This window comes from Sphaeramia orbicularis, chromosome 11 (genome assembly GCF_902148855.1).
Source record: "Sphaeramia orbicularis chromosome 11, fSphaOr1.1, whole genome shotgun sequence".
NCBI lineage: Eukaryota > Metazoa > Chordata > Actinopteri > Kurtiformes > Apogonidae > Sphaeramia > Sphaeramia orbicularis.
The window spans coordinates 45,819,485-45,941,380 of NC_043967.1; the positions used below are offsets into that span (position 1 = coordinate 45,819,485).

The window sequence follows — 121,896 nt, forward strand, 5'->3', positions numbered from 1 at the left end:
GCAGCAATTGCACTCAAATAAGATGCTCATGACAGACCTGTTCCTCTATCAAAAGTTCATCTCCTTTACTCAGTAAATAATACACCAGTAGATAATGACAAAGTGCTCTTAAATTCTTTGCCACTTACACTAAAGGCCAGTTTGGTCTAAAGCAGCTTCACACATAATGTCTAGTTTGCATTTAAGAAGTGGGATGCACACCTGAGAGCGGCTGCAACTCCCAAAGCTGGTTTCCAGTTTCCTCTGTTAGACAAAAATCCTTCTGTGTGTTCACCCAAATCCCATAATACAGTCTAGAACAAAAACCAGCACTCATTAACATATTTTGACACAATCCACAGAGAGCTCATTCTTTTTGTTTGTTTGTGTTGGAAGGTAGGACTTTAAAGGGTTCAAAACACTGAACATGATGTCAAACACGGACAGAGAATTAGAGGTATTCAGTCTCTTTACTTAAGTAAAAGACTGTAAATATGATCAGCAAGATGTCCTTAAAGAATGGAAAGTTAATATCATGATCCCTGGATAGTCTTTTACACCTATATATGATGTCATGAATTAAAATTACGACTGCATTAATGTGTAAGTTATATTTTGTCACTTTTTGTTTATACTTTCATTCATTTTATGTTCAAACTGTTCTAAATTGCACCTTTTTGGATGTAGACTTTATCATTTTGCTGTCCAGGCAACTGCACAATGACATTAAAGACTATCTATCTATCTGCTTAATGTTGAGCTCATCTGAACCACTTTGTGCACTGCTGGTAATTTAATCTATAGCAATGCATCACATTATATAAGATCATGATATGTTTGCAGTGATGCCATCCTGTGAGAACAATGTATATACAAAAAGTCAATATTTCATGAGCTCAGAAAGTGTACTGTTTCCAGCTTGATGACCATGCATTTTAGTACAAGTAGAGGATTTTTTTTCCCCTTATGATATGATTCACTTTGTCATAAACATTCAAATCGACACCTGACAGAAGTATAAAAAGTAGTGCTGTAAAACTATTAAAAATTTTAATCAGATTAATCACAGGGTTGCTGTGGATTAATTTCGATTAAATATCATTCATTTTTAATCTATATTAATCACGTTTCATTTTGCATGAGCAAAACAGACTCAAGAAAGAAGGGAATATATACGCACTTAACGTGTTTGTCGCAACTCAGGTGACACGTTAGTTGAAGTGCTAGCAGAATCCCTCACTAACGTATGCTTCGCCTTAATGTGGTATTTTAAGATGGAAGTGCTTCAGCGGAAAGAAAACTCCTTCCAGTAGAGTGTGTATAATAATTCATGTCGAACGACTGTTCCGTCTCAGTTTTTTTTGCACTCATATTTCCATCCAGAGGGCCAACGGACTGTTCAGCATCTTTCATCTGTATCAACTGGTTCTGATGCCTGTCACTACTGGATCAACTGCCCATTTCCGCTTGTGCAACGCTAACTCTACTTGGACAAACTGCCTGAAATGCCTTGTCAGAGATGTTCAGAGTCATTCTGCACTACGCATGGGTTAATTGCGTTAAAATTTCTACTCAGATTAATCATGATGATGGATTAATCCGCGTTAATTGTGACAGCCCTAATTAAAAGTAAAGCTGTTAGATGGATATAATGAAGCAAAAGGTAAAGTACTTGCCTCTGAGGTGTAGTGGAATACAAGGAAATGGTCAAATACCACTGCCTCATATAGTAAAAGTCTAGTCCACTGAACTTCTATAGTACAGGTGTCAAACGTGGCCCGGGGGCCAAATCCAGCCTGCCAAACGGTCCAGTAGACCTTGGGATGAATTTGTGAAAAGCAAAAATTTCACTAAGATATTAACAATCCTTTTAGTTCAGGTTCCACATTCAGACCAATTCAATCTCAAGTGGGCAGGACCAGTAAAATACTATCATAATAACATATAAATAATGACAACTCCAAATTTTTCTCTTTGTAAATGTAAATATTTTCATGTATTTACTGTAATTTTAACAATATTCCACCTGATATTAAATGTTTTGTGTATTTGTAGGCCCGCTGTGATCTGTAAGTTATAATGAACATGTGTAAATGATAAACTGAGGCAGAATATTATTAAAATTACACTTATTTTTTTTTAGTAGTAGTAGTAGTAGTAGTAGTAGTTTATTCAGTCATGACAACACCAAATATTGTACACAGTATTGACATTTCACGCAAAAGACAGAAAAGAATCACAGAATCACAAAATCAAGAATCATGTGTTGAATAATGTGTTGAATAATGACTGAAAAGGTATAGGCAGAAGCCTATACCAGTTTGTTAGTTATTCACATCTTTTCAAAGGATAATTTGTAGATGTAAACCTTTTCAAAATGTAAATGTACGTTTTTCGCTCTAAAACAGAGAAAAGTTTAGAGTTGACATTATTTATATATGTTATTATGTTATTATTTTACTGGTTCGGCCCACTGCAGATCAAATTTAGCTTAATCTAACTCCTGAACTAAAATAAGTTTGACACCCCTGTTCTATAGACTTAGATCCAGGAGTCTCCTCTGCTCATTCCAATGCAAGAGTCTTTTTAAAAGATGCCTTATATATCCACAAAAGAGCGGTTAATCCTTCAGGTTATCACAAACAGCTAAATCAACACATTTGGTGAGGCTGACAAACTAATCTAAAAAGTAAACAGTAACTAAAGCTGCAAGACAAACATCAAAACCCTCCTAGATGTATTGGAGTACAAGTGGGATAAAATGGACACAGTTGAGTAAAAGACACCTCCTATGTGTTCTGCGTTTGAGTAAAAGTGCTTATTCTCCCTGCAGCACTGTGTAAACAGTTGTAACTGAAGTCACCGCTGGAAGTTTTTGATCTCTACGCTGTTTACGTAAACTAGTGCAAGGAGTGGCTGAGTAATACGCACACATGGCGCAAGCGGGGAGTCTCCCGGACATAGCGGAACAGACGGTCTGACTCAGAGAGATGGAGCTCAAACAAGTCTGTCAAACACTAAAAGTAAAAATGTAGATACAGATTTGAGTAATAAGCACCACTTACGTTTTTAACCCCTGTGTCTTAAAGGGAAAAAAAGCGTAAACTAGCTTCTGATCTTAACGTTCGCATCCAGTGAAAACTTTCTCGCGCATTCATAACTAGACGATTAACGGCAGAAATGGCCGTTTTTTTTTTCTCCTGGAAACTACTTCTGCATTTCCTCTCAGGCGGCTTTTAATGCTTTGTTGATTATGTGACCTTCTCTTATCGCGGTGTACCTGAACAAACATCCCCGACATCACGACTAAAGCGGAGGCCTGTTAGCTAGCTAAACTTTTAACGGCTACACTTGGAGGTGTCACCGGAGTTAGGTGCTTCCCCCCCTCCCCGGGTAAAACTTCACTTAAATGCCCCGTGGGAGGATGGGTCTCCCGTTTCTGGATAAAAATAGCCGCCTAAGGTGTGTGCCCGAAGCGGGGTCTATGATTAGAGGCTTTAAGGGGAGCTCAAACCACAACTGCTGCCGTTTGTAATCTTTTAGCTAACTTGTATTAGCTCGCCGCCCGCCGCTGTATATAAATCAATTAACGGTGCCGTCCGTCCGTCCACTTACCTCCGGTTGGCTTCACCGTACGCGGGCAGGTAACCTCCAAAAATGTGCGGCGGCTGCTCTTCCTCTGTTCCTGTCGTAGCTGAGACACTTTCATGTAGATCTCACCATCAAACACACTCCTCTTCAAACTTCTTCAACGTTTAATGAGCAGCAAATCCGCCTTTTTTTTTTTCTTTCTTCTTTCTTTTCCACAGGTTCACCGCATTCTCAGAGGAAAAAGTGTGTCGCACTTTCTGCTCAAAAACTCCCCCCTGTTGTCGTGATTTCAAGCGGCTTCAAAGAGGAAAAACACTTTTGCACTTTTCTGACGTATCACAGTCGTGTTTGTTCGCCTCGGCTTGTCACCGTTTTAGCCGGGTTATTCAATTGGTTTGATATAGTGGATATTATGGTAGTACGTTAAAACAAGACCGGGGGGCGGGGAGCAGCAGGCTATTTAAAGTGACGTGCGCCTCCGGTCAGTACGAGGAGTGGAAAGTGCCGGTGAGAAATTAAAAAAAATATACCTAATGTCAAAAGAGGATCCTGATAAGTCATGAGTGGGACAAACTGTATATAGGGTTATAATCTATGCAGAAATAAGTATATTCAAATATAAGGAGCAATAGATGAGATAAAGTGGATATAAAAAAAATAAAATTAAAAAAACAACTAAATAAGAAAGAACATAGAGTTTGCATGTTCCCCCTGTCTGCATGGGTTATGTTTGTTCTCTAGATCACAGGTGTCAAACATGCAGCCCAGGGGCCAATTCCGGCCCACCAAAAGGTCTAGTCTGGCCCTTGGGATGAATTTGTGAAATGCAAAAATTACACTAAAATATAAACAATCCTTTTAGTTCAGGTTCCACATTCAGACCAATTTAATCTCAAGTGGGCAGGACCAGTAAAATACTATCATAATAACATATAAAAAATGACAACTCCAAATTTTCCTCTTTGTAAATGTAAATATTTTTATGTATTTACTGTAATTTTAACAATATTCTGAATGATATTAAATGTTTTGTGTATTTGTAGGCCCGCTGTGATCTGTAAGTGATAATGAATATGTGTAAATGATAAACTGAGCCGGAATATTGTTAAAATTACACTTTTTTTTTTTTTTTCAGTTTGTTCATGTTATTCACATCTTTTGAAAGGATAATTTGTAGATGTAAACTTTTTCAAATTGTAAATGTACATTTTTCGCTCTAAAACAGAGAAAAGTTTAGAGTTGACATTATTTATATATGTTATTATGTTATTATTTTAAGATATTAACAATCCTTTTAGTTTAGGTTCCACATTCAGACCAATTCAATCTCAAGTGGGTCATAATAACCTATAAATACTCCATTTTTTTCTCTATGTAAATGTAAATGTTTTTACATAATTACACTAGAACAAGATATAGGGCGACACGGTGGTGCAGTGGTTAGCACTCATGCCTCACAGCAAGAAGGTCCTGGGTTCGATTCCAACACCAGTCGACGGGGGGTGGGACCTTTCTGTGTGGAGTTTGCATGTTCTCCCCGTGTCTGCGTGGGTTCTCTCCGGGTACTCCGGCTTCCTCCCACCATCCAAAGACATGCACTAATAGGTTAATTGGTTAATCTAAATTGCCCATAGGTGTGAATGTGAGAGTGATTGTTTGTCTCTATATGTTCAGCCCTGCGATGAACTGGCGACTTGTCCAGGGTGTACCCCGCCTTCGCCCCTATGTAGCTGGGATAGGCTCCAAGCGACCCCCGTGACCCTAGTGAGGATAAAGCGGGTTCAGAAAATGAATGAAGATATAATATTGCAAAAATGTCTGAATAACCTAAACAAATATGAACAACCTGAAATGTCTTAAGAGAAGTAAGTGCAATTTGAATAATATTCCACCTGTTACTAAGTGTTTTGTGTGTTTGTAGATCCACTGTGATCTGTAAGTTATAATGTACATGTGTAAATGATAAACTGAAGCATAATCTTGTTAAAATTACACATTTTTTCCCCCAGTTTGTTCATGTTATTCACATTGTTTGAAAAGATAGTTTGTAGATGCAAGGATTTTCATAATGTAATTTTACTTTTTTCACCCTAAAACATAGAGAAAAGTTTGGAATTGACATTATTTATATATTATTATATTATAATTTTACTGGTTTGGCCTGCTTCAGATCATATTTAGCTGAATGTGGCCCCTGAACTAAAAGGAGTTTGACACCCCTGCTCTAGATATATGTCTGCATAGGTCTGTATGTGTCACCTCTGTGATGAACTGGCAGCATGTCCAGGGTGTACCCTATCTTTGCCCACTGGTAGTTGGGATGGGCTCCAGCGTGCCCGTGACCCTCCAGAGGGAGGGAGGGATGTTTGAATGGATGGAATGGCTTTTTGTATCTTCTCCAGTTTTCCCAGACATATCATTAGTGCAACCAAGGCCCTGTCCATACGAAGACGGTTTTAGTAGAAGTAGTAGTAGTAGTTTTATTTCAAGCACATAGAATCATCAGACAACAAAAAAACATACAACATGATCAAACAAAATTTTTCTGTGCTCGAAAAGGAGTGGGAAGAAGTATAATTTATTGACTCCCACCCCCTTTTTACAAACTAATAAACTAGATCTGCTTCCTTTGCTTTGCTAACACACATTTTCCCCTTTATATTTTTACAATAACACAAAACATCCATACAAACCAATTCAATTCAATTTTGGTCATATCTGCAAAAGTTTTGTATCAGATAGGCCTTTCGTCCACACGAAACCGCCGTTTTCAGTCACTGAAACCGCAACTTTTTGAAACCGGGTCCCAGGGTAGATAAACTTGAAAACGCGGGTTTCAGGTCTCCATCTGTATGACCAAAATGCAACTTTTCTAAAATGATGATATCACAGCCCCACCTCTCTAACCTTTCATCCCGGAGGCAAGATGCCACTTCACATGATAGCAACAACAATGGTGGACTACAGAGTTGTGTTCGTGCTACAACAGCTATTGAGTTTATTGGAAATATTGAATCAAAATCTTTGGCTACTCTTTTATTACAAGGAGCAACAAACCCCCATAGCTAACAATATTAACTTGAGGCTCTTGGATCTACTGTAGAGAGGAGCAACCAAGAGGAAATACTGGATCAGACCTGGTAGAATCAACCAAGCTTTATGTGCATGTTCCACAGCTTCTCCATTTTTGTGAGAGCATTACAACGTCACATACAGGCTTGGCATTTGTACTACATCGTTTTCAGTCGTTTTCAGTAGTTTTGTGTGGATGCAGATATTTCCTGAAACGACTCCATGTTTACGGAGCACATTTTTGAAAACGACAAAGAAAAAGATCGGATAGGAAAAGATGCGGCTTCGTGTGGACATGGCCCAAGCCTACTGTCAGCCCACCCCTTGAGAGTCTGCCCCATGATTTAATTTCAGCAAATTGTCACATAGCAATGAATAGTGAAAAAGAAGTATTTTTTTAAACATCTGCTTGGAATTATGACATTATTTACATATATGACAAGCCACGAGTGGGAGAAGCTGTCTTTTTAGGATTAGAATATCTGCAGAGAGTAGATAAGTGTGTTCAAGTATCAGGAGCAATTGGATGAAATTAAATAAAAAACAAAACAGGAGTTTGTCTGCGTGGGGTCTCTCCAGCTTCCTCCCACTATTCATTGACATGCTCCTTATTAAGTAAACTGATGAGTCTAAATTGGCCCTGTGTGTGAATGTGAGAGTGAATGTTTGTCCATCTGTAAACATCAGCTCTGTGATGTACTGGAAACACATCCAGGGTGTACCCCACCTTCATCCACTGGTATTAGCTGGGATGGGCTCCAGCAGCACCCCAGTGACCCTCCAGGGGATTAAGCTGTTATGAAAATGGATGGATAGAGGAAAGTGATTTTTTTTTGTTATTCTTCTCTTTTCCAAAATTTAGGGTCACAAGCATCAACATAATTAGTGGATCCAATTTGAGAGCTGAAGTCCTGCCCCTTCCTGTTGTGTTCCATGGGGCTTTTATTTTGGGAAAAAAAAAAAAAAAGTATTGCAGTCGACAGTGAAAGACATGTAAGTTTTTGATCACCTTTGAATTATGCCATTATTTACACATATGATGTTTGTCAGTTTAAAAGTTTATTTTACAAGCCAAGAAAGTTGCAGTTTGTGGTAAAACTTTTGAACTATCAGACTGTAAAAATATGTAGATACTGCATAAAGACTACACATCTGAAAGTTGTGGAGGTGATGTCATTGTAACTCCATGATTTGTTTAGAGTCTCTGAAGGTGTCTCTGCAGATTCAACATGACCAGACTGTAGTGATTTTCATCTCTTTTAATATTTTTTCATCTTACCCTTGAAGACTGATCTAAAATATGCAAAGACAGCAGCTGTTTTGATGTTTGTGATGACACAGGATGTAGTTTAACACAAAACTGGATGTATTTTTATTATCATTTCAACCAACTGAGTTTCTTGGCTTGCAAAATTACATATGTAAATACAGGACTTCAGCTCTATTTTGGTTTCTGAAGTGTATTGAAGTCAGTACTTTGTGATTTTTCGTCACCATGTTGGCTTTTTGGAGCCAGAATTGACCATATTTGGACAAATGAGATAGAAAAGATGAGCTGAAAAGTGCCACCTTACTGACTCCGAAACAATCATCTTCATCAAACTTCAGAACACCGTCATTTTAAGTTGAGTTAGTGGAACATAGTAACTACATCTAAAGTGAAACTGTCTGGAAAATATATGTTTTTTGACTAAAAACTCCTTAAGTCAGATTCTGAAGGTGAGTGTAATGTAGTGTAATATATTGGAAGTAAATCCAAGTAAAACACAGATATGGCTTACCCTGTGCAAATGCATAGCATAAAAAACAGACATGTTGGCTTAATTTCTAAATCTCTGGAGGTCCTTGGTTTAAACTACACCCATGTGAACTGGGATACAGTCATGACATGCAGACATGCTGTTTCTAGTAGTATTTTTTCCCACCGTTTAGCTCATACACCACTGCCGACACTAACCACACCTCATACATGCAGGCATGCCAAAGAAGGTCAAGGCGTGTTTGGACTCATCAGACCAAGCCCTAAATGCTCCACACTCCAGCTGTGGTTACACACACCTCAACGTTTCACATCCTTATCATATCTAAACCGTACATTTAAACATACATTTTCAGTAAATGATAGAGGGACTTTGGTCAAGTGGGGATTCTTAATAAATTTGCATTATGGTATATATTATATAATGTCCAATATGGTTTTTATACTAAACTTGTCAGCTGTAGTTACTCTGATAGCTCCAGTACAAATGCACAGAAGTATTTGTATGATCTATTTAAGTGTAACATAAGTTATGGACTGATCCTCTGACTAACGTTTTACTTCAGTACCTCTTCAGGCCTACAGAGAGCAGCAAACTCCCCTGGATTTAACACCCAGACCCTGAAACAAACTGTCATTTGTGCTTTCAGTTTCAACAGCTAAAACAAAGAAATACAACTTTCATTTAAACATATGATGCTTTAAACAAAGAGCAAATAACATGACATTAAAGACACGTCACACATTCATATTTTTTTCTAAATTGTACTTTATTTTCTTTTAAAGACATATGTTTTAAAACAGCGATTGTAGAGAATAAATAAAGAAACATTAGTTGTTGTTGTTTTTTTTTTTTTTTAACTTCCATAGGTACATTTATGCAATTAAAAACTCTATAATAAGTGTGTTCATTGTCTTGAAGACCACAGGAATGCTCCTTTTTTTCCTTTTCTTAAATTAAAAAAGAAATTGTCACATCTTCCCCCTCATCAAATCGAATAACAAATAAATTAAACGTAAAAAATCAAGATAGAAAAATTCCCAGCCCTTCCTTCCGTTTGTTAATTTGAAAAGTAGTGGCAGCAGAGAATCTTTACCGGTGAAGTTTTTAAGTTCTTCATCTCCATTTTTAACCAAGGTATATACAGTGAGAGGGAATCCATTTCTCCATTACTTTAATTACCCAATGTTTTTAATTTACGTATAAATAATAAAACTAACTCTACATAACAATATTACCAATGGTAATCATACAGAATAGTATTTTCTTTTCCCTTCAACTGTGTAGACTGGCCTTCTTTTAACGCCATAGACCACAAATCACACTATACAGTAGAACCCTGTTCAGTAGAATAACATCAGTGATATGCTTTTTCTTAACATGTAGATCTCGTTGCTGACAATAGAGTATGTACATAATATAAATGAATCCAGCTGTGGAATGATACGAACTCTGGAGCACTCGACACCTCCGATATTGCGGACGCTGACTCAGTTGATGTATGTATTGTCGATATTACTGTTGGCTGTTTTATAAGCGCATACATGTGAGATACTGCTTTTTGTGAAGTGTTGCTCCTGTGCTATACGGTTGGTCAAACAACCAAAAAAGGCTGGGACATCCCAAGTGGTTTTCTTGATTGAACTCTTAGGTTTTTTTTTTTCCTGGAGGTAAAGAAAAGGAGAGAGAAAAAGAGAACAGAGCCATTTAAAAAACAGATTACAGGAATAAAACATCCACAAAGAAACTTCAGTGTTTTGGAAGTGGAGTGGTGTCTGCAATACACACTGCTTGCACTGATGCCTCAGGGGAGTCTCAGTAATCAACTAGTGTCCATGCAACTCAGACAGTGACAGTCATACTGCTGCAAGTGTATGCACGTTCTTAGAAAATAGTCTGTCATCTCTGTTGGCAGGCAAATTAATTCAGAACATGCACAGTAGGAATTCTGGTGGGAATCAACTCTCCAAATTTTGGGCAAAAAACTCAGACATTATATTACATTTATTCTAATAATATTCCAAAAAAAAAAAAAAAAAAAGCCAAACTGTGTTATCTGACATTTTGAGTTTCTAGGTGAATTCATCATCTACCAAAAGATTATTTTTGATGCAGTTTGCTGCACACAAGCCATCTGCAGTTACCAGGTAAATCTATTCAAGGCTTTTTGCATCACTTAGTTAAAACTGTGACTAAATTTCAGATTTGTAAAAGGAAATCTTCATGCCCTCTGCCCGTGAGTATTTTAAAACCCTAAAAGACTGCTGGAAGAAAGCTCTGAGATTAAAAACTACCCAAAACTTGAATATTATGTTATTTTTTCTGAATCTGAAATTTTCTCTTTAGGGCAAACGCTAAATTCTGGTTATTTTTTGATGGATTTCTTATTTTTCAAGGTTGTGACTGAACTGCAGATGCTCTGTGCAAAAGACACGCTAAACTTTTTGGTGAGAATCTTATAATTAAAATGAGTTTTGCTCAGAGTCACTTGTGTTTTTCGGTGTCCCAGAATTCCTACAGAGGAATTCAGTTCCTCAGCCAGCAGCACGTGTCACAGGAACGAAACTGCTTTTTACCCGAAAACCTTCTAAAGTTACATTAGTGTCTCATTTGGTACAACACACACATTTTTTTTTTCCACAACTATTCAATACAAAACACTCACACAAATATGAAAACACTCCACCTCTCTTCTTCTTCTCCTTACACCCAGATGGACACTCGCTCTCACAGTCGTTCATACACATGTACTATCTTTTCAACCATTTACAGGGACACGTTCAGAAACATTTTCAGTCTCACAAAAACCAAACAAAGTTCAGGCACAAAGTCACTTGGAATTGAATTACAACCAAACGAAAACCCCGCACTCACCGAAACTACCACACCAACCAACTAAACAGAGGGAATGTGTAAGAACGATAATCATGACAGACAACAAAAAGCAAACTAATCAAAACCAAAAAGGAGAAAATTCTAGTAGTTCCATATTTAATGTGGTAAGTGGTTACCAACAGGTTAATTCAGCTTTTAGTGTTAAAGCTTTTAGAGAGTTAAAAAAAAAAAAGCAGCATGTCATGATAATCAGTTACTTACAGATGCTGAGGTAACGTGACAGTTATTGATCAGTGTTTGCAAGGATTAAAACCAGGACAAAATAATAAGAGGAAACTCACAACGCACCAAACACAGTTCATGGTCGCCACAGTAACCCGCCATGCAGTTGAGCATGGTGAATCAAGGCAACGGCCCAAAATAAAAATTGCTAATGGCAACCATCACAGGCAATATCGCCACAGCAACCAACACAGGCCAATTAACTTACAACGCAGTGAGAAGGAAGGGGGAGGTTTTAGTGGTTGCTAGGCAACCGTAGCCATAGCGACGCAGTCTCCACGATAGATATGTATGGACGGGACAGTCTTGAGAGTGGTGTGATGTTTTTTTCAGGAAAAATGGCATATGGCACAGCACAAAAACAATAAATGAAAAAGTAAAACAAAAATTAATGACGAACAGTAGTTGCATTCAACCCTGTGACAGAACACTGGTTAGACAGAACATTTGAAGCGAGTAAAAAAACTACTTCTGAGTAAGACTGCCCCTACTTACTGAGGAAAAAAAAAAATAAAAGGAACAACATGTGTATCTTCTGATCCTTGTAATACATTTCACACTGATGGTAGTTTTAGACTGTTGCCACCTCATTAAAGTTAATCTACTGTAGGGTTATTGACTTCTTCAGTTCCACATGAATGACAGCCATTTACATCCTGAGTCCCCAATTACATCCACTCTGTCTCTTTAACTTCCAGACACATTTCCAGCTGTCTATCAATCCCTCAACATCCATTAACCACATCTTCAAATACATCAATACAACTCACCTCCTTCAGTAAGGCCTGTTGGCGTCCTTGGGCCTCTTCAGCTGCACCTTCAGTCTCTTCATGCCGATCTGGAAGCCGTTCATGGCTTGAATGGCAGTTTGAGCACTGGACGGGTTGTCAAAACTCACAAAACCTATAGAACATACGACGTTATCGAGTCAAATAAAACATTCAGGGCATCGAATAAGAAAAGCTGTTAAAAAGCACACATTTTTTCTCACATTAAAAGATAATTAAAATAAACACAGGATGATGAAAATGAGCTTAACAACCATCACTGAAATGTCTGTCACAATTACCATGAGTGTGACTCACCGAAGCATTTGCTCTGGTTGGTGGCTCGGTCAACAAAGACCTTGGCAGAGATGACGTTTCCGAAGGGCAGAAACATCTGCAGGATCTCAGAGTCTGTGAACTCCTGCGGCAGGTGGTAGATGAAAATGTTACAGCCCTCCGGTCCTGAACACAAAGACAAGATACGACATGACAAAACAGGTTAGACCATCGACTTGGTGTTAAATGGCCAAATTTCAAAGCTGGATGAGCAACATAATATGCAACAATATTTAAACCTAGATTTTCTTGTGTGAAAAAACATTGTGTATCTTTGGAAATAATTATCGAACCAGTGAGACGTGGTGTTGAAATACATTTTCTGCCTCTTCTTTAGTGGAGTCAGACTGCATTTTCTTCTGGAGGCTGTAATGAGTCTGTTACCAGTGACTGTATCTCTATCATTGTTCTCCTCTTCATGAAGCAACAAAATGGCTCCTATCAGTTTTTACACAAAACTTATTGAATACATTTTTATTTTATTGTTACAGTTTATCACGCTTATTACAAGTTGCTGATTTATTTAACAACTTTGATTAATTTCACACAAAAATATATGTATTTAAGGGCTGTTGTATAGAATTTCAACTTAAAAACCAGATGGTAGAATAATTATTTCCATTATTATAGCAATAAAAGAGAGTGGAGATCTGTGTTTGTCCTCACAGACTATACAAAGCTTGAGATTTTGCATTTTTGGATGCATACCTGACAGCACATACACAGTATATTAACAAACAGTGCACAAAACAATGCATTGTCTGTGCCAATTCACAGCAGTATTGACATAACAATAATGACAAAGATTACTGCAGCCCTTCTGTTTAGTGCCATGCATTACATAATTCAATCAGGCTTCAAGATTCTGCAGCTACATTTTCACAAAGGAATGAATAGACACTAATAAATAACAGCCTTGAATGATAGAGAATGCATTAATCATTTGACAGAATAGTTTACAGAGCGGTTAACGGTGATTTAAAGTGTGTGTATTTTGTGGGAAATGGGTTAAATCATGCAAAGCCACTGGCATGTACCTGTAGATAAGGCGCAGATAATCCCACATTGCTACACAGCTCTTTGAACTCACCTTCTCGTTGTTGCAGCTGCTGTGGCTGTTGCGGCTGCTGAGCCACCAGAGTGGGCTGATGGGGGAACGGCTGTCCCACCAGGCCGTAGGCAGCAGGGTAGGTGGCTGACGGAGAAGAGGCGCAGGTGAGCAAAGAGCAGCCGTGAGGAAATCCAGACAGAGCACTGCAATCTGATCACTTTTTTCTACAAACATCTGACAGAGCTGCCTTCCCTCCTACAGATTCGCTCTAACTACAGAATGTTTTGCATATAGTTTGTGATGCGTGACTCATTCCAAAGAGCTGCATACTAGTTACATTTTGTAATATGTGCGTGTTTTGACTTCAGATGTCAATTTATGCTTTACACATGCGGTGCTGTGAAGACAAGGAGTGCAAAGGTAATGTCGCTGTATTTCATTAAGTTACATAAAATGCTTTTACACAAACTTGTTAAATCAGGAAGGTGAGATGTTTTTATTGAATGTATCATGTGGCATAAATGCATATTTTCCTGAGGATTAAAAAGAAAATGTAATCCTTTGTATTAGAGCTGAAACTAGGGCTGCACGATATTGGAAAAAACTGGCACTGCGATTTTGTGATATTTATTGTGATATGAAAAAATACTCTAAAGCAGGGGTGTCAAACTCATTTCAGTTCAGGGGCCACATTCAGTTAACTTTGATCTGAACTGGGCCAAGCCAGTAAAATAATAACATAGAAATATATAAATAATGTCAACTCTAAACTTTTCTTTTTCCTATGTCTTAGAGTAAAAAAAGTAAAATTACATTATGAAAATGTTTATATTTGCAAACTATTCTTTCAAACATTGTGAACAACATGAACAAACTGAAAAAAATAAGTGTAATTTTAACAATATTTTGCTTCAGTTTATCATTTACACATGTACATTATATGTAACACACAGATCAAAGTAGGTCTACAAATACACAAAACATTTATTAACAGGTGGAATATTGTTAAAATTGCACTTACTTCTCTTAAAACATTTCAGGTTGTTCACATTTTTTTGTGAAATTATATTTTGTTTTACTGTAAATACATGAAAATATTTACATTTACAAAGAGAAAAATTTGGAGTTATGAGTATTTATAGGTTATTGGGTAGTATTTTACTGATCTGACCCATTTGAGATTGAATTGGTTTGAATGTGGAACTTGAACTAAAATGATTGTTAATATTTTAGTGGAATTTTAGCATTTCACAAATTCATCCCAAGGGCCGGAATGGACCCTTTGGCGGGCCGGATTTGGACCCTGGGCCACATGTTTGACACCTGTGCTCTAAGTATATAATAGCTGTAGATACCAAACTGGAAGAAAAACTCCAAGGCACTCTCTTCAAACATTAAAATGCCTGGTTAAAGAGAGTGCCTTGGACTTTTTCCTCCAATTTGGTATCTACCAGCATTCCTTTCACATGAATTTAATAATAGCTGTGTGGTGCTGATGAAAATTCTCAAACTAAGTAGTTGAGGTACCGCTTGTTGTGGCAACAGGTGCAAGGCACTATTGGCACAGAAAACGTGTTTCAGTACCATCCGTCTTGTAGCTGAAATAATTCCAGACTAGAAGCACTCGGAGAGCACAGACCTCCACCAAGGCTGATCAGTGGGCCCCCCCGTGGACCACCCCACCCCCGATCACCCCCAAAAGTTAATAATTTCTTCCTTATCCCATATCCAACAAACCCTGAAAATTTCATCAAAATCTGTCCATAACTTTTTGAGTTATGTTGCACACTAACGGACAGACAAACAAACAGACAGACAAACAAACCCTGGCAAAAACATAACCTCCTTGGCGGAGGTAATAACTAACATTGCTTTTCATTTACAGTGATTTTCTCTTGTGCGTTGCTCATTTTTCAATATTGTTACCAGCGACTCACTCCAAACTGATTAAGAACGATCGTGATTGGTGGACCGCTGCGTGCAGTGTGTGTCAGGTACCCTTGAAATTAGATGAGAACACATTGAGTTCATTTGCCTCCTACTTTGCAGGACCTGCGATGTGACTATTGCACACATCGCAATGCCGATGCTCAAACGATATATTGTGCAGCTCTAGCTGAAACTAACAGTTATTTACATTGTTGATGAAACTAATGATTATTCTCTCAGTTAATCAATTAAAACGTCAAAAAAAAAGCTTAAAAAAGTCAATCAGTGTTTTTCAAAATATAAGATAACATCCTCAAAAGTATTGTTTGGTACAAAACCCGTGGATTATTCAGTTTTACTGCCACAGAGAAGTAAAGAAACAAGGACGCACTTTTAAGAAACTGGAATCAACAGCTCAAAGCTATTAATAAATTTTCTTGCCAGTCGGTCATTTCACAGATTAATCATTGTAGCTCTAATCTGAAGTTTAGGTCTTCAAACGTTTTACATAAATTCTGACAGGTCTTAAAAATTGCTAAAACCTGTTTGTTTGTTTTTTGTTTGTTTGTTTTCCATTCTTTGTTTATTCAGAGAAGCAGATCATACAAAACTTCTCTTTCGGGTACAATTCAATGTCCACACCTCAAATGTGATTGAAGAGTGAGTTGCTAATCCAAGTTTTTTAGTAGAATATAAAACAAATACAACAAGTCAACAGGAGGAGAGGGCTTGCTCGGCTTCTTCTTGATTGGCTGTTTTTGCTTGGTTGTAATTGATTAATGTGATGATCATTGCAGCTCTACTTTGTATTAGTGATACCAGCAGCAGCGGCAGTGAGATGTGTACATGGAAGCACAGTTGCACAAATAAATGTTAATTACTGTCAGAAGGATTACAGAGCTTCATATGGGTGACTCTGTGGCTGTGATTCTTACCTGTGTAATGCTGCATGCCGGTATAAGCCTGCTGCAGCGGATCCAGGACAGGACTCTGAGCTGTGAAGCAGAAAAACAATGTCACAATATGGCCCATTAAAGAAGAAATTACCTCTGAATGTAATGGTCACTATCATCAAACAAAAGCAAACTTGTATTTTTGTACCAATAGTGACATAGAACACCCAAAAGTAATGGAATGGTTAAAACATTAGTATTGTCTTGTTTAATAATTAATATGGACTTGTTTTTTGCACCACGTGTGGTCTGAAATTACTGCTGTTTTTCTTTTAAAAAGTCCAGGAAATTGCAATATTTTATTTGGGCTTTGGAATTGGATTGTAGAACAAAATAAATCTGTTGATTTTACTCAAACACATCCCTATAAATAATAAAACCAGCGGCCTCTTAATTAATTCCAGAGCTGTGTATGTTAGAAGACAATCCTAAATGCTATTTGGGGCACAACAGTACGCTCCAAATAACATTTACTGCCTTCATTTAGCTTTATTTCATTTCCTCCCAATTTAGAGCCTTGTTGACGCACACACAGCAGCAGTGAGTACATTTGTGGATTTTATGACAAACAGAGCACAGCTGATCTTACTGTCTGATGCAGCAGCTGTGCAGGAGGCTGTGGCTGTACCTTGATATGCATGAACCCCGTTAGTGTACAGGGCTTCAGTTGCTGATTGGCCGTTGGGCGGAGCTGGCACAGATGGATAACTGTTCACTGCGATTGGCGGAGGCAGAGCAGGAACAGGTGTGGCTGCGATGGAGGGCGGAGTGCTGGTACCTGCAGACACAGACAAAGTAATGAACCTGTTAAACCAGGGCTGTCAAACTCATTTCAGTTCAGGAGCCACATACAGACTAATATATTACAAAGTGGGCCAGACCTGTAAAATAATATAAATAATAGGATAAGAACTGATAAATAATTTCAACACCAAAGTTTTCTCTATGTTTTTGAGTGAAAAAAGTCAAATTCCATAATGAAAATGTTTACATTTACGAACTCTACTTGAACATAACATGAACAAATATGAGTAACCTGAAAATTCTTAAGAAAAATAACTGCAATTTTAGCAATATTAGACTTTAGTTTATCATTTACACATGTGCATCATAACTTACAGATCACAGTGGATCTACAAATACACAAAACATGTAGTAACAGGCAGAATATTGATATAACTCCACATACTTCTCTTAAGACATTTCAGGTTATTGAAATTTTTTGTAAAAGGCTAGTCTGTAAATGTAAACATTTTTGTGTAATTTTACCTTTTTTAACACTAAAACAGAAAGAGAAGTTTTTGGTTTTCTTTATTTATAGGTTATTACGATAGTATTTTACTGGTCTGACCCATTTTAGATTGAACTGACCCAAAATGATTTTAACATCCTTTATTGTTAATATCTTCAGTATACTTTTTGCATTTCATAAATTCATCCCACAGGCCAAATTGGACCCTTTGGCAGGCCGGATTTGGCCTCCAGGCCGCATGTTTGACACTTGTGTGTTAAACCCTGGGTCATTTGTTTCTAGTGGGAATCATTTCAACGTAACACAAAACAATGACTTAGTACACAGCATAAGTCTCATTCATATAAAACCAAGTTATGATCAGAAAACAGCAAAAGTAAGACTAAATTCATAATTATTGCTTCATAATGTGATCTTTATTTTACTCTTCTTTGTCTCGTTCAGTGAGTTTTAGCAGTAGAGAAATAATATTTGTACTGGATCTACTTAGTGTTAGCATAGAGCTGCAAAGTTTGTGTCATTGGTCTGTTGTTTTAGGAGATTACGAGATTATTCATGACTGTTAGCTTGGTTTAAATATTTGTCCATTTAAGTGCTTGTTGTTTGAGTTGTGTTGTTTTCCGACAATTGGTTTTGTTGAGCTTTTAGCTGATGTTCTTCAGGTGAAGTGGTACAGTATAGCATATGTAAATTGCAAGTAGTATTGTGTTGCATTACCATGGCAACACAGATGGAACTGTGGCTAGCGGTGGCAACTGGGCTTCAAAGGCTACGTTCAGATATCATGAGAACTACAGTCACTGGCCACTTTATTAGGAACACCTGTTCAGTCGGCCAAACACAGGCAACATTTAGGTCAAGATGATCTGCTGAAGCTCAGATCAAGCATCACAGTGGAGAAGAATGTAATTTAAGTGACTGAACGTGGAATGGTTGTTGGTCTGCAGCTCTAGACATAATCATCTCTAAGGCTTGCAGAGAATGGTCAGAAAAAAAGAAAATATCCAGTGAGCCACAGTTCTGTAGCAGAAGAAGCCTTACTGATCCCAGAGGTCAGAGGAGGAACACCCTGTTCATCATAGATGTGCAGCCAACAAATCAGCTGCAACTGCATGATGTTATCATGTCAATGTGGGCCAGAACCTCTGTGGAACATTTCCAGCTCCTTGTTCAGTCTATCCCACAAAGAATTAAAGCAGTTATGAAACAAAAACTTGGTTCAACCCAGAACTAGCACAGTGAAGCTTATAAAGTACATTGTGAGTGGCACTTATTAAAAAGAGCTGGAAAAATGGTCCATTTAAATCAGACATAAACCAACAGAAGTCAATACAGGATAAATTAATAATTATAATATATTTGTAGGCATGCCAGACAAATAATAGTTGTTATTTTTCACATTTTATATTTGTTTTTATATTTGTCTGCATGTCACTCCAGATGCAGATATTTTAGGAAACACAGTATTTTTCATTTCACTTTTTACAGCTGTTGCTGTTTAGATTCTCTCTTTTGGCTTCAAGGTTCAGCGAATTCCAGTAGCAAATCATCAGTGTTCCTGTTACTCTATACTCTCCATGAACAGATTTACTCATGAGTATACTTTCAAAGTGTATAACATGGCCTCCACTAGTACTTGCAGGTTGCAGTGGCCGTTGCTCTCGTTTTTCTACCATAAACATAAAAGCCCACATAGCTAATATTATAACAGACTGAACACAAAACAAAACAAATGTTTGTTGTTTTGTCCTCTTTGGTCCACCTCTCCTTGTGTATCTGTCCTCATATTTCAAGCAGAAATCTAATCAAGGCTGGCCGGACCAGACATCTCTGCCTCTCATTACCTGAGGAGGGGGTGATGGATGCGATCGGCGTGGCAATGATGCTGCTGGGGTTGAGGGCGGCGAGTTGCTGCATCTGAACAGCTGCCACTGTGGCGACAGGAGAGAGGTAGGCCGACTGCGCCACCAGGGCCTGCTGCTGCATCAGCTGGAGGGAGGAGAGGATGAGATGGAGGGGAAACCAGAGAGACGAGGAGGAGGGAGAAGAAACAGGGATATGGAAGAAGAATGGGAATTATTAGAGCGTGAAGTATGTTTAGAGGGATCCATCAGTGTGTATAGAGTGGGGAATATAAGTGTGTGTTTCTCATATTTAATCCCAGACTTATACAAAGGAGAAATAACAGTCAACTGTAAAAAAGAGTATTCAACAAGTGTGTTTGTCGCTTACAGCTGCAGATGGATTTTGCCTCATTTTCATAGTTTTTATTAAAAAACTGGATCCAGTCAATAAACTGAAAGATAAATATAACTGCAATAGATTCAGACCAAGCCTTGATCAGGAATCAATATAAAGGCTCCAGACCAGGTTTTCTGGGTGACCTGCTTTGATTTTTTCTTAATGAGCTCATTACGCTTTAAATCATGGATCGTGTTCTTATTCTGAGCTGTAAGAATGAAAGTAATGCAAAATGTTTAATCTTGCTTTGGTGTTTGGGTCGTTTTCAGTCGTGTTGATGATTCCGTTTTCAGTCAGTTCTACTTAACTTACTTAATGTTTAGTTTTTGCGTTTCCTCCTCAAGCATCACAAATTAAACATCTGTAAATGAGCCACATCTGAAACCATTTACACTGAGCGGTCAATTAGCAAACACACACGCAGTAATGTGGCTTTACTTTACATAACAATTAGTGATTTTTCCAGTTAAAAGAGTCTCATTTAGTATTAAACCTCCTTCATCAGAATCAAATGGAACATATCACAGCAAGCAAGGCTTTTCTTGTGATATTAATTTTTACTTCAGTGCTTTCACTTTTACCAAAGTTTGTTAGGCGTCAGCTAACAAACACTATTGAGGAGTGTTGTGTAGGACATGGTTGTTGATTTTTCTGTGTGTGTTCCTCACAGCCTGTGTGTAGGCGTTGTAAGCCCCGAGGTGAAGGGTCATGGGGCTGATGACTCCCAGCTGAGAGGCCACCTGCTGCATCCGCCGGAGCCCTCGCTCCTTCTCTGAATCGGCAAACTTCACCACCAGGCTGGACGAGGCGCCCTGCAGAGGAAAAAGAGGGAAATTATAGCTCCATCTGTCTGACACTTTTCAGGTCACTGCAAGTCTTGACATTTACAAAAATAGCATTACTTAGTCTTGGCAATGTCGCAAAAATGTGTAGACAATTTACAATTTCAGCTTTAATTGCACTAATTTTTGCTGCTCGGAATCTCTCAACAAAAACAATAACATAGGCTACATGAGCTGTGATCCGAGGGATGATGGGAGTTGTTTTTAGAATTATTGGTGACGAAAAGTTTCACTTGCATAATGTTTAATGACATATTAAACATTATGTAAGCATTTAACTAAACTAATAGGTAAGAGCTTTCTACTGGATAATTACTGCAGTGATTCATGTGTTTAAGCTGCAACAACTTCTTTAACTCTGATGCAGCGAGGAGGTTCTAATTTCTAAAAACAACCATCAGTTTGTCGAGAGCATAAAGACTGGACTGTGTTTTAATGGAAAAAGGCCATGTGGTCTGATGAGTCCAGACTGACCCTGTTCCAGAGAGATGGGAGAAGAGAGGCGGATGAAGTGATTACCCATCATACCTAGTGTCTACAGCACAAGCCTGTGGGGCAATGTTATATCTGAGGTCGCTAATCAAACTAACTGTAAAAAAAATATAGGCGACGGTGATTTTCTGATCTTTTGAGCTTTTATTCGTAGTTTCTAGTTGAAAAGAATGATATTAGAAAATTATTGTCAGCACCCTCCCATCCCTAGAAGACCCCTACAGTTTCTGCTACCTCAAAACAAACAAACAAAAAAACACCTGTTATACCCTAAAGGACTTGTCCTATTCTGGACATAGTCCGCATGAGCTGCTGCCTTTGAATAGTGTAAAAACATGAAAAAAAAACAGACTTAAAAGCAGCTTTTATCCAAAAGCAGTAACAGCCCTGTATGCTGCTGAAATCTGACTTTACAAATGTAGCAATACTTCAAACTGCTATATTAGAAATTATGCAATCATGAATTTTTTATGGGTTTTTTTCTGACAGAATGACGTTTGTTTTGTGTGTGATTTGTTATGTTTTTCTTTTGCTTTCTAGTTTTTAAATCTAACTTTTAATACATACACATACTATTCCATTCTGTGATGTGCTGTTCTATTCTATTCTATTCTATTCTATTCTATTCTATTCTATTCTATGCTGTACTGATACACTATCAGCTCCAGCTTCTGGCGATACTGATTGTAAAACATATCGTTGCTGATTAATCAGACATATTGATTATTCTATCCATACATATTATTCCTTTAAAATGATCCCAAATGCTGAGTTAAATCATCTGTTTTTTCAAGTACAGTCACCTTTTCTTTTAATTCACTCGACTACACCACAGTACAATGACCTACAGGGAAAACCAGAGATGAGTACATTTGACCAAAAACACTCCCTTTGTAAAAATGTGTGTGTCGGCGTGGAGGAGGGGGGCAGAAATGAGAAGTGGTGACTATTAGCTGAGTCACCTCGATGAGTGTCTGAATTTGGAGCATACGGAGTGAGTGTGCGTTCTCGCATAAATGCGACCATGTGTTGCTTTTTTTTTTTGCAAATATGTGTGTGTGTGTGTGTGTGTGTTGACACTCACAGGTAAAGTACGACTCCCATGCAGGGCGTTGATGGCGGCCTGGGCCTCTGCGTTGCTCTGGAACTTTACAAATGCACACCCTACGTGAAATGACACATCATTACATGAGGCCTCACAGAAACACACAGTCGCACTCGCACACACTGTACAGAAACTACTTCGCTTTAAAAACACATTAGGAGCCGTCTTACATCTATTGCTTCATCAGTTACAGTGGTGTCATTAAACATGGTCCACAAAACATTCATTGCTTCATCAATCACAGCCCATAAACCTTCCAACGCATCATTAGCCATGACCCATAAAGCCTATTGCGCCATTAGTCATGCCTGGTGCAACAAACGCAGAAAAATCTAGCGTCTGTGTTTGAACTGTCACCGGACTTTGATTTACATGGCAAATATCATTAACATTGTTGTTACTGACAACAGCGATTTACATGTGTTTGGTGGTAAAGCGCTGGAGGCTTAACTCTAAAGATTGCAAACAGTAAAATGAAGACGCTGCTAGTTGTACAGTCTATATTATGTGTCAATACATACATCATACATCAAGAAGCCAAATAATCTTAAATGTAGACATATTGGCTTGTATTAAACATCTGTCATTTCTGCATGAATGCATTTCTTTGAAGTACAATGAAGGTCTAGCCACTGAAAGAGGAAATAGGGGGAAAAAAATGAGCAAATTCTGTTTATTACAAGCATTAAAAGCATAATTATGTAAGACAGTTTTACCTTGATTACATTGAGATGCTATGAAAGAAGGAAGCAATTGTTCCTTTGCTAGGATTCAGCTTGGTAAATCTCTTATTATATCATCTGAAATATAATTTATATACAATATATGGACAACAATATTGGGACACATCCCACCTACATATTGTCAGACTTTCCATTCTCATTTACTTGAAACATGATCATGATAAAAATGTTCATGTCATTTGTTGTCAGTAGTTATTACAATAAATGTCAAATCAATGTTTCTTTTAAGTCTAAAGGTTGATTTTTCTTCCAGGCAGTTACTTATAATTTAATACAATTATTTATGATCAGAATGTGACAAATATTCCAGAAACATTTACGAGAATGTTTAATATGACAGTGAACAAAATGAACTCTAACAAAGAAATAAAAACCTTTACAGTAATTATATTTATTCCAATATAAAAGTATGAAATTGGTCATTATTGTTTTGTAGCCCAGCAATGAAACACTTGAATACAATGTGTCCCAGTACTTTTGTCTATATGGTTTATATCAAAGAAAAAAACATTAGTAATGAGTGTTATATTTGGTTAATAACAACAATGTAGATGTGTATAAAGGAATCAGGTGCTCATCATGGACAGATTAGAACATAAAATGGGAAAATAATGAGTAAAAAATATCCCACAGAGTATATAAAACACAGAAAACACCAATAAGAAAAATTACATTAGATATTTAAAACCCTTTATAGACACACAGGGAGAATGCATTGGAAAAAGTTAGATATATTTTCTTAAAATGAGAAGGAAAAGGTTTTTTTCTTCCTATAAAATGGAAATAAGGCTTTTTTATTTACCTTCTTGAAATTCTGAAAAACCTAAAAGATGCTGATAATCATCACTCTATTCACATGAATGAGTCTGAATTTACAGCGTAGGATTCTGGGTAGTCTCATCACCCTGAGTAATTTTCACTCTTTGAAGTGCATGTGTGATTTTTTTTTTTTTTTTTTTGCAGACATAATTTACCTTTGCTGGTACCATCAGGTCCGCGGAGCACCGTGCACTCCTCTATGCTGCCAAATGGCTCGAACATCTTTCTCACGTCGGCATCTGTCTGCTGTTTTCCCAGCATGCCCACAAACAGCTTCCTGTCTTCTAAGGGGAAGGAGATTGCCAAGGTGGGAGGGAGAAAATAGGATATTGTGTTGATAATGTGAGTGGGAGTGAAAAGGGAAAAGAGCAGGAGTAGGTGTTTTATAAGGCAGGTGTTTGGGAAAAAAAAAAAAAAAAAGAGGAAAAATTTCCACGTCAACGCCTCTCTGGACATGCATAAATAATCCAAAAACAGCCCTAGGAAAAGGAATAATCTCCAAACCAGACTGGACGTCAGCCTGCTATACTTCATACCACCACCAGAGTGCAGTAACAGGAACATGACAACAAATAAACAGCATCTGGCAGTGACTCAAATGTTTGTCACCCTCTGTGTTGTCTCCGTCTGTCCCCGTCTGTGAAGGATCAGACCAGTGTTTCTGCATGTTTAAGCCCATTCACTACAAATTGCTTACACTTGACATTACAGCTGATCATTCCCTAAAGCGTAGCACGGCTTTTTAGACTCTAACCTTTATTTTACACACCGTTTGAGCAGATATCCTTTCTTCATTCACTCGAGGCCTGGCTGGAAGGACGCTTGACACTGATTGCCTTACATTGTTTTGTTAAATTCATGCAATTATTACATAATGCTGCAGATGAAAATGTGGGTCTGGCAGAAAAGACTGTCTGTATACGTTACTATAATGGATTGGAGAGCCTCTGCCAAAAAGCCTCAAGCTTAAAAACTTTGTTGTCAGAAAAATCAATACCAAATAACAAACAATTAGAAACCCTACGCTATGTATAAAGGAGAATGTTATTAGTTCTTTCAGGTGCACTTTGAAAGAGATAAAAACCTGAATGTGTGAATGATCTGTGATGATGATGATGATGATGATGATGATGGTGTGCAGTCTGTATCTCAGGTGAATTTCACTTTACTTACACCAACAGTTGTACTCTTAGTGGTTGAAAAAGTGTTATACATGTGCAAAAAATGTGATGATGTAGCTGTATGCCCACTAATGCTGGGAACGAACTCAGTGTGATAGTAAAAAAAAAAAAAAAAAAAAAAAAAAAACACCAAAAAACATTAGACTACATAAATTAGCACAATGGTACTTTAAAAACACAGTGGAAAATGTGGGTCCATTAGATAACCCAGTCTGTATGTGTTAATATAATGGATTTAAGAGCAGCTGCATAAGACTTTACGATGCATTGCAGAAAAATAAACAACTACAAATCTGTATAAAAGTGTCATTATGTCTTTTAGATGCATTTAAGCCCAACATATATAAAACCCAGTGATAAAGCCTGGTCAACATATTGAATTAATTTGATTAATGGAGCTTTTTCTTTGAGAATTGTTATAAAAATGTCGTGTTATTCCTCTGGAGATAATTCTTGTTCAACATGAAACCTATTTGTTGTAATATCTTCACTATAAATGTGTTTCTCCAGCTGTATATGGCATAACGGTTTAGCAAAGAAAATCATTTTAGACGTATGTTTTGTTTTAAGCTCATACAGACAGAAAAAAATCAATTAAAATTGCAAATAGTCCAAGATGGCCTATTTATTCTGATGTAGAACTGCATTTTAGACATATTCCTAGTGTCTGAAAGTAAATTCTTGTAACACCTGCTTGAAACGTTTAGTTTCAAAGTCCTATTTATGTTCATCTCAAACTGACTGTGCAGATTATTTATTCTTGTCTCATTAACTGCCTTGGTTCTCTCTGTTTATTGGTTTTGTTGGTTTTTCTCCTACCTCTTCTTGTCTCTCTGGAAGTGTTTTCTAGTACTTGCCAAGCTGACATTGTAAGTACGAAACTGTTCTTTATGTGTTGCCTGTTAAAATAACTGTGAAACTAAACCTCCCCAAAAAACACTGCAGTAATGGGTGATTTTAGAAAATGTACAAAACCATGAAAAATGTGATGATCCTAAATGAGCCTAAATTCAGCGTCTGGCCCAAAAACGGTGGGATTCGAGAAAGAAATGTCAAAAAAGGGATTAAAAATCTAACGTTATATGAAACATATGGAAGCAGTGTGAACTACAGAAGAGCCAGAGGAAGCCTGGCTCCTCTTAATAAGACATGAGCTCCCCACAAAACAAGATTTGACAAATTTCAGGGGAGTCTCTAAAATATTGATGGTTTTTTTTTTGTTTTTTTGCATCCTTCTTACCATGGATCATGTGTAAAATTAGTCTATTATTCATGTATGACTCATCCATGATGGTGATTCATCCCTAATTCACTTTAATGAAGATACGTACATGCATACAAACAAAAAGGCTTTTTTTCCTAGTGAAAAACGGTAGATCTTTTCCCTCTCGCCTTTTTGAAACAAAAAATATTTTTTATTTAACAGATTTAAGAGCAGTAAAGTGCACCACTATTGTTTTGGCTCTCCACATCTCTGAAAGGTACACAACAGACAGTAATAGACACTTTTCATCTGTTTTCTCAGTCTTACCATTCATATTGGTACTAATACGAACGATGACAAATAATGGCTAAATGAATAATTTTAAAATGTGGAATGTGTCATTTCTAAAGACAGATAAGCTTCCTGAAAGCCACAGTATAGAATTCAAACTGACAACAGCAGTCCAGGCAGGTGTAGTTAAACTGCGACAAATAATCCATTTTCATATGTCGTTAAATCACTGAGTCTTGAAATTGTAGTTTTCCTAAGTCAAACAGCCAAAGGGACGATAAAATCCTGCACGTTTGACATATGAATCTGCTTCAGTCTCTTGAGATATTGTCCCAATTGTAGAGCCGGTGTCCATTTTAAGAAGCAGACGTCTTAAAGGTTGGACTGAATAAGCTGCAGTGTCAGTGATGTGCAAAGTGAAGGTGTTTATTTGAGCCGCTGTTGTGTTTTCAGGTGAGGACAGGCGTCTCTTACCCCCTCTGCTCTCGCTGTCTGCTGGCTTCACTTGGATTGGACGGTTCATCTGGGAGGACAGGACAAAGCAGGGGTAAGTTTCCACAAAGCAGAAGACCGAGTCAAAACAGGTTGGCTTTTTGTCGACTTTTAAGATAAGATAATCCTGTATTAGCCCCATAATGGGGAAATGAGCAGTGTTAAAATAAGCTTTTTAAGTTTTTTTTTAAATTGACTTATAAGATAAGGTAAGATAAGATAAGATAAGATAAGATAAGATAAGATAAGATAAGATAAGATAAGATAAGATAAGATAAGATAAGATAAGATAATCCTATATTAGTCCCATGATGGGGAAATTTGCAGTGTTCCAGTATTAGTCAAAATATGCTTTTTAAGGTTTTTTTATTGACTTTGAAGATAAGGTAAGATAAGATAAGATAAGATAAGATAATCCTACATTAGTCCCACAATGGGGAAATTTACAGTGTTACAGTAATAGTAAAAAATATGCTTTTAAAGTTTTTTATTGCCTTTGAAGATAAGATAAGATAAGATAATCCTGTATTAGTCTGACAGCGTTGCAACAGGATAAGGTATAAAGTAAAAGATATAAAAACTACAAAAAAATCGAAAGTATTTACAAAAAAAACAAAAAAAAAAAAGCAGCTCTCGTTAAAAAAAACAAACAGTACTAATAAATAAATAACTGTATTTACAATAAGTCTTACAGTTTGCCGAGGGTTATTTCGTCTATACTAATAAACAAACATGTAATGATATAATAAATAAGGGATTTTTATATTTCCGTCCTTGTGTTAGACATTTTGTCCTCAGTACCTGGATGCCTCCCGTATATTTTTTCTAAACAATATATCCCCGAAAATGTAGAAACTTACCACAAAGAACTCTGATTAAAATCAGTGAAAAGAAACAGCACCTCAGCTGTCTCACTCACTTTAAAACTACAAAAGATATCATGACTTTTACTGACTGATGCATTCATCTGAAAAGACCGGGTCTCGATCCACAGGTGGGCCACAGGAGAATTTTTTTGAGACCTCAAATAAATTTGCATTTCAAGCATTTAAGAAAACTGTCAACATGAATAGTGTTTTTGAAAGTGCTGGATATTGTTCTGATACTTGCACATGAAAGACACACTCTGTTTTCCTGATAAAACATTAAAAACCAGATCCTGTTGATTTATTTAGTCTCAGTGTTTAGATGGTTTTACTGATGATAGGAGATAAAAAACAGTCTGTTAGCTCAGACTAAATGCATTTATTTGGTGTCATTTATAAGGTATTTAATGTTTATATGTATTCTGTAAGACAAGGTAGTGATTTATCGAACATTAAACATATAGAATGAGGACAAAAGTATTGGGACGCATTTAATTCAGATGTTTCACTGCTAACAAAACAATACTGAAAAATATCATAGTATAATTTTATATCATCACCAATCTTATTTCAATTAACATTTTTACTCCATCTTTAGTGTTAATTTTATTTACACTGTCGCCAAAATCCTGCAGAAATAATTTTAGAGATAATTAAATATTCTACCTTTAGATTTCTGCGATATTTGTCACGCTCTGACCATAGATTTAAAAAAACTCAACTTGTTTCTTCAACTCTTGTGAAGAAAACTCAACCTTTATTCCTACAACAAATACTTTTTTGACATTTATTGTAATAATCCCTAACAACAATTGACATTACCATTTTTTTTTTTTTTTTACCATAATAATCCTTTAAATCCACTGGAATAGGAAGTCTGACAAGCTGTAGATGCTATATGTCCCAATATTTTTATCCATACACTATATCTAGCTTTGCCTTAATGACATATTCCTGATAATATTATAAGAGATTTAACTGTTAACAATTTAAATCCCAGAAAAGAGTCAATTGTTACCTTACTTTAAGAGTGAAAACTAATCCCTAAAAACAATTGACGTTACCATTTTTTTTTTTTTTACCATAATAATCCTTTAAATCCACTGGAATAGGAAGTCTGACAAGCTGTAGATGCTATATGTCCCAATATTTTTGTCCATACACTGTATCTAGCTTTGCCTTAATGACATATTCCTGATAATATTATAAGAAATTTAACTGTTAAGGATCTAAATTCCAGAAAAGGGACAATTGTTACCTCGCTTTAAGAGTGAAAACACTTGCAAAACATCTCATTAAGTACGTAAAATCTGTCTTGCGTGATAATGTTTTGCTGCTTGTAATAAGCATAATTTGCTTTAAAAGGGGCTTCTTCAAGATAACGTTATGACTTTTAAATGCAGTCATTCACTCTTGTTATGATTTATAGATAAGGCCTGTTGTGAATTAGGTTGTAATCGTTTATCATTTGTAAAAAGTGGGTCCCCAGATTAAAAAAAAAAAAAAAAACAGAAAAGAAAAGAAAAGAAAAAAAAAAGTCAGGGAAACACTGACACTGATATAAGCCATTAGAAATACTGTTAATACTGTAACGTGATACAATAGTGACATATGCAAACTTGGTCCGTATACTCCTATATTCAATCTCCAATTTCTCTACTTTCTTTTTTCGTGACCAACAAACCACAGCTGACACTGATACGCCAGATATTACATTCACAGCGTCGTACCGCCTCCCTCCCCACCTCCTCTGGCCTCCTCTCTCTCAGAATCTGCTCTAATCCTGCCGTCTATCGTTTCTTCTCCCCCTATCACACAAAACCAGGAAAGGCACACACCCACGCCGGATTGGGGGAAGTGATAAGATTAAGAACGCTCGCCGGCTAATCTGGATTACAGGAGCACGCGGCATCAGAATAGTGAGAGATTCTGAGCTTGACAGAGAGAGAGAGAGAGAGAGAGAGAGCGAGAGAGAGAAACAGAGTCTAGGGCATCAGGGGTTAGAGAAGAGGAATAATATCTGGAGAAACAACAAGGGACAGAAGTATAACAAAGAAAAAAATAAGAGAGCACACCCAACGGAGGGAAGGATTATGCGACCTTTTCATAATTCATCAAAAGACAGGCTGCTGAAATGTTATTTTTTTCCTCACTTCTCAACAATTGTCCGTCCTTTTATTTAACAAAATCCCTATATGTGTCAAGAGAGGGGCACCTTGTCTTTCAAATGTATAGAAAATGGAGAAAAGAGGTGCTCACTGAAATGAAAGAGAGGGTAAGAGGGGAGAAGGGTGGGATTGAGAGGGATTGTGGGAAGGGAAGGAGCATATGGAGGAAGGGATGGAGGTGGGGGGAAGTGTGTGTGAAGAGGAAGAAGAGGAGGAGGAGGTGGGGGGGGGGTGATGTCGGTGTGGAGTTGGGATGATGAGAGCAACACAGTGACACTCTGTTAACTGTGGCTTAATGAAGGTCTTAATTATGGAGCTGGTGACATTTCAGCCAGTCCCTGATCCCGTGTCACTGATTGATCCGCTGTGATCGGTCACAGGGAGACACTATCGATCGGAGCCACGGTCGCGCCCCACCGCCAGGACCTGCATGCACAAACACCGCCCCACCGGAGCTTGTACCGTGGGCTGAAATACCACCGACACCTGCTGCAAAGGACCCCCGTGTCTCCTCATTGAGAGTGTCCAATTGATTGCACCAATTAATGGGATGATAGAAAAGATGGAGGGGCCAAGTGTCAAAACCATCTTCCAATCAGTCAAGCAAATGTAGGCGTCTGCTCGTGCAGTCACCGCATAGTAATTTAGGCTTTCTCACAAGTTTAAAAATATTTGATGTAAAAATGGTCCGCTGCTTTCACAATCACATCCTCCCCACTGGGTCGACAATAAAATGCACACTTATTGTGTTACATGGAGCTGTGGATAAAAGCACTCAACAAAAATCACGCTATTGCTATTGTTAAAGGACACATTCATTATCTCTTGTCGACTGTTTACCACTATTCAGTTCTATTCTATTCTCTCTATTTACACTTGTACATCTACCCAGCACAATGACTGCTGTTTGTGCTCTAGGATGAGCTACAGCGCTGTTTTATGAACAGTATTTATCGATTTTCTGTTTACATGATACATGTAAATTTCTGTACATATTCCTATCTGCCCATCTTGGAAAATAGATCTCTGTTCTTAGGTTTTTTATTCCCTCTCCTTACGCAAATGTATAATATTGACCTATATAAATAAAACTGCCTTGAGTACAAACACTGGAGTGAGTATGTTGTTGGATTTTAGTTGCTTTTATGTTACTTTAAATACACAGTGCAGGGCTTTTTGCAAGGTCTCTGAGGTTTTCCCTCTTTTTTCCAGAGGATTTAGGTACTATCTGGGTTTTTTGTTTTTTTCTCTAAGATTGTTGAAGACTTACATGCATAAATGGGACGGCAAAATGTGGCAGCTTTGAAAAAAAATTGGAAAAGCAAAAGTACATAAAATAATACAAAGTAAAATGTTTGATAAGTTTGGAGTAAAGACTTTTGGTTGATTTTACATGGATTACACAGATTGTGGTTGTAATTCTAGTCATTGGGTATGATGGTATTTGACTAAAAAGTGCATCCACATAATATTTAAGTCTTTGTGATATGTATAAAAATAATCAGGTAGCAGATTTTCAGATCATCCTCAGAGAATAGAAAGAAAATAAGTTTAACGAGTATCCTCACTGATGACACGAGCTGATTGTAAAAAAATAAAAAATAATAATAAAAAAAAACAACACTGTGGCTAAGTGTTATAATGGTAGCAAAACCCTGTAGTGTCATTTCTGTTGCTAATGGTCTCCCAATAAAAGCCATAAAAAGTTGTTGTTTGATGAGGTTGTTAAGTAGCATGGCATTGTGGGAGTTATTTTCACAACCATTGTCAATGATAATTTATTGCCTGCTGCTCAGACAGAAAGCACACTTACAGATGAGTTGATGTATTCATGTTTTATTCCCATATGTTTAGCCATGTATATTCCTGCATTATGTCCTTTTATTCCACAGAGTTGGAAAGAGTGTTGAATAATATTAGAGAAGTTAGGGCTGTGCAATGTGATTAAAAAGTCATACTGGATTTATTGAGCACAATATTGCAATTTGCAGGTGTGATCTGAGTCTGTACTTGATCATTTTGGAAAATACACAGATTATATAGTATAGCATAGCATAGTATAGCATAGCATAGTATAGCATAGCATAACATAGCATAGCATAGTATAGTATAGCATAGCAAAGTATAGTATAGTATAGCATAGTACAGCATAGTATAGTATAGCATAACATAGCGTAGCATAGTATAGTATAGTATAGCATAGTATAGTATAGTATACCATTGCATAGTATAGTATAGTATAGTATAGCATAGTATAGTATAGCATATCATTGTATAGTATAGTGAAGTATAGTATAGCATGGCATAGTATAGTATAGCATAGCATAGTATAGTATATCATAGTATAGTATAGTATAGTATAGTATAGTGAAGTATATTATAGCATATCATAGCACAGTATAACTGTATAGTATAGTTTAGTATAGTATAGTATAGTATTGCATACCATAGTATAGGATAATAAAGTATAGCATAACATAGCATAGCATAGCATAGCATAGTATAGTTTAGCATAATATAGTATAGCATAACATAGCATACCATAACATAGCATTGCATACCATACTTTAGTATTGTATGCTATGATATAGTATGGTGTCTTATTTTTCGTCTTCTTTTAAGTATGTTCCCTCTAGTGTCAGTGCGTCCATATACACTGGACCTTTAAATGGCCAACTATTGCATTTAAGTCTTTTTTTTAGACATCTGACTCTGGATACTTCACATATTATACATTTAACTTTGTTTATTTGGAGAATTATTGGCTTGGTTACAATGGCCATGTTTCTATCCAATGTTCAGAGAATGCGAAACAAACTTTTGAAAAGTCACAAAGATGAAAATGCGAATTATGTGTGTTTCCATAAGTTTGTTTGGTACCAAATTACAGAGTAATTTGGTCTTCACTTCATGCCATGTATTTTTACACTTTATCAGAATTAGATTAGATTAGACTTTATTGATCCCACAATGAGGAAATTCAACTGGCAAGGCAACAACAGAATAAAGAGCAAGAAAAAAGTGTACATGCATAAAGATAGTGCCAAAAAAAAATAGTACAAAAAAAAACAACAATATAAAATGAAAGTTAATAATAGTAGTAAAAAAACTGGGAATAAAAAGTAAACAACTGATCAGCCAGTTGATCAGTCGTGTGAGTTAACTGTTCACTACGTCAGAAATCATTTAGAAAAGCCGTTTCTGTGTCCTCTATCCACGTTTACTTTTTGATGGAAAACAGCAGAAACTACCTTAAGCAAGTGAAAATATATTTTTTGGGTGAACTTTGCTATTTCCATTAATATTTGTGCATTACATGGATAGAATCACACCTTTTTTTCTCTTTATATATGAAATACTTTTGTCTGAATAATATTGCTCATGTTTTTTTCAGTTAATTTTAAAGTGTGGTATATGTATTATGTAAATGTATGTAAAATACCTATATGTCCAGTTTTACATGTTCAATAAAAACTCTATATATGGAGGTAATGATGTAGGTTTGAATATAGAAGGTCACATTTACATTATCAGTACATATCAGCTATTAATTACGATATGCAAAGCTAATACAGGGGGAGTGACAAATTAAAGGAAAAACTCTGACACAAGAATGAGTCCAAAGTCAGCAGATCTCAACTGAACTCCTCTGGTCGACTTTGGACTGTCATGTCAAACAGACACTCTCCACCACCAACACATCAAATGAGGGAATATCTTTTTGAAGAATGGTGTTCATCCGTCCAGTAGAGTTCACAGACTTGAGGAATCAAAGCCGAGGACGAGTGAAGCTGTTCTGGAGCCATACGGTGGACCAACATCTCACTAAGACGCTTCATGATGTTTTTTTCCTTTGATTTGTCACACGATTGTGTACAGCTTTGGAATACACTGTTGAACTGAGTCACCAATGATTTACTGTGTTTCACTTTGTTTGTTCAACACCAGAATGACAACTGTTGGGAGTTTGGACAACTAAGTGGCACTGACTTGTAGCCAATGCTTTTTACAGTTTTATAAAATACAATCACAAAAGAGCATCAACATTTTGAATATGACGTGAATGCTAAATTTTCAGTCATTTTTTTCTTATGTTTTCAGACATAATCTTCAAAACTGATTGACTTCAACTCCCTTGAATCATACAAGACACTTCATTTATGTTCTTGATGCAGGACCTGAGGCCTGTTGGGAACGTGACGCAACACCTTACTACAACACTTTAGGCAGTTTTTCTCTTTAATTTTTCACTCATCTGTGATAAACGAGCTTGCGCATAATCAATGTGACATACAGCAAAAGCTTAAATGTCAAAATGATTATGCATTCTGGCACGTTGAAGTATTTTCACACACAATCTCACCTTATATTTGATGTGGTATACTGTACATCACAGGTGTCAAACATGCGGTCCGGGGGCCAAATCTGGCCCGCCAAAGGGTCCAGTCCGGCCCTTAGGATGAATTTGTGAAATGCAAATATTACACTAAGTTATTAACAATCCTTGTAGTTCAGGTTCCACATTCAGACCAATTTAATCTCCAGTGGGCAGGACCAGTAAAATACTATCATAATAACATATAAATAATAGCAATTCCAAATTTTTCTCTTTGTAAATATAAATATTTTCATGTATTTACACTAAAACAAAGTATAATTTTGCAAAAAAAGTGAATCACCTGAACAAATATGAACAACGTGAAATGTCTTAAGAGAAATAACCACAATTTTAACAATACTCTGTCTGTTATTAAATGTTTTGTGTGTTTGTAGTTCTACTGTGATATGTACGTTATAATGTACATGTGTAAATGATAAACTGAGACATACTATTGTTAAAATTACACTTATTTTTTCAGTTTGTTCATGTTATTCACATCTTTTGAAAGGATAGTTTGTAGATGTAAACCTTTTCAGAATGTAAATTTACTTTTTTCGCTTTAAAACATAAAGAAAAGTATGGAGTTGACATTATTTATATATTATTATGTTATTATTTCACTGGTTCGGCCCACTGCAGATCAAATTTAGCTGAATGTGGCCCCTGAACTAAATTGAGTTTGACACCCCTGCTGTACATTAAGTAAAATTACAAACTGATGAAACAACATTGATGAAAACATTCTTTTATGCAGATTCAATATGTCAGATTGTTCAGATGTTATTTATCCGCAAAGAGCTGAACAGATCTAAGCTAATGATAACACGTGTAAATGAGGACTGTAAAAATCCCGTGGCCCATATTTCACTGCAGGAAGACAAACAGTAAAGGCCGCAGTGGCAGTGATAAGGAGAAGCGCAGCAGATGGCTCAGGAGATTGGAATTAGAATATACAAGAGGCAAAACAGTGAGAAGTGGAGGCCATCAAGGCTGTGCCACTTCAAATCGGCACGGCAACTGGCCCCGCACGCATGGCCATCGTCATGACAACCCCTATGACGAGAACCCCACATCAGGTAAACAAGGTTGCCGTGAACAACCTGCAAGAAGAGCCGGGTGAAATACAAATGAGGAGCACAAAGGGTGCTTCTAGGACGGCAGATAGAGGGATTAGATGTACACGTGTGAGGGTGAGGAGCGGGGAAAATGAAAGAAGACGTACAAAAAAAAAAAAAAAAAAGATGATGATAGGAGGTTTGTGCCTGTTGAATGTTGGTGCTGCCTCGAGAGCAGATGCAGAAGCAGGGAGAAAAATATCTCCCTCTAAGCCTAAACCACTAACACACACTTTACAGTAATTTGCTCTCTCCCTCTCCCTCCTCCTCCTGTTGCTCCCCTCCCCTCCCCTTTTCTCTCTTAGGCTTGTTTACAAAAACAGTCCCATACTGTGCACAGACAACACACGGGTAAAACCTGCCCGATCAACAGCCCATTTTACCAGTGTGTTTTTGCTGTTTGATCATTTTCCCCTTGCTCTCCCGTCTCCAAACACGCCGATGTAATATGCAATCCTCCTCCGACTGAATACACATACATTGTTCCCTGTGTCTGCTCCTGACAGCCGCTCATGTGTGCACACACTGTCGGTCACAGCAACATGAACACACTACACATACTTAATCTTTTCACTCTCTGATGCCACAGGGGATTTCAGTGGGATTATGAGATATTAAATCCATAGATTATCCAATCAAATCACAGTTCGACCCCTTCGCCATAATGCATGACCCTCGTGAAATCAACTTCCATAAGCGTCGAGGAGCGGCAAAACGCTCCGATATAAATGCATTTTCATCTACTACAGCAGTCTAAATCTGTTTCAGATAGAGGATCATTTACAGTCAGAGTGAGTAAAGCATATTGATGATGATATTTTTTTCTCCTTTCTCTTATGGCGCCCAGAGCTGATGATAATCTCAATGCCCTCAGCTCAACCCCGTCACTGTTGAGACTATATAGCAGTGGGGCCAGGGTGACACATTTCTGTTTTCACTCCAATTTATGTCCATTTTGCTTGTCTGCTTTGAATGGTAAATATATCAGCGCAGACCATCTCCCCTGCTCTTTCAAGAACATTTACAGCAGGGGAGGCAGCAGGCAGAGTTGGATGGTGTGTGGGGTGGGGGGGTGGTGGGGTGGAGGGGTGGGGGGTGGGGAGGCAGTGGCAGTGTAGCTGGGTGGGGCGGGGGGCACAAAGACAATTTTCCATCTTCGCCTCCGCTCCATCACACAGCGCTGGTCATTGCATCGTGCCGGTCGCCTAGCAACCTAGCATCCCTCGTCCCCGCCGTCTCCAGGCAACGAGACCTGCGACCGTAATCAACCTGCCACCTCCCGCCTCCCCTCCCCTCCCCTCTCCTCCCCTCCCCTCTCTGCTCTGTTCCTCTACTGCTTCTGCTTTTGCTCCCTCGCGCTTCCATCCTCTTCCTCCTCCTCCTCCTCCTCCACCTCCTCCTCACAAATGCACTTACGCTGGGACGCACTTGTGAATTCACTGGAGGGGGGGGTACAGGGATGGGGGGGGGGGCACAGGTGGAAATTGGTATATTCACAGGAAAAAAAAAATAGGAAAAGGAGATTAATAGACACACACGACTGTGAGCTTGCACAAAGAGTTGGAACAAAGCAACAGAACCAGGCACCCAAAAAAAAAAAAAAAAAAAAAGCGGAGATGCACAAGTACGGTTGGATAATGTGTCTACACGTGGATGCACACACAGATGCACACACACATGGGCGAGTGAGCACACAAAGCGAGCCACAGAGAGAAACTCAACCTTCTCGTGAATTCAGCCAGTCACTAAATCAATCAAACACAAAGAGACTGACAGCACAACGCTTGTACAGTTCGATAATATTTAATCAATGATCCGCTCTCCAGTGTCTAAGCTGCTTCCCATCGTTGTGTTTCAGCCCTGTAAGGTTCACTAGTCTGTCCAGTTTCAGGATGAAGCTGACAGTTCCTGAAGCTTTTTGTTATTTTTTTTTTTTCATTTTGGTCAGACAGCCAACAAAAAAATCCTTCAAAGTGGAGAAACTGAATATCAAAGAGTAAATTTATAACAACACTGGAGTTGACTCTCAATTGTTTTGTCTCTTCTGACTGTTAAATATTCATGTCAAGTGTTGTTTGACTCGACTCAGTGGAGCAGAGGGGGGAAAAGAATTGAATCAGAGGCAGATTTTTTTGTGTATGTGTGTATGTGAGTACAGATAGGGTCCATGTCCTACTTTTCTCCTTTTAATTCGGGCACGATTTACACACTTTAACTTCGCCGTAGTGCGGCGTATATGTCGAAAGACTCGCATCCGTGCTCATTAGATTACCAGCCCTGGTTCAAAGAGCCTAATGAGTTTGTGACCACAGCCCCTCTCCACTTGTTTTTTTTTTTTTTTTGTGTGTGTGTGTGTGTGTATTCCTGTATCACACGCACACTCCCCAACCCCCAAAAACACTATTTCTCAGTAACAGATGTCTGTATTTAAGCTGATAAACACACTGCCTCAATGCACCTCCAAACCCCTCTCTCCCCCCCATGCCCTTACTGCCACCCACTGTTCATTATGTAAAACTTTCATTCATTTCCTCCACCCTTCCCCCCCACCCCCACTTCATTTATCCAATTTCTCTCTAATTCACACCCATTTGCCACCTCTATAAATCCAATCTGTATTCATCATTACATTCGCCCCAGAGTGACGTACAGAGGACGGGCCCTTTTTTGTTGTCAGCGTCGCCTGTCCTGCATCGTCCCTGGCACGCATTGATATGCATGCATATGTAAATGAATCCATGCATGAATGAACACTTAACTCCAGATAGATTCATCAAGTGAACACATTCGCTCTGAGCCGCACTAATTGCTATCATCATCGTCCCTGCAAGTCACTGACATGAAGATATAGGCTGCATATGGGGGCTTTATCTGCTTATTGTCAACACATGAAATGACATTCACACATTTACAGGATCAGGCTGTTGTTTTTAAGGCCTCAGTCAACCAAATTTACTCATCTAGTTTGTGTTTCTGTCATAGTTTTCGTGTTGGTGTCAATTAAATGTCAGTCTATATCTGTGTTAAAGTCCTTGGTCATCAGCTGCGTGTTTCTGTCACATTTCCTGTGTTCATGTACATACAGTGTGAATTTACATCCATATTTAGGACGTGAGTCAATCAAATCTGTTGATTTACTTGTGTTTCTGTGATATTTTTTGCATTCTTGTCTAATGAATTGCTTTATATATGTGTATTAAAGTCTTTAGTTTGAACAAATCTGTTCATCTAATTTGTGTTCTGTCATAATTTGTGTTTCCCTGTATAATAAATGATTTTTATTCTAATATTTTGGCCTCACTCAACCAAAATCTGTTCATTTAGTTTGTGTTTCTGTCATATTTTCCGTGTTTGTGTCAATTAAATGTCAGTCTATATCTGTGTTAAAATCCTTGGTCGACCAAATCTGTTCATCTGCTTTGTGTTTCTCTCATAATTTCTGTCTTCTTCTCCATTATATCCAGTTTATTCCTATATTTCAGCCTCAGTCAACCAGATCTGTTCATCAGCTCTTTGTTTCTGTCATATTTTCTGTATTAGTTTACATAAAGTGCAACTTTACATCCATATTTATGGGGTGAGTCAACCAAATCTGTTCATATACTTATGTTTCTGTCATATTTTTTGTGTTCTTGTTCATTAAATGTCAGTCTATATCCGTGTTAAAGACCTTATTCAACTAAGTCTGTTCGTCTATTGTGTGTTCTTCTGTATTAAATGTCAGGTTATATCTCTATATAGGGCTACAGTTAACTAGATTTATTCATCAGCTGTGTGTTTCTGTCACATTTCCTGTGTTCATGTACATACAGTGTGAATTTACATCCATATTTAGGAGGTGAGTCAGTCAAATCTGTTGATTTACTTGTGTTTCTGTGCTATTTTTTGTATTATTGTCTAATGAATTGCTTTATATATGTGTATTAAAGTCTTAGTTTGACCAAATCTGTTCATCTAATTTGTGTTCTGTCATAATTTGTGTTTCCCCATATAATAAATTATTTTTATTCTTATATTTTGGCCTCAGTCAACCAAATCTGTTCATCTACTTTGTGTTTCTCTCATAATTTCTGTCTTCTCGTCCATTAAATCCAGTTTATTCTTATATTTCAGCCTCAGTCAACCAGATCTGTTCATCAGCTCTGTGTTTCTGTCATATTTTCTGTATTAGTTTACATAAAGTGCAACTTTACATCCATATTTATGGGGTGAGTCAACCAAATCTGTTCATGTACTTATGTTTCTGTCATATTTTTTGCATTCTTGTCTATTGAATTGCATTATGCATGTGTATTAAAGTCCTTAGTTTGACCAAATCTGTTCATCTAATTTGTGTTCTGTCATAATTTGTGTTTCCCTGTATAATAAATTATTTTTATTCTTATATTTTGGCCTCAGTCATCCAAAATCTGTTCATCTAGTTTGTGTTTCTGTCATATTTTCCGTGTTCACGTCAATTAAATGTCAGTCTATATCCGTGTTTAAGGCCTTATTCAACTAAGTCTGTTCGTCTATTGTGTGTTCTTCTGTATTAAATGTCAGGTTATATCTCTGTATAGGGCTACAGTTAACTAGATTTATTCATCAGCTGTGTGTTTCTGTCACATTTCCTGTGTTCATGTACATACAGTGTGAATTTACATCCATATTTAGGAGGTGAGTCAGTCAAATCTGTTGATTTACTTGTGTTTCTGTGCTATTTTTTGCATTCTTGTCTAATGAATTGCTTTATATATGTGTATTAAAGTCTTAGTTTGACCAAATCTGTTCATCTAATTTGTGTTCTGTCATAATTTGTGTTTCCCCATATAATAAATTATTTTTATTCTTATATTTTGGCCTCAGTCAACCAAATCTGTTCATCTACTTTGTGTTTCTCTCATAATTTCTGTCTTCTCGTCCATTAAATCCAGTTTATTCTTATATTTCAGCCTCAGTCAACCAGATCTGTTCATCAGCTCTGTGTTTCTGTCATATTTTCTGTATTAGTTTACATAAAGTGCAACTTTACATCCATATTTATGGGGTGAGTCAACCAAATCTGTTCATGTACTTATGTTTCTGTCATATTTTTTGTGTTCTTGTTCATTAAATGTCAGTCTATATCCGTGTTAAAGACCTTATTCAACTAAGTCTGTTCGTCTATTGTGTGTTCTTCTGTATTAAATGTCAGGTTATGTCTCTATATAGGGCTACAGTTAACTAGATTTATTCATCAGCTGCGTGTTTCTGTCACATTTCCTGTGTTCATGTACATACAGTGTGAATTTACATCCATATTTAAGAGGTGAGTCAATCAAATGTGTTGATTTACTTGTGTTTCTGTGCTATTTTTTGCATTCTTGTCTAATGAATTGCTTTATATATGTGTATTAAAGTCCTTAGTTTAAACAAATCTGTTCATCTAATTTGTGTTCTGTCATAGTTTGTGTGTCCCTGTATAATAAATGATTTTTATTCTTATATTTTGGCCTCAGTCAACCAAAATCTGTTCATCAGCTTTGTGTTCCTGTCATATTTTCTGTGTTCATGTACAATAATTGTGAGTTTTCATCCATATTTAGAGAGTGAGTCAACCAAATCTGCAGATTGCTTGTGTTTCTGTTATATTTTTTGTGCCCTTTATTGAATGTCAGTCTACATTTATGTTAAAGACCTTGGTCAACCGAATATTATGCATGTTTTTGTACATAAAATGTTAGTGTATATCTATAAATAAGGTCTCAATTAACCAGATTTGTTCATCATTTTGTGTTTCTGTCATATTTTCTATAGTCATGTACATGCAGTATGAGTTATTATCCATATTTAGGGCATGAGTCAACCAAATCTGTTGATTTACTTGAGTTTCTATCTGTATTTTTTGTGTTGTTTTTCATTAAATGTCAGTCTACATCTATGTTCAAGATCTTGGTCAACCAAATATGCTCAGATACTCTGTGTTTTTTTCACATTTTTTTGGTTTTGTACAGTTTATTCTTACATTTTGGTCTTGGTTAATCAAATCCGCTCATCGGCACTGTCATATTTACTATGTGTAGAAAAATTGTGATTTTATACTGATATTTATGGAGCTGATTGTTGAAACAACGATATCTGTTGATTTATATGACGTTCTGTCATATTTCCTGTGTTCTTGCTCATTAAATTCTATATTTATGTTTAAAATCTTGGTTAACCAATATCATTATCTAATTTGTGTTTGTCATATTTCATGTTTGTATGTGAAAGGTCAATTTATATCTATGTATAGGGTCTCAATCACCCACGTTTGTTCATCAGCCATGTGTTTCAGACTTATTTTCTGTGTTCTTGTACATAAAGTGCTCAGTTTATACCTACATTTAAGGCTTCAGTCAGTCAAATCTGTTCATGTTCATGATGTTCCTATGATGTTCCTTGTCATATTTTCTGTGTGCTTGTTCTTTAAATGTCAGTTTATTTCTAAATACAGGGCCTCAATCAACCCGCTTTCTTTCCACCAGTATTCAAGGTGAATCAATCAAATCAGTTGATTTACTTGGATTTTGTGTGTTCTTGTCCAATAAATGGACATTAAATCTATATTAAAGACCTTGGTTTAATCAAATCTGTTCATCTATTTTATGTTCCTGTCATATTTTCTGTGTTCCTGTCTATTAGATGTCAGTTTATACCTATATTTTGGGAATGACTCAATCAAATTTGTCCATCTACTTTGTATCCCTGTCATGTTTTCTGTATTCTTCTCCATCATGTCAGTTTATGCCTATATATATATATGGCCTCGCTCAACAAAATCTGTTCATCTCCTTTGCATTCCTGTCGAAATGTATATTTTTTGTGCATGAAATGTCAGTTTATATCTGTATATAGAGTGTCAATCAACCAAATCTGTTCATCTTCTCTTAGTTTCTGTCATTTTTCTGTGTTTTTGTACATTAAATGTCATTTTAAGCCTATATTTAGAGAATGAGTCAACCAAATGTGTTCATCTACTTTGTGTTCCTGTCAAATTTTCTGTGTTCTTGTGTTAAAATCAGCTTATTTTTATATCTCTGCCTCAGCTGATCAGATCTGTTCATAAACTTTGTGTTTGTATCATATTTTCTGTGTCCTTATACATTTCTTTGTGTTTATTCCTATATTTTGGCCTCAGTAAACCAATTCTGTTAATCTTATTTCATTTTCTTTCATATTTTTTAAGTTCTTATATATTTACTTTGAGTTTATATCTACATTTAAGACCTCAGTCAAACAAATCTGTTCATCACACTTTGTCTTGCTGTCATTTTTTCTTTGTTCTTGTACAAATGTCACTTTATTCCTAGATTTCAGCCTCAATCGATCATATCTGTTCAGCTACTTTGTCTTTAGTCACTTTTTCTACGTTCTTGTACTTTAAAGAACAGCTTATTCTTATATTTCAGCCTCAGCCGACCGTATCTATCCATCTTCTTTGTCTTTCAGTCATTTTTTCACATTTCTTGCACATTAAATGTCAGTTCATACTTATATTTAAGGCTTCAGTCAACCATATCTGTCCATCTAGTTTTGTATTTCAGATATATTTTCTGGTCTTGTACATTACATGTGAGTTCAAACCTATTTAGCTGGCTTTAATATAAGGAAGAGACAGCAACGCCATATGTCCAGAATGCTGTTAACATCATCCTGCAATGGTTCATGGCCCAAGTGTAACTACAGCAGAGCATTTGAAAAGACATTAAGAACACAAATTGCAGCATTCTGGCACTACAACTTCCTATCTCATATCCTGAGTAAAAAGCCTGGGCTATATTTAGCATATGCATTTATTTCAGACTATTGATAAAACCCCTCTGTCTGCTCTGTCTGAGTCCTTATGGCTGAGTAAATGTCAGGCTTAGTCAGACGTTCCACTCTTTCCTCTTGTACGAGCAGCTTAAAACGCAGAAGGCCCCACAGTACAGATTTTACTCTAACAGCTCCTGAATGAAGAAACCTGAGAAGATCCAATAATAAACCCCAACAACTTCCATCTCGCAGTATTGTCGGATGTGTTCTCTCCGCGGACACACAATGCAAACAGACATTTACCCACAGCCGTGCGCACAAAAGCACACACCCTTCATTAAACCGTGTTAGTTGGAACACCTGCCCTCCCTTCCCCCGCTGCACATGCAAATACACACAGCTACTTTCTCACATGGGCACAGATGCACTATTAAAGTGTATTTAAAATGAACAGAGAGCCATTGTTACAGATATTAATTCAGGTAAGTGAGTGTTGTTGAGGGGCGATACTGTGTGTGTGTCTGCAGAGGAAGGTATGGGCTTTAATGGCAAATAGAAACACAGATCAATCACATAACAGATAGATCAGGAGTCGTCGACATAAAATGTTGTCTTTACGTGTTGAATGTTTAACCGATAAATCAATTAGTTGGTGATGATTACATTAATCACTAACTATTTTGGTAATCAAAGCAGTGTAAAAATTTAGAGATGCACTGACGCGAAACTGATGTTTTTATCATCTTTGTTTTTATTATTTATTCCCATTTTGTGCCAAGAGCCAAGAAATTCTGCTTTGTTTCCAAGTCTTTGAGGCCTTCATCACATCTTAGAATGAGCATAAATTCAATCACACAAACATACGGAATATAACACAACAGATAAACATCAGCCAATGGTGAAATGACAATCACTGATGTCTGTCAAAATGGCTGATACTGGCCAAATACATCTGCATCCAGCTTTGTGAATTTCAATATTTTATGGTTTTATTTGCTCCTTTATGTGAGTAAACTGAATATCTTTGGCTTGTGGACAAAACAAGATATTTGAGAATGTCATCCTTGGCTTTGGGAAACACCATTTTACAGATCAGCAATCTCGACAATCTAGAGCCATTTTTGACAAGGCAGAAAATAAATCTGTCTGGAGCCACAAAAACATAAAAAACTTCCTACATTTTACTACATGGTCACTTATTTATGATTATTTGTTTTTTTTACCTTTAACCCTGTAACGCCAAATGTATCATATTTGATACATGAGTTTTGAAGCCCTCTATACGATCAGTGTGATGCATGTTTTTTTCTTGAAAAACCTGATGTATACAATTAGATACATGCAATACACAGATAATCCACCAGGGGGGAGGAATTCGTTCACCAGAGGCCTTTCCAGTGGCACTACAAGATTGTCATTAACAAGGAAGGAGGCAGAACTTTGCCAATTTTGAAAAGGAATTACCAATTTGTTAGACATGTTTGTGTTATGTTTTTGTTTGTTCAAAAATAATATTTGAGCATTGAGACCTGATGATAGGATACAAAATTGAGACTCATACGCAGAAATGGATATTTGAAAAAAACATTTTTGGGGGGTTGTTCAGAGGGACCAATAAAAGCTCCAATTTCAAAGAACTGGAATTTCTTGTCAGTAATTTAATAGTTCAGGCTTTACAGGGTTAAATTGTCATTGTAATAATGCAATGTTTGGTGCACTTATTAAATGATACAACTACAATTAGGAAAACCCTTCAGATTAATTTTATTATTATTGGCAGGCGCACTGATTGTAATGTGTAGTGGAGAAACAAATCCACTGGCATGTGTAGGTTTAACAGAACAACTATTAACAAATGCAAATTGAGATTGGCAAAAAAGATGGGAGGCCCTAATGTAGTGTGATGAAATGTTAAAAGTGTTTTTATTCTGTGCATAGGCTGCACATTTTTACAGATGGATAACGTAGGAATGGCTTTCTACTAGCAACGTGTTCAAAATAATTGACGAGTCATTGTCTTTTTTTCTATGTGTTCCTTATGTTTTTTGGACAAAGTCATTAGAAAGAAGCCAAAGAGTCACATCTGACTCCAGATCCATGGGTTGCAGACCTTGTTATGGAGTAAACAGATAATCAATTAACTGAAAATAATCAAGAGTTTAATCAACAGTGAAAACAATTGTTAATAGCAGCCTTATTTGTGCCTATCTGTGTGAGAGTCATGACAGCTGTTGTTGCAACCAGACAAACTGGTCTGGGAGCGTAAAGATAGAGAGATAAGAGCAGTGGAAACAGGAGTACAAGCAGGACAGAAAGAGAACAGCTTAACAGTGAATTTCTGTCTTTTCTTCTCTGCTTTTCTCTCCACAACCTCCATTTCCACACTTCCCTTTCGGAGCTATTTTGCCCCCCCCCCCCCCCCTTCTCCTTTCCTCAACTCGCTTTCTCTATTCTCTCGGACTGAGTTCGCTTCTGACACTCTTCCACCCCCTCTCACTTTCTGCAGAGATGGACTCTCTCACCTGAAATTAAACACAAGACCAGGTGTCACTCTGGTACAACCATCTGTTCGACCCTGCCTGGCTCCTTTCTGGTTCTTTCTTTCTTCTTTTTCATTGTTAGCAAAAGGGGGGAGAAAATCATTGAAATACCAAAGAGAGATTAAAAAAAAAAAAAGGCGGTGAGATCGACTCTTACTTTCTAAAAAGGACAAATGTTTAAAAAAAGGGGGAAAAAAACAGCAGTGCTAAGTGTTAATGACATCCTTCAGCTTTCTCTACATTCAGGTGTGCTTTCATTTAAGCTCTTCTCTCAGTCCTATAATTGCTTTCATGTTATTTCCTTTGTATTGCCCCGGCCATGAGATGCCAAAGTTAATTATTCTTTGGCAGTGCAGGTGCAATTAGATGACAATTACACCACAGCTGGTAGCAGGGGTGGGAAGCAGTTCTTGTCCATGTGGGCGTGTATGGAGCTAATAAGATGGTTTTTGTCTCTTTTTTTTTTCTCTTTTGGCAGAGGAGGAGGAGGAGGAGGAAGAGGGGGGCAGGGATGAATTGCAAGAACACAGGAGGGTTTAGCTTGTTCCACGCGACTTAGAGGTAAGAGGTTGCGAAGAGGAGAGCCGCTGGAGTAGAAACACAGAGGGGGAGAGGATTTTAACCATTGGGCTCGCTGATCCCCTATGAGAGGTCACGAAGGTCACGCTACTGTCACGCTAACAATGAGATTTCTTTTGTTGCCACCCTAATACCAGTCGCTTCCACGTCCCCCAGTAACCCCCTGCCTGCTGATACAAAGCTGGCTCAGCCCAGAAATGAACCGTCAACGCAGGAAACACTTCACTTCTACTATTTTTTCTAACTTCCATTGGATTACAGTGATCTGCTCTTTATGGAGGCGCCGCTGTGGCTGCGGAAAATCACGTACTGCTCCGTTCTCTAAATGGCCATCTCTGCAAACTTTGTCATTGTTTAGCCTTTATACATAAATCTCTCCTCAGGCTGGTTCCCTTTTTTTTTATCTGTGTTCAAACATGTGTAAAAAACCAAAATCAATATGGCCTTGGCTCTCACAGTCACCTAAAATACCGTTCCCTGGAGACGGATGTGAATTAGGCAAAAAAAGCTTTTAGATGAGTGGAATGTGGAATAATTTAGATTGAGAAAATGGTCGTCTTGGTCATACTGTGTGTAAATAAGAAGTCGACTGGTAGTGGATCTTTATAGGCCGTAGGAATATTGGTCGATATCAGCCCATGATAACAAAATTAACACCCTGAGAAGTTAGCAATCTATTAGTTTATCATAAATTAGATGATTGGAATGAACATATCTGCCAAATACTTATGTAAATATATCTAAATAAATGAACTTCTAGGTAATTTGTCTGTATATTTGAAGTAAATGTTACATTAAAAGTAGCTATACAGGCCAATTTTGGTTCAATTTTTTATTTTCTGAGCTATTATTTTCCCTCAAAGTCAGTCATTTCAATCAAGAAGCCTAATCGTAGCTACCAACCACAATGGAAGACCTTTTTTTTGGAGATTTTAAGAGTTTTAACAGAAATCAGTCTATCCTCTACATCTCTATATGAACAGTGTTGGGTGTGTTAGGCTACTTTTGCTTTTCATTACTTGTTTTCCTGCTACAAATACAATAAGTTTAAAGTAACTCATTTGATTTAACCTCGGAAATGAAGCTGAAAAGTCTTAAAAGCATAAATTTAACACATTTAGGGCAGGGATTGCAAACATACGGCCAAAGGGTCTGATTCGGCCCGTGAGATGAATTTTGAAGTGCAAAAATGACTCTGAAGATATTAAACGTCCGAATAATAACCCACAATTAATGACAACTCCAAATTTTCTTCTTGGTTTAATATTAAAAAGGTTTTTTTTAATGAAAATGTTTATATTTACAAACTATCCTTTCAAAATAAAATGTGAATAATCTGCACAAATATAAACAACCTGAAATGTCTTATGAAAAATAAGTACAATTTTAACAATATTATACTTGTTACTAAAAATTTTGTGAAGTAGTAGATCCACTTTAAGTTGTGTTAAAAAAAAACAGAGACATAATATTGTTGAAACTGCACTTATTTTCAGGTTGTACATGGTTTTTCAGGTTATTCACATTTTCAATATGTAACTGTACTTTTTTCACACTAAAACAGAGAAAACAATTGGCTTATTTATATGTTGTTATTATATTATTTTACTGGTCCGGCCCTCTTGAGATCACATTGGGTTGTATTTGGTCCCTGAACTAAAATGAGTTTGACACCCCCGCTGTAGAGTAATATCAAGAGACGTTTTCTTACTGAAGAAGCATCATTATTGTTGAATTTCCAGTACTAAGTGGTGTTGCTGTCGTCATGATGGCTCTGTGGTCCGCTGTTATATTCTACTTATTCAACTGTACAGGAGTCAGCTGCATGACTTGTAACAAGGACAAAGAAATACAACACGCTACACATGTTTAAGCTTCTTTACACCGGCTCCCTGTTTGTTTTAGGATTGATTTTAATGATTACTTTTAAAGCTCTCCATGGTCGGACCTCAGATTATATTTTAGACCTTTTAATTCTCCAGATCAACCGGTGCTTTGTCTGCGACCCTCGGACAGTGCTGTTTTATTTGTACCAATGTCCAGGATAAAAACTAAAATGGGAACTGAGCCTTCACAGTTTTGGTCATAAACCTCTGGAATGACCTGAGGAAATCAGGTTAGAATCGGTGTCTACTTTTAAAACATGCTTTTACTGGAGGGCACATCCAGGTTTTATCTGCTTGTTTACCTTTTTTATTTATTTGAGTCTTATTACCATTTATTTACATCCATTGTAAATAAAATGCTTTATCATTTCATATTTTATCAGTTTCTTTATAAAGCTCTGTACTTGTTTTGCAAAGTGATCTATAAACAATGATGATTATAATTATTATTGTTGTTGTTATTATTATAACCAGGGCTTGATTACATACATGAAATTACAATACAATTACATAAACCTTTACATGTAAGTAGTTGCTCCCATACATCACATATTAACAGAATAGTGTGTTTATTTTGTTGTATGTGAAGATTGTATGTGTTTGCATTTATTGGTTTAACAGTGTTTTTTTTTCCTCCTGATCAAATCAGTCTTAAACATATAGATTTTAATCTCATATTCTGTTAAATGTGCTTATTACTAACACACTACATGAATATTAAAGAAATATTTTTGATAAATAAATAATCATATAGCAGATTTGTCATGGAAAAACACTGCTCAGCTGCAGGCCTACACTGTACAACACCTTCTCTTCAAATCTATGGGCACGAGCTGCCATCCATTCAGGAAGGAAAAAAAGAAGTGAATGATAGATTTCAACAAAAATAACCCAAAGGAAACAAGGGTAAGGCCTTGTTAGTAAAAGAGGAAGCAGTAGCAAGTCTGGGAACACACTCTGTCTTAGTAATTCCTTGCCTTGTCGCCTTGTCTCTCATATAGTCGGTTATTATAGAGACGCGGCTGTCATGTCATATTTAGCTCTGGAAATGTCATTTGGCAGCACACCTGCTGCCTGGCTATGCTAATAAAGCCAGGTTTAACTTTGATTAGAATTCAGAGGGAGAGACGGCTAGAAACAGAGGAGGCGAGGAGGGAGAGAGAGACGGAGACACAGAAAGGGTGAGCGAATGGAAGAGAAACATCAGAGAGAATAAGACCTGGCAAAGTCAATCCAGCAGCGAGCCTCATAGCTGTCTCTTTCGACCCGTGACATGTAGCGAGATGACTCATGCCTTAACTGGATGAATATGTCTGGATGCATCACATATGAAACATAAGAGGGAGAGCAGCCTCTGACCTTTATTGGAGCATATCAGCTAAAGGGGAAGTGGGGCCCGCATGTCAAACTCAGTTAATTTTCCCTTGTCATTCTGTGTGTCTGTGCGTTGCGTTCAGTTTGCCAGTTATTCTGCTCCCTTTACATACATGCGAACTGTTGAGGACTCGAAAAGACAGCGACACACTCACCCCTGGTAGTGTCTTCTGCTCGTGCAGTGCATTCTGGGCTTTGAGGGCCGACTCGCGAGCACAGTATGTCAGGAAGGCACATCCTGGCGGTACAAAGAAGACCAGAAATATAAGCGTATGTTTCTTTAACGCCATGTTGTTGTACCTAAATCCTCTACAAATTCCATTTGCCCTGAAGGCCTGTGGGAAACAGAAACATGCTGCTGGGGTTTTAAACGTGCTAAGAATACCTGATTAGTCACAACTGTTTTTGTGACTAAAATAGTTTTAGTTGTTTTTTGAGCAAAAATGGCAGAATTTTCTGCCACTAGCATCTCAAATGTAGAGATTTAGTCATTTTCATTTAACCCCTGAAGACATGGAACTATTTTTGTTGTGACTTCCAAAGGAATTTTTCTCTATATTTAACCTTTCTTAAGTGATTATCACCATTTATTTTAATATTATCCTCTGAATTTTTCAATGATCAGTGAAAATCAAGTGTTTTCTAATATCTAATTTACTGACCATGTAGATGTTTATAAAAGATCAAAGTGAATTCAAAGGTTATTACATAAAAACAGAAAAAACTGAAAAAATGGGATTTTTTTCCCAGCAAAATGTATTATTAATTGACCATAAAAACAAGTGGAATTTGTTCAACTACATGGGTTTTATAGATGAATCAATGTAGCAGAAGATGATAGTGTTCCCATGTTCACAGAGCCTCTGAACGTCCAAATGGGTCATATCTGATGCAAGGGAAGATGAAAAATTGCATTTTACCTGAATTATTTCAATGTATTGATGGGATTATTGGTTCAAAAGTTAATAAACATTTGAGATGAGTAAATGCTCTTGGCTGTTATCAGCTGTTTAGGCCTTTAAGGGTCAACAGTCAATGGAATCCAAAGTGAACACATGAAATTAAGGTCTAGAAATGACAATTTTTTGACATTTACCAAAATGATTTTGCTGATTAATGATGAATTGAGAAAATAAGCTGCAAAGTAAAGAACAGTCATTGGGGGTTTGTTGTCCAATTGTGATTTGGCTTGAAAAATAAGGAAAAAAACCCATCAGAACGCCTTTGTCCAAATCAAAAACCAAATATCAATTACTTAAGTAATCACATGTCATTAAACAGTTCTCTCATCAGCGTCGCAGACACATAGGTTAGATCCAGGATCATATAACCTGGAAACTGTTCAGAGACAATCAGTCTGAATGAGCATTTAACATCACACTGTTCATTCGAAATGTATGCAGATCCACATAATAGAAAAAGGCCTTCATTAACCTTTAGGGCCCCCACCAATCATGAATATGTAAATGTATGCAGAATAGGTGTTATAGGTGTTAGAGGACTGATACCACCTGGCCTATATGTCTCCCAAATGACTGACGGTTTATGTGGATTGACAAAAGCCTTTGTTTTCTTTGCTTAGATTTGCATGAAAAATGACAGTTAGGATCTGTGTTTAGCAAAAATCTCTTTTCCATCTGTCAAACAGGATATTAAATATGTCGAGAGCTTTCCTCTGAAAATATGAGAAGCTGATGTGGCACAGTGGACTGGCTGAAATAATACGTCTTTGCCTGATCTTGAACAACTATGCCAAAACAGGGAGTCCTGTGTAGTATTTTTAGACACATTGTCTTCGAATTGAAATAATTGGAAATATGAGCATATTAAATTTCTTTTTCAGATCACTGATGATAAAGAGTGGGTTTTTGGTGTCACAGATGTTCTCAAAGAGCTCCAAAGGGACAAGAGCTAAATGAGGATTAGTTTAACCTTACTCGTGTTTACTGGAAATTCAACCCACCTGCAGGGCACACTTGGGTATCTAGTGTAATCACAGGCTTGGCTACTATCATCCCACCACAGTATAATAATAAATACTCAAAAAACACAGTATCTTTTCCATACCCGACAAAAAAATCCTCTCGAATATCTGATCCAGAAGCCTCTCTTACCTTTGTGCATCCCTGTATATTTGTCCTTTATCACCGTTAACTCGTAGATCTTGCCAAACTGCTCAAAGATGGGCTTGAGGTCCTTCTCCTCCAGATTTCGGGGTATCTGCCCGATGAAGAGCTTGATTGCGTCAGGCTCCTTCATTGGGAAGTCTGGAGAGGAATAATAACAGACAGTGGAGGCGGTCAGGAGGAGCAGACAGGAGCCTGCAGGCTTAAATTCACACTGCACAGGAGGTGCAAACAGGAGGCCGGGCATGGAGGTGCAGATGGGAGCGTTCAGTGGGAAAGGGAGCCTGAAATAATTTCTACACCCTTGGCGTTACTCCTTAGAGTGTGGAAGATTGGAAGATGATGTGTTTGCAACGGATGTCACAGTAAAACACATTAGATTTTTATATAAAATGTTATTTGACATGTTTATTGCTCAGATGCATAAGTAAACAAAGGCTAATATGAGGCCAGTTGATTATCACGGTTATATTTTTGACATTTTTATGCAACTACAGGAACAATAATGTGATTTTCAATAAGTTAATATGCATTTTTATTGAATCAATTTAAAGCAAATTTGTGTTTTTGCATTTGTAAGTTGAATATTTGGCATGACATGAGCATTACACACTCGTCTTCAAATACAGGTTGGAGTAAATGTTAGTAAACACAATTGTGCCATGTAATAAAAATGCATCTAGGCCGCCTATATAGAAGCTCCAGGAGAAACATGACATTGTGTCAGTCAACACAGCTGGAGACAAACACACACACACACACAAACACACACACACTGACAACAACAACGACATGAACAGGATTTCACACATTCAGTCAGAAAGACAAAAAAACAAACAAACAAACAAAAAAAAAAAACACACATTCAAATAAAGAAAGGAAAATAAAAATAATAATAATAAAGAAGAATCATACCTGTGGTGCTGTTCGTGGCAAAGAATCGGCGTATTCAGCTGATGCCTTTTCTTCTTTTCCCCCCCGATTTTGTTGAGTTGTTAAATCTCAGTTGTTCAGTTCATTTGTGTGTAAGGGCGTCTTTGATTCCAATTACAAGTTAGGCCTGAACCCCCCGTGGAACAACACAAGAAACATCCAGCGACGGTCCTTTATTCGGCATGAGCGTGTTTTTTTATCCGCTTGTTTTTGTTCCTGCGCTTCCTTGACAGATGCTCCGTTTTTTTTTGTTTTTTTTGTTTTTTTCTTTTTTTCCCCTCTCTCTCTCTCTCTCTCTTAGAATAATCTACTACAAAAATAAACAAATGCCGCTGTGTGGACTGGATGAGCAGTGTGCAGACGGGTTGTTTCGGCTTCCTTCAGTGGACCGGAGGGAATTGGCAGTCTGCTTGGTTGTCCCCTCTCCCTCTCCTTTCCTGTGTGTGTGTGTGTGTGTGTGTGTCTGTACTCCTTTGACGTCGTAAGCCGGTGTCTCCCTCCCTGTCCATCTCAGCTCCATCCCTCCCCTGGGCTGGACGAGCCGTGATGTCTGCCGCCGGGGACCGTCGCAAAAGTACCACACGTGTGACGGGAGAAGAAAGAAGAGCATGAGAAAATAACACTGGTCAACAACAAATTTATTGTTGAAGTTTTTTGAGTTGATTTAGGATAATTTTGGTGTGCTGAATCCAAAAATCACATTAATTTTGCTCAATCAGGTCAACTCTCTGAACTATGCTACATATTGGCTTTTTAACATTTTTGCTTACATTTATGGGCATTTTCACATCATATGATACAAAATTCTTTCATATTTCTTGCAATAAACGAGTTCTGAAGATTTTACTTTTGCCAATTTATGATTAATGGTTTTTTTAATATTACAGGCTTCGACTAGAAGATCTTGCAAAAATAAGCCTGACGTATTCTGCTACATCTGCGGTGAATACACCATTGTACCTAACGGCAATCCTGTTAGAAAATGATTTTTTTTCTCTTAAAACCTATTTTGGGTGAGAACTATATAAAAAATCAACTGATAAAGTCACAAAAATGTAATCAATTTTGTGAGAAGATCAAATTTTTCAAAATCAAATTAGCAAAAAAACCTGACCTGATTGAGAAAAACAAATGTCATTTTTGGATTTAGCGGTGCAAAATGGTCCTAATTCAGTTGGAAAAAAACTAGACAACTTGCAAAAAACATTATTTTGTCACCCAGTGTAATAATTAAAACAAAAAACAAAAAAAAAACAGAGAATATTCTACATCAGGGGTGTCAAACTCATTTTAGTTCAGGGGCCACATTCAGCCCAATTTGATCTCCAGTGGGCCGGACCAGTAAAATAATAACAGTGAAAAAAGTAAAATTATATAATGATCAGGTTAACATCTACAAAGTTCCCTTAACCCTCCGGTATCCAGGTGAGCCTTTTAGGCACACTTTGCACTTTGTTTTAAAAAACTTCATAATATTTTTCACAATTTAACCCTTTCATGCATGAATTATGAGAACCTTAGTCAAGATTTTTTTCTTGAGTGCTTTTATTCCTCTTTGGCATAAAAAAACAAAACAATGTGATCGAGTTTTTTTTTTCCATAGAGTTACAAAAATATCCATGCATTTAATTTTTGAAGTAAAGAAACATATGTTTAACCCTTTCATGCATGAATTATGAGACCCTTAATCAAGATTTTTTTTCCTGAGTGTTTTTATTCTTCTTTAGGCATGAAAAAAAATGCCTAAAGAAAATTTTCTTCTGAACCTATTTTTCATGGAGCCATAAAAATGTCTGCTTAGCTGGACACCATGTGTTTAACATTTGAAACAAATAAACATGTATTTACTGATATATTGTGTGAAAACGATGAAATAAAACATATGTAATGCTTATTTTAGGTAATTCATTTATCAGACAGGGGTAATTGTTTGTTTACGTGCTTTACTAGTTTATCTGATAAATGAATTACCTACAATAATTATATGTGGAAGACAGTATGAACCTTTACCAGACATTTTTAATGCTACTAATCTGAAGTTTTCTCACATTTTAACTTGAAGCTTGTGTTTTTTTTCCTTTTTTTTTTTTTTTTTTGGAGTATTTTCTCAAAATAGTCATTACTCACTTCATGGAGATAATATGAAAAAAAAAGACAACTTTTGTTTAAAAAAACTGTTAATTACAGACTTATAACAATAACAAGCACTTGATTTACACTTAAACATGTTACTCTAGATCAGGTTTATCTAGAACAGCAAAGTTACAGTAATGATATGAATTGCAGTGTATGGGATGATGCATAAGCATCCACTGTGTTGGCTGATACAAAACTAAAACAACAAAATCCATGAATATATGAGAACAGCTGTAGAATAGCTGTCCACTGTAGTGACCACTATACATGAAAGGGTTAAAACCCAATATCAGAAAGTGATATGAAAACAATGAAATAAAAACATTTTTAATGTTGCTAATATGATGTCTTCTCACATTTTAACATATTTTAATGCTAGTAATTACTCACTTCATGGAGATAATATGCAAAAAAAACTTTTTTGTCTAACAAATAACAATTGATTTACACTTAAACACGTTAGTGCAGATCAGGTTTATCAAGAACAGCAAAGTTACAGTAATAGTATGAATGTCAGGGTATGAGATGGTGCATAAGTGTCCACTGTGTTGGCTGATATGATATGGGCTGTCATCAAGTATGCATACGACCTTTGCCTTCTTTGGGGTTGGTGACATGGGATGTTTCCATTGTTTGGACTGCTCCTTGGTCTCAGGCTGATAGTGATGGACCCAAGACTCATCCATAGTCACAAATCAGCCCCATACTCAAGTTTGTCCATTTTTCAGGAAACACTTGATACAGAAAGTTCAGGGACCTGGAAAACAGGGAAAAAGATCGCTATGACCAAGAAATTTAGTGGATAGGATTAAGATATGTGAAAGATTTCATGGACCAAATTTGGTCTTCATATCTTAATCCTTTCCATGTTAGGCTCAAAACTTTTCAGTCGCCCCTCGTACATCTAAAATAGCTAAACCAGTGTTTTTCAGCCTTGGGGTCGGGACCCCACATGGGGTTGCCTGGAATTCAAATGGGGTCGCCTGAAATTTCTAGTAACTGATTAAAAAAAAACTTACCAATAAAAAATCTATGGTGAGCTGACAGAGACAATCATAATCTATAAAAGACAAACTGTGAAGCTGAAACTGAAGCACTGTGGTCCTGTTTATCTTTCAAATGTTCATTGTGGTCAGTTTCAGATGCTGCAGCTCTTCCATAATTCATAGTTTGAGTTCTTGTTTGTTCAGTATTAATTGTCAGCCTTGTAAATCCAAGCTGGACTGACTGTACATATCCTGACCAAGGAAAATAAAATTCTCACTTTGTGCAGTAATCTACACCTGGTTTTTCTGCCCCTGTCCATAAAAATATACATTATATAGACTAAATGTCATCTAAAATTAACATTTATTTGCAACATAGTATAGCAAACTATTACATGATCAAAAACAAATTAATTTCAGCAACAAAAAAAAAAAAAAAGGCTCAGTTTTGAATGTCTGGGGTTGCCAGAAATTTGTGATGTTAAAATGGGGTCATGAGACAAAAAAGGTTGGAAACCACTGAGCTAAACTAAACTATTTTGCTTCAATGTTTTTATGCCTGTGTTTTGTGCCTATTTTACTTCATTTATTTGTTTATTTCGAGCATTTACAGAATACATGCACATTCAAAAATTCCAAAATCATTCATTTACACTCGAAAAGGAGCAGGAAGAAGAAAAACTTACTTCTGTTTTTATTGTAAAGCACTTTGTGAATTCATTCTGTGGTAAGGGCTATATAAATTCACATCCAGAGATGATTTCGATTGACCAGTTAACTTATTAAGTGCATGTCTTTGGATGGTAGGACCAATGCAGACATGGAAAGAACATGCTTCAGTGCATATCAGCATCAAGTTGAAGTGTTTGACTTCCTGATGAAGGCTTTATGCATTATAGTACAAGGGGGCTTCGAAAAGTTTGTGGAAAAAGAACATAGCTTTGACATGGTTTAAATTGTAGAAGGTTCAGTCCAGCCTGTGGGATGAATCTGTGAAATGCAGATATTACACTGGAGATGTTAACAATCATGGGCATCAACATCATTTTAGTTGAGTCCAAATACAGCCCGATGTGATCTCAAGTGATTTAATAGCATAATATTCTACAAATAATGACAATTCTAAATTTTCGTCTTGGTTTAATATGAAAAAAGCTATCAGAAGAGAGGATGAGTTTGGCAGATTATGGGACCCACCAACCAAACATGTGTATGTCTGCAGTCAGCTCTTCATTTCAGGTACGTTTAATGTAAAGTGAACCATTTCCAAACAATCGTAGACTATGTCAGGGGTATCAGGAATATTAGATTAATTGCATAAACACTAGTGAACTTTGTACTACATTTGTAATTTGTGTAGATTTTCTCACAACACGTACAAAAGTACACATTCAGTACCTAAGCAGAAGTACAGATACTTGTGTACAAAAGTTTAGTAAAAGTAGAAGTACTGATTAAAGTTCTTTACTGAGTACGGTATACGAAAAAAAAAAAGTACTGGCTCTGAAATGTACTCTAAGCATAAAATAAAATATAGCCCACTGAAGGACATTTCTATTGCCTGTTTCTGTGCAAAGCCAGAAGAACCTCACATCATATTGGACCAACAACAATGAGATAATTGATTGATTTATTTATTTTGATTGAGACATATTGCAGGCTTTATTTGTACGCCAGCAGGCACATGTGATGGTCTAAACAATTCAACTTTTTTTGCTCAATAGTTAATTTTTCTCTTTGTTTTTCTCATGAGGCTCCTCTGAACGCGGAGCCAAACAATTGATCGATTGATATTGTCAACTTCTGAATCAGTCACCAACCGTATTGATGTTTATTTTATGTTTAATTTATCATTTTGAGTCATTTTTAAGAAGAAAAATAACTTGTTAGCATTAGCAAAACAAGTTTAAATTGTGTTTTTACAGTATAGTGGATGGGGGGGAAGGATTGTTTTTCCCCCTCAGGTTTCCCCACCCCCAGCTGTGACATCACTGTATCTATACTGATACATAAGATTATATTATTGGAGAGAAAGTGCATGTACAGGATGTAATCTGCTTTGGATGACATGCCCAGCAGCTTTGAATAAAAAAGCACTATATAGCTGTGAGTATCTCTTTAACCCTTTCATGCATGAATTATGAAAAGCTTAGTCAAGATATTTTTCCTGAGTGTTTTTATTCTTCTTCAGGCATGAAAAAAACAATGCAATCGAGTTGTTTTTTTTTATTTTTAAAGGAGTTACAAAAATGTCCACTCAGCCAGACACCATGCATTTAATTTTTGAAGCAAAGAAACATGTATTTAAAACCTAATATCAGAAAGTGATATGGAAATCTATGCAATAAAAACATTTTTAATGTGGCTAATCAGATGTTTTCCCACATTTAACCCTTTCATGCGCAGTGGTCACTCCAGTGGACAGTTATTCTACAGTTGTTCTCTTGTATATTCATGGATTTTGTTGTTTTACTTGCATATCAACCAACACAGTGGATACTTATGCACCATCCCATAATACACTGCAATTCATACCGTGACTGTAACATTCCTGTTCTTGATAAACCTGATGTCCAGCAACATATTTGAGTGTAAATCAATTTCTAATTGTTATTAGACTGTAATTAACAGTTGTTGTTTTTTAAGTTGTTGTGTTTTGTTGTTTTTTGCATATTATTTGAGTAATAACTACTATTATAGTATGTTAAAATGTGAGAAAACATCAGATTAGCAACATTAAAAAAACATTTATTTCATCATTTTCACACAGCATGACAGTAAATGCATGTTATTTTGCTTCAAAATTAAACACATGGTGTCCAGCTGAGTGGACATTTTTGTAACTCCATGAAAAATAGATTCATAAAAAACAAAAATTTCAATCACATTATTTTTTTCATGCCTAAAGAGGAATAAAAACACTCAGGAAAAAAATCTTGATTAAGGTTTTCATAATTCATGCATGAAAGGGTTAAACTCTAATACTAGCTATTATTCACTTCATGGAGAGAATATGTAAAAAAAAAAAAAAAAAGAAAAAAAAAGATAAATATAAAAAAAAAAAACCTGTTTTGTTTTTTGATTTACACTAAAACATGTCAGTGCAGATCAGGTTTATCAAGAATGGCATAGCTACAGTCACAGTATGAATGCCAGTGTATTACGGGATGGTGAATAAGTGTCCACTGTGTTGGCTGATATGGAACTAAAACAACAAAACCCATGAATATACAAGAGAACAGCTGGAGAATAGCTCTAATGGCGTTAATTTTCATTCATTCATTCATTCATTCATTCATTATCTGAACCCGCTTTATCCTCACTAAGGTCGCTTGGAGCCTACACCAGCTACTTACGGGCGAAGGCGGGGTACACCCTGGACATTTTGCCAGTTCATCGTAGGGCTGAACATATAGAGACAAACCATCACTCTCACATTCACACCTATGGGCAATTTAAATTAACCAGTTAACCTATCAGTGCATGTCTTTGGATGGTGGGAGGAAGCTGGAGTACCCGGAGAGAACCCATGCAGACACAGGGAGAACATGCAAACTCCACACAGAAAGGTCCCACCCCCATCAACTGGTGTTGGAATCGAACCCAGGACCTTCTTGCTGTGAAGCACGAGCGCTATCCACTGCACCACCGACGTTAATTTCGTCTTCTGTTAATGTAATTATTCTTTTCTTTTTTGTTTCGTTCAGACAAAAGAACTGCTTGATGTTACTGTCAAGCAGGTAACATCCAAAAACTATACCTTGTCAGAACAAAAGAAAAAAGAAAAGTATAGTTAGCTTTGAATAGTTAGTTGTCCACTGTAGTGACCACTATGCATGAAAGGGTTAATAAGGATGAGGTGTCTGGCTTAGTATTTTTCGTTTTCTCGGAGGACAACTAAATGTGCGACGGTCCCTGACATCAAGCGATGCAAATCCGCCTTTTGTTCTCGCCGTGGAGCTGGCCGTGGTCCTGAAACGGTCCGACTCTACACCGGACTGACGCCACTCCTGTCACAAACACTCCCTCTGCACGGGTCAAAATAAATGATTTACGTGTGCATTTAAGGAAGTGAAAGAAGCGTAATTTTCCAGAGACGTACGCACACATACACACGCCCTCTCTGAAATCTCGGCAGCATGTAAACAATGAGCCCACATGACAGCGGGCTGCACACACCCGACATGCGCACAAGACTTCAAAGGAGTCACGATCTGGACCTGTTCAGCTCTAAGCAACAGCAATATGAGTTTATTCGAAAAAACACAATAACCCTTTGGGCTGTGAGATCTCCGGCTGCACATTTAATGCCTTTATGTGCAGCAGCAGAAATGATCTCCTCAGCCTGTGTCTGATGTTAAGACTGCCATCTGCCATCAGCCTCTAAATCCTCTAAATCAGCCTTCCGCCCTTCAGCCTCAGTGTAAGCCCACGGTGCAGGCGTGGCCGTGACTTAGTTCATCTGCCTTTGATCAGGTATCGCAAATTAATCGTGAAACGTGATGTAATTTTCCACAGCGGTCGTCATATATAATTCCACAGTGTATCCAACAACGACATCTGGTGACGACATGTACATAGTGTGCACGCTCCTCTGTTATTCACGAGCAATCACGTAGCTTTGCGTTGGTATCTGTGGATGTATGTGCATGCTTTGGCTCGAAATGATCCTGACCTATATGAAGTAAAGGGCAGGTTAGTTTTTCAACCAGACGATCATGGTTTCTTCAGGAACACTTAAAAACAGTACAGTCTGATTTGTTATAATTTGCTTTATTTCATCAAAAATAAACATGTGATACAGATCTTGTGCCGCATATAATCTTATAATTTTGAAGTGAAAACACAGATATAATGTAGTTGGATTAAAAACAGATAGAGCACAGGTGTCAAACATGCGGCCCGGGGCCCAAATCTGGCCCGCAGGATGAAAGTGCAAAAATGAACCTGAACAGTCCAGGTTGTCCAAATCATTTTGGTTCAGGTTCCACATACAGACCAATGTGATCTACAGTAAAAATAACAACACAATAACCCATGAATAATGACGACAAATTTTCTTTATGAATATTTTAAGAGAAAAAAATAAGCTTAGACTGTGAAAATATTTACATTTACAAAACTATTTTTTCACAATAAAATGCAAATGAATACATAAACAAAATGAACAACCCCAAAAATGTGCAATTTTAACAATATTCTGCCTGTTACTAAATGTTTTGTGCATTTATGGGTCCACTGTGATCTGTAGTTGTGTTAATAATAATAACACCAGATGTAATATTGTAGAAATTCTTCAAATTTTAGTTCCAAACTCCTAAAATTTTAACAATATTCTGCCTGTTACCAAATGTTTAGGTAACACTGTGTGTAAATGTACATGTAAAAATAATAAGTCGAGGTATAATATTGTTAAAATTGCACTAACTTTTCAAATGAAATTTCTGTTTTTTCAGGTTATTCACATCTTTTTTTGTAAAATGTAAATATTTTCATAATTTAATTGGGGGTTTTTTGGGCTAAAACAAAATGAAAAACTTGGATTTGTCATTATTTATAGGTTATTAAGTCATTATTTTACTGGTCTGGCCTGCTTGAGATCAAATTGGGCTAAATATGACCCCTGAGCCAAAATGAGTTTGACACCCCTTCACTAAGATATTATTAATCCTTTTAGTTCAGGTTCCACATTCGAACCAATTCAATCTCAAGTGGGTCAGATCAGTAAAATACTACCCAATAACCTATACTCATAACTCCAAATTTTTCTCTTTGTAAATGTAAATATTTTCATGTATTTACACTAAAACAAAGTATTATTTCGCAAAAAATGTGAATAACCTGAACAAATGTGAACCTGAAATGTCTCATGAGAAGTAAGTGCAATTTTAATAATATTCCACCTGTTACTAAATGTTTTGTGTATTTGTAGACCCACTGTGATCTGTAAGTTATATACAACGTACATGTGTAAATGATCAACTGAAGCATGATATAGTTAAAACTGTAGATGTAAACATTTTCATAATGTAATTTTACTTTTTTCCCTCTAAAACATAGAGAAAAGTTTGGAGTTGACATTATTTATATATTATTATGTTATTATTTTACTGGTTTGGCCCACTTCAGATCAAATTTAGCTGAATGTGGCCCCTGAACTGAAATGAGTTTGACACCCCTGAGACAGAGTATTCCATGATCATAGCTGTACTTACTCATTCGTCTGTGAATCTCTGCTCTACTGTGACGCCTCAAAAACACAACACTACAGACAGAGACAAAGGAAAAACAGTTTAATTTTACATTACATATTATTTTCCCACCTTCAATGGTGGTACAACATTTACATCAGAGGTCTCAAACATGTGGCCCAGGGGCCAAATCCGGCCCACCAAAGGGTCCAGTCTGGCCCTTGGGATGAATTTATGAAATACAACAACTGCACTGAAGATATTAATCATTTTAGTTCAGGTTCCACATAAAGACCAGTTTAATCTCAAGTGGGTTGGATCAGTAAAATACTATCACAAAAACCTATAAATACTCACAACTCCACATTTTTCTGTTTGTAAATGTAAAAATGTTCATGTCATTTTACTGTATTTACACTAAAACAAACTATCTTTTCACAAAAACGCAAATAACCTGAACAAAAATGAACATTTTGAAATGTCTGAAGTGCAAGTTTACCAGTATTCAGCCTGTTATTAAATGTTTTGTGTATTTGTAGATCCACTGTAATTTGTAAGTTGTAATTTACATGTGTAAATGATAAACTGGGACATAACATTGTTGAAATGGCACTCAGTTTGGTCATGTTATTCACATTGTTTTAAAGGATAGTTGGTAGATGTAAACATTTTCATCACATAATTTTACTTTCTTCACTCTAAAACATAGAGGAAAGCTGGGGGTTGACATTTTTTATATATTAAGTTATTATTTCACTGGTCAGACCCACTTCAGATCAAATTTGGCTTAACGTGGTCCCTGAAGTAAAATGAGTTTGACACCCTTGATTTACATTAACTTCAGTAATAAGACACATTGTTTAACCCTTTAAGACCAAGTGGTGACTTTTTTCACTACATTTAACCTTTCCTGAGGGATGTTTATTATAATACTATCCTCTGCATTTTGCATTTTTCAGTGAAAATAAGACATTTTCCTATATTTGTTTTACAGACTATGACAATGTTTATAATAGCTCTGAGTAAATTCAAACATTATTATATCAAAATAGAGAAAATTAAACAAAATGGGACTTTTTCAGCAAAATATATTATTAAGTGAACCTCAAACAAGCATCTATAACCACTGTCATTGATCCAACTCCATGGGTTTTACTGGTGAATCAATGTTGTAGAAGATGACTGTTTAAATGTTCACTACGGAGCCTGTGAACATCTAATTGGGTCATATCTGATGACCATGAAAAGATGAGACACTCCATTTTACCTGAATTATTTACATGTATTGATAAGATTAGTGGTTCAGAAGGTATTAAATATTTTAGATCAGTAGATGCGTTTGGTCGCTGGAGGCTGTTTAGGTCTGTAAGGGTTAAGTTTCTCCATTTGCTGCCACTTTAACCAATAAAGACCCAAACAACCACTGGTGACCAAAATCATCTACCAATATAAAATGTTTATTAATTTATGATGCATTATTCCTATCAAAACATGTAAATAATTGGCGTAAAATACGGTTTGTCATCTTTTCATGGTCATTAGATATGATCCATTTGGACGTTCAGAGGCTCCGTAGTTACCGTGGAAACACCGTCTTCTACAATATTGATTCACCAGTAAAACCCATGGGGTTGGATCAGTGACAGTGGATGGACACATTGGGTTTATGTTCAGTTAATAATACATTTAGTTGAAGAAGTCACTTTTTTTCATTGTTTTCTGTTTCTGATATTATGAAGATAAACTTTAACCTGAGCTTTTATGAACATCTACATGTTCAGTAAATTAAATATGGGAAAATACCTGATTTTTATTGAAGAAATGCAAAATACAGAGGATAATATTATAATAAATGGTGATAAATCACTTAAGAAAGGTTAAATACAGAGAAAAATTCATTTGGAAACTGCCACAAAAGTAGCTCACACAGTATTGGCTTTATGGGTTCAAGACAAATATTTCATTTTTTACTCATAAAACTGAGTTTATTTTAACAGTTTTCACCCCGTTTGTGTCTACCGTCCACACAGCTGTTAGTGTTGACTTTGAATGTTTGAGATAAACTGAAGGATGAAATGTTTCTTTATGGATTTGCTAAATTCTTCCTTCTTAAACTGAATAAACTCCTTAAAAATCCTGAAGGATTAGCTGGAAAATGCATTGTGACAAAGCTGAAAACAGGCCTTGCTTTTATGAAATCATGAAAATGTGGGTTTTTAGAAACATATGATTCTCACAGGACCTTAAAGAACAATGCTTTCCTCGTTGATCAAGTAGATAAACAGACATTAATACAAGAATAATATTAATCTAAAACCCACTTGTACTTCTTAAACATTCTGCTCTTAATACTTCCATACTCTTACTTGAGTAGTGGCAGTATTTCTGAGGTAAAGGATGGGGAACGTCTTCATCTCCTGTAATAAAACTTGAGGCTTACTGGGTGCTGCAGTGCACATCAGACCATGAAGAGCCATCACGGGGATTCAAAGAGGAGCCACTGCATCGCCTGCTTGCATCAGGTAACGCGGGGAAAAGGTTCCCATCACATCAGACACATCAAAGTGTGGCTCTGGGTCCCTGAAGATAAAAACAGGTTGGGAGGAGGGAGAGGGTGGGGGTTGGAGGCAGTTGACAGGAAATGAGTTAAACTTCAAGGCCAAGTGAATCAGTGCAGATATTCTAGAAAGTCCACATTTTAATCATTTCTGTGCGTATTTTGGATGCATTAAATTGATTGTTTTTAGGATGCACAAGGAAAATATGACCCGACGTCCATTCTCTTTGCTTTAAAAACCAAAAAGACTAATCATAAAATGTCATTGTAAAAATCTACTGATATCTGGAGACCACCTGAATATTATTTATGAGTTTTACACAAAAAAAACACTAAACAGACCTGGATTCAGCTTCCCCTTTTCTTATTATGAAATGAAACTCCAGGTCTGTTTTTGTTCTACTTAACGTCACGATTCAATTCCCCAGATGACTCCAGACAGTCTTAGCTGGGATCTAGTTCTCTGCAGCACATTAATCTGAGAACTTCACAACAATCGATATTTTTAATTAAAGCAATCAAGTGTCTATTAAAGTGCTTCCTCCAGGAGCTCTAACAGGTTTATTTTCTGTTCTGGTAAATGTTAAAGTTTGGACCTAAAATGCAGACTACAGGTAGCTAATTCAGGACAACTAAATCTGTTTCCAGGTTCACAATCCTAATTAACACTCAAGTTTTAACATTAGTTTCATTATGACCTCATTAGTTTTTCCTAATAAACCTGTCAAATAAACGTGAGCTCAGTGGAGTCAGTGAGGCCTCAGATTAAGAGCCCCTCAAATTAAAACAGGCAGGAGGATTTAAGGGGTCAGGGGGGTCTTTCATTTCCAAACTAAATAACTAATAAATCAAGAGAAATAGAAACTGACCCTCTGTGGATCGTAGCAGTCAGTGAGGCGGAATTGTAGAATAAACAGAAAACAATTTACTAGATTTCTGTCCAAAGTTGCAAGATAATTTGTTTGGATCAAATGATTATTTTAAGGATACAGTTTAAATGTAGACTTTAATAGCTATAGTGAAATAATACATCAAGTGTCAGCAAAATTAAGAAGTCTATGGAACATATTAAACATATCTGGCCTTAGTGTGAATAAACTACATCAGTCCTATAGTACATTAAACAGCCCAACAGAGGCCCAGCTGTTTTAATCTCTTCTGGGGCATAAACAACAAAAAAGTGATTTTACTTTGCAACTAAAACAAGTTATTTTCAGATTAAAAAAAAAAAAAAAAAATCCATATGTTGGCATCTATTATAGTAATGATTGAATCTTCTTTAAGAATTATAGCTAAAAAGAATTTAACTATAAGTCTGTAAATATATTTAAAGTTACTCTTATCAAAGACAAGGATAATTCTTCAGTATCTATGCTATTTTAGAGCCTATTCTTTGAAGTTTTTAAGTATTGAAATGTTCTAAAATAGTAATGCACAGTTCTTTAAAATGCATTAAATTCTGCCTTCACGTTTTTTTACCTTACATTTTAATGTCACGATGACTCAAATGGTTTCGAGCAGAAAAACAACAGAGCAAGAATCAAAGGAAAGAAGAAAAAAAAGTCCACACAGTTTTTCAAACTCAGATTTTTATTTGTCAGTACAAGTAAAATGTAACTGAAGACGAGTATCTTCATCCCCTTCAAAAATGCACTTCTTCTCCGTCGGTGTTGGAGGCTGAAAAAATAACTCTCACACCTTTCTCTCTTTTCAACCGGTGCCGCTCTCCTTCATGGAACTTAACGAGACGTGAAAATATCGCTGAAGGGATTTTTTAACGCACTAGTAGAGAGCATATCCTTACAAATATAACATTAGAAGTTGGAAAATAAAAAAAATCAATTAGCTCAAATATTCCAACGTGTGAAATTCTATACCAAACAATTTGATTTCTAAACCCAACGTAAAGCTTTTTAAATTGGTGTTTTACCAAAAGCTACTGGGATTCTGCTAATATGGAAGAGAAGCAGTCACAGCTGGTCACTGAAAAACTAAATAACAGCAGAAACACTGCATCAACTACATTCTGTTGTTACTCTTAGCAAAAATAACTATTTACGGATTCAGTTTGGAAAAACGGTCTGCGACTAGTTGACATACACATGATCACATGCGCACACGCATATCATGCACACACTCTGACCTAGATTAAACTGATTCTCAGTTACATATATACGTTATGCTTCGATCTAGAGCAAATAACACAAAGTGAATTATATATATATATATATATATATGCACCTCTTATTTTCTTTAATCTTCTGTCTTCACTCTTCAGCTCAGCTCTCAGCTCTTTTGCCATCTCTCGGTGTTGCCTCTTGTTCTCCTCAACCTTCTAACCTCTGTTTTGTTTTGTCTTAATTCACAGACAGTTCTCATTCTTCTCTTGGTAGATGTCCCACTATTTCTTCTGTAGTATAACTTATTTCTTGATGCCCTCCTCAGTAGCCTCAGGATAAGGGGACCTCTGTGGCAGGATGTGGACCCCATGACTGTGTGCCTTTAAGCTTGTTTTAAGCCACACCCCTGCCTCTGTGACACCCACTGTGACTTCATGAGGTCAGTCTTACATATCAGTACCGTGGGGGTGGAAACGGTCTTTTTGGAGGAAACATTGGACCAGCATTTCCTCCTCTTCTTGGAGGTGGACGTTTGCCTCTTGACCATGGTTCTGGGCCGGGACCTGGGCCCTGGAACCGAGGAAATGGAGCACGTGGTGGGGGGCCCCTGGGGTGCGGGTGGCGTGCTGGGTGGGGAGGCCGGTGTGGAGGCCGAACACCTGGGTGACGGATTTCATGGCGAGGTGGTGGGGGTCTCCTTGGGCCAAAGTAGGCCGGAGATGGGCCGCGTGGCTGGTAGTCCTGACCGTAGTAGCCTTCCTCTGAGGGGGAGACGGGGGGAGTGAGGCGCCCTCGAACCCTGGGGAAGGGGTGTGGGGGACTGCCTGGCCTGTAAAACGGATCAGCTGGATGATGGTATGAGTCTTCTTTATAAAAACGTGCATCATGATGGTGGATCTCGTCATGATAAGGCTCAACGTCCTCCTGGTATTGCAGACCCTCTGAGTGTAAATACTCGGGGGGGTGTGGGGGTCGCTCATTGTTGTACAGCGGCTCATCTGGCTGAAACACTGACTTGTGCTGATGGTCGTGAACCACCATCCCACTGATGACGCTGTTGACTCTGGGCCCAGTCGTGTCACCTGTATTCATTGGCTGCTGCTCTGGAGGAACCACCGCAGGGATGGCTGCAGAAGGAGGCGCATCAAAGGGAACCGGAGGTGGAGGGGGGGGTAACTTGGGCAGAGGAGGCATAGTTTTTAGGAAGAAACCAGGGGATGTGTTGGCGCCCTCTGGAGGCTGTGGAGCTTGATCTGCTTGGTACGGGTAATGTCCTGGTAACTTGTTTTCTCCAGCTCCTGCAGGCACTGGCATGTTGAAGCCTCTGGGCTGCTGAGAGCTCCCCTCTGGGTAAGTGTCACCATACCACCCCCTATCACCCACCCCCTGAAAGCCCTCCACAGTGTTTGTGGTACTGGCGATGCCTGGGGCTCTTTCTCCAGGCACCGCTGCTCCCGTTGGTGCAGAAACACGCTGGTAATGTGCAACAGGTGCTGGAGTCTGCTGTTGTGAAATCTTTTGTTCACTATACATGTATGGCTTGTAAGCCTGGCCGTTCTGAACCACTCCTGTCTGTGCGTGGGTTTGCTGTTGGGGATTGTTGTTCTGATAGGTGAGGGGAGCTGTTGTTACAGTTTCTCCTGCAGATGGCTGAGTTGTGTTGGCAGTGAATGCACCCAACCCTGGTTTGTCCATGATTTCATCTTGAGTCGGCGTGCTCCCACCCTCATCCCGCACTGGAGTCCCATCCTGCGGATCCATCCCAGCTGCAGGGCTCAAGTTATTGCCTGGGGTCACGGAAAGACCCAAGTCAAAGGCGTTGAAAGCTGGGTTACCCTGCAGGAAGCTGTGGATTTTAGACTCTAAACTGTCAGACGACAACGAGGGCTCTGTCTCTGTTGTCAGATTTGTTTCTCCACTGTCAGTGGGCACTGGGGTAGAGGAGGAGTTGGAGGTGTGAGGAGGTCCTTGGGAGGTTGTGCGCTGCTTTATACTGGTGGAGGCTGAAGAAGGCTTTGGTGCACCAGGGGAGGGAGTCGGGCTGGGGGTAGCAACCGCCGATGCAGATGAAAGAGGCGGGGGAATCTTGCCTGTACTAGAGGAGTCTGATGAAATATTTCGAGCTGGGCTGCTCAGAAGAGAGGTGATACCTGGGTAAAAACCAGAGGAGAAAATAAATAATATACTTCGGCTGTCTTGTGTGTGACACAAAAATACTGACCACACTAAACTGTTGTTAATATTATGAGACTAATTTGGGATTTCTGCAGGTTTCAACATGCTAAACATCCAATTTCTTCTGACTGTTATAAACATAATTTAAGAACCATTTCACAAAAGAGTATGTGATGTAAAAGAAGTCCAAAGGCCTCTTACTACATTTACAGAGTTAATGTTACAAGTGTAGACAGAATTTCAAATATGTGGAACTTGAACTTACTTGTACTACATCAAAGTAATATTAAAAGCAACAATTTTTACTCATTCAGTGAAGATGGCCTGTTAGCCCACACACCACACTGTGAACAGCGAGTGTGTGGGCTCTGTTAAATTCTCACTGGGCTGCACACTTCTATGGTTTTTTTTGTTTAAAAATCCTGCTAGTTTCATAATCTGACCAGTTTTTAAGACCTGTCAAAATCATAACACAGTTAAATGTATTCTCACCCTCAAGGCCTCCATGAGCCTGGACTTTGGAGAGAGCACTAAGTAGATCTGCAGCACTCACATCCACCTTGGAAAGGAGGTTGGACAGGGAGCTTGAATCCTGAGAGGGCACAGAGGCAGATGGGCTGTCCACAGACGATGCAGCTGAGGCAGGTGTAGGAGTCTCTGCTACTGGACCTGTCAGACACAGAGGAGCACACTTTAATATATGATTTCTGTGTTCACTTTACAGGGTTATAACAGAGAATGTCTTTTATAATTTCAAAAAAATCTGTACTAACAGGTAGATGTTGAGCCTTAAACCAAATTATGTTCCCATTAGATCTGGGGAAGGCTTAGAGTCTGCTGTAATGGGTTTTTTTGTCATTATCTGTTATCTGTAGACCATTCATTATTGCATATTATATTATTATTACAACTAGAGGAGATAATGGAGCCAAAACCTTTTATCAGGGATATGTAATCTTAGATCACAGTAACAGTATATCATTAGATATAAACAATACAATAATTGTTTGGTCAATTCAATTAGGACACTGTTTAAAATAAAATGTAGAACATCACATTTCATTATTTTCTCTCTTTTTGATCATCATGCAAACTACTAAGGATTTAAGCCATTCTGTGTCACTTTCAGTCTTAGCTTCAGGCAAAGTTCCTGCCAGTATTCATGTGGAAAAACAAAATGTGCCAATATGACAAAAATATTGCCTTTGCAGGTTTAGCTGCAATACATGGATATGAATCACAGAGAGTAATCCGAAATGAAATACATTTTTTTTTACTGGCGCATAATATTATGTTGCCCTAATTACACTATTTAGAGAACATCTTAAAGAATTCACACAGTCAGTGTGATATGTGTATGAAAAAAACATTTACAGAAAACCATCTACTTGGGCTAATATGGCATCTTTTTTTCCTACAGACTGAAGCAAAATCTCAGCAGTTATAGTCCTTCTTCAGCTTAGGTACTAAATTCTTTAATGATAGGGAAAACTCCTCTGGTCACTGGAGCAAAGATAGATGCATTTCATGTAACAGTGCTGAGATTAACTTTTCATGACTTAAATGGTTTTTGCTTTTTTATTTTTCAGACTGCTATAATATGTGAGCACACCAACAGATTAAAAAAGAGAAACTACAGTATATGTATCAAAACATGGGGTTTCTACACATTTTCCACTTAAAAATTCAATACTTTTCCCGACTTCTCTCTGGAGATTTTTAGACGTGTGACATCTGAGTGCAAATAGATGATTTAAAAATCCAACACTTAAAATGTACATATATTATCATTCCATATTCTCTTCACTCATTCTGATGCAGACCTGGAAAAGCCCACAATCAACCTCTAAAACTGCAGGGGAACCCAGTGGGAAAGGGCTACGAAATTCACACATTTTACCCTCATCGCAACCCCCACTGGATTCCAGAATGTCAAAGAACAACACCAGTGCTCACCTGTATTCTTCATGGCTGAGCTTAAGCTGTTGAGGATAGAGCCAATTTTACCCAGGTCAACACCTTCCACGCTTGCTGCAGGAGCTGCCGCCACCGGAGTGACCTGTTCGAGTGGCTGCTCTGTCACCGCTGATGGCTCGCTGCTTTTAGAGGCTGGAACCGACCCCTCTGGGCGAGAGGGGAATTCACTCTGCTCCTCGACTGAGACAGAAAATATGGTGGAAAGAGTATACATGTTAAAGAAGCAATATGTGGTGGTTTTGTACTCGCTGTTCGGCAACAAAATTAAATCAGTGTTTTGACAGAACAACAAGATAGAGAAGTCACTGCAGATAAATCAGTTGAATACCTGTTCGAACAGGATTTATTTCTCTACAGCAGGTTTGATGATTTCAGTACTGCCTGTACTAATTCAATTTGATCAAATCTGCAACATTGACAGTTTATCTACATTTCTCTCCTCCTGGTCCTGCTGTAATTACATGCACAATTACCTGCTGTTTCACTGCAGAGTCTCTGGCCCTCATATAATTTAAGTCCAGGGCAGAGACATGGTTGGAATTTTAAAGGTTTTCATGCGGATGCTATATTTCATCAACTCAGTTTGACAACTGACTGAGGTTTTTCTAACATGAAATCTCAGTCAGTGATGATTTCTTAACATCAGCAGTTTATACAGTGAAGGAAAAGATAAAAAAAAAAAAAAGATCAACCTATCTCATTTAGATTTTTGGGAAGTGATTTTAATGTGTTTGGCTGTAGCAGACATCACTCACTTTTTAACTGCACAGCTGCAGCCTAATCTGTATTCAGAATTAAACAAGTTTGCAAATGTCACAGTTTTCCGGCAGCATATCATTGTCTAGTGCAGCGATGTCCAGTTGGATGTTTTTAAATTAGAAATTAAGATTTTTACTGATCTGACAAACAAAAAAACAACAACCTGGAAACAAGTCAGGAGTATTAAGAAGTGAACCCTGGTACATGTACATGCAGAAATTGCAGTTTCTAGAGTAAAATACAGAAAGAAGGATATGAATTAAAATAATTAAGGCACAAACTTTGTGCTGTAAAAATGAATTAATGGTAATTCTTGGATAATGTCAAAATGTAAATCTGCATATCCCCCAAAACTGAGTAAAAACAGCATTTCTTTGAGTTGCAAGCTGAGCAGTTGTGAATTAAACTACAATAGGTTTTAAATTATATAACAAACATTAAAGGTAAATAACAGTCATTGCAATAACAGAACAGCCCAACGTGGCAACAGAACAAATCTGTACATTTTAATTAGCCCAATAAACTCTGAGTTTCTGAGTCATCAACTTTGCTCTTGCTTTGCACCTTCCTTCTTGACTCCTGCTGCCTGCTGAAATTCATTAGCTTTCCCTACATGATGTTTATGCTAATGTTTTATGAGACTTGTTGAAGAGTCTGGGCGGATCAGTGAGACTGAAAAACCTCCACATCGCTGACATGTAGCTCTCACTAACATGCATGTAACTCCTGCAGGGAAGCTTGAATATACAGTGAATCATGTCCAATTATGCAGTACTTTTACATTTTTCTGTTCACTGATCCTGTGTTTGATCATTATTGAACTAATAACATTACTGGACCTATTGGTGCATGCCTACTGACCACTTTCATAAATTATTCACACTCTTACTCCTATTGCTTTTAATCCTGTAAGACCCAAAGCCACTTCTTACCTATAATTCCACCGCTGTCCATCTCTTCATCTGAAAGCTCCATGTCTTCCACTTCACGATTGTCACTCGTTCCCAGTGAGGGTTTGGGGGATCCTCCGATTGAGGACAAAGGACTCGGAGCCGGTGGTTCAGCATCATCATCCATAGCCAAACCATCAAGATCTGGATCAGGATCAGCCAATTCCATACCATGGAAGGGGGACTCAGAGCCTGTTGGAGAAGGTGCGTCTGCGGAGGGTGAGGGGATGGGGGAGTCATCCAGGTCTGGTAAGGTTGCCTTCAGACTGTCCAGTTTACGCTTCAGGTGGGACACCCGGTTCGCAAACGTCTGGTAGGCCTTAGGACAAAACATAACGGACAATCAAAATATGAAAAGAAAATGTTAAAAACCGGAGAATAATGCATTAACATTTTTTATTTAAATTCAGAATAAAATTAAGTTTGATGTTTTGAACACTGGAAAAATAACTGAAGTATAAAATCAGGATTAGCACTTCTTCTGGCAACAAAATTCAACCCGTTTCATTATTCCTTTTTTTGTTTTGCACATATAATAATACCTTTGCAAATGCTAATCCTTTAGTTAAAGCTGTTTTTGCTGATACCACACATAAACAGCCTAAACTTTTCATGAACAATCCATTTTTATAATCATGTTTTGTCTGGGATTCCTTGACAGAAAATAAATAATAAAGATGTCATCCCCTATGCAGTCAATTAAACCCATGAACTTTCCATAAAACTATGAATTGAATGGATGAGTACATTTTTTTTTTTGCAAAATGTTCTCGACCTAATTCAGATAAATGTTTACATAGAATGAATACATATTTGTTGCATCTCCACAAACACATTTCCCACTCACATTAGCAACAATCTTGACCTCTTTGTATTGCATCTCATAAAAGATATCTGCATTGCTGAGGGCTTCCAGGACAGGAGGTCCTATTTTGCTTTGTTTTTCCAGAAACTTGACAAACTCCTGTAGCTGTGCACTTCCTTCCTCAAAGTCCTTGGAGAACTTCTTTCCTCCTGCCTTATCTGTGAAAAACAGCGCACAAAGGGATTATTCCAGTGTGAGAAAAGTTGTTTAAACAGTGCTGATCTTAAAACTAGGACCATGTCTGTGCAGAATGTCGTTCAATAGTGCATTAATAAACTTAAGAAGGCACCTTTAAGTTTCTTGAGGGCATCAGAGCTGCAGATATCAACCCTCATAGCTGTCAGCTGTTTTTCTCTCAGGTCCACCTCCTCCACAGATCTCTTGTACTTTGACAGTTGGTCTATAAAAGCCTGAGGCTAAAACACAGGAAGCAGTCAGTCACAATCTCAGCGATGAATCTCCAAAGAATCTAGATCATAAGCACAAATATATACTTTTCTAATGTACATGATGGTCACCAGATGAAAGGAGTCGTATGTAGTATTTATACTTAAGAAAATTTTAAAAATGACCTTAAAGTAACATCAGAGTGTGATGAATAAAAAGTTTTGACACCATGTCAAAAATATTAATGTATCGTATTTGCATTTATTAACACCCACGGGCCGATTTGTAACTGTGCATGTATATGATCACTAGAGGGGGTAATGAGTCACTGCAAGTCTCCCATTCGCATTAAAAACTAATACCAAGGCCATGTTGATGATAACAAAGTGACAGAGGCAGAAGAATAGCTGCATTGACCCCTGGGTATGAAGATATATAGTTATTATGTGATGTTATCTTTGCCAAGTTTCTATTTGTTGATCCACGGTTCAGACTAAACTGTGACAGTTCCGACCTTGTTTGGATGATTCCAAACAGATCTTTAATGCAGATATTGACAACACAAACTATACAGAAAACAAAGGTGATTTGTGGTTTTACCCTGGCTGTTTTCTCTAAAAACAGAGCTATAATGAAAACTATCCACTAGTGCTGATTAAGAGACACGATGTTACTTTGACAGACTGAGTTTGTGTTTGAAGGAGAAAACCTGATAATATGTGTGTAAATGATGAGCTTCACGCTTCATATTTCTTTCAACATAATGTGAATTCACTGGTGGTTTTGGCAGCTGTGAGTGTGTTTTGGTACACGACTTCCCCTTGCTGCTGATAATTTGTAATATCAATTCTTCATACAACAGCTTTAAAAAAACAGTTCAAAATCATGAATAAATACAATTGCTTATAATGATAAACTACCACTGGCCTCTTCAAAGTGATCCAACTCCAAATATTTTTTTCTTTCTTCCTTACCACAAACTCAGCAACTATCTTGGACCGGAGATCTGCATTGGACTCAATCGGAGCTGTAGGAAAAAAACATTAACACTGCATCAAAAAAAAACCACAAAAAATATCAAGATGTAATATTTGCATGTGATTGAATGAAGTTTATGTTAGAGTAGGTGCTCTGTTGGGTGCTTGTGTATTTGTTCACGTTTGCTTTACTACAGTTTTCTTCAAAGAACTTTTATGTGTTTTATTTAGTGTAAAGCACTTTGGCCAAATATGTTGTCTTATAAGTGCTTTATGAATAAAGCTGGATTGGATTGTATGTTAGCTGACTACATTTCGTAGCTAATGGTAACTAGCAATGTACACTGTTGCAGCTGTAGAGGAGCAGAGGCTCTGAAGAACTAGCTCAGCTCAATTATAGAGGTGGCTCCAACACAAACTTTATGTTAACATGAAAGGACATGTAAGGATTCCACATTGGACCTTGAAGGTTACAAAAAAGGTATGAAAAGTCTGTGGATACCAGCTTTAGGTGCACTGCAGTCAACAAGTGAATATATAGAAATGCCTTTCAATCTTTTACAACACTGAAATTAACTAATACCAATACACGATCCAATTTTGTATAAAAATCAAATTGATATTGTAGTGGATATCCTCTTATCTTCTGTTCTTCAGTTCTTACTCTAAACTTATTCTTGTTATAAAGTAATTTTTTGCTGTAAGTGCTTCTTAATGAAGGGAACGTAGACTAATTTTTAAGATGAATGCCTCGAAATTTGCACAACAGTACAACTATGACATAACTCTGCTATCCACATGTTTATTAACAGTACGTAAACTCATTTAGTAACATTCTTCTTTTTTCCAAAACTAGGGTGCAAAGCAGCACAAGCAACGACAAAACTCAAATATGCTGTGACGAATAATTTCATTCAACATTCCATATTATTTCTAAATACTTAAAAATGCTAACTCAAACTTACTCTTACTTTAACATTGCACAAACAGCAAGAATTCATCATGAAAACACAAGCAATGCATGAATGTATGGTGCATACAGATATGACAGATTTTATTAAAATGTGCCCCATAAGTGACTGGAATCACCCAGTTTAAGAAAAGGTCACCCAGGTCATCCTCTCAGACAGATTCCACTGAAAAAACTGTCAGGTGAACCATGGTGAATTTCCCCCAATGATCAATAAAGTTAATCTATATCTCTAGGCACTCCGACATTAATCTTAGAAGGAAATCACGTTTATTAGGTCAGTATCAGTATCTCACTTTGAAACTGTCATTATTGTTATGCATTTTGTTGATCAAATTGTGTCAACTGTGTGATTATGTGATTTTTTTCCCTACAGAATATCAAATTAGATTAGGTAAAGTCTATCTTATGAAAAAAAAAAAATAAAAAAAACATCACAAAAGGACACCTTGTCATGCAAACAGAGCTAGATAAATCATTCAGCTGGAGTTTAATTAATTTTATTCAGTAATTTATGACTATTAGGTCATGTTTATGCATTAGCCAAATTAACTACTGTCATAGTTGTCTCAGAATCATTTTAAAAATGTCCTTAAAAATTCCTATTTTCATGTTGTCAGTGACTATGTGGGTAGATAACTACCATTTTCATATTTTTACTCTGTGTTCTTATGATTTTACAAAAATTTGGTGTCACTACAGAGCGTCTTTCTGAGGTTATGATTTTTAGTGTACATTAAATACTCAACACTGTACCGCAAAATACTTTTTGTTTGATCTTCAAATACAAAACATTCAGATATTTCACATTTCCACATACATTTGGAATACAAAACACATAACCTTGAATTTTTTCAAGGGAATCTGAGCGGGTGACCTGTGACTCATCTACAATCTTCATGAATTGAGGAAAGCAAAAAGCTAGACAATGCACATCCTTACTTTTCTGTTCCACAGGTGTCTCAGGAGGCGATTCCTCTTTGACTAAAGTACTCCTAAGTTCAGAGATGAGAGCCCCAGAATACACACTTCTGTCCTCCCAGATGGACAATATCCTCTCCACCGATTTAACCACCTTGGCCTCACCTTCACGGCTACAGAAACAGAAAGGCAAACAGCGTTACACATTGAATTATAATTAAACAAAGTCAGGTTAGGTTGCTTTTACGGAATTGGGTAGTACATTCATAAATGAAACTAGTAATGACACTGTTATTGTAGCTGTCCTAGTTTTGAAGTGGAAGTTATTTTTATTGCTTAAATTACTGGTGATGTGTTTTGGATCATCAGGATTGTCTTTAGTTCTTACACTGAATGTCAGGTGTACTCTTGTATTTTGAGATGGTGATAATATGCTGTTCTTTGTTTTTCTCTGTGCTAATCCAAAAAATAAAACCAATCATGCATAAAGACACTTCTTTAATTTATGTGTTGGAAATCATTTTAATAAAACAAAAGCAATGATAAGGAAGTAAAGATGAGGATGTAGCTGACAGGAAGAAGAGACATCCTTAATGTATAAACATTCATCTAATATAAATTATCATCAATGCAGCTTAATAACTATGAGACAATAAAACATCTGTACAATTGACTTACTTGAGCAGCAAAAAGGCATCAGGGAGGACCTCAGCGAATGCCGTACGGTAAACAATGGCGTTTTTCCTTTTACAGTTTTGAATGACATCGTTGGCAAGATAAAACAGGTTCAGTCTGTGAGTGGAATCAGCTGTTAGAGGAAAAAAAAACATATTAATATTAGTAGGACTGTGATGACAGATGTTCCGGCCTGTGAAGCATTAGACAGTGAATGTTTATGACTGATAAACAGAAATAAACAAATCTATCTTTACGTATAATAACATAAATATGAGTCTCGACAGGGGAAATGAAATATAAACCTATTTTGTTTACACAGAAAAAGGAGAGATGGATTTTTTTCCCCCCACAGTCACATATACACAAAGAATAAGCAACCAAACAAAACAAATACTTTTATCTTTGTACTTAATGTCCACAAAAACACAGCTACTGTGTAATTAAAACTAAACCAAAGAAAAACTGAGAATAAGAATTCAGTGTGAATGTTGAGTACTTGATGTTCTTTCAAACTCAGAAACAAAAACTCGAGTCAAATGAAAAATACACACAACAGTAATAATACACAGCAGTTGTGATAACTGCACTGAAAATCATCGGGAAGGAAGTGTTTCATCAGGAAACAGTTGAAAAAACACAACTTAGATAACAGTGAAAAAACACTTGGCCCCCATTTATGAGTAACTCCAACTAAATTAAAGCGATTTTGTTATTTTCTTACATTTAAAAAATAAAAACACAACAATTTCAGACCTAAAGCTGAAGAAAAAACATTTGACAGCAGCAGTTTAGACAGAAAACTGACCATAAAAATACAGCTAATTGAATCCAAGGATTGTGGAAGAGAGTAAAGGGAGAAACGGACAAAATCTTACAAGCGAACTCCCCATTAGACCTACTGATATTCCTACTGGGAGATATACCTAAGGAGACATATAGTTCAGATCAAAGACACATGTTATGGATACTTTTATTGATTGCTAAGAAAATGATAACTGTCAAAGGATCCAAAACCACCGACCATAATTCAGTGGGTACAGAAATTGAAAAGGGTCTACAATATGGAGTGAATGACCGCAAATCCACAACTAAAGACGGATACTTTCAAACAAAGATTCGGTATTTGGGTGACTGATGAAGGAATGGGAGCTTTTTTATAAGATTGTTATGTTTCTCTATGATTGATATTGTACAGCTGTAATTTTCTTTGGTAAAAACAAATATTTATTTTCCATGTGATTTCCCTTTATAGTATTTCTATTGTATTCCACTTTCTTGGGCTTTAATTCATAGGGTCCTATGTTAGAGAATGTGCTGTTTTGTGGAAAAATGAAAATATCTAAATAAAAAGTAAAAAAAAAAAAACCCTAAAAACTAAATATAGCTGATTGTACACTCAACAGTAAACAGCACCAGAGAAAGACAAGAGTGAGTTGATTTTGGCAAATCTGCATACATGAAAAATCCCTTAACCCACAGTGTTTGTACTAAAATCAACAAAATATGTTGGGGGGAAAAAAAAAAACACAATTTAACTTTTTTTTTTGGCTTTCAAAACAAAGCCAATTTCTCTCAGAGACGCTTGACAAAGTTGCATTATTCCCAGACAAGCGCATACTCATGTTTGCACAACTGCACTCTTAATAAAACAACAATGAACCTTTCAAACCATCACAGGATGCATTTGTCTATAAAGAGCATGAGTTACTTCTACTTGAAAGCAACAGTGGATAAATTAAAAGGAGACTTATCCATGTGTTGACAATCTCTTCCTATTGATTCTGCTACATTATTCATTATAAATTATATAAGTGAAAACCAAGACCAAAAATGATTATTTACTAAATATTAGGGCTGCATATTTGATTGAATCACAATTCTCACACCAACAACAGCTTGTATAATTAAACAAAAACAAAAGCCTGTAACTTGAAGGTGGTTTAATTGCAGAAATGGGAAAGAAAATAAACACAATGTCTATTGCATGGTGATATAGTGGGTTCAATGACACTAAAAAGGAAGAGGTAACATGTAAAATATATAAAATTAAAGTCACTTCGGTTTTGTATTTACAGGGGATTAAGTTTATGTGAGAAAAAATAAAACCTGTACATTCTCCTCGATGACCGACCAAGTAAACTCAAATCCAACTCACAACATGACTCCTTGACCAAATTATGCAACTCCACAAATTATCATGACATCAACCAAAGATCATCTTTTATACATGATGTACAACAGTCTAACTCCTAAATTCACTCATATAAACCATGAATAAACAGCAAATGAGTATATCTGCACACTTTGTGCTCATTACTCCAAACAACCTTAAACTATCACCAAAACTACCTGTTAAGTAAATGTTTAAAGCTTTGTAAAACTTCCATATTCAGTTCTAAATATCAGCAACAAAACCACACCTTTATACACTTTAGACTGATAAGTAGGATGATACTTGTGGTCTGGAAAGAACATCTTGTTACTCTTGATATGCACAGTTAATAAAAATAATACTGGTGTCTGAGCAGAGCTACGCAGTTATGATTATCTCTCGCTTAACCCATAAAGACCCAAACCTCCACCATCGACCAAAACCATCTACTGATCTAAACTGTTTAATACCAATTTATGCAATAATTCTACCAATACATGCAAATAACTGACGTAAAATGCCGTTTGTCATCTTTTCATGGTCATCAAACATGACCCATTTGGAAGTTCAGAGGCTCTGTAGTTACCATGGAAACACCGTCATCTTCTGCAACATTGATTCACCAGTAAAACCCATGGAGTTGGATCAATGACAGTGGATGAACACACTTGATTTTATGTTCAGTTATTGATACATTTGCCGAAAAAGTCACTATTTCTTCAGTTTTCCCTGTTTTTGATATAACCCTCAACTTTAATCTTAGCTTTTATGAACATCTACATGATCAGTAAATCTAATGTGGGAAAATACTCGATTTACACTGAAAAACTGAAAAAATATAGACGATAATATTATAATAAATGGTGATAAAACACTTAAGAAAGGCTAAATATAGAGAGAAAAATATTTTTGGACGTGCAACAAAAGTAGCAGTGGGTCTTTATGGGTTACAGCACTTTCTCACAACAAGCACACACACAGTAAAAATGCATGAATAGAAGTGAAAATAAAGGATATCACTTCACATCAGATGCAGCTCACATACATTTCATAAAAGGTAAAGCTGGAGAAAGACTGTATTTTGGTTACTGTTTATCTAATATCATGTGATACAATCTTTTTTTATTGAGAAGCAATAAAGTTCTCACCAGGTCTGTACGATGTCTGCAGTGTCTGATAACACTGTTCAATACTGTGAAAACAATATGACTCACAAGAAATAAGCAATGTAACCCTGTTGTCAGCATCAAATTGGCATCAGTTAATCTGAAGGTATCTGACGCCCAGCAGTGGCTTCATCTGATTGGTCAAATGGTGTGAATACATGACTCATCTATAACATAAAATTCATTTTCTTATTCATTACATGGCAGGCAAGATTTTTCTATGCATTTATTGACATGAAATTACAAATCATAGCACCACTGATCACTCTGGTATATTTTCATAAATCATTTGATCAGCATTATCGTCATTATACAATGGAAACTGGACTCCATAAAATGGCAAAAAGACAGCAGTGCTTTCCATAGGTTTTCAAAGGACTTAGGTGCTCTGAACGGTCATATTTGCCCAATTTTGTGGATTATTTAAGGGCATGTGAAACAGGTTTAGGGCAAGAAAATTTGGGCAGTTTAACAATAATGATACAAATATGCCATTACCTTACTTGTGGTAAAAATCTGGAAAGTGAGACATGATTAAAATGAAATTTCCTAAACACATCAATTGAAAAACCAATTGCTTCCATTAGATGTGAGAAAAGTAAGTTAGCTTCATTACATTTTGATTCTGTCAAAATTCAATTAACATTAATTTGACTTAAGTGGTGTTCAAAATGGTTTCGGTGAAGTACCCAAGCCTTATAATGGTTGGAAAAACCCTACAGAGTGCCAAAAGAATAAAGGACACCCAGCAAAAGCTTTCACATCACAAAAATCTGATTCTTAAACTTCACATTCTGTCATACATACATAAACAAATAATCAAATGAGCTCTGTGCAAATGAAAATACACAATTGGTTAATATCTTGCTATTCTGCAAAGAGTTGTAACTTCAAGTATGATGTGAAACCAGATATACCCCAGCAAATACATCTTATATCTGGGTCCGATCAAGCAGTAACGCATGGACACATTTTGTAATCTACAGTCTCTTGTCATGTAAGCAGAGTAACTTTTATGCATGTATTATACATATTTGAGTAGTTATTTATAAGCACTTTAACATTATGTATAACAAAATTTGGGGACATGAAATTTTTAGGGTGAAAAATGTCAAATTCCTGCTCGGTAACACGTGGACTTGAAACGTACATCAATTTTTTAAGCTTTACTCAAACATTCAAAACATGCAGTTCTCAACAGAAATTGATATCAAGTAGGACAAAACCTTTTAGATATTATGTTTAACTGTGCTAAAAATAAATTTTGGAGTAAAATATTTAAAAGTCTCTGTTTTATTGACATCAAAATGTGGTAAGACATGGAAAGGTTGCCATAGTAACAAATGGACAACTCTTAACCATTGTATGCATCACACAAAATGTTGACTTATTTTTTTAAACAAGCAGCCAGATATAATCACAATGCTTTATTTAAAGTATTTAATACAAACACGGCATTATCTACAACTTGTGGTGGTCCATACTGATGTAGGTAAATTACAAATAAAGAGTAATTTCTCTGTAACAGTTCACAGATAATGTTTTTAAATGTGACCAATGTATGAATTCACAAACTTCATCATTCCGAATTTTAATTTCTCAAAGTAATAGACAGTCTTTTGCATGTCTTTTTGTTACTTTAATGCAGCCTAGCAAAAGGTTTGGAACTTCTCCTGTACTGTGTAAGTGGTATTTTAAAAAGGACAACAGTTTCACAAAATAGAAATCTTTAGCTAAAAAATTAGTCCACTTGATAAATGATATGTGCAAATTTACTTTTTCATGTTGATGTTCATTTTCGCTTGATAGGACCCATCTACATATTACACATTGACGTGTGTTTCACAAAGTGAATACATTAAAATACTCAAGAAGTCTGCAATTCATCAAGACTGTTTCATAATATATTACAATCAAATATCTCCATGTCTCTTAGTGTAAGTGTGCACAGACCTTAGAGGAGTAATACTATACATCACATCTCCCAAATGCTTTATTTTAATTCTATAATTGTCCAACTTTCGTGTCAATAATGTAGATCATAATTATGATTATTATCATTGTTTTAGTCAAATCACCCAAGTCCCTCTATGAATATGCAACTATTCACTGAGGTTAGACTTACCAATCGAAAAATGAAAGACTAATGTTTTAATAAAATTCAAAAAACTAAATTACAACAAAATCAAATAATGAGTCAACTGCACATGGGAATCAGGTAGTAGCTACATCTGGTACAAGATGTTTTTGTGCATGGCCCCTGACATAAATAAACTAAAACAAACAGTAATGGGAATTGAGCCAGGGACAAGAGCTCTCATTAGCATTAAAGGGTAAATAATATGGTTAATTTTGACTTGGTTAAATTGACAATTATCAGTTTTGCGAGGATACCAAAAAAAAAGCAATAAAAAAAAATGAAGATAATATTTGATATGGTTGCTCTATCTACAAGGAGATGTTGGGCTACAGTTTGCAAGGTAAAAATCATACAAACAAAAAAAATCACAACTTTTGTAGCTGATGTATTTAAGTTCTAAGACTACGAAGCAGCATTAGCATAAGTTAGCATCATGGAAGTAGCTAACCGACAACAAACTGCACAATGCCCGTAAACTGAGTAATTCCGACAACCATAGGAAAACTAGTACTCCTGCTTTTGTATCTCACCCCTGTTTTGGTCAGAGTTCACCTCCTTACCTATAAAGTCGTTTAATAGGGAACTGAAGGTACTTACATTTTTTCAACCGCTTTAGCCAGTGGCGCACAATCAGGCTGTGGTACTTCTTATTTTCGATACACCACGTTGACAGTCCTTGAATTGAATCCATCGTGTTTGTCACATTCTGAAACTTTCTGTCCAAAGTCGACTCAAAGGAGCCGCCAGACGAGGCTCCAGCTCCTGCAGCCATGTCCGCACAATTCACACAACCTACTAACGTTAGCCGAGGCTACCACATAGCTTAGCATGCTAGCTTAACGTAGCACATACATTAACACGTTCCGCTGCCGCTCAGCTGCCATTGTGATGTTAAAAAGCTTAAATATTACGTATGTTCCTCCAAATCTCCTGCAGCGTCTACAACCGTACAATATAAACACGTGAATTTTAGATAACACTTAATATTGCTTAACATTTACAGCTAAAACTGAGCGGGTTTCCACATCCTGGTGGTCCGCTGTTTACTCGATGATAGGAAGGTGACGAAGCAAAGCACTTCCGGAAATGCAGAGTAAATATGGCGCCACCACATGCAGTGGAAGAGCAGTGTAAGTTAGAGCGCCCCCTGCTGTCTGTAGGTGGAAGAACAGGAGACACAGAGGCACTTCTGAAACATCAGAGCCAGTGCTATGGAAGTAAATCTGTCTCATCAGATTTTGAATAATAAAAGCCACTGAATGTCTAGCACTGATTTTTTTTGCACTGGAATTAAGTATCTGAATTTTTTCAGTGTCACATGACCAACCTAACGTAACTTGATTGGCTGGCTATCGGTTTGACTTGAGATGGAATGTGTGATCGGAATTTTTGCTTCTGAATTTTTTGCATCTGAATTCTTTTTATTCTAAATTTATGAACCTACTAAAATTGACAGACAAAAAATTCAGGTACTTAATTTCAGTGCAAAAAAAAATTCAAATTCTTAATTTCAGTGCAAAAAAAATTCAGATTCTTAATTTCAGTGCAAAAAAAATTCAGATTCTTTATTTCAGTGCAAAAAAAAAATTCAGATTCTTTATTTCAGTGCAAAAAAAAAAAATCAGATTTTTAATTTCAGCGCAAAAAAAAAATTCAGATTCTTAATTTCAGTGCAAAAAAATTCAGTGGCTTTTATAATTCAAAATTTGATGGGACAGATTTACTTCCATACAGTACCTTTAGATACGTTTGGTCTGTAAATTAAATTTTTTGGGGATTTTTTTTTTTTTTTTTTTTTACATGTACACATATACATTTGCAGTGCTATTCCTACCTTTTTGGTATTGTATTATTTATTTACTTGTTTATTTAGTTTTTCTATAAGCATTTTTTTACGTGTTTAATTCACCTTATACTGTGCAATGTAACAGACTGCCAAAAAACCCGTTAAAAAACAATATATTATCAGTTAGTAATGGCACTTAATTATGATAGCTACTATTATTTCTACTTTGCTTTTGTTTTATACTGCACTATAGGTTTTTTTATGTTACACTATTTGTTGTCTTTACACTAATTTTATTATTTGTATTATTTGAAAAAATATACTTTTTTCCATACAATATGCTTACTTCTATTCTATATTTCTAGACATATATTTATTCTAGGTAAGGCAAGGCAAGTTTATCTGTATAGCACAATTCACACATGGTAATTCAAAGACAAGTTATAAATGCATAGAGAAGAATAAGGTTTAACCCTTTCATGCATAGCGGTCACTACAGTGGACAGTTACTCTACAGCTTTACTCTTGTATATTCACGGGTTTTGTTGTTTTAGTTCCATATCAACCAACACAGTGGACACTTATGCATCATCTCATAAGCTGCAATTCATACCATTATTGTAACTTTGCTGTTCTTGATTGGTTCTTGAGTGGAAATCAATTGTTAATATTTATTTTTTGCATATTATCTCCATGAAGTGAGTAATAACCAGTATTAGAATATGTTAAAGTGTGAGAAAACATCAGATTAGCTGCATTAAACATGGTTTCATTTCACTGTTTTCATATCACTTTATGATATTGGGTTTTAAATACATGTTTCTTCACTTCAAGAATAAAATTCATGGTGTAGCTGAGTGGACGTTTTTGTAACTCCATGAAAAACAGCTTGATGTAAAAAAAAAAAAAAAAATCAATCACATTGTTTTTTTTTTCATGCCTAAAGAGGAATGAAAACACTCAGGAAAAAAAATCTTGATTAAGGTTCTCATAATTCATGCATGAAAGGGTTAAAAACAGTGAAACATAGGCTTTTAAATAGAATATTTAAAAAATGTTATTATTAAAAGAGAGAGAGAGACCAGTGCAGATTAAACCATTTCAATTGCCATATGCAGAGCTAAAAAGAAATGTTATACAGTGCATGAGAACAAAGGACAAACAGGAGTAAAGTTTCTTGTTTTGTGCACAAACTTGGCCAATAAAGTTGATTCTGATTCTATTATATTCTGTTCTGACTATAGGTTTGGTGTATTGTTTACTTCATATGCATCAAAACAATCTTTACTGATGAATGGTATAGTGCAGTGTTTTCCAGAATTTTTGAGCTTGAGAGTTAAATGATCAGTTTTGTGTCTTCTCAGGAGCCAAACTGACAAAAAATATGTCATGAACTACCATAATGGCTCTTCTACCATCAAAACAAAGCTGAATAAATGTGCTTGTCGGAACACTGATCACAGATGACAACGCACCAAAAGAAAGACAAAAATGAATCATTAAAGTCCTCTCATACACAAACATGAGCAGCTGATTTCTTCACTGCCAAACCCTTTCTATCAAAGTCTCTTTGTATTGTTTTGTTGTGATGCGTCTTTTACATCATTTCCATCTATTAAGGCTTTCACATTTTCATCTTGTTATGACATTTTTGTTCCATCTTTTACAATGTGGTTTGTTACATCTTCAGCAGAGTATTGTCTCATCTTTACATATTTTTCTTCATGACATCACTTTTTCTCTTGTTCTTTTTCATCATTTACGTCTCTCTTTGCCATTACGGGTATGTTTTTTTCCCCACTATTTTTTATCTTATTATATCTCCTTTCCTCTGTATTTCACATGGTTTGGGTCAGGGGTGTCTAACTCATTGTAGTTCAGGGGCCACATTCAGCCCAATATGACCTAAAGTGGGCCGTTCCAGTAAAATAATAACAGCAGAAACAGTAAAATTACATTATAATAATGTTTACGTTTACAAAGGTTCATTAAAAATGTAAATAACATGAACAACTTTAAATGTCTTAAGAAATATAAATTAAATTTTAATAATATTCTGCCTTTGTTTATGATTTTACACATGTAAATTACAACTTACAGATCACAGTGGATCTACAAATACGCAAAATATTTAATAACAGGCAGAATACTGTTAAAACTACACTTACTTCTCTTAAGACGTGTCAGGTTGTTCACATTCATTTAGGTTATTCACATTTATTTGCAAAAGGATACTTTCTGAATGCAAACATTTTCATGAAATTTTACTTTTTTACACTAAAATGAAGAGAAAAATTGTGGAAATTGTTATTTCTAGGTTATTATGACAGTATTTTACTGGTCTGATCCACTTCAGATCATATTGTTCTGTATGTGGAACCTCAACTAAAATAATTTTGACATCACTGACTGTTAACATCTTCAGTGTAATTTTTGTATTTCACAAATTCATCCCATGGGCCAGACTGGATCCTCTGGTGGGCCGGTTTTGGCCCATGAGCCATATGTTTGACACCTGTGGTTTAGGTCATTGCTCATGACATTTGGCAGGAAAATAAAAACAGCTCCAAAGCCCATTTTAGGGCCTGACTCCAGGTTTGGTAAAGGCAGGGATAATATAATACACAAATAATTTAACACAAAATCTAAAGCCCCCCTTTTAAAAAACAAATCATTTTTCATGTTATGTTCCTATAATATGTGCATTTCACTGTGTTTAGACTTACCTGAAGGATATATGACTACATAAATATTTTGATGCTAATTGCAATCATCCATACAGCTCATCACATTCTGCACCATTTCGTCAGAGTAACAGAAATCTTGTGTCAAAATTTGTAACTATTTAAATGAATATTTGAGGGAGGGAGGTAATTATTCCACATTTTGGTAAAAAAAACACATCACACAAATTATTGTAAGTACTTTTGTCTTATTACTTGGCAGGAGTCAATCTCTCAATGATCAAAATTGGTTAAATTTAATATAATGAACACTGTATTCTGGCAGTACACTGATATTAGCAGGACTGCAGTATTGTTTAGTCTCGTTGTCATTGGTAGCAGGTGACTCACTAATGTAAATAATATGTCCTTCTACAAATAAGCTCACATGGACTGCTATTGTACATTGTTCCACAAATCAACAAACACACTGTGTATTAATGAACCAGATCATTAATTTAATACATGAAGACATTAGCATTTAACAATCACTTGCCATTAATGACAATTTACAACATACAGAAATACCCTTTTAAAAAGGAAACAATGTAAGAAAAAATTAAAGACATATCACAGGCAAATGAGATTTCATTCTAAACTTTTTTCCTTTTACTCCAGTGAAAAATGTCAATTCTCGTACAGTGAGACTGTACTTTAAGGTGCTACTTGCAATTTACACAAAATAAGCAAATCACTACTAAACATTGTTCTTTACCACATTGATGCAACTTCCATTTTAAATAAATGTTACATTATTCAACCTGTCTGCAGCTGAAATAATAAGCTGTTTCATGAAGGATGCTGTAGTTATTGTTCAGGCATGGCATTTCTGGTTGCCTCAGAGTTTGTCGAGTAAGGCTGACTGGTGACAAACCACCAGAGCTGAAAGGCCATTCAACATGAATGATACTGTATCTAATGATCTGAAATATAGTGGTGCAATGTCTACATCCTATCAGAAAGATGTGCTTAGGAATGGAAATACTTCTCTCTACAGCCTTCTACTCTTTATCATCTTATAATTGATAGTAAAGCACTTAAAGTGATTCATTTAAAACAGCAAGTTAATAATAGAAATCCATTTTACGTCTGCGACAGAGCTGTTCCTTCCCTAATTTGACTTTTAACGCCATTCGAGGCTTTCTATCAGCAGAGCTTCAAAATAGCAAATACAACAAAACAAAGCAAGTCTTCAGTATAAATTTCCTGAACTGAAGGAGTAACACATAACAATGCGCTGTTAGAATCCATGTTTTCAAGTACTAATTTTCTTTAACAGATATTTCACGGATAATATCACAGCTGCCTGATGGCGATAGCTGTGTAACATTTTCTCTAAGTCACTCAAAGTGCATTGACATCAGATGTCATTTACAATTTACCTTATCATGTCTTTTCCATAATAAATAAAAACAGTTACCGGAAAGTCATATGTGTAATAATGTGAGCATGTGTTTTCAAGTGTTTATCCACAAAAAAGATGTTCACTGTGTGTGTATAACGGAGTAATGGACAGATAAACATTCATCCGAGTGTCTTGTATTTCCTCAAAAATGAAACTGATTAATAATCAATTAGGACATGGCATTTCCTGTGCGGAAGTGCAACTACTTACACAGTGTTTTAAATACCCTGATGACTTTTTGGCACTTTTTGGCAACAGCTTTATGCTTGTGCATTGCCATAGGATTACAATCAGGTGATACATTTTCTAATTTTAGTAGCAGCCCTTTTCAATAATTTAAGCACATGATTGAAATATTATTTGAAGCTATACAAGGGATGCAACCAATGAATTAAAAATCAACCAATGCATCAATTAACAGTGATTGACTGATTTGGAACCGCTAAAAAAAAAAAAAAAAAAAAAAAAATGGTGATAAATTTTAACACAAATTAGAAATTATTTTAAGCTGGTTGGCTGTCTATTTTAAGCCGGCTGTCCAAATTAAGAAAAAAATATACATTTTAATTTTTCACACTGAACTGAGAGAATTATAAATAAGCACGATTTAATAAATAAATAAATGGTGGTAAATAAGTGGTCAGGGGGAGGCTACAAACACCTCTATCTTTTGTGCAATTTCTTTTACTATAATCCACTTATTTATTTAGCTTTGTTTTTATGTTGTATTCATGTTCATCTATAGGCATGTATTTATGTATCAATGTGTAAACTCATTTCTTTAAAACTGTGCTTAAACTTCAATAAAGAAGCATAAAAAAATACAGACAATCACAACATCAGACAACAATCTATTAATATTTTCACTGTTGATTAGTGTGCTTTTTTTAGTATTAATATTGTAAAGTTTCCCAGAGCTAATAGTGATGTTTCTTTAAATTACTATTTGATCGACAGTGAATGTCCAGATATATTTTCTAATTTATGTAACAAGAGCTTCGACTCGAACTGTACCAATGATCCCTTTTGTTTATTCTTGTCCAATAAAACTGTATATGTTAGTTCTGCTTCTCATCAATGGCATGAGGTTCTATGACGTGAAAAATATAAAACAGAGCACAAGTTGCTTCAACTAGTTAGACATGAAAGGTATTTTAAAAATCTTAACTTAATAAAACTCAAAGTACAAAGGTCTTAGTCAAACTACACACTGTACAATGTAATGTTCCTGGTGCTGCAGTGCAATAACTCCAGTGTAAGCAAGAGCCACACCAGAGAGTCAGGGGTTAATGAATGTCTTTGAATTTCTGCCCCTCCTCTTTTGGTTTGACGTGCCCTCGAATAATCACGTCCTGGCACTACGCCTAAATGTGTTCTTGTAATCACATCTGCCCTCTGCTTTCACTCTGACCAGTGTGCGGTGGCACCTCCATGTGGATACGAGGTCAGCCGAGGATAGCTAAGGTGAATCAGCCGGAGCGGTGCTTGAGGATACAGAGCTGTCCTGTGTAGCCAGGCTGTCACAAGGAGAAGGCGGAAAAACCTCAGGCCGCTTTTGATTCTCGTTTTCCTTCTTGCAACACCAATCGGACAGTGCGCTCGACGTGCCGGTGCTGTCTCTAAACTCACAACTGGGCCCGGCCGGTTCCACTGTTCGTCTCTTAGGTGCTTTGTGTTTTCTAAGCGACCCGGGGAGACAGGTGGACACAGTGTCAAGTGCAGTCACAGCCCGAAAAGTCCCCTGTCTTTCATCTTGAAGGTGCTTATGCTTGTTTGGGACTGTGCCAGAATGGTCAGGGTCTGACCAGCTCATCTTTCGCTTCTGGAATGTGAAAATAAAACCAAAAATAACAACTATAACACACTGAGGTCTTAAAGAATGTGACATTTTATCCCAGACTGAGAGTGGTCAGAGATAGAACAACAAAATCCAAGTAAATATAACGTGCGTTCTTCCTTTAAACAGATAATTATAGCTCTAACAGGAACAGGCTGGCTGAGGAGGCTGCCTGAGGTGTTTGCAGCCTCACTATAACCAAATAAATATTGCATTTAACTCCTTCAGATGTGGGAGAACTGCCTTCCATTATATGTGCATCTCTAAAAGCTTTTTTGTTAAATCTTTATTTATGTTTGCATTTATTTGGGAATGTCTTCATAGAGACCAGAGTAAACTACTACTACTATTACCTTGTTAACATGTTAGACATGTCACTTTTCCACTGACCAAATCAGCTCAACTCACCACAAATGGATCAACCAATCTGTGATATAGATGATTTTACATGATGTTTAGCCTCTCTTCGACTGACATGGAACCCATGTATAGGTACCACTGAAGTACCTGATGGCCTCTTCTCTCATGTAATAAAAATTCATAAAAGGCTGTGCTTTTGATGTTTATATAGTCTTTGCTTTGGATATTTTATGTCTGATTGTGCAAACTCTGATATTAATGCTTGGTTAAATCAACTGGTTAAACATACAAGTAGTTTAAGTTTGGTGTCATTAGTTAACTGCCATAGTAATATTATAATGCACACAAACAAAGGTGACACACAGTAAGGAACTGACCTTAACTGGCATATGTAGTTGATTTTGGCACCAGCGATGGGAAAGTTTTGGAGTGGTGGTCTGGTTTGGGGTATCTGCTGATTGAAGAGCCACCTGAGGGAACCACATCTTGAGCATCATCTCTATCTGCAATAAGTTTTGGAGGTACCTCTCACTGTGAAAGAACATGAATAAATGTAAATGCTGATTAGTGACGATGACAAGACTCTCATTTTTTACAGTTACCACAAAATATCAGGCTTGTTAATTTTTGTAGATTTACCCCATTTCAGGCTTCTGTAAAATCCCCAGAATCCTGTGCAATCTGTCCATGGCAACACTCTGCTGGAAACTGGTCAAACCTGCCACAAATGTAAGATTCAGAGAAAATGTCAAGGCAAATGGGCAAATAGGAGGTTAATTACATGTGTGGCTGCCCTAAAAACTGCAAACAGATGTTTATCATGTTTGAAACTGTTCAACCGCACCTTTGTGAAACCGCCCAGTCTTTAGTCCATGTAGAAGCTCCAGCAGAGGATGGACAAATCTCTGTAAATCTGCACACTGGCAAAAGATGTAGAAGTACATTACTACATGATGTTAAAAATTTAACAATAAAACATATATTTTCTACATTAATTTATGTACAATCACCTTTTGAGCAAAGATAAGGTCTCCTGGCGTGGCTGATGATGATCCTTGTGTCGCAGCTCCAGGGGAAGTTGGTAAATCATGATGCTTGGTTTTGTGTGAACAGTGTTTAGACTGATTGTTGTCAGCGCTGGATGTGTGCAACTGATGTGAATGAGCAAGTAAATCAGAATAACGTCCAGAAGGTGCTCTGTCTTTTTCAGCTGTGCAGGCCTTGCTGATTCTACTTTCTCCTTTTTCCTTTGCAAATACGTCTGCATCATCTTCTGTCTGTTCACTCTCACTGAGGAGAAACACTGGCGTGGAAAGTGAGGAAGAAGATGGGCATTTGGAGGAGCTGCCCTGCGAATTCATCTGTGAAACAGACAATAATAAAGTAAAACTTCAGACACTATGCTTGGCTTTTTTTTAGACAAGACCTTAAGCTGAAGGCTGAGACTTTACTACTAAACTGAATATAAAAGATAAAATACTAACTAAAATAAGCAGTGTTGTTTTTCCTGGAAATCATCTTTTTAAAAAAACAGGGTTGTATTTTATTCCTTCAATGACCAAAAAAGTCATCACAGCACCTATGGTATGTAGTATATACACACCATATCAGCATGAGTTCCTTTAAGGTATTGTTTAGTTGGGGTTAGTTACACATTAGCAAAGTGTATAATGAAGAAAGATGATGGTCAAATGGATAACAAAACAATTAAAGGTACTCTGTTCACCTTACTCAGAACTTACAGTAATAGTATCATCTAGGGATAACACAGCCTGTATAAAAAAAACTGCTGAACACCACTTTATCTCTTCTATCACAATGTCAATATTACAAGAAATTATTAACTACCACATAAGAATGTTGTCAGCATATAAAAACGTGTCCCAAAGCAAACCTTTGTCACACTGACGCAGAATCAATAGAATGTGTGCCAAGTCTATAAGTAGCATGAGGACACAGTGAATGATCATTTGCAACTGTATACAGTCTATATATATCAGCTGGGGACACTTCAGGCCTTCATCATTTGTACATTAACAGTGGCTCACGATGTCATCACAGGGAGTTCCCCTAAAATATGTGTGTGGGTCAACTGAGGACTTCGCTCTGCGGTCTGAGTGTGTTTCAGACTGTGCTTCACATTACCTCCTCTAACCTCACGTTTCCTTTGTTGTTTTACTTAATGTGGTACTTTAGGCAATAATCCCTGTTTGCTTTCCCATGCCTGTCACTGTTTTAGTCTTAGTTATGACCAATGATGACCCTATAATACTTTTATGCACTACTTAACATATATAAATACTGTTTGTATGGCATAAAAAGGACGTTAAACAAACTAATGGCGGAACTTGGCTCTGATAGGGGCCAAAGAGCTCATGTTTAGCTAATATTTATCACTTTGCCAGCTGTCTAGTAACAGCTCAAAAATGTAAAACTACATCAGAATCAGTTTTTTTTGTTGTTTACTTTTTTGGTCAGTGTGAGGTTGCTTTCTTTATTACTTTAGTCATTTGGAAACTTATTACCATGATGATCAGCTGAGTGTGTGATTAAGTCTGAAATAGCTCATTTTCAACAGTATCAGACTGTTTTGGGGGTGATGATAGATCAGTTGATTAACCAGCTATCTGCTTTTTTGTGTTTTAAACTATCCTCATAATATCATCCTGTAAAAATCCATTATAAATTGACATCTAATCTGGATTAAATTTAAATTATGTTGCTTGTAAAGCTAAAATACAGTAGTTACACATATTTACATACAACAGTGGTCACTTTCTTGCTCTATTCTCCTGAGACCCAGTAAGTAAACATTTTCGCCATTTTACATTAAGTAAGTGCCTTAACTGGAAACAGCATGATGCAGCAGTTTTTTCAGATACATTTTTTATTTCACTTTTTTGTTTTATTTAATGTCCTTTTCAGTGTTTTTTTTTTTTTTTTTTTTTTTTTTAAAGTAAAGCTGTGAAACTTGTCCACTACAGAGAACAAAAATGCATTGCTGGGTCTCAGGAGGATAATAGTGTACCACTGCCTCATCAGCAACAAATAATAAATAACTTTCCAACTTAATAGCTAATCCTAATATTCAGCTGTATAACCCATATAATAAAATTCCATTTCTTAATTTAGAGAAAATTATATAATAAGTGACTAAAATGACTAAATAGGACTGGTTAAACCATCAGGATTTTTTTTAAGTGTAAATGTGAGTCAAAAATCTAGCAAAAAAGAAAAATAAATATTCACTGTACACATTTAACGAATAAAAATTTGTAGTCAAAGTAACGATGATAACACTCAATTTCACAAATAACAAGTGGCATAAATTACGAAGATTTTATGTTTGAAAAGAATCTAGAGAAGAATATGTGAAGGTTATGTTTAAGGCTTATTGTGTTGAAATTATACAGAAAATCACAAGTTATATTAAGCTAGGAAATAAATAGGAAAAAAAATAACATTCGGTTTGACCACAATATAACTTACCATAACAAAATAACTTTACTAAGTAATAAAATGTGGCTATTTTACTGTTTAAGAGTCAGTAGTTGATGGTAAAACACAGAATAATTTGTTAAAATATATATATATATATAATCTAGAAGCACGAGGCTCTTACCTTGTAGCTTGATGGCGCGTGGATTCACTAAAACAGTAAAACGGCACAGCTCCGGGAGGCACGTTGTGTCTGTGTGTGTGTGTGTTCGTACTAGTTGTACAGTTACTGGATTATAACAACTACATACGTGATCACACAGCGCGGATATGAGGGATGGCCAACGCCGTGTCCTGTCCCTCCCTGTTCCCTACGTCTCCGGCCGTTGCAGTGTTTACTTGCTCAGATCTCCAGAGCGAACAGAAAGTACAGCACGGAACAGCAACGGACGCGACACGTGCACATGCCGTCCAGAGTCGCAATTGGTTCACGTTCGGCCCGGGCTTATCTGATTGGCTCATAGCCCGGGCCAATCACCTGCTCCCACCGCCGTGATTGGCTGGTGTGTTCACGGACCGCACCGCGCCTCCACCGGCAGCACGTGTTCTAAGTGTGGCTGTAAAACGAGATGAACAACGCACTTTTGCATGTCCGACCGTTAATTTGTAGTGAAAGTACCGACATAATCACAGGCCGCAGGGCGTATATTTATTTAATGTGTGGTTTAAAGGTGGATCTGTGTAACTTAGGTATCCATTTATGGATTTTTCATGTTAGAAGTCTTGTTTTTACGTTTAATAGATAGATAGATAGATAGATAGATAGATAGATAGATAGATAGATAGATAGATAGATAGATAGATAGATAGATAGATAGATAGATAGATACTTTAATAACCTCCTAAGACCCAGGAAATGTCAGCAAAGTACAAGCTTTTTTTTTGTTTTTCATTAAATAAGTGCCTTTATTGGAAACATCATGATGCAACAGTTTTGTTTTTGTTTTTTCAGATGCAGTTTTTAAAATTTTTATGGAATGTCCTTTGTGGTGGACAGTTGATGTTTTTTTCTTGTATAAAGTTTTGAAACTCTTGTCCACAGATGTGGACAGAAAACCCATAGCTGGGTCTTAGATAGATAGATAGATAGATAGATAGATAGATAGATAGATAGATAGATAGATAGATAGATAGATAGATAGATAGATAGATAGATAGATAGATAGATAGATAGATAGATAGATAGATAGATAGATAGATAGATAGATAGATAGATACTTTATTCATCCCATAGGAAAATTTGCAGATTCCAGCGGTATCCACAAACTTCAAAACAAACAGTAGTAAGAACACAATAGTAAAAACACAATCGTAAAAGAAAACACTTTTACTTTCCAACACAATCGTAAAAGAAAACACTTTAACTTTCCATAATTGACAATAAATATATTTTAACAGTTGAACCTTAAAGGCCTGGAGCTATTTAGACCTAGGACTATTTTCCAAGTTAATTTTTCTCGACTTGTAACATTTCATATGCAATTTATTATAATATCATCCTCTGTATTTAGCATTTTTCAGCACCCAGCCAGCGTGTCCATATGGGCTCCAGAAGGGTTACATTTGGGCTGCATAAGGGTCCCATTTGGGTTTGTCCGCAGTTTCCATGGTGGCCCCACATGTGTTTGCCCATATCAGAATCAGAATCAGAGATCTGAATATCTCATATTATTTATTCTTCACACTATTTATTCCATGATATTTATCTTTCATGTCATTTGCACTACCTCTCATGTTATCTGCACTACTTAAATTCTATGTTTTACAAATATCTTAGTTTGCAATACGTTTTATGTTTTAATGTAAGTAACTGTGCCTTTTGCTGATATTTGTTGTTGTTTTACTGATATTTGTTGTCTGTCTGTAAATTCTTGCACTGAACCTGAGAGCTTTGCCTAAATTTCGTTGTACTTGGTACAATAACAAAAAAGAGATTCTTATTCTGATTCTGATTCTGATGTTGATTCTGATTCTGATACGGGCAAACACATGTGGGGCCACCATGGAAACTGCGGACAAACCCACATGGGACCCTTATATGCAGCCCAGTTGTAACCCTTCTGGGGCCCACATGGACATGCTGGCTGGGTAACAATCATGTATTTTTCCATACTTAATGTACTGTCATGTGATTACATTAACAACAAGTAGACCAGAACACACACAGACCTGCCACATACATACATACATACATACATACATACATACATACATACATACATACATACATACATGCATACATACTTCACTGTACATTCCTTGCAATTGTCAATTAACAGATGTAACCTGCACATGCATGCATTCAGAGTATGATAAATGAAAGTAAATGAACATGTAGAGAAGGACTGATGCCCTGACATCATCCATTCTTAGCTTCGCCTGAGAATGGTTGAATTTATGTGAAAAACAGTAACAGTGTTAAAATGTAATGTTTTAACCTCTAAAGACCAAGAACTATTTTTCCAGTGACTTTCAAATAAATATATTTACTTCTAACCTTTCCTAAGTGTTCTATCACGATGTATTATAATATTATCTTCTGAATTTTGCATTTTTCAATAAAACGCAGGTTTCATTTACTGATCATGAAGATGTTCATAAAAGCTCAGAGTAAATTCAAAAGTTATTATATCGAAACAGAAAAAGTGACTTTTCAGCAATGTGTCAAACAAAGCATTTACAACCACTGTCAGTTGTCAAACTAAATGGGTTTTATTGATGAGTCATTGTTGCAGAAGATGGCTGTTTCCATTATTTACTGTGGAGCCTCTGAATGTCCAAATGGGTCATATCTGAGGACCATGAAAAGCTGAGAAAATGGCATTTTACCTGAATTTTCTACATGTATTGATAGGATTAGTGGTTCAGCATTACCAAAAGTCAATTATAGTACACAATATTGAAATTTGTGATTACAATTTCAGTGTTCTTACTGAGTTAACAAGGAAAAGGCCCTAATTACTCAATCAGTTTACCTACACATCATCTTGAAATGTGCATTTATTTCCACTCAAACACATTAACTTCAACAAACATAAAGAATATACAAAAACTACCATTTTGTTTATTTGCATTTTTCTGCTCCATATTACTGAATCCAGTTCATAAACTGTAACATTTTGGACTTTTGTAATTGCACAGGTTCACATTGTAATTGGGACTGTATTTACAATTGATTGTACAGCCCTATTGCTTTTAAACATTGTTGGATTGTGAATATTATCAATATGGTTTTGCAAAAGTCCACTGCTTCATTTGTGCTTTTATTGTGAAGGAAAATTGCATATGTTCGAAATCTCAAGTGTAATCTATTATTTATGTAACACGTGCCTTATCAAAAGTAAGACTGCACAGACCAAAATACATCTTTTTCTTGTGAAGCTCCCACCAAAACACGTCTTCCAAAATAGACTTAACATATAAGGTTTAGTTAAAATGCATTGCTTTGCCCACTACCCAATAAAAGATATGTAAATCAGTATTATCAGCTTCAATAAATAATTTGACTTGAAAAATTGTTCCTTTATGTACTGGAGAAACATTAAGTTCTTCAGTTTTAATGCTGTGGATAATTCAGATGAGACAGACTAGATTATGAGGTATGGCATCATCCTATTAGCGACATAAAGCTCATTGTAGCTCTTACATAATAAGATTGTCGTATGCTGGAGAAGTGAATCACTTGTATTGTCATATGAAAAGGAATAGACCTACAGGAAGATACAACCAGCGGATGAGATAAGGCGTTAACTAAAGATGTTGATACGTTTAGAATGTTATTGTTGCTTTGACATTGATGTAAGAGCAACAGGTAATTCAGGACAATCAGTGAATGCAACGCATTAAGTAAACAGATGCACAAGTGAGTGGGTGTGGGTGTGGAGGAGAGTTTAAATGGAAAAACACATTTAAAGTCACACGACATCAAATAGTGATGAAGTGCATTGTGGGAATGGTGACCAAGTGAAAGCAGTTTCTCACAGATTCGGCAAGAAAATGAGCCAGATCTCTAAAATGTAAAATTACACAGTCCACCAGGGCTGTTTTAAAGAATGGGTCTAGTTGGTGGATGAAGGTAAAGGCCACATTTGGGTTCAGCACTCACGAAGAGACAGAGAAATTGCTGCTGCGTGGAATTCCCATTCCCACGATGCACTTAGCGACAAAGTTTCCGATAAGGCCGGGGTGACATTTCGGTTTGTTATGTAAGCCAGCAGACTGTGTTTATAATGGAGTCATATTTGAAGATGTTCACCATGACTGAAGTGATTCAGGTGCATTAGCACAGAAAGACTCATGGACTAGTGATGCTTAAGCCACCGCTCAGGTTTTACTAGTTTGAAAAAAGAAATTTGAAAGTCATACGCTGCTTTAATTGTACACTGCAAAGAATAAGTGCAATAAAATGTGTCCATAATCTGTTACAGCAATTCTCACACTTACAAACAACCAGACCTTTAATTAGGGCAATGTTTCCCAACCTTTTTTGGCTTGTGACCCCATTTTAACATCACAAACTACTGGTAACCCCAGACATTCAAAATTGAGAAATTTTTTGGCTAAAATTAATTTGATCATGTAATAGTTTGCTATACTATGTTGCAAATAAACATACATTTTTGATGACATTTAGACTATATAATGTATATTACTATGGATCTGAAAGATGAACAGTACCACAGTGCTTCAGTGTCAGCTTCAGAGTTTGTCATGTCTTTTATGTATTTTTTTTAAGTATTTTTTTTATTTATTTATTTGCACATCATAGACAGCAAGACAAAAATTAAAAAAAAAATGTTTTCATGCAAGTAACACCATTGTGTAGGAGAGGATAGAAGCCAAAAAAGGCTTATGTAAATACCTTCCCTGAAGGAAACAATACACAGGAAAAAAAATAAAAAATAAATAAAAACACAATTTAACTGAAATAAAAATATTAAAGTAAAAACAATAGAAATACAAATCAAATTATATAAAGCCTTGCATTTTTTTGTAAATTAGAGTCCTTTTCAGATGCTTCTTAAATAATGATGAAGAAGATGTTGATTGAAGTTCAGGTTGTAGATTATTCCAAAGATGTGATCCACGATATTTTAGAGAATTCTGACTGAGAGAAGTATTGTGATTGTCTCTCTCAACTCACCATATATAGTAAGTAATTTTTCATTTTTTTTTTAATCAATTACTAGAAATCTCAGGTGACCCCACTTGAATTCCAGGTGACCCCTCATGGGGTCATGACCCCAAGGTTGAAAAATACTGAATTAGGGGATGTCTGTAGTAGATAAAACATGACCTTTGTCAAAGATAATTGTTGCCAACTACTAAACTAAACAAATATTTCAAATCGTTCCATTGTGTAATTACTGCAGAGATTATCATGTTACAGTTCTTTAACTCTAACTAATGCAATGATTAGATTAGACTGACACAGAGATTGGACTGTGTTTCAATGGAAAAAGGTCATGTGGTCTGATGAGTCCAGACTGACCCTGTTCCAGAGTGATGAACACATCAGGGTGATAAATTAATGAAGTCATTACCCATCATGCCTTGTGCCTGCAGTCCAAGCCTATGGGGGCAGTGTTTTGATCTGGGGTTGCTTCAGTCAGTCATGTGCAGGTTCACAACAGTATGTGTACATAAAATGAGGTCAGCGAATACCTGAATTTACTGAATGACCAGGTCTGAACATTAGTGGATTTTCTTCTCCTCGAATGACACAGACATATTCTACGATGAGAATGCCAGGATGCATCAGTATCAAGCTGTGAAAGACTGGTTCAGGGAGCATGAGGCATCATTTTCACACATGGATTGGCCACCACAGACTCCAGACCTGAATCCCATTGAGAAGCTATGATGTGATAGAGAAGACTTCAAGCAGTAGTCTGACTCTTCATCATCAGTAAAGAAATCTTTGTTAAAAATCAGTGCAGTTCTGGATAGAAACAGATGTTGTGACTTATATGGTGACAATATAGCCAAAGTATTTTGTGGCACAAATGAGGCATCCTGTAATAAAAGCTAAAGGTGGTCCAACAAAATACTGTGTGATTTATGTATGACTGTTCTTGAGAAGATCCTCTATAAAAAAAAAAAAATCATAGTGTCTGTAAGAATGTTTTTCACCCATAAAGACACAAACATCCAACTTCTGATGTAATACCTGTTGATCCACTCAATACATGTAAATAACTGGTGTAAAATACAGTTTGTCATCTTTTCATGGTCATCAGATATGACCCATTTGGACGTTCAGAGGCTCTGTAGTGAACATGGAAACACTGTCATCTTCTACAACATTGATTCACCAGTAAAACCCATGGAGTTGGATCAATGACAGTGGATGGAGACACTTGGTTTATGTTCAGTTAATGATAGATTTGCTGAAAAAGCCACTTTTTCTTCAGTTTTGTCTATTTTTGATATAATAACCCTCAACTTTAATCTGAGCTTTTATGAACGTCTACATGATTAGTAGATTAAATGTGGGGGGAAAAAAACTAATTTTCATTGAAAAAACACAAAATACACAAAATAGTATTACAATAAATGGTGATAAATCACTTGAGGAAGGTTAAATACAAGCAAAAATTCATTTGGGAATTGCCTCAAAAGTAGCACTGGGTCATTGTGGGTTAATATCCAATGCAAAAACAAAAACAGTTTCTGGAAAGACATTTTATTGTTATAGCTCTTAAAGAACTGGGCATGAAAGTCGAAATTCACCTTCATTTTATTTGGTTGGCCACATTAACAACTGACACCTAAAATCAACAATCACTGATACTATGGGGAAAACTATATATCTTTTTTTTTTTTTTTTTTTTTCAGTTTGCAATTTAGTTGAACTAAGCCCTTAAAAGGCTTCTCTTCCATTATGAAATATAGGTCATCAGGTCAGTGCTGTGCTCTGACCGTCCATACAATGCCACCCATTGACAGGACAGGATATCGACATGACCTGGCAACCTGGAGTAAATGTTTAACGTTCCCTGTGTGAGGCGAGAAAGATCGAGTGTACACATTAAAGCCCTCCTGTGCGGAAAGCGGGTCTAACATACGTGCGAAATGTGTCTCACTTGAAGGGAGTTGGAGATGGTCAAAGAACAGTATACACGAACACCCCGCTGTGCAGTTGTGACCTTGAATTAATTCATGGCGAGCTACTGCTGAGCCGAGACCCCATTCACCCAAAGACACCTCCAGCATTGTGATGATTCACTTGAAAAAAATGAGGGCACAAAGGCACTAGAGCTGCACTGATCAATGGATTACTTGTTGACTCCTGCAACCACAAATAAGAAGTAATTGGCACAGTATGAAAAATGAAAAGTCATACTAAAATCTACTTGGAGTTTTAATTTATTGTAGATGGTATGAACACAACAAATTTCATGTTATGTCCGGTTAGGATAATTTCATTTACACAAATATACATCCATTCCTCACATTCAGGAACTGCACCATAACTGTATGTAAGTGAATACTGTATGAGGATGTATGTATATAGTTGATTTTTTCTTGTTTTACTTTATTATTATTATTATTATTATTATTATTATTATTATTATTATTATTATTATTATTATATCTTGTATTTATAATATATAAATTTTAGCAAAGAATTCCTTGTATGTGTTTATGTACTTAGGCTGCATCACATTAGGAAAATGTTAAAAGCAGCAGGAATCTGGGGCTGGTTAATGAATTAAATAATCAAATGAGAATGTGATTTGCAACATGTTATGTGAATGGACTCCAGTTCTCATGATATGGTACAAAAGAATGCAGCCTCCAGGGAAGGTCTTGTCCTTTAGATGCAAAGGCATATTAAAAGGTTTAAGGTTAAAATGGTTAAAAACAAAGAAAGATAGGAAGGGATTTGGATATTTCACCCTCTATGCAGAACAGAAATAAAAGATTCGTGGGATCTGACTGCATTTCAGTGCATAAAAGCCAAAGGAGGATGTGTAATCTGAACATTGTGATCTCTGACCAATATTAGATCAAATTTTACTGAGCCAAAAGGAGGCATTATGTTAACAGTATCTAGAAATGAGCTTGTGGGTGAACTATCACTTAGTGGAAACGTGTGCCATTGAACGGGTACTGGATAAGTATGAGTATTCTGGAACTTGACAATGGTTTCCAACAGTAATCTGACCTTTGTGCTGCTATCTATTCATCTATCTATGGATGAATGATAGTTTTTGATATGGTACTGTCTGAGGGATCAGAGATCACAAAGTTCAGCTTGGACTTGCCCACTACTGGAGATGATGTAATATACAAATACACTGCCCGGCCAATAAAAAAAGTTGCTCATGTAATATTTCACTGCATCACCTTTGGTTTTTATTACAGGAGACATTCACTGTGACATCTTTATTGTCACATAATGCTTACATAATTTTACAGTAAGGTTCATGATATTTTATTCATCCATAGTTGCATTAATTTTTGATTATTGATGATGGAGAATCAGACATCATCAAGTCTTCATCACATCCCAGATTCGAGTAAATGATGTCTCATTCGCCCTAAACCATTCTGTCACAATCCTAATGACCCTGATCGATCCTGCATCGCCCAATCTTTTTGACATTAAAGACATGAGAGGCTACTTACTGCATCATTTGGAGTTAAGGGAACTTGTTCCAGCTGAAACATTATTGCCTTGTGCAGTTCTTAATGGGGGAAGGATCAGAACTATTTGCTTAGTTAAATCCAGGCAGATACTTGTTTTGTCCAGGCTGTTTATATAACTCTAAGTGCAGTAAGCAGCCTCTCATTTCTTTAACATCAAAAAGACTGGACAATGCCAGACTTGATCAGGATCATCAGGCTTGTGATAGAATGGATCAGTGAGAATTAGACGTCATTTTCACATATGGACTAGCCTCCATAAAGTCTTCACTCTAATGTTCTTTTCTAGAATCCAATTATTTCATTGTTAGCATTAAATTACCCATCTCAATTATTCCTTGAATGTGTGGCTGAATATGAGGAATCGATGTATTTTACAGATAAAATGTTGATCAGACAAAACACAAAATATGTTGTTTTCATACAATGAAACACGAATTAAAGTCATTTTAATAATACTGCTTTCTTTTTTAGTTTTCATACTGTTGCAACTATTGCTTTAAGGAGTTGTAAATTCATATCAAAAGCAAGTCAAAAGTCTACATTCTGAATTCAGCTACTTAAACGTGAAGATTTTCTGGTTGGTTTCCATCCATATGACAGTAAAGTGAATGTCTTTGGGTGATGCATACATATTTTCTGACTAAAACAAATTTATTAATCCTGAATATAAATGACAGAATAAAGACAGTGAAAATATATTTTTAGTCCCAATAGGAAAACTTCTGACACTTAAGTTAACAAAACAAGTTTTCTATTAAGTATTTTAAGTTGACACACTTATGACTTTGATATTTCAATCAAAGTAAAATTACACCAACTTAAAAATTTCAGAAAATGTTATTTAATGTTGTTTATTAGGAACCTTACAACACAAGTTTCAAGACATGAAATGTCATCCAAGTGTTTGTATACTGGTTACAACCAAAACTGAGTGCAACAGATGTTTCTTTGTATTTTTTCGTGCCAAATTCTATGACAACCATGAAAAAAATTACCCAAGTTGCCTCAACTTATTTGAAAAATGAATGTATGTGGACATATAACTTCTTGCACAATATGACAAAACAAAAGTCACTTTTCTCCAGATTTGCCCAGTTCACTTCCACATGTTGATCTGATGCTTCCTCCACTCTGCTGGTCCCAGCGTATCCAGTCCATTCATAACATATTCGTTCATCACACCCCACTTGACTAGCAACCCAGCCAGGGGTCATCTCTGTTTGTCCTAGAAACGAAGGCAATTCTTCTGGCCATATCAGTGTTGTAGATTCGCCGGCATTTCTCAAAGTTCTTCCGCACTCGCTCTTGGCATGGCTTCTCAAAGTAGCGCCTGCGCCTCACGGTGTCCATAATTCCTTCTTGCGCCAGGACCCTGGAGTATGTAGAGAAAATGTGTGAACAGCTGAAATTTGGATGAATTCAAGTTAAACTACTCAATAGCTGGGGGTACATCATATGTACTGGGTACACATGATCAACCCAGTGTAATCTCCTCCAGAGTATCATCCATGTTAAAATATTAAATACAGTTTCCCTCTTCAAATTACAGAAGTGAGTCAAATATTCTTGTCATATATTTTTTATGATTTTTTTTTAACTTGACATGGAAATCAACTTCTAATTTCTGACATTTTTAATAACTAGACATGTTTTCAGTTCGGCAATATAACAGAGGAAAAAAAATATATATCACTGGATATTTTACACATAACTTTTTTTTTTTAACTTACATAAAAGACAAGAAGTCAAAATAATTACTTAAACACCATAACTAGCTTTATACGAAAACCTATTCATTTCATTTAAAAACTCTACTAACCATGTGAAAAGAACATTCCTCAAATAGGGCTGCTAAAAGGGATATTGTGCTTCAACCACCATATTAGACATGTTTCTGTCTTTGCCTTTCACCCAATTGTTGATCTGCTTTTGATCAAATGAGTTATAGTCACCATTTCAGCACTTCATAAGAAGAATACTTGAAATTTGACCCTTTTTTTTTTTAAATTAAATTTTTATTTGATTTTGCATTGGATAATTTACATGTTTCACATTCATATGCACATATAACATTTAGTTTTTCTATATTTCTTTTCAGAAAAGACCAAAAACTCTCCAGTGCCTTCACTTCTTGTTTTCTAATCCCCCTTTTTTTTGAACAACAGAACAGTAATATACATATATAAATAAGAAAAACAACAGTAATATAGTAGATAAACAGTGGGTGTCACAATTTATTCCTTTTACATGTTCATAAAGTCATGATTTCCAGTATTCCTCACATTTGTCATGTTCTAGTCTCAATGCAAATGTGAGGTTCTCCATCTGGGAAACTTCTTTAAATTCTATCCAATATTATAATGTGGGTAATTTGTCAGTCATTTCCATTTTCTACTGATTATTTTCTTGCTAGCAAACCAGCATAATATTCCAGATTCGACCTGTTTTGACTAATTTCATAACTGACAAACACTCTTAGGTAACCACATGTGCATACCGCTTGTGAGTGCGATTCTGCTGAAATAACCAACCACCGACCTGTTAAACACATCTAATACGTCGCGGAAAAGGACACCAACAACAACACAACACAAAATAAAAATGATCTCATTCAGCTGGACACACAGATGCGCATGCGCAGTTAAGTGACATTGAGCGGAGGGCTAACGCAGCAAAGATTAGTTTATCATCTTCACTTGAACTAGAAACGTATTTGCTTTAATCTCTTTTCCTTAACACCAAACAAATATTTAATTGGATATCAGACCTGTTTAAAGTCTTGTACGCCGCATCTACGTCGCCACCTTGAACCATTATAGTCCGCGCAACGAAGCGGAGGTGCCTCGCCATGATAAACCCGGTGGTGCGACCAGTTCACCCGCCGTGTAGAAACACGGAACTACACATGGTTCCGCACAATACAAATCTCTCATAAGTAAACGCTAGGTGACGCTTTAGCGCTACAATAGCTGGAAATATTCTTTTTTTTTTCAGCATTTCTTAGATATGTTCAGTTTGGTTTTAATGATATCTGTGAAAATACATTGACCTTGGTATTAAATGTGCAAATCAGCTGACTCCTAATCTGCAAATTATTACTGACTTTTTCCTTCATTGTGCGGATTTTGACAAAGTATAAAATTGAACCCCAGTTTATTTGTCATCATTATTATTACTTGTTTGTTACTTTCTACACATTTTTAAAAAATGCATGTGAAATATTGAGCATGAGCTGTTATAAAATATTATACATACTCTATAAACTTTCTATGGGTGGACCAAATTAAGTGTTACCATTTATTTTATTGAACTACTGATAAATAAAGACTAATAAGCAAATCTTCTGTTTTGTTGATAACCGAACATCATTGTCTGTACCTTGTAAGCTCTGGCTGAAATGAAGAAGAACCCAGAATTTTTATTATGTGCCAGTATATATTGTACACACACACACACACACACACACACACACACACACATGCAATACACACCGAAAATGACCCTCTGCGTTAACCCCATCACTTCCAACATGGAAGAACACACCACACACTATAGACTAGGAATAGTGGGCTATCATGTCATCAAATGGGGGGTTAAGTACCTTGCTCAAGGGCACATCAGCCAACAATCAATTTGAACCAAGCATGATTAAAAAAAAACATCCACATCCTCTTGCAGAACATAGAAGCAACAAGTTATTATAGTTATTATGAGGGAGATAGCCTTCAGGGGAATCACAGATTTATGAAAGTACATTTGTTGTCGTAGCAACAGGACAGCGGTGTCCAGTGTTATTCTATCATCAGAGCCATTCTGCTCTTTTTTTTCATCTCTGCCTGCTGTTGTCCTCAGCATCTCAATCGGAGGTCAGCCAGCGGTGAATGCCAGCCCGGATGATACCTCCAATTTGCATTCAATAGTGCTTTTATATGTTCTCTCTGTTCATTTAAACTAGCTGGTGAGGTTAATTCCCCTGTTGCTGTAACTCTATAGGGTAGTGTATCTGTATGGTGCCACAGGGAGGAATGCTGAGACAACCGCCACAGATAAGATCGTGACTCCTTTTGTTGGGTGAATGCCCTGCCTCATGTTTCCAGAGGAATCCCTTCTCATCCAGGCCTGATGAAATAATCCTGGCAAAGTGTAAGAGAGCAAGAAAAAGACCTGAGAGAAACAGAATATAACATGAAGATACAAGGTTTTCAGATACTGTGTTGAGAGGTTTAATTCTACTTTCTGTTCTATGTCACAGTGCCTGGTATAGACAGCACTTGAGGATGTTTTGAGTTAATTTTTGTCTTTACTCAAAGATATTTACTTTTCTTTTCACCTTTGGTTTGCAATTGTGATTTGCATCAGTTGGTTGCGTCTTTATACAGGGGAAAAAATACATACTTTTTTCAAAAACAACAGTGAAGTGACACAAGTGACAGTATAGCTCAGATAGAAATAATGTAGGATAAATGGTCAACCTTGATTTGGCAGGTGGAAAGGAAAGGAAAGCAAAGGAAAGCAAAGGAAAGCAAAGGAAAGCAAAGGAAAGCAAAGGAACAAAGAATCACCACATTTACTCTGGGTTGTGTATCAGTAAATTTACTAAAGATATGACTCTTTTAACAACACCTAAAATGTTAATTCTGAAATATGGTATAACTGTGTTTGAATATCTGTTAGAAATGAAAGGAAAGAAACAAAGAATAGCCCATTTACTTTGGGTCGTTTATCAGAAATAAAATAAAATAAAATAAAATAAAATAAAAAGTTAAAAAGTTATTTTGACCCCAAAAATCTAATGTTTTGTTCTTGTAGGCTGTATGTGAAACGACATGGAATTATTTTCTACATCAAAAATAAAATAAAATCAGCTCCTTTAAAGTGCAAAACAGGAATGTAAGAGTGACTTCTGATTTGCACACACAGTAGAACAGATATAAAGTGAACAGTGGCTATAAGCTTCACATCAGATAGATAGATAGATAGATAGATAGATAGATAGATAGATAGATAGATAGATAGATAGATAGATAGATAGATAGATAGATAGATAGATAGACAGACAGACAGACAGACAGACAGACAGACAGACAGACAGACAGATAGATAGATAGATAGATAGATAGATAGATAGATAGATAGATAGATAGATAGATAGATAGATAGATAGATAGATAGATAGATAGATAGATAGATAGATAGATAGATAGATAGATAGATAGATAGATACTTTATTAATCCCATGAGAGAAATGCAAGTATTCAGCAGGTTTGCATACACTGTAAAAAAAAAATAAAAAAAAATCTTGTTTTAACGGAAAAAAACAATGGCAGCTGTGGTTTCCAGAACAATACTGTAAAAAAACACATCCAACTGTAAAAATATTTATGGAGTAACATGTATATTTAACATTGGATTTAAATGGTCTGCACTTATCTCGCACATTTTCTACACCTTCATGGTGTCCAAAGCCACTAGGTCCAACTGGGAGCAATTTAAGGTTCAGTGTCTTCCATGGACACTTTGACATATGGACAGCCGGAGCCAGGATTCGAACCACTAACCTTTTGGTTATCGGATGAGCTGCTCTACCAACTCTACCAACCCATTAATTTACAAATTTAAAATGTTACATTTTTAAATGTTTACTTTTTTATAACTTTTTAATTAAAAAAAAAAAAAAAAAAAAAAAGCAAATAGGCTGTTATTTCAACATTATGGTCTTGCAATTTAAACGGCACCACATTGTTTTTCAATTTACAATTTTATTTTCTAAAAACAATAGAAATACATAATTTCTACATCCAAATCTGGTTTTGTTCACATACTCTTCCTGTAAAAACTACAGCTATATTTGATTCAATCGTTAACACAAAAATCTTTTCAAATAAACAACTTTGCTTTGTATTGTCACTTACAGTTTTTTTATGTTGCAATTTTTTTTTTACAACTTTTTGGTGTTAGTTCTACAGTCATCTTTTTTACAGTGTACACTACAAGAAGACAAAAAAACAGACATAACAAACCAGTTTGACATTAAGGTTGGTGTATATACTCTAAAAAACTAGCTATAGAACTTACTCTAAAAATAACTTCCTTTACAATACTATGAACACAAGACTTCTAATTTAAAAATCTGTAGAAAACTAAATGTACTGTCATGGTTTCATATGTGCCATTTGACGCACACTGAATAAACATGCAGTGAATCTTCTTTGGGGTGAAAATCCTGACGCCTCCAGCTGGTAGTCTTATCTTTGCCTCTTTCATTACCAGCCCCCCCCCACACACACACACACACACCTTAACCTGCTATCTGATTTCACATTCCAAATCCCAAACACTTAACACCTGCAGGACGTATTTTTTAATCAATAGAAACTTTCATCCACTTTAAGTATTTAATCTTTAGTGAACTTGCTGATAAATAACTTTAACTATTAGAACTCAAACCAATTAACACTCCTCTTTAGTATCCGAGCTCTTCTTCAGCATCAAACGAGTTACTGGAATAAATGCATTTTTTCAGCTCGTATCCAAATCTTTCACCATGCTGACAGAGGTGGTGGTGGTGGTGGGGTTTAGAAGGGGGGGAAAGTCCCTCCCAAACACCACCCTCTGCATTGGCCGCCCCTGCATCAGATCCATGCGAGCTGTCAGCCAATGAATGGAGGCTGAGGAGACGACTTCACAAACCGGTTAACGGAGAGGACGACAGACACGGACCAGCGAGTCTGCAGGCGGGCGACCCCTTTTCTGCAGCGCTCCTAACTTCAACCGCTTGTAATAATAATAATAATAATAATAATAATAATAATAATAATAATAATAATAATAATGGAGACGTGCGACGCAGTGGAGAAAACCATCACAGACTTTTCAGGAAAATGGAAAATGAAGTCTTCTGAAAACTTTGAGGAACTTTTGAAAGCACTGGGTGAGTATTAAAGCATCTGGAGGGTCTTATGTGCAGGCATTTGGATTGATTTTTAACGCTTTTAATTAGATTTTAACCCAAAGGCGCAGATTGAAATGGAACATATGCAAATTTGAGTTGGTTTTAAATGTTTTGTTGCACGCATTGAAAGCATAAGATACATTTTGTAGACTTTTCAGTGTTGCATAAGAGGATGCATACTATTTTGCAGCTTCAGTGTGATTAAAATTAATGCGTTTTCAGTGTCAGTTTTCAGTTATTAATCTGCAAATTATAAAGATTATAAACTTTTATCGACAAACCAATTTCCTGTCACTCATATTGTACATAAAACACATGAAAACACTTAAATGTGGATTTCATTACTACAGAATACACTGTAAAAAATGACTGTAGAATTGACACAAAAAAATTGTAAAATTGCAACATAAAAAAACTGTAAGAGACAATACAAAGCAAAGTTTTTTATTTGAAAAGATTTTTGTGTTAACGATTAAATCAAATATAGCCATAGTTTTTACAGGAAGAGTATGTGAACAAAACCAGATTTGGATGTAGAAATTATGTATGTCTATTGTTTTTAGAAAATAAAACTGTACATTGAAAAACAATGCAGTGCCGTTTAAATCACAAGACCTTAATGTTGAAATAATGGCCTATTTGCTTTTTTTTTTCTTTTTTTTTTTAAATAAAAAAGTTACAAAAAAAGTAAATATTTAACAATGTAACATTTTAAACTTGTAAATTAATTGGTTGGTAGTGTTGGTAGAGCGGCTCATCCAGTAACCAGAGGGTTGGTGGTTCGAATCCCTGCTCCGACTGTCCATATGTCAAAGTGTCCATGGAGGACACTGAACCTTAAATTGACCTGGTGGCTTTGGACACCATGAAGGTGTATAAAATGCACTGAATAAGTGCAGTCCATTTACCATTTAACTCCAGTGTTAAATCTACAGGTTTAAAATGTTAAATCTACATGTCACTCTGTAAATATGTTTACAGTTAGATGTGTTTTTTACAGTATTGTTCTGGAAACCACAGCTGCCAGTTTTTTTTTCCATAAAAACAACAGGATTTTTTTTTACAGTGTAGAGATGTATTAACAGGACAATGCCTAAGAAATACTGACATTGAAGGAAAATGACTAGTCTGATGTTCAGAGATCCAAAAGTATTAAAACTAATATGTCTATTTTTTATTTTGACTTTGTTATTAAAATGAATGATTATTCTTTTCATGCATTTTTTAATGCCAAATTTTGTAAGGGGAGGATATTGGTCTATTAACCCATAAAGACCCAAACAGCCACTGGTGACCAAAATCATCTACTAAAATGTTTAATAACTTCTGAACCACTAAACCTATTAATACATTGGAATAACTGGTGTAAAATGCAGTTTGTCATCTTTTCATGGTCATCAGATATGACCCATTTGGATGCTCAGAGGCTCCATAGTGAACATAGAAACACCGTCATCTTCTACAACATTGATTCACCAGTAAAACCCATGGAGATGGATCAGTGACAGTGGATGGACACACAGGGTTTATGTTTAATTAATTATATATTGTACTGAAAAAGTAATTTTTCCTTCAGTTTTCTCTGTTTCTGACATAATAACCTTCAACTTTACTGTCGACTTTGATGAACATCTACATGATCAGTGACTGAAATACAGGAAAATACGTGATTTTCACAGAAAAAAAAATGCAAAATACAAATACAGAGGATAATATAATAATAAACAGTGATAAATCACTTAAGAAAGGTTAAATAGAGAGAAAAATTAATTTGGGAACTGCCACAAAAGTAGCACTGGGCCTTTATGGATTAATCTGCCAATCATAAAGATTATAAAACCTTTTCAGACAAAGCAGGGGAATGCATCTATCTCCTATATGAAGAGCTGTCACTCGTATTGTCAGTGGCATTATAAGCTGGAAATCCACTTGGCCCAGAGGTCAGAAGTGGAACCGAAGTGGTGTGCCGTGGTTTCATTGGGCGGCTGCTCCTCTCCCTGCAAACCCATGTTTCTGGGGATATTGGACTTGTTACGTTATATGAGACTGTATGGAGATCTGAGTACAACTGGAGAGGGAGGTCAGGGGACGGCCAGCCAGTGGCATCCATTAAAAATCTGAAGACAAATAGCCTGTGGAGGAATGTTAGATTAGACTCATCTGAAGCAGGGTCCTCCTCATGCGGTTGTAATTAGAGCCAATATAAACGGAACTAAGCCTTGACATGGGCCCCCTCAGTCAGCCGGCTCTCAGACTGACTTTCCTTCACTGCCTTGGGCCTCCCTGACCTACTCTGGCACCGTGTGTGTGTGTGTGTGTGTGTGTGCTGCCTCCTTTAGTACCACTCCATGACCAGTATGGGCTGGGATGAATGAGATTTGTGGCTTTATCCTATTTTTTCTGAAGCCAATCCAGTTCACATGAATTAACAGCAGAAAGGAAAAGGTTAATAGGCAGCAAGGATTTATCAAATGTCACATTTGTAATCACAGAGGACGTACACATGGTTTATATGAGCCTTTTAATCCTCATTTTAACCTCGCTGGACTTTGCATGTCAGTGACTTATCAGGGAATAGGTTTTGTCTTAATGCAAAAAAAACAACCGTGTAGTTTTTTGTTTTTTTTTGCAAAGATTTCCGCAGTTTCCACATAGAATAACTGGGTTTCATTGCCATAAAATAGAAATAGATTAACAGGACAATGCAGGCAAAAGTTAACCAATGGCTAAAGTTAGTCTCCTAATGTAGAAATACTGACATTTAAAGACAATAATGATGTAAAAGAAGAAAGTAGTTTGATGTTCAGAGATCCAAATGTGTTAACATTATTACCCCCCCTCCCCCCCAAAAAAAAAGAAAAAAAAAAGGGGGAGGCAAGGGGTGCTGTTTTTGGTTCAGTTTGTTGGCTTGTTTGTTTGTTTGTTAACACTCTAGCAGCAAAACTATTGATTGCATTCATACCAAATGGGGTTCATACATTGCCAGTGACTCAGAATAGATTTGATTACATTTTGGGAACAGTAGGTCAAAGTTCAAATTTTTTTTAGGATTTTTTGTAAATCTTTTTTTTTTTTTTTTTTACCATTTTACTTATAATGGGTGAAATTTCAAATGTGTGTAGTAGCAAAATTATTGGTTGAATTCATACTAAATTGGGTCTATAGATTCCCAGTGACCCAGAATAGATGTGGTTACGTTTTAGGAAAAGTAGGTCAAAGTTCAGATTTTCTATGAATTTTTAAAATCTTTTTCTTCTCCAATTTAATTATAATGGGTGAAATTTCAAATATCTATAAAAATATCAATTTTGTTTCAATTTACTTCAAACTTGGCACAAGTATGGAGGCAACTGATATGTTGATATCACCACATGCATAGACATGATGACATCAGCTGGATCAATGCCAAAATAAGTTATAATACGTGTGAGGGGCGGGGTTTGTTGTGCCTGGAACCACTTGTTTGTTTATTTCTGACTGACTTAGATGTTTGTTATTAAAGTGAGTTAATGTTCATTTCCTGCATAATGCTTTTACAGTGTCATTTTTGCAGGTCAGGGAAGGATGTTGGTTTATGAACCTGAAAATGGCCAAACTTTCCTTCTAGAAACTATTCTTATTATGTTGTCATTTAACAATCTACTATCAAGCAGCAAAGTCAAAAGACAAATGAACCTCCCCTGAAATGTGTTGTTACCTGATGTTCACTGAAACTATGTACACTGTTGTCCAAAAAGTTGGAAGAAAATATCTTATATCTAATATCTCATGAAATAATTTTGATAATATGATTATTCTACAGGGTGTCACATAAGTCTCCATACATAGGAAAAATAAACGTTTCTTGACATAAACCATTTTTATTTATATAATATGCTCTATATGACTGCCATTTTGTCGGGAACACATTTCAATGCGTGTCCTCCACTGCTGAAGAACTATAAAGAAGAAATATAAAGAAATACATGTTAGAACCATATATGTATGGAATGTATTATGTCTCCTATGTATGGAGACTTATGGGACACCCTGTATATCACAGGTGTCAAACATGTGGCCCGGGGGCCAAACTTGGCCCACCAAAGGGTCCAATCTGGCCCGCAGGATGAAAGTGCAAAAGTTAACCTGAAAAGTCCAGGTTGTCCAAATCATTTTGGTTCAGGTTCCACATACAGACCAATGTGATCTCCAGTAAAAATAACATAATAAACCCATAAATAAGGACAACTACAAATTTTCTTCGTGAAAAATTATGTGGAAAAAAATTTAAGTGAAAAAAACAACATTACACTGTGAAAATATTTACATTTACAAAACTATTCTTTCACAATAAAATACAAATTAATGCATAAATAAAAACACAGATGAACATCTCGAAATGGGCAATTTGAACAATATTCTGCCTGTTTCTAAATGTTTTGTGCATTCATGGATCCACTGTGATCTGTAGTTGTGTTAATAATAATAAAGGATGGAATATTGTAGAAATTGTTCAAATTTTAGTTCCAAAATCCAAAATTTTAACAATATTAGGCCTGTTACAAAATGTTGATGTAACATTGTGTGCAATGTACATGTATAAATAATAAGTCGAGGCCTAATATTGTTAAAATTGCACTAATTTTTCAAATGAAATTTCTGTTTTTTCAGGTTATTCACATATTTTTTGTAAAATGTAAATATTTTCTTAATTTAATTGGGGCTTTTTTTTTTACTAAAACAAAAAGAAAAACTTGGATTTGTCATTATTTATAGGTTATTAAGTCATTATTTTACTGGTCTGGCCCGCTTGAGATCAAATTGGGCTAAATATGGACCCTGAACCAAAATGAGTTTGACAGCCCTGTTCTATATAGATCAAATGTAACTGGGACTCAGTATGTAATCATTGTATCTGGTCAAAGGTGGTTACTGACGTGTATATGTAAGGGTAGAGACTGCGATCTGGTAGGATCGGCGATTCTACCAGTAGAGACTCCGATCATAGTCTCTACCAGTAGAAACTCCGATCAGAGTCTCTACTGGTAGAAACTCCGATCCTGCCAGTAGAAGGGTTAGGGTTAGGGTTCGGGTTCGGGTTAGGGGTTAGGGTTAGGGTGAGGGTTCGGATCGGAGTTTCTACCAGTAGAGACTCTGATCGGAGTTTCTACTGGTAGAGACTACGATCGGAGTCTCTACTGGTAGAATCGCCGATCCTACCAGATCGCAGTCTCTACCCTGACATATACATGGGAACAAAAAGAGGAATTTGTCTGCAAACAAAATTATTCCAACTTTATGGGCAACAGTGTAGTTCCCTAACCCTAACACCCAAGTTATTTCATGCTTTTTATAATTTTTAGAGCATGTAGTCCTGCTTCTTTACTTGATAGTGTTATTTGCAAATGCATCAGTGTGTGTTTTTGGCAGTTTTGGCTAAGTTTTCTGTCTAAACTTAGATTACGAAAGAAAAGAAAGGATAAATCCTCAAGTATTGCATCCTGTGGTCATCTACAACCAGGCTGTTTAATGTCAACTAGACTTCTATGAGGATGTTTTAGTTTTATTGAACCTGTACACAACTTTTGTTTTATTTGCTGGTTCAGACCACTGTCTCTAAGAATTAAAAACTGACTGCAAAGCACACTAAAGACATGCAGCACAGTTGGCATATCTTGCATATGTCCATCACCTTTACATGGTGAGGTCTTCAAAGGGTGCTCAGTCTTGGTGGTGCTTCCATCTGGTTGTAGATTTTCAAAGCCAAAATGCAGAACAAACAGACTGAGGAATTCTTTTGTGTCTGCTGCAACGTGATATTTTGTCATGTATTTATTATTCATTATAATTCATACCACTGTTGGCTGCACACAATTTGCTCTCATGGGGATAATAAAGATTTCTTAAGAGTCAACGCTTTTACATCACCACAGTATGAGAGCAAGGACATAACTTTGATTTTAAAAGAATTCAGTTGTTACTCTTACCTTCTCCCAGAGCATTCATATTTTACTACACTGCCATAAAAAGTAATATAGAGTGTCTTTACTTTCCATATATCTGGTATGTTTTTGTTCTATCTGTTGAATTCCACTGGTGTAATACACACCCACATTAACCATTCATATTGTATCATTTAAGACAAGTATTTATTGATTTGGTTTGAGCTCCTGCATAAGCCATTTCCTGCTGTTCCTCTGAAATGTAAGTTTCCAGGTCTGCTTTCCAGGCGTTTGAGCTCTTTTCAGGTGATTATAGTGTCCAAAAAAATGACAAAACTCTGAAATGATACTATTTCTCAGAATGTCTCAGAATCCAGAGGTGGAAGAAGTCCTCAGAACCTTTACACAGGAATGCACATTAACGCTACTGTGTATAAATACTCTATTATTAGTTAAAATTCTACATTAAAAAGAAAGTACTGATGAATTAACAGCAAAATGGTTCTTTTTTCTTAGAGAATATTATATTATTCCTATAGAGTAGAATTTAGAACAAGCAAATAGACTGAAGAGAATTTCAATGTTGCTGTTCATCAGCTTTAGTTATTTTACTTACTAATTGATTAGTTCCATACTGTTTAAAGTAACAAGTAAATATTAGTATCGAAGCACAGACAAAAGCGTGTAGGGGTACAATGTAAAAAAGAAAACAAAAAAAAAACAAAGCAGAAATACTTAAGTACAGTATTAAGAACAGTATTTGATTAAATGTACAGTTAGAGCTGGTGATATGGCCAAAAGTGTTCTCATGATTAAAAGTTTTCCTATCAGTTGAACTTGCGTTTGACCTCTTTTCAGGTGATTATAGTGTCAAAAAACTCTGAAATGATACTATTTCTCAGAATATTCTCTGTCAAATTTTTTTCCATAGATGAATAAGTTGGTGGGATGATAGCATTTTTTGATTTTAACAAGAATTTAATAGTTTTCTATGTGAAAATATCAGGTTTAAGTGATATAAGTGTAATTTTCTCTTCAAGAAAGTCTAGAAAGAACCCCTTTAAGCTATTATTCTCACTCACAGTTTTGGCTTTTACTCCCTATAGGTTCATTTCTATCTTTTTACTGAGGATCATTTATTATTGTTGCAAAAAAAAAAAAAAAAAGTGTGTTTATTTAGTTTGGAGTTGCAAAGTGATGGATTTAACAGAGCTAATAGCTTTTAAGTGCATGGAACAATGAGACCTGATAAATTGTGTTAAAACATTGCCTAACATGTAAACTCAAATCCTTATAGGTTTGTTTTCATGCAGTTTAAGCACATAAACGTTAAAAATAACAAGTAAATGTACGTATCAAAGCACAGAAAAAAGTGTGTAGGGGTACAATGTAAAAAAGAAAAAGAACAAAAAACAAAAATGTTTTGTCAATTTTTTTTTTCCAAAGATGAGTAAGTCGGTGGGATGATAGTATTTTTTGATTGAATTTGTAGTTTCCTATTTGAAAATAACTGTTTTAAGAAATATAAGTGTCATTTCCTATTCAAAAAAGTTTAGAAGGAACCCCTTTAAGCTATTATCCTCACTCACAGTTTTGGCTTTTACTCCCTATAAGTTCATTTCTATCTTTTTACTGAGGATCATTTATTATTGTTGCAAAAAAAAAAAAAAAAAGTGTGTTGATTTAGTTTAGAGTTATAAAGTGATGGATTTAACAGAGCTAATAGCTTTTAAGTGCATGGAGCAATGAGACCTGATAAATTGTGTTAAAACATTGCCTAACATGTAAACTCAAATCCTTACAGGTTTGTTTTCATGCAGTTTAAGCACATAAATGTTAAAAATAACAAGTAAATATACGTATCAAAGCACAGAAAAAAGTGTGTAGGGGTACAATGTAAAAAAACAAAAACAAAAAAAACAGTAGAGTATTAAGAACAGTATTTGATTAAATGTACAGTTAGAGCTGGTGATATGACCAAAAATGTTCTCATGATTAAAAGTTTTCATATCAATAGCGCTTGCGTTTGACCTCTTCTCAGATGATTTTAGTGTCAAAAAAATGACAAAACTCTGAAATTATACTATTTCTCAAAATGTTCTTTGTCAATTTTTTTTTCCAAAGATGAGTAAGTCGGTGGGATGATAGTATTTTTTGATTGAATTTGTAGTTTCCTATTTGAAAATAACTGTTTTAAGAAATATAAGTGTCATTTCCTATTCAAAAAAGTTTAGAAGGAACCCCTTTAAGCTATTATCCTCACTCACAGTTTTGGCTTTTACTCCCTATAAGTTCATTTCTATCTTTTTACTGAGGATCATTTATTATTTTTGCAAAAAAAAAAACAAAACACGTGTGTTTATTTAGTTTGGAGTTGTAAAGTGATGGATTTAACAGAGCTAATAGCTTTAAGACCTGATAAATTGTGTTAAAACATTGCCTAACATGTAAACTCAAATCCTTATAGGTTTGTTTTCATGCAGTTTAAGCACATAAATGTTAAAAATAACAAGTAAATATACGTATCAAAGCACAGAAAAAAGTGTGTAGGGGTACAATGTAAAAAAAAACAAAACAAAAAACAGTAGAGTATTAAGAACAGTATTTGATTAAATGTACAGTTAGAGCTGGTGATATGACCAAAAATGTTCTCATGTTTAAAAGTTTTTATATCAATTGAGCTTGTGTTTGACCTCTTTTCAGGTGATTATAGTGTCAAAAAAATGACAAAACTCTGAAATTATACTATTTCTCAGAATGTTCTTTGTCAGTTTTTTTTCCAAAGATGAATAAGTCAGTGGGATGATATCATTTTTTATCATTTGATCTAGATTTTTAAAAAAATTTAGTAGTTTCTTATGTGAAAATAACAGTTTTAAGAAATGTAAGTGTCATTTCCTATTCAAAAAAGTCTAGAAGGAACCCCTTTAAGCTATTATGCTCACTCACAGTTTTGGCTTTTACTCCCTATAGGTTCATTTCTATCTTTTTACTGAGGATCATTTATTATTGTTGCAAAAAAAAGTGTTTATTTAGTTTGGAGTTGTAAAGTGATGGATTTAACAGAGCTAATAGCTTTTAAGTGCATGGAACAATGAGACCTGATAAATTGTGTTAAAACATTGCCTAATGTGTAAACTCAAATCCTTGTAGGTTTGTTTTCATGCTCTATAATGAACTCATCTGTCTAGTGGGAAACCAACGTAAACACTTAAATATGCTGTGGAAAGTGTAGTGAGTTCATATCCATACCAATGCCCTTTCACTCACAGCTGTGATTACACTTTTCCCACTCAGGACGAACCTCATATCAGTTCTGTTTCTGTTCCATTTCCTGTCGTCAGGTGTGAACGTGTTCTTGAGGAAGATCGCTGTGACGGCGGCGTCCAGCCCGGCGGTGGAAATCTCCCAGCAGGAGGAGAGTCTGTCCATCAAGACGTCCACCAGCGTCCGCACCACCCATGTTTCCTTCACCGTGGGTCAGTCCTTCAATGAGACCACAGTGGACGGACGCCCCTGCACGGTAACGTTCCTGCATAACATCAGTACATGCAAACCAGGAGTCTTTTGGCCAAGGACAAGCACAGAAGAAACATATGGAAGTCATTTAGAGGCTACTTGAGTCCTGGTGATAATATGGGGGATCTGTTCTTCATTCTTGATCCCTAGTCGTGATGGATATAGCTTCTGACAATGAACTTCAGGAATTTTATGATTAGTATGATGAAACTCATTCTTTGCTGCCCTTTAACTTCTTGTCCTATGCAGAGTTTTCCAAAGTGGGAGACAGACAGCAAGATCAGCTGCGAACAGACTTTACAAAAAGGCGAAGGACCCAAAACTTCATGGACTCGAGAGCTGACCAATGACGGAGAACTGATTCTGGTAAATTGTTTGTTGCTCTTTCTTGATTTACGTTAGTGTTTAAGATCAAAACCTCTTCATTCTGGCTCTTGTTTCTGTTTTCTTTCAGACAATGACCGCAGGGGACGTTGTCTGCACCAGAGTTTATGAGAGGGAATGAGGAAATTACAGAAATATGTTACACAATACTCCAGTTTTGTGCCTCATGCATGGTTTACATTTACTCACCTTGTTTTCCTTTTCGTTCTCCCAGGCAGTCATGTGTTGGTCAGATCCTACTCAAATTTTGCACTGACCAGAAAAAAAAAAGCATTTTATTTGAGTGTGTGCCTTTACAATAATTTCCAGAGGTGGAAGAAGTCCTCAGATCCTTTACATATGAATGCATGGAAATACCGCTGTGTAGAAATACTCTGTTATTAGTTTAAGTTCTAAATTCAAAAGAACGTACTGATAAATTAACAGCAAAATTGTTTTTTTTTTCTTATAGAATATTATATTATTCCTATAGAGTAGAATTTAGAACAAGCAAATAGACTTAAGAGAATTTCAGTGTTGCTGTTCAACAGTTTTAATTGTTTTACTTCCAATTGATTAATTCTATACAATTAAAAGTAACAAGTAAATATAAGTATCAAAGCACAGAAAAAAGCATGTAGGGGTACAATGTAACAAAGAAAACAAAAAAAAAAAACTAAACAGAAGTACTTAAGTAGAGTATTAAGTGCAGTAATTGGTTAAATATACAGTTAGAGTTGGGTGGTACGGTCAAAAATGTTCTCATGATTGAAGGTTTTCATACTAATTGATATTGGGAGTCATCACAATACTTGTCAAATCATTATTTTTCTCAAGTTTATCGGCTGATTTCACTGGTTTACAGTTGTTTGGAAATGATCAACTTCACTGATAAAATATGTTAAATCTTATAACACCAAAATGAAATCAAAACATGATTTTTTTGTTTGTTTTTTACATATACACATAAGTTTATATACATTTATATGATAGATTCAGGTCTTACACTAGAAGAAATCTAAAAAGTTAATGCATTCTAATGTACAGACAGTGTTTTGAGGTACAACTTGTATCTCAGAGGTAAACGTTCCTTTGGAATCATACATATTTTCTCATTAATGCATAGAATTCCAAGTTTTGACCAAATACTGTAACATGAACACACATAGTCAAATGCCACTTTTGACTTATTTCTTTTCTTTATTTATGAGCCAAATTCAGTCAAGTTTATTTACTTGTATTCTAGAAGCACCTAGCCTGCAGAACCGTTGGTCCTGAGTGCAAAAAACTTTTTTTAATGCTCCAAAATTTGGTGTTAAACCACTCAAAGCGAGTAAAATGATAAAATGTTTGAACACGGTGAAAGCAAACATGAGTACATACTGAAAAAATGTGTGTTTTATTTGATAATGCATGCAACTTAAACCATACAGACAACAAATATGATAACTGTCATGAACTTTATCATGTCTACAAAGGAAATTATCACAATATCACAAGTAGCCTGGCCAAAAAACTGTCAATATTTCTTTGGACCGCCTTTAGTTGGATTAGAAGAAGCACTTATTGTTTATGCCACACAATGTTAATGCAATGATGTGATAAATGACACAACATCTATTACGTCCATAGTTGGGTTAATTTTTGTCCCAGTTGGACCTCTGTGTAAAGTCTTCTCCATCTCATCCTAAAGATTCTCAAAAGGGCTCGGGTCTGGACTCTGTAATGTCCAATCCATGTGTAAAATGATGTCTCAAGCTCCTGAACCACTCATTCACAACCTGATTCGGGTGAATTCTGGCATTGTCCAAACTTTATGATCTTTATTAA

At 36.3% G+C, this 121,896-nt stretch overlaps 6 protein-coding genes across 13 annotated transcripts in view; 1 reads left to right on the plus strand and 5 right to left on the minus strand.

Annotated features, from left to right (window-relative positions):
- The window catches only part of cers2a (ceramide synthase 2a), an 18,708-nt gene extending 14,717 nt beyond the window's left edge, over positions 1-3,991 (minus strand). The window contains exon 1 of the mRNA XM_030147145.1: positions 3,595-3,991. The gene's annotated coding sequence lies outside the window, so the exon portion shown is untranslated. The remainder of the gene's footprint in view (positions 1-3,594) is intronic.
- A 5,223-nt stretch (positions 3,992-9,214) lies between these two features.
- celf3a (cugbp, Elav-like family member 3a) lies at positions 9,215-53,083 on the minus strand. Of its 5 annotated transcripts, none has more exons than XM_030148031.1 (14): positions 52,923-53,083; positions 51,996-52,148; positions 50,037-50,119; positions 27,200-27,248; positions 24,205-24,333; positions 22,467-22,546; positions 20,717-20,860; positions 19,652-19,796; positions 17,184-17,333; positions 16,538-16,597; positions 13,713-13,817; positions 12,605-12,748; positions 12,290-12,422; positions 9,215-10,066 (listed from the first exon to the last, which is right to left on the minus strand). In XM_030148031.1, the coding sequence occupies exons 2-13, from the start codon at positions 52,138-52,140 to the stop codon at positions 12,295-12,297; spliced, it is 1,362 nt and encodes a 453-aa protein (XP_030003891.1). In that variant the 5' UTR covers positions 52,141-52,148; positions 52,923-53,083; the 3' UTR covers positions 9,215-10,066; positions 12,290-12,294. The 5 variants fall into 5 exon arrangements, with proteins under 5 accessions (XP_030003891.1, XP_030003889.1, XP_030003890.1 ...); XM_030148029.1 differs by having other exon boundaries at positions 9,262-11,824; XM_030148030.1 differs by having other exon boundaries at positions 9,262-10,063; positions 12,289-12,422.
- A 142-nt stretch (positions 53,084-53,225) lies between these two features.
- Positions 53,226-84,120, minus strand: rprd2a (regulation of nuclear pre-mRNA domain containing 2a). 4 transcript variants are annotated; one of them, XR_003936696.1, is made up of 14 exons: positions 83,645-84,120; positions 77,590-77,719; positions 76,933-77,084; positions 75,018-75,070; positions 73,946-74,072; positions 73,639-73,814; positions 72,774-73,110; positions 71,062-71,262; positions 69,598-69,774; positions 67,052-69,080; positions 64,694-64,833; positions 62,278-62,327; positions 57,561-57,565; positions 53,226-53,562 (listed from the first exon to the last, which is right to left on the minus strand). XR_003936696.1 is itself a non-coding variant. In XM_030148027.1 (10 exons), exons 1-10 carry the CDS (start codon positions 83,817-83,819, stop codon positions 67,384-67,386), a joined length of 3,225 nt encoding a protein of 1,074 aa, XP_030003887.1. In that variant the 5' UTR covers positions 83,820-84,120; the 3' UTR covers positions 66,382-67,383. The 4 variants fall into 4 exon arrangements, 1 of the variants encoding a protein (XP_030003887.1); XR_003936695.1 differs by lacking the exons at positions 53,226-53,562; positions 57,561-57,565 and having other exon boundaries at positions 62,211-62,327; XR_003936697.1 differs by lacking the exons at positions 53,226-53,562; positions 57,561-57,565 and having other exon boundaries at positions 62,265-62,312.
- Positions 84,121-87,993: 3,873 nt separating this feature from the next.
- ciarta (circadian associated repressor of transcription a) lies at positions 87,994-95,009 on the minus strand. Its single transcript, XM_030148034.1, has 6 exons — positions 94,781-95,009; positions 92,169-92,519; positions 92,003-92,078; positions 91,798-91,876; positions 91,536-91,689; positions 87,994-90,783 (listed from the first exon to the last, which is right to left on the minus strand). Exons 2-6 carry the CDS (start codon positions 92,517-92,519, stop codon positions 90,421-90,423), a joined length of 1,023 nt encoding a protein of 340 aa, XP_030003894.1. The 5' UTR covers positions 94,781-95,009; the 3' UTR covers positions 87,994-90,420.
- Positions 95,010-104,042: 9,033 nt separating this feature from the next.
- mrps21 (mitochondrial ribosomal protein S21) lies at positions 104,043-106,184 on the minus strand. Its single transcript, XM_030146527.1, has 2 exons — positions 106,079-106,184; positions 104,043-104,683 (listed from the first exon to the last, which is right to left on the minus strand). The coding sequence occupies exons 1-2, from the start codon at positions 106,159-106,161 to the stop codon at positions 104,503-104,505; spliced, it is 264 nt and encodes an 87-aa protein (XP_030002387.1). The 5' UTR covers positions 106,162-106,184; the 3' UTR covers positions 104,043-104,502.
- A 3,790-nt stretch (positions 106,185-109,974) lies between these two features.
- crabp2b (cellular retinoic acid binding protein 2, b) lies at positions 109,975-121,571 on the plus strand. The gene is made up of 5 exons (XM_030146521.1): positions 109,975-110,089; positions 110,138-110,242; positions 119,529-119,707; positions 119,953-120,069; positions 120,158-121,571. The coding sequence occupies exons 2-5, from the start codon at positions 110,143-110,145 to the stop codon at positions 120,206-120,208; spliced, it is 447 nt and encodes a 148-aa protein (XP_030002381.1). The 5' UTR covers positions 109,975-110,089; positions 110,138-110,142; the 3' UTR covers positions 120,209-121,571.
- Positions 121,572-121,896: the final 325 nt, after the last annotated feature.

Excerpts from the sequence above, each read along its gene's own strand:
- crabp2b (XM_030146521.1), top strand. The coding sequence starts at position 110,143 with ATGGAGACGTGCGACGCAGTGGAGAAAACCATCACAGACTTTTCAGGA. Across the intron at positions 110,243-119,528 it reads GGAACTTTTGAAAGCACTGG|GTGTGAACGTGTTCTTGAGG; the intron begins GTGAGTATTAAA and ends TCCTGTCGTCAG. Across the intron at positions 119,708-119,952 it reads TGGACGGACGCCCCTGCACG|AGTTTTCCAAAGTGGGAGAC; the intron begins GTAACGTTCCTG and ends TGTCCTATGCAG.
- rprd2a (XM_030148027.1), bottom strand. The coding sequence starts at position 83,819 with ATGGCTGCAGGAGCTGGAGCCTCGTCTGGCGGCTCCTTTGAGTCGACT. Across the intron at positions 77,085-77,589 it reads GATGCCTTTTTGCTGCTCAA|CCGTGAAGGTGAGGCCAAGG; the intron begins GTAAGTCAATTG and ends CTGTTTCTGTAG. Across the intron at positions 69,081-69,597 it reads GGCTCATGGAGGCCTTGAGG|GTATCACCTCTCTTCTGAGC; the intron begins GTGAGAATACAT and ends GTTTTTACCCAG.
- ciarta (XM_030148034.1), bottom strand. The coding sequence starts at position 92,519 with ATGAATTCGCAGGGCAGCTCCTCCAAATGCCCATCTTCTTCCTCACTT. Across the intron at positions 91,877-92,002 it reads GACTGGGCGGTTTCACAAAG|GTTTGACCAGTTTCCAGCAG; the intron begins GTGCGGTTGAAC and ends CATTTGTGGCAG. Across the intron at positions 91,690-91,797 it reads TTACAGAAGCCTGAAATGGG|TGAGAGGTACCTCCAAAACT; the intron begins GTAAATCTACAA and ends GTTCTTTCACAG.
- celf3a (XM_030148031.1), bottom strand. The coding sequence starts at position 52,140 with ATGAAGGAGCCTGACGCAATCAAGCTCTTCATCGGGCAGATACCCCGA. Across the intron at positions 20,861-22,466 it reads ATGGGAGTCGTACTTTACCT|GGCGCCTCGTCCAGCCTGGT; the intron begins GTGAGTGTCAAC and ends TTTCCTCTGCAG. Across the intron at positions 19,797-20,716 it reads ACAACGCCTACACACAGGCT|CTGATGCAGCAGCAGGCCCT; the intron begins GTGAGGAACACA and ends TCCTCCCTCCAG.
- mrps21 (XM_030146527.1), bottom strand. The coding sequence starts at position 106,161 with ATGGCGAGGCACCTCCGCTTCGTTGCGCGGACTATAATGGTTCAAGGT. Across the intron at positions 104,684-106,078 it reads GCGTACAAGACTTTAAACAG|GGTCCTGGCGCAAGAAGGAA; the intron begins GTCTGATATCCA and ends TACATACTCCAG.